Raw genomic sequence first — 137,366 nt, 5'->3', positions numbered from 1 at the left:
GTGGGAGGACGGTCCTCCTCTTACTTACACCTGCATTCAAAGTGTAGGATTTTGTGAATGAAAGAACGCTATTTTTACTTTTTCTTCCTAATTGTGCATACTAACGGGGCACAGTGATAATTTGAAGCATGTACACAATGTGTAGCGATCAGATCAGGGTCATCAGCAATTCCATCTCCTTTCCATTTTCTTGTGTTTGGATCCTTCCAACTCCTCTCTTTTAACTCTATGTAAAGTATGCAAGTTGCTGTGAACTGTAATTGGAATTGGGATATTAGTGATGGTCCCATGGCTTTTCCACATCCTGTCTCTGATTATTCTTCCTGGCTAATGTATGGGTGGGCCAGGCACAGAGGGCTCCCCTGATTTGGAACTCAGTGGGGATACACTCATTCTCATGGGAAAGACCTCCCTGGTGCAGGGGCCAGGCAGGGGCCCAGGGGTCCAATTCAACCACAAGCAAGAGGCTTAGTCATGTGTGCTGGGTGCAGACCAGTGGTCCACCTGAGGTCACGGGGAGTGAGGTGCATCTGGCCTGTGAGGTCTTGACCCTCCGGCCAGAGGGGCCCTGACCTGCAGAGAATGATCACAGAGAGTTGTACTTGCCAAACTGTATAGCTCACACGGGGCTGTTCACCACGGAGCATCTGCCTGGGCAGCGCAGCAGGGAAGAGCCAGCCCTGGAAGAGCTGGGCAGGGTGGGGCCTGGCACAGGCCCGCTGCAGAGAGGGCACGTGGAGTCAGGCAGGCAGGACTGTGTCAGCTGACCGTGGCTGCATGGCTAGGTGCCATGCAGTTTGCATTCAACACATCAGGAAGTAGAAAATCAAGAGTCAGGTCAAAGTGGACATGCAGAAAGGGGCAGGATAAAGTGACTTAAACAAAAGTCAGACTCTTTTCATCTTTTTTTTCTTTTTTAGAGAGAATTTTTTAATATTTATTTTTTAGTTTTCGGCAGACACAACATCTTTGTTTGTGTGTGGTGCTGAGGATCGAACCCGGGCCGCACGCATGCCAGGCGAGCGTGCTACTGGTTGAGCCACATCCCCAGCCCCTCTTTTCACCCTTTTAAGGAATATAGGCATGTACAACTTGAATTAAGATGGTGGCTTTACTTCCTTTCACAGAAGAGTCCTTCCAGGAGTAAAACTTGTCCTCTCTTTAAATGAGGTTTACTTACCCTTTGGAACACTTTTGTTAGGTGGCTGTCCTGACCCTGCCTGTCCCAGATCCCACAGGGCCTCTGTGTGGCACCCTAAGAGTCTGCCACCATGAATCCCTTACTCCTCATATTCTAGTCAGGAAACTTTGTGTACAAACACATATGTGTGTACGTGTGCACTTCCAAAACACATCTGTGCTTACACAGTGTTAGCCCCAGAGTTTCAGAGAGGGTCAGCGAGGTGGCCAGCAGCAGGAAGCTCTGCAGCCCAGGCGTGGCCTGCTGGGTCTCCAGAGCCCCTGCACCACCTTCTGCCACACCAGGGGCCGTTTGTCTCAGGTCCAGGTTCTTGTTTGCCTTCCACAGCTGTCTGAGCCAGTAAAAGAAATGTATTAGTTTGTTTTTCTGACTTCTCTCTTCTCTAGAATCTTGCTTCTGTACTTGTCAGGATGAAGAAGTCATGCTGGCCATTCTCTCACAGACGTGTGTGTGTGTGTGTGTGTTTGGGGGCGTGGGTAGGAAGGAAGGTGTAATCTGAGATAGAAAACCAATTATTCTTCCTTTTTCATTTTGTATGTTCCCCTGCCTGACCATTCACTGAGATGTCCTAAAAGAGACATTTATTGGCACAAAGCTAGAAGGCCCTTCCCTTGTTGGGTGTCCTTCTCCCCTGTGCCTGGGAGTGCCTGTGGAGGTGAGACTCTGGGTCAGCACAGAAGTCTAGAAGAGGGGAGATGATCAAGGGCCAAGAAGCTGGTCAGGGAAGGTGGGAGAGAAGACAGGTGGAGCCTGCAGGGTAGGTGGGGGCTGGGAAGCAGCATACAGTGGGGGTTCCAGGCAGGGGAGGCCCCAGGCAGAGCAGAAGGCTCTTGGTGTGAGGAGCTGCTGGAGAGGAAGTGGGTGGATGCCGGTGGAGATAATGAAGGCAGGTCCCCTCAAGGTCCTGAGCCCTGAAACCCTGCTTCCCTCCAGCTGTGTAACGGCCAGGGGGAGCTGAGGAGGACTTGGCCACCACAGCTGAGGTTCTGGACCTTATTCTATGGAAGCCAGTGAGTTTGGGGTGGGAAGAGGAGAGTTCTGTACGTGATTAGCTCTTGTGGAGGCTTTTAAAAAATGTTTTGCACTCTACCACTGAGCCGAATCCCCAGCTTGTTTTATTTTTTGAGACAGGGTCTTACTTACCAAATTGCCAAGTTTAGCCTTGAATGTGGGATCCTCCTGCCTCAGCCTCCCGAGTCACTAGGATTGCAGGTGTGTGCTGCGGAGCCCAGCATATGGAGTCTACTCTTTAGCATGCGTATAATGTTTAATTCAACTCTGAAAAATCAGATAGGAGCAGAGGTCCCCTGAAAATGATGCGATTAAGAAAGCTTACCCACATAACCCAGGACTCGGGGTTCAACAGCTCTGTGTAGCAGTCAGACAAGCTAAGCGAAAGGCCAAGTTTATAGACCAAGCAAATATAGATGAAGGAAAATGATCTCAGAGTCCTGAGTTTGTATCTTGCATTGTATTTGCTTTTAGCATTTCTTCTTCTTTATGTTTCGTTCATGTTGTGATCACAAATGTTTCCTGAGTATCCCAGAAGCTGGTAGTCAGTGGTTCAGGCCCTGAGGACTGGAATTCGGAGAGAAAAACTGGCTGTTTCCAGTCCTGGTGGGGAAGATCGATCATTAAGCAATAAAGAAAAGAACAGGTGCTTCTAAGAGGAAGTATGGGAGGCCAGGGGAGGGCAGGCAGCAACAGGCTGTTTAATGCACCGTGCAGCTGTCTACAGTGATACTAACTCATCCGTTGGTACTGTCATCCCTCCTTCACCAAAACAGGGAGGCACAGAGGGGTTCAGCAAGAAGCCCAAGATCACACAGCTTGTAAGTGCCGAGCCGGGAATCAACCCTGGCATGCCAGTGTTCTGAAGCACCATGCTCTGCTCTGCTGTCCCTCCTTCTTCCCTGAGAAAGCAACATTCTGGCTGGGACCTGAAAACTGAAGAGCAGACAGCAGGAACAGGGAGGAGATGAGAGCTGGGGGAAGAGGCCCCTGTGTGGTTCATCTGAAGATGACACGGAGTTAAACCTAAATATTCAGCCACAGAAAAGTGTGGCTGAAAGTGACTATTCTGAGCCCCTCCTGCTAAGAACAGCCCTGCTTACTTTCTTGGAGGCGAGGTCTGGGGGAGGCTGCCCACTGGCCATTTCCCCTGGGCAACACAGACCTTGCTGCCAGGGATCTGAGGTTTCTGAGGGCCCGTGGCAACGACTGCCTGGGAAAGTCCACAGGCGTCCAGGGCGCTTCAGCCTTGGCTGACCCTCATCCCCCCTTGGCCTTGTTTCCCAAATGGACCCAACATCAATCAAGGACAAGAACCTAAACTAGGACCCAGCAAACAGCTGGCAAACTATTTTTAAAATCCAATTTAAAGTTGTCTATGTGTAAGCCCCAGCAGGTTTCTCTGGGGTTCTGTCTTTCAAATGGGAAAAAAAAAAATTTAAGTCAAATAAGGTAATGTCTATTTTGATTCCCCTCAGCAGAGTGCAGGGCCCTGCAGCTGTGGTGAGCACTAATCCACTTAAGCACAAGCGAGTCAGAGCCTGGGAGTCAGGGCGACTCCAGAACCCGGGGGAAAGGTCAAGTCTGCTGATATTTATCACGTTAACATGGTTAGCGTCTGGCTCTGTCCAGCATAGGAGAAGGAATCAGAGGCCCGAGTTAGTTACCAGTGGGGCATCTGGGATCTATGCATGCGTCATTCAGCTCCTAAGACCTCGAATTCCCTGCAGCCCTTTCCAAAAAAACAAAACTAAATAAAATTAGAGGACTCGGAAGAAACAAGAGGGATGGGGTTCAGGGCAGAGGAGACCAGTGAGGGCGCGGGGAGGGCTGGTGGGGGCCAGGCCCAGCTCTCCAGGCCTGCTGCTCGGCCACGGCCTCCCCTTGTGATTCTGCAGTTGCCTGGCTTTGGCCTCCGGCGCCAGTGAGAGAGAGATAAAGCCTCCTGTTCTGGGGCCAGCAGCACCACAGACCCCATAAGAACCGCAGTTTTGCTTCTCCTAACAAACACCCTTTCCGTACCCAGCAACCCTGAGGCCTAAAGTTATAAATTGAACAGACACGTCTGGAGAAAGATTTCTGGTGTTATCCACAGGGCACCCTGCAAATGTCGTGCTTGTGCCTCACATGGTTTGTCTAAAGTAAACAAAAACAAAATCAAGCTTGAGGCTAGTCCAAAAGGACCCCTGGCTACTTGGTAGGGCAGACTGCCCCCAGCCCAGCCCACTGTCCTCACACTGTCCCTGCCAGTCATGCTCCAACCAGGCTCAGACTGGAGGATGTAGATACAGGGGCTGGGCTGGGCCAGTGTCCGCGGGCATCCTGAGGTATACGGAGAGGGTCCTAGAGGGGAGCTTCTGACAAGGACTCTCTGACCTTTCGCTGGGATGGCATGGGACCCGAGGAGGCGCTGCAGGAGGCTACCTCTGGAAAGGAGGCAGGAGCTGGGTCTGGGAGGGGACCTGTCTGCAGCCATACATGAGACAGGGCAAAATAGCCTGCCAGAAGGACGCGGAGTTGGGCGTGGCCATAAAGGTAGGCAAGACGGAGATGAGAGTGGATGAGAGGAGGGAAGGGAGCATGTGGCATCTAGGACACACAGGAATCAGAGCCACGGAGAAGGAGGTAGAAGCTTAGGGGTGTAGGGGTGTCAGCCCTCAGGGGAGGTGGATCTGTCCCATTGGCTGGGGGGCTCTTTCAGGAGCAGAAACAAAATCCATGAGAGGGACCTTGCTGGGCAGATGTGGACAGGGCAGCCGGGTTGCGAGGGCTGGCTGACGTCAGCAGCAGTAATGACTCTGTGCCCCCAGGCCCTCCTGGCTTCTTCTGGTCACTCTCAGCTTCCGGTCACTTCCCCAGCTCAACCCTGAGGGTTAGGCTGTCCCTGGCATCCTGCCTGGAGCAGCCTCTTAGCTCACAATCTCCTTAGGCTGAGCTCCCTTGACCACCTTCACTGGTGCTGCATCTTGCAAGGCCACCTAATACACGTCAGACCCCGTCTCTGTCCTCCACCCAGGATCCAGTGATCAGCTGTGCATAGGGCTTCCTTGGCCCCTCCCTTCAAAACTGAGCTTGTGGTTTTCTGCCACCCTCTTCCAGTGGTTGACCTGTCCTCCCTTCTGAGCCCTTCCTTGGCAGAACCCACCACCCAGGTGCCCACTAATGTGGCTTTACAAGGCTGTCCAGGTCATGACAACTGACTCTCCCTGATGCCAGGGCCCCTTCTCCCCCTCCTTTCTCTCTCCACAAGCCTTGTCTACTTGTAAAGCTTTCTGTATTTTAATGTAGTCTCACATTCATCCCGAATAAACATTTCAACGGCAGAAAAGTGTCACAGTGAGAACATCACCTTCTCCCTGCCCCAGAACCACTCTGCAAAAGTCACAGCCCCTGGTTTTGTGGCCCTCCTGGGAAAAGTCTGTGTCTACTGTTTCAATCTAACACAAATGGGGCTGGGAGCAGTGCCGGTCTTTTCTCAAAGCAGCACAGTTCTATCCAGTCTGTGAGCCTGACCTTGCCCCCCAGGTCCAGGTCCGCTGGCTGAGGGAGCTGCCCCGAGCTCCAGCACTTTCTGTTCCTTGTTGTAACAATGTTGCAGGGGACAGCCTTGCACATGATTCGGGGCCTATTTTATCTGTATCTCCCTGGGGCAGATCCCAGTGCAGAAGTGATGAGTCAAGAGTACAAATATTCAAATGTTGACAGTCGTTGCCGATTGCCCTCTGAAAAAGAGAAACTGTTTACACTCCGGGCAACAATGACCAGGAGCATCGGATTTCTGTTTCATCCTGCAAACATGGATGTTACCAAACTTTTGTTTGTCTTCCAATCTGACACAAAATGGAACCTCCTTTGGCCTGGCCCTCTTTGGACCTGGTGCTGGGACTGCATATTCTTCCTCCAGTGGCTGCACTTATTCTTGCTAACTCTTTCGATCTCTGCCTGCATGGCATGGTGGTTGCCGGCCAAGTCTGGGCATGTAGGCCATTTCCCAGGCTCCCAGGGAGTTAAGAGTTTCACCTTTCTTTACCCAAGTTTGGAGACTCAGCTATCAAAGAGGATTGAAGAGTCCCAGAAAGCCCCAGGAAGGGGCTATAGTGGCATGCTTCTGTCCACTGGTATCTGGCCACTTGCTGGTTGCTCTTTAGTATCAAGATGGGGCAGCCACCACCTTCCTCCTGCCATTCTGTGATGACATCAGGAACAGGTGGCCAGGGACCCGGCCAGACCCTTGGCCACTCAACTCCAACCCAGAAGCTCTGGCCCAGGACGGCTGCTTCAACCTGACTAGCTGGGATGCTCTTCCAGAAAGAATTCCAAACCAAAGAGGACTGTGGCCTCCAAGGACTCACTCACAGAGTGCTGGGCTAGAGGGACTGGCCAACCCTCTGTACTGACCACTGTGGGTGCTCTGTGGTCATGATTACAGAGACTGTGTGAAGACACAGAAAATGCCAACGATGAGATGGTCTAAGTTTGGCTGGGACAGGCTCACCTAGCATGCACGAGGCCTGGGTCTGATTTCCCTGCACCATCACCACCAACAACAAAGAGTTGCAACCACTATATGACTTACATTCACATACTCATGTGTGTAGATGACAGGTGTGCACCACTACACCCAGCTTCCAAACTTGAAACAGGATTTTTATTGAGATAGAGTCCACAGGCTTTTGTGGTGCTCAGAACTGCATAACCAGCAGCACTAACTTCACAACATTTCATTACCCCTCGAAGAAGCCTCGTACCATTAGCAGCTACTCTCCACTCCCTACTCCCTATCCCCAGCTCCACTCTTCTAACTTCCGTCTGCATGAATTTGCGTCCCCGGCACATCTCACACAGGAAGCTCTGTTCAGCATATGGTCTCCTGTCACCTGAAGTAATGTTTATCCCTATGTGTGCATGTATCAGTACATCATTTCCTTTTTTTTTTTTAAGAGAGAGAGAGAGAATTTTTTCAATATTTATTTTTTAGTTTTCGGCGAACACAACATCTTTGTAAGTGGTGCTGAGGATTGAACCCGGGCCGCACGCATGCCAGGCGAGCATGCTACAGTTTGAGCCACATCCGCAGCCCTACATCATTCCCTTTTTATGGCCAAATAATGTTCCATCGTAGAGATGGATTATCACATTTTGTTTATACATACATCAGTTCATAGACATCCATTGTTCCCACCTCTAACTACTGTGTAAAGCTTGGTATGAACATTTGTGCACAGAAGTTTCTGTAGACACGTTGTACCTCTCCCAGGTGCAGGAGTGGAATTGTTGTGGGAAACAGACCCGTCCAGCAGCAGCAAGCAGCACTCAGGAGAACTCCCAACTTTATTTTACACTAGTGGGCCAAGAGGAAAACAAAAACTCCCGATTCTGAGCCGTGATCTATAGTTTCTCACAACATTTATAGGTTATTTGACGTCATTTTAGACCAATCCTATCCTTGGGGTTTTTTCCTCTTTTTAAAAAAATTCCTGGGTCTGAGGATGTAGCTCAGTTGATAGAGTGCTTGCCTTGCACGCACAAAGCCCTGGGTTCAGTCCCCAGCACCACAAAAAAACAACAAAATCCTAATCTAGCCAGGGGTGGTAGTGCACGCCAGTAATCCCAGCAGCTTGGAGCCTGAGGCAGGAGGATCGTGAGTTCAAAGCCAGCCTCAGCAACAGTGAGGCCCTAAGCAACCCAGGGAGACCCTGTCTCTAAATAAAATACAAAACAGGGCTGGGGTGTGGCTCAGTGGTCAAGTGCCCCTGAGTTCAATCCCCTAAACCACCACCATCCCCCAAAAAATTCCTGAGTGGCCGAGGCCTGTTTGGGTTTCTAACATGAAGTACCCTCACAGAAACAGACAGGAAATGGCTTTTTCTTACAGGCCTCTGTCTCATTTAAGAGGGACTGGCCAGACTAGGGCAGTTATTTACAATCCAAAAAGTAGGGACTCCTGGTTAATTAGGCTTCCTGGAGAAAGGCTGAGAGAGGGGGGCAGAACTGACCCCTCCCCAGGCCTTCGTTTCTTACCATAATGTTTTGTAATTTCATTTCACAACCAGGTCTGGTTTTGCCACCACAGAATTGCTGGCCCATGGAACAACTCTGCCTAACTGAGAAGCTCCCAAACTCTGCACATTTCCACTTCCCCAGCAGAGTGCGGACGCTCAGATTTCTCCACATCCTCTTCAATGCGGGTTATGGTCCATCCTGTGGGTTATGGTCCATCTTTTTTATTTTACCCATCTTCATGGGTGTGAGGTGGTATCTCACTGTGGTTTTGATTTGCATTTCCCCAGTAACCAATAATGTTGAGCATCTTTGAGTACTTACAGGACATTTGTCTGTCTTCTTTATAGACATGTCAGTTCAAATCCTTAGCTCACTGTTTAACTGGGTTATTTGTCTTTTAATTGTTGAATTGTGAGAGTTCTTTATATATTCTGGACATTAGATCCTTGTCTGACATAGGATTTGTATATTTTCTATGAGTCTGTGGATTGTCTTTTTACTTAGTTGTTGGTATCCTTTAGTGAGAGACACCTAATTTTTCTGGGTTTTTTTAATATGTGCTTTTCTATTTTTTAATTATTTTTTTAATATTTATTTTTTAGTTGTACACAATACCTTTATTTTGTTTATTTTTATTGGTGCTGAGGATCGAACTCAGGGCCTCGTGCATGCCAGGCTAGTGCTCTACCGCTGAGCCACAACCCCAGCCCCTCTGTTTTTTTACATGTGCTTTTGGTGTTATATCTAAGAAATTAATGGCTACTCCAAAATCGTTAACATTTTCTGCTATTTTCTTCTAGGACTTGTACAGTTTTAGTTTTTAGACCTGAATCTTCATTCATTTTGAGTTGATTTTTCTTTCATGTTGGTGACAGAGCCCAGAACCTTGCATGTGGTACGCATGCCCTCTACCACAGAGCTATGCGCCCCCACTCTTGAGCTGATCTTTACATATGGTGTGAGGCAGGTCGAAACCCCTCTGTCACACTACAGTCCAGTTGTCCAGCACCACTTTGGGGGCCAGGTACCAGGAATTAAACCCAGGGGTCCTCAATCACGGAGCCACATCCCCAGCCATTTTTGTTTTATTTGGAGAAAGGGTCTCTCTAGGTTGCTTAGGGCCTCGCTAAGTTGCTGAGGCTGGCTTTGAACTCACAATCCTCACAATACTCATATCCTCCTGCCTCAGCCTCCTGAGCTGCTGAAATTATAGGTGTATACCACCTGGCCCAGAACTATATTTTTTTGGGGGGGTAACAGGGATTGAACTCAGGGGCACTCGACCACTGAGCCACATCCCCAGCCCTGTTTGTATTTTATTTAGAGACAGAGTCACACTGAGTTACTTAGCACCTCGCCATTGCTGAGGCTGGCTTTAAACTCACAATATTCCTGCCTCAGCCTCCTGAGCTGCTGCGATTACAGGTATGCACCACTATACCTGGCTTCCAAAAATAATTTTTAAAAATCATGTTACCTGGGCTTGGGCTGGGGCTCAGCAGTAGAGCATTCACTTAACATGTGTGAGGCCTTGGGTTCGATCCTCAGCACCACATAAAATATATAAAATAAAGGTATTTTGTCCAACTACAACTAGAAATGAATATTGGGAAAAAAATCATGTTACCACCACATTTTGAGTAGATATCTAAAAATTTTCTTTTCTTTTGTGTGCGTGTGTGTGTGTGTGTGTGTGTGTGAGAGAGAGAGAGAGAGAGAGAGAGAGAGAGAGAGAGATATGCTGGGGATTGAACCCAGATACTTGTGAAGTTTTTCATTTTATTTTTATTTATTTATTTATTTTAGAGAGAGAATTTTTTATTTTATTTTTTTTCCTTTCTTGTTTTATTACTTACAAAGCAAATAGATGTCCAGGCAGCAAAGAATGAGGTTTTTGGTTGTGTACTTACTGAGAGAAGATTATATAGTTGATGAAGTGTTTGTGGAGCTATAATAGTCTCCCATTTTTACCCCGTATACAGATTGCAGAATCACATCGGTTACACATCCATTGATTTACATATTGCCATACTAGTGTCTGTTGTATTCTGCTGCCTTTCCTATCCTCTACTATCCCCCCTCCCGCCCTCCCCTCCCCTCTTCTCTCTCTACCCCCTCTACTGTAATTCATTTCTCCCCCTTGTATTTTTTTCTCTTTCCCCTCACTTCCTCTTGTATGTAATTTTGTATACACCTGAGGGTCTCCTTCCATTTCCATGCAATTTCCCTTCTCTCTCCCTTTCCCTCCCACCTCTCATCCCTGTTTAATGTTAATCTTCTTCTCATGCTCTTCGTCCCTACTCTGTTCTTAGTTACTCTCCTTATATCAAAGAAGACATTTGGCATTTGTTTTTAAGGGATTGGCTAGCTTCACTTAGCATAATCTGCTCTAATGCCATCCATTTCCCTGCAAATTCTATGATTTTGTCATTTTTTAATGCAGAGTAATACTCCATTGTGTATAAATGCCACATTTTTTTTTTTATCCATTTGTCTATTGAAGGGCATCTAGGTTGGTTCCACAGTCTTGCTATTGTGAATTGTGCTGCTATGAACATCGATGTAGCAGTGTCCCTGTAGTATGCTCTTTTTAGGTCTTTAGGGAATAGACCGAGAAGGGGAATAGCTGGGTCAAATGGTGGTTCCATTCCCAGCTTTCCAAGAAATCTCCATACTGCTTTCCAAATTGGCCGCACCAATTTGCAGTCCCACCAGCAATGTACAAGTGTACCCTTTTCCCCACATCCTCGCCAGCACTTGTTGTTGTTTGACTTCCTAATGGCTGCCAATCTTACTGGAGTGAGATGGTATCTTAGGGTGGTTTTGATTTGCATTTCTCTGACTGCTAGAGATGGTGAGCATTTTTTCATGTACTTGTTGATTGATTGTATGTCCTCCTCTGAGAAATGTCTGTTCAGGTCCTTGGCCCATTTGTTGATTGGGTTATTTGTTATCTTATTGTCTAATTTTTTGAGTTCTTTGTATACTCTGGATATTAGGGCTCTGTCTGAAGTTTGAGGAGTAAAGATTTGTTCCCAGGATGTAGGCTTCCTATTTACCTCTCTTATTGTTTCTTTTGCTGAGAAAAAACTTTTTAGTTTTAAGTCCCATTTGTTGATTCTAGTTATTAACCCTTATTGAGGAATTTGGAGCCTGACCCCACAGTATGTAGATTGTAGCCAACTTTTTCTTCTATCAGACGCCATGTCTCTGATTTGATATCAAGCTCCTTGATCCATTTTGAGTTAACTTTTGTGCATGGCGAGAGAAAGGGATTCAGTTTCATTTTGTTGCATATGGATTTCCAGTTTTCCCAGCACCATTTGTTGAAGATGCTATCCTTCCTCCATTACATGCTTTTAGCCCCTTTATCAAATATAAGATAGTTGTAGTTTTGTGGATTGGTTTTTGTGTCCTCTATTCTGTACCATTGGTCCACCCGCCTGTTTTGGTACCAGCACCATGCTGTTTTTGTTACTATTGCTCTGTAGTATAGTTTGAAGTCTGGTATAGCTATACTGCCTGATTCACACTTCCTGCTTAGCCTTGTTTTTGCTATTCTGGGTCTTTTATTTTTTAATATTTATTTTTTTTTTTTAGTTTTTGGCAGACACAACATCTTTGTTTGTATGTGGTACTGAGGATCGAACCCGGGCCACACACATGCCAGGCGAGCGCGCTACCACTTGAGCCATATCCCCAGCCCAGTTTTTCATTTTAAGTGTAATTAAAGTAGTTTTAATTTTCAGCATATTATCAATACTGACATTTTAAATATTATAAACTATCACTTTTAATATAAATACCATAGAAATTTAATACTCACCAATTTTTTAGACTTTTAAAAAAAAATTTTGGTACTGGAGGGTGAACCCACGGACACTTTAACCACTAAGCCACATCACCTGCCCTTTTTATTTTTTGAGACAGGACCTCACTGATTTGCTGAGGCTGGCTTGGAACTTGCCATCCTCCTGTGTCAGCCTTCTGGGCTGCTGGAATTACAGGCATGCACTACTGCCCCTGGCATCACCAATTATTTTTAAAATTTCTTTGAGTTAAAGACCAACAAACAAAACTCACACAGCAGGCCATGCACGGTGGCACATGCCTATAATCCCAGCAGTTTGGGAGGCTGAGGCAGGAGGATCATGAGTTCAAAGTCAGCCTCAGCAAAACTGAGGTGTTAAGCAACTCTGAGAGACCCTGTCTCTAAATGAAATATAAAATAGGGCTGGGGATGTGATTCAGTGGTCGAGTGCTCCTGAGTTCAATCTCCTGTACTTAACAAACAAACAAACAAAAAAAAAACCTCACACAGCAATCCAGCCCCTGTAATTGTTTTTTAAGCCAGGGGTGGTAGCAGTGCCTGTAGTCCCAGCTTTGAAGGCTGAGGCAGGTGGATCGCACGAGCCCAAATATCCTGGCAGCCTGGGCAAGACAGCAAGACCACAAGAAAAATAAAAATAAATCATGTTTTCTTTATTGTTAAGTGGTCTGAGTAGTAAACAGAGGGCCAGGTAAGATTTTTGTTTGCTTTAAAAAAGTTCCAACTTCAGAAAATGTTATTCAAGAAAACAGCTTTTTAAGTGAGGGTGGAGGAGGAGGGAGGGGCAGGGTCATCACCTGACAATGTCAGCAGACCTCCACCTGCAAGCCCTCTCCGCTGACGTACTGTGGCCCACCTGTGCTCCAGAATCGGTAAGCGGGAGGCCAGAGATGGGCGATCCATAGGCCCTGCGTGGCCCTTGCCTGGGCAGCTCAACCTCACCAAGACACCTGTTGTCCTTGTCCAGTGTGTCCATGCCGTATACAATGCCCATCTGTTGGTCACTTAGCAGCAATGCAGCTATCTCCTTGAATAACATTTTCTGAAATTGGAACTACTGTACACTGTATACTGTATATTTTAAGATGAATTTTGGGGGATACTGGGGTGTGAACCCGGGGCCTTGTGCAGGATTGGTACATGCTATGCCGCCTAGCTAAGCCCTGGCCACTAAAGTCCACTTTTTTCTATGGTCTGGTTTGTTATACAAGTTTTCAAGGCCAAAGCCTGTTCAAGAGCCCAAGCTCCCTCTTCATAGAGAGGAGCTGGGCGACCTGGCAGACCAGCTGACAAGCTTGGCCTCCGCCCAGGGCAGCAGGCCAGGTAGAGTGACAGCAGAGTCCTCCCATCTCCTGCAGATTTACTATGGCCACAGCCCCGGCCTCACCAGAGAGAGGTGCACACCACCTTCCTTTCTGAGTACAGAGTCCTGCTTGCCCAGGGGTCCTAGGTGATGGCAGTTACGTCCTTGTCCTGAAGCAGAGCCTTGGTTTGAGGGATGATGTGTCAGAGGTCGTCAGGCACGGGCAGAAGAGCTGCCCTGACGGCCAGGGGCCATCTGCATCACTGCTGCCCCAGCTGAGGCCAAAGTTGCCCATCTCCAACTTATCTGGGTCATTCCAATCCCTGGTCCAGCGACATTAACAATCCTTTCCTGGTTAGAAGCTATTCGGGTCAAGATGCCATATATACTTTCCCAGGAATTGTAGATGTTTGTAGAATTTCTCCAGTAATTACAGTGCTGTCAGATTTCTGTGTAATTGGGACCATGACAGAGTACAGTGTAAAGGGGCCACTCACAGGAGCATACGATGCTTTTGCTGGTTCCGTTCAGAGCCAGTGACCTGCTTCTGATCATCTGCCAAATGTCTCCCACAGTCACCTGACAGCGGCGGCACTTCTACAGATCTGCTCCCAGTCAGCCAAGGACTGGGCATTATGTCACAGTGTCCAAGATCCCAGGAAAACCTTGCAGGTTACATTTCCAACATCTGCATCGATCCCTGGCTTCAGCCCTTTGCCATGGACATAATCAGCTTGGCGGCAGCTCCCACCACGAGTGCACTGAGGGTCTCCCTGAAGTGTGCCTTTTCAGTCTCTTTGGGGAGCTATCCAGAGTGGCCAGTGCAGAGGTCCTCAGAACCTGTGTTCTTCCAGCCGTGGGAGGCCATGACCTCTGCCGTCTGCATGAAGAGGTGCTCACTGGTGCGGGAATCAGGCTCCTCCTGGCAGTCAAGGTCACACAGGAAGTGCCCCCAGTGCAAGCAGCCCATGATAGGTGTCATCACCAGGCCCTGGCCCCAAGGACACCCAGAGAACAAAGAGCAAAGAGCAAGCTCAGGACCCAGCTGTATTTCTGTACTCCTTAGCTTCCCTGTCACTGTGACCAGGCAGCACCTAGAAAAGATTTTAATTTGCAAAAAGATTTGTTAGTGTTCAGAGTCATTCATTTTCTCAATACCTATGCCAGTGTTTCAGTGCATTCCTTCGTTCAGCATCCCAGAGTGGGATGCAGCAGGTAAGATGGCTTGGTTTCTTTAGCACATTAAAAGAAAGGGGAATTGGCCCATTCTCGGGCCAATCAGCCTTAGAAAATGGTTCATATGGAAGTTAGGAGTCTGAAATTGAATCACTTCAAATCATCCATGTTCACACGGACTTTGGAAATCTTGTGGCCCCAGGTGTACCCCAGTGTGCAAACTGGCAAGTCTGGACCCTTGTTCCCCCAGCAGTATGGATGTCCAGGGTGACTGGCATCAGCTGGGAGCTGGTCAGAGTGCAGACTCTTGCTGAGATGGGCTGTTCACGTGCATTAGAGCTTAAGAAGTTATTACTTCAGCAAAGGGTGAGAGCTCCAGTTGGGAGCCCAGAGGAGGTGCTGGCGCAGGAGCCTGTCCAGGTAGAGGGTCCTTCCACCACGCATTCTACGGGGCTGCCTTCCTTGGGAGGTGCCATGGTCCCCCAGGACTGCACATAAAGGATTGCTGCAGGCTAAATTTAGGGATAAGACTTGTACTCCGCTCCCAGCAGAGAGGGTCTCGGCTTCTGTGGTCACCAACCATGGCTGGCTGGCCCAAAGTCAGCATCCTCTGACTTATGCCTTTTCTGTCCTGGGTACAGCCCCATCCTCCCTCAGGGCGAACCTGGGCAAGATGAAAAATAGAGATTAGATAAAGGAATTCCTTACTGCTTCTGCCCCAACATCCTTGGTTACCAGGGCACAGAGCATGGTCATCCTGTGGCTGCTGGACGGAGGTGAGGACAGTTTACAGTGGAAGGATCCTGAGATCAAGTCAGATATCAGTTACAGGGAGGTTTGTCCAAATGCACTGATCCAAACGCAAGGGAAAAGAGTCAAGAGATGAGAAGTCAGGTCAGGGGGCCCAGGAGCACAGCAAGCAAAGCTGGGTATGGGAACAAAAGCAATAAATGGTCTTAGTCGGGCACAGCTGCAGCCAGACAGGGGAGCCGGAGCTGAGGTCAGGTCAAAAACCAAGTCCTCTCTCCAGAGGGGATAGGTGCTCTCCTGAAGGGTCCCCAGATGACACATTGATTGTTGGGATCAGAAGGCTGGAAGAGAAGCTGCAGGCTGGCTGGGAAGTGCACCACAGCAGAGGTGAGCCACCCCACCTGACACGGGACTCTGAACCAGCAGGAGAGCCATGCTCTTGGCAGCAGACAGGGTGCTGGACAGGCTGGGGCAGAAACGGTGCCAGAAAGTCCCTAAGCAGGGAGCAGCAGCCTTTGCCACAAGCAGACCTGGCTCCATCCAGAGGATGTCTCCCGTGGAGGCAAGGAGACTGGAATCCTGGGAGATTCCAGTTCCTGGGTATCCCAGGAATGGCACCCCTCTGAAAGGTGCCATCCGCATCATGCAGCTCCCCAGAGGCCACACTCTGGGGAGCACAGCATCTTGTTCCCTGGATTTCTTCTCCGTCCACCCCTCCCCACCTCCATGGCCGTGGCTTTTCCCAAACTCACTATGCAAATGAATTTTGAGGCTGAACATCTTTTCATGTTTATTGGTAATTTCCACTTTCATCATGGTAAACTATCTACTTGCAATCTTTCCACTAGTTTTCATTATATTTATTTATATTTTGGTACTGGGGATTGAACCCAGGGGCTCTTTACCATTGAGCTACATTCTTAGCTTCTTTACCTTTTGAGACAGGGTCTCACTAAGTTGCTGAGGCTGGCCTTGAACAGAAATCCTCCTGCCTCAGCCTCCTGAGTAGCTGGGATGACAGGCTGCGCAGCTGCACAGTTCTTCCTTTTTCACTAATTGGTATTAACCCTTTGTTTGTCTTATATGTTGAAAACGTTTTCCCAAGTTGTCGGTCTTTGGATTTTATTTATAAAGTGAGTTTTCATTTTTATGTTATTAAATCTTATCAGTCTTTTGTGGTTTCTATCTTACTTGCAAAAGTCTGCCAAGGTTATAAAAATATTCTTTTACCATTTTTCATACTTACAAAAATTTTAAAAAGCAATAACATCCAGCATTTGGTGAATTAGAAAATGATACTCTCGACTGAGAATGTGAGTTCTGACAGCCATCTGGAAAGTTCTCTGGCTACAATTACTAACAGGTAAGAATGTACATATCTGTGTCTCATCCACCCCATCTTGGAAATATTTATTTATTTAGTACTGGGGTTTGAACCCAGGGGCATGTAACCACTGAGCCACATCCCCAGCCTTTTTCTTTGTTTAACATATTTTATTTAGAGACAGGGTCTCACTGAGTTGCTTAGGGCCTTGCTAAGTTGCTGAGACTGGCTTTAAAATTGTGATCCTCCTGCCTCAGCCTCTGGAACTGCTGGGATTACAGGCATGCGCCACCAAGCTCAGCTACAGTTGAATATTTTACACACACACACAACATTGCTTCACAAAAGTACATGTGCAAAGATGGCAGGCAAGAAACAACGTGACCGTCAACCAACGAAGCAACAGTTAAACCCACTGATGGGCGTCCACTAAGCACACCTAACTGCTAATAAAAAGAGCACACAGGCACAACGAGGCCGATTGCCACAGAGCTGTAAACAGTTACAATGGCAAATTTTATGTTCTGTGTATTTTCCCACAATAAAAATAGAAGGAAAATGATTTAATATCCACAGTATCCCAGAGAGATGGTCATAAAAACTGTTAGGAGAAAACCCACATTTCTCTGAATTGTTTAGTGTGTGTAAAAAGGAAAAGGTGTGGGGGACGGACACCACTTCTCGCTGCCTTGGGCAGTGCTGCTTGGTGTCTGCACAAGGCCCTGGGCTTAGATCCAGGCTCCAGTCCCAGCTGCACCACGACTCCACAGTGACTTGGGTGGAGCGCATGGGGGTTCTCATCTAAGACAAAGAAGGAACTAGTGCTATGATGAGGGCACTAGACCTCACAACAGGGCCCCTCGCAAAGGCGCCACTGTGTCTCCACTGCCCCCCATGCACTTCTCCATCCTTCGCTTCTTGACTGAGATGCAAAAGGGTTTGATTGTGATGAGAGAAAAATCACAGAAATATAAATAAAATACAAACAGCCTAAAGATGAAGGCTGCATACAGTCCTTGCTTCTGATTCACTGGACTTGGCCTTCTCCTAAGGCCATCAGACACTCCAGACTTTGCCCCTAAAGCGCTGGCCGAACCTTGGAGACTTTTCTCCCTGCTCACCTTCACCTGGCAGCTGCTCTGAGACTCATAGCCCATCGCCTCCTTCTCCAGGTCTCCCACTGTGGCTATGCTCTCGGCTGTCTGCGGCACCATCTTCCTCTTCCTCTCTGGCCACACCAACAGCTTCTTGCCCTGCAAATACTCTGTCTTCCTGAACTCTCTCCTCGACAGGCAGACAGGTAAGACTGTCTGAGCCCTGAAAACCACTTTATGCAGGCCCAGCTCTGCACTCTCAGGGGAGACTGCTCCCTGAGTGTTCTCTGGGTTGAAAAGGCTGGAGCCCAAAGAAGACAGGGAATAGATTTCCCCATGTGCTTTACACCATCCCACATTCAACAAGTTCATTAATGCTCACTATGGAACCAACGAAGGACCTCTACCAGTCTGTTTGGCCTTCGGGGCAGTAACCTGTGAAGTCAGAACAGGTGGCCTGCACTTTCTCCAGAGGGCAGCTCTTAATACTGTTGATCACAGTGCCTTGCTAGAGACCAGCCGGCCTCCTCTCCTGGACCTCCCAGGTCACCAGGCCTCTTCCCTGCCCCACTTTCTTCTGCCATTTTTCTGCTTCCTTTCCTTTCTCTCTTTTCTTTTTTTTTTTTTTTTTTTTTTTTTTTTAGTTACAGGGGACTGAACCCAGGGGCACTCGACCACTGAGCCACATCCCAGTCCTATTTTGTATTTCATTTAGAGACAGGGTCTTACTGAGTTGCTTAGCACCTCGCCATTGCTGAGGTTGACTTTGAATTCATGATCTTCCTGCCCAGCCTCCAGAGTCACTGGGATTATTAGCGAGCCCCACCACGCCCAGCTGTATTACTTATTTTTATTTTTGTAGTTGTAGGTGGACAGAATGCCTTTATTTATTTTTATGTGGTGCTAAGGATGGAAAACAGTGCCTCACACATGCTAGGCAAGCGTTCTGCCACTGAGTTATAGGCCCAGCCCATGTCTCACTTTATTTTGATGGGAATCAATGAACTGTTGCTAACTAAAAGAAATTCAAAGTAACAACAGAAAGATAAACTTGAAGCAGCAGCCAAGCCACACTCAGGCCTTTAGAGTATGTAGGTTTTTTGTTTTTGTACTGAGGATTGAACTCAGGGGTGTTTAACCACTGAGTCACATCCCCAGCCCTTTTCAGTTTTTATTTTGAGACAGGTTTTCACTAAATTGCTCAGGACCTCACTAAGTTGCTGAGACAGGCCTTGAACTCATGATCCTCCTGCCTCAGCCTCCTGGGTTGCTGAGAGTACAGTTGTGAACCACCACACCCAGCTATGTAGGGATTTTAACCTTTGTCCTAAGAGCACTTGAAAGCCAGTGAAAAGTTATTCGCAGGAAGAGCTAATTTTTTACAGCATATATTTTAAAAATATCTATTATGGGCTAGACATTGTGCTAAAGAATGTACTTTTATCATTTCATTTAATCCTTTAAACAAGCCTATGATGACTATTATTGTCCCAATTTTACAGACAGGTCTGTATGAAGAGGGTCTTGGCAGAGGCCTAACTTCAGCTCCAGCTTGTAACTACCAATTACCCTTGCTAAGAGAAAGAAAAGTAGGTAAGCAAGTGGTGCAGCTGACTCTAATCTCCCTGGCAGGATCAGTCCAACAGTGAGGTTGGTAGCAAAGGGGTATCAGGAGCTAATGAGCTAATCATTGAATTTAATCCTTTTCTTCTTCCTCCCTATTAATAAAATAACCTTCTAATTACATTCTGGCTTCCCATATAGATTTTTCTGCAGGGAGATAATGCACTGACACTGACTAGTCTACACATGCACTTTATTGCTGTTGACAATGTTAATACTCATTGTTAATAAACTGGCTTTCTACTTTTTAAAAATGACATCGAAACAAAGAAATTATTAAGTAGTTTTATAGTTATTTTTCTATGAAGGGTTAGTTTGAAAAATAAAAACCAAGTAAAGGGGCTGGAATTGTGGGTCAGTGGTAGAGCACTTGTCTAGCATGTGCGAGGCCCTGGGTTGGATCCTCAGCACCACATAAAAATAAACAAAATAAAGGTATTGTGTCCAACTACAACTAAAAAGTAAATTAAAAAAAAGAAAAAGAAAAAGTAAAAATACCATGTCTCTTGTGACTTAATCTTTTCTGGCTGCCCGCTTTGACCCTGATGATCTTAAGTGTGGGGAGCGCCCTTTCTTCTTTGTAGAAGCCCCTAGCACAGCCCAGGGCCTCCTTTTTTTCTAACTCTCATTTCCCTCCGCTCCCCACTCTCCAGAATTTACCTACTTCTCTGGTAGCAGGAGCTGGAGCCTGTCAGGTTTGTTCAGATCATGGGGTGAAGTGCATCCTCCCATGATGGGAGCAAACTGTTCTGGACACCAGGGCCTGATGTCCTTGTCACTAGCGTGGGCCACTGTACCCTCTGCCCCTGCAGGGATGAGTGACCTTGCCTGGCCATGGCTCCGCGAGGTCCACAGGACCCTGAATGAGTGAGTCCCACTCCCCACGGCTCCTTGGGGTCACTTATACACCTGCCCCAGTGCCGCATGAGCAGCTCCGCCTACTTGTGGCTCCCTGGGTCACCCCAGCAGAAACGACCTACCCTGCCTGAGTTCCCCGGGGCCACAATGACCCCTGCCCAGGTTGAGTGACCCTGCCTGGCCATGACTCTACGGGGGCGACTCCTGCTCCTGCTGGCTCGGTCTGTTTTCTTTCTCCTTCCCTGTAATTCCGTTCATGGACAAGACCGGGACCAGCCAAGTGGGCACTGCAAAGCTAGAGCTTCGTGGAGCGGCCGAGCGCGGTCGCGGGCCTGGACGGCTTCTGGGAAAACTCAGGCCTGCGTTCCCAGCCGCTCCGAGCACGCGACCGAAGTGCCCAGCACGGTCCGCCATCCTCTCGCCCACCGGCGGCCGCCATCTTCCCCCAGGCCGTTAGCCACAGCCCTCGGGCCTCGGGCGGGCGCCCGGCTCGGTCCCGGCCGCTGGGGCGCGCGGCGCGGAGCCCCGCACTATCAACACAAAAGCCGCGCTTCCAGCCGCCGCCGCTGGGGGCGGTCGCGGACTCTGGCCTGCAACGGCCGGAAGGGCGGTGCCATGTCACGGCGCGGGGGACGGCCCCTGGAGCCCTGTCGCCGTTCGTCCCTCGTCGACAGGGAGCGAACGTCGAAGCAGTCCTCTCGCGTCTCTCTCCACCGGTCGTGACGGCCCCGGATTGCTGACGCCCGCCGGGGACCAACGCTCGCAGGATCCCCCCACCCCGCGATGGTTCTGTCCTGCGCGGCCGCACCTCCCCGCGCGCATGGGCGGGACCGGAGGCGGGGCCTGCGGGCTCCGCGCTATAAATATCGGACCGCGCTGCCCGCCGCCCTGCTCGCCCCGCCGCCGCTGACCGAGTGTTCTTCCTCGTCCGCGTGTTGCGCCTCCGCCGCCGGTCTGTCCGCTCCTCAGTTCCGCTCTTCTGCCGCCATCGCCGACATGAACGGTCAGCTCAACGGCTTCCACGAGGCATTCATCGAGGAGGGCACGTTCCTCTTCACCTCGGAGTCTGTGGGGGAAGGCCACCCAGGTGAGGCGGGGGCGCGCCCCTCCCCCACCCGGCCGCGCGCCCGGCCCGCGGAAGATTCCAGAAGGGGGGTGGCGGGCTCTGCGGGAGGGCGGCTCCGCGGGCCCGCGGCGGGAGCCCTCCGTAGGCGGCCCGCCCCGCGCGCCCCCGCGGCGGGAGCGCGCTCCGCATTGCAGCCCGGCGGCGGCACGTGGCGAAGCCGGCGCGGGCGCGCGGGCAGCGCTGCGGGGGCACCTCCGCCCGGCCGGCGCCCTCGCCGCTTCCAGGCTTTGTGTGTGGCCGCCATAGTGAGCCGGGCCCGCGTCTCAGGAGGGCATCGTGTCCGCGGGCTGGGCTGGGCGCGCCGCCCTTAAGCGCGACGCGCGAGGCCGCCTGGGCCTGGCCGGTGGCGCGTTTTTTCGGGCTGTCTGGAAAATTCGAGAGTGTTGGAGGTTACTCCCCCTTCCTAGAACGAGTGACGTAGGTGGGGGCCGAGGGACTGGCGCCGCCGAGCCTATTCCGGAGCCGCTCTGATGACACAGCCGGATGGCCGCCGGGTCACTCCTTTTGTTCGTGGCTGTTCCCTTTCATGGCTTAATTCTTTGAGTGTCTCTTGAGACCAGGAGCCTGCTGACACTGGCCAGATTGTCCTGCCACATCGTGTGCACGTGCTAGTGCGCAGCCACGAGTTCACCGGTGTGCGGTTGTGCTGCACCAATTAAAGGCCGTGGTGCCTGCGGCTTGTTCTCCCAGGGTCCCCGGGACCAGGGTCTGGCAGGTGACAGTGGAGATCGACGAGAACGTTGGAATGGTTAGGCTTGGAACGGTATTTCAGAACCTCTGACTTTTTAGAGGTGGCCCGGAAGTCCTTGGGAGGTGTCAAGTGCACACATCATAATGGGTGGATGTGTATTGGATATCTCGAGGGTTCTGCTGGCTGACTGAGTCAGTGAGCTTGTGCGACTATATTAAGACCGCGGTGTCAAGTTTTTAAGTAACACGGACTCTTGTGTCCAGCATTTATTATTCAGGCAGACTGCTTCTGGTAAAGCAGTGCTTTACAAAAAGCAGCAGTTATAATCATACTTAATGCACTGAATGATTCACTTCAAAGTTTTTGTTTCAAAATAAAAAAAGTAAAATCTCAGTGTTCCCCCCCCCTCCTAGCTGGGCACAGTGGTAAATGCATGCAGTCCCAGCGATCAGGAGGCCAAGGCAGCAGGAGGAGCACAAGATGCACAATTTAGGCCTTAGCAACCTTTTGAAACTCAGTCTCAAAATAAATGAAAATGGGGTGGGGCACAGCTGAGTGTAGATGTGGTAAAGCACCTCTTAAACCCCCCCTTCCTTTTTTTTCCCCCCAACAAAGTTTTTTTTTCCAGTTCATAGAGAAAGGGGCGTCCCATACTTCAATAGTAAAAGAAGTTGATTTTTTTCCCCCCCAGATAAGATTTGTGACCAAATCAGTGATGCTGTCCTTGATGCCCATCTTCAACAGGACCCTGATGCCAAAGTGGCTTGTGGTAGGTTCAGAACATGTGCTTGTTTATTGCCTGATTATAAAGGTAACATTGGGAGAACTAATTTATAAAATGTTTTTTCTGTGTGAATCTCTCCTTTATTAGAAACTGTTGCTAAAACTGGGATGATTCTTCTTGCTGGGGAAATTACATCAAGAGCTGCCATTGACTACCAGAAAGTGGTTCGGGAAGCCATTAAGCACATTGGATATGATGATTCTTCCAAAGGTGTGTGCTTTTTTTCTAAGCTTATGTTTAGATGTAATGGTTGAAACTGTCTTCTAGAAAGTTCCTAGTAATCCTTAACTCTGGTTATGTAGATATGCAGTATGACATTTTGGTATTATAGTCTCACCTTGCCATGGAGGACAATGTTCTAAGCCTAGCAGATGGCTGAAACTGACGAATATTTTTTCCCCATACTTGGCTACAGTTATGCCTAACATAATGAGGTACATTAGATTTGCAAAAATAAGATGGAAGTTAGTGTACAAGTTATAAATGTGATCTGACAAAATGTCTATTGTACCATAGATCTTAGCAATCCTGGCCATCTTTTCCCCTTCAGAACTTGCACCTGTTTGCTTTGATGCACACTATAGCTTTTCTTGGCATGTTCAAAATATTAGTATTATTCTTATGCTTTTGGGTTATTAAGTTTATTTGAACATAAAGCCACTGTTATGCCAAGACATTTCAATAGTTAAGTGATTTAGCCGGTGGGTAGCATGTATCTGGATGATGATTCATGTCCTGGGAAGGGAAGAGTTCATCACACTCTCAGGGCAATTTTTTTTCAGAAAATCACAAATTTCTGGTATTTTCCATTTACAATTTTAAGGTAACAAAGTGTGAGGGGAACGTGAAATCATGGCTAAGGAGTTACTACTATATCTGATTTCTTCAGCAGTAGCAGTATTTAGAATTCCAAGTAATTGTGAACAGAGCGGGTATTGTGGCCTTTTGTTTTTAAAAGATGTTTTTGTTTATAGGGTTTGACTATAAGACTTGTAATGTGCTGGTGGCCTTGGAACAACAGTCACCAGATATTGCTCAAGGTGTTCATCTTGACCGAAATGAGGAAGACATTGGTGCAGGAGACCAGGTATTGTGAAAGGCTATTTATGTCTCTTCTAACATTAAATTAAGCTTTAATGTTACATCACTGGCTCTTTTTTTCAGGGCTTGATGTTTGGTTATGCCACCGATGAAACTGAGGAGTGTATGCCTTTAACTATTGTCTTAGCACACAAGCTAAATGCCAAACTGGCTGAACTACGCCGCAACGGCACTTTGCCTTGGTTACGCCCAGATTCAAAAACTCAAGTAAGTGATCTTAAAGCTATACTGCCTGAAATTACTTTGTAGGAAAATCCATGAATTTGATGACTGCCAAGAATAACATATTTTTGCTCATTATAATTTTCTTTTTTTTGGTACTAGGGATTGAATTCAGGGGCACTCGGCCACTTCCCAGCCTTGTTTATATTTTATTTAGAGACAGGGTCTCACTGAGTTTTACTTAGTGCCTCACTATTGCTGAGGCTAGCTTTAAACTCAGTCCTTGGCCTCAGCCTCCCGAGCCACTGAGATTAGACATATACCACCATGCCCAGCACTGTATTGTAACTTGATAGAGAACCAAGTACAAAACTGGTGGAATTAAGTGTTCTGATAACCTGTGTTGACTTCAAGGTGACTGTGCAGTATATGCAAGATCGAGGTGCTGTGCTTCCCATCAGAGTCCACACAATCGTTATATCTGTTCAGCATGATGAAGAGGTTTGTCTTGATGAGATGAGGGATGCCCTGAAAGAGAAGGTCATCAAAGCTGTTGTACCTCCAAAATATCTTGATGAGGATACCATCTACCATCTGCAGCCAAGTGGCAGATTTGTTATTGGTGGGCCTCAGGTAATGTCAGTTCAGCATACTCTTACTATTTTGAGTCTTTGGTTACTTAACCAATCACCTCTTATAAGATTGTGGAATTTGCTTGTGAATCTTTAGTGGCATGGAATAGGCATTCTAATCTAGAACCACTTACTGGGAAGGATTAGGCATAAAGTGACTTAAATCCTATAATTTCAGGGTGATGCTGGTTTGACTGGCCGGAAAATAATTGTGGACACCTATGGCGGTTGGGGAGCTCATGGAGGAGGTGCCTTTTCAGGAAAGGATTATACTAAGGTGGACCGCTCAGCTGCTTATGCTGCCCGTTGGGTGGCAAAATCCCTTGTTAAAGGAGGTCTGTGCAGGAGGGTTCTTGTTCAGGTATATATTCTTTTTATGTAATTGGAGTGGTAAACAGCCACGTAAGCGGGAGGGATATAACAGTAATAAGTTTCTTGCCCATTTTATACCAATGTATACAAGTATGCATTTGAATTACTGACTGTTAACATTTGAATCCTTTTTAGGTCTCTTATGCTATTGGAGTTTCTCATCCATTGTCCATCTCCATTTTCCATTATGGTACCTCTCAGAAGACTGAGAGAGAGCTGTTAGAGATTGTGAAGAAGAACTTTGATCTTCGCCCTGGGGTCATTGTCAGGTAAAGATGGTAAAGCCTATTGCTAGTGAGAAGTAGAGGGTGTGGGTATGTGTGTGATGCATACTACTTAGATATGAGGAGGTAAAGGTAGACTCCTCAAATGGGGAAACATTTTAATTCCAGAACATGCTGATGTTTTAAAATTGCCTTCAGGGAGCGTTTAATTGAGAAATACAAGTCACAGTGCTCCGTGGCTTATATTAATCACCCTAGAAAGTCTTTCACATTTAATATTGGGCTTTGTGCTCATCATACCTAAGGGTGTTTAAGAAATTAATACAGACAAGTGGGATGTTCAAGGTTCTACAAAGAAAAGAACCGTAGTGGGCAGTGAGACCTTGGTAAGTATGATCCTCAGATGAGCTTTTGACAATTGGAATTCCTCAGAATAATGACAAGTTTTCATATTTGTTGAGCCAGGGCCGGAAAAACAAGAACTGTAGTTACTAATAAGGACTGTACAAGGACTTTGGACACCAGGGAAGTAACAAACACTTTTGCCACAAACTTTTTTCCTAGCATACCCCAGAGAACTGAACTCATTTGCCAGAGCTCTTGAAAATGAGTCTTGCTGATTGTTTTGCTTTATTTTAATCCAATGCTACATATTAAGTTATGGACTTGTATATTCCAGGGATCTGGATCTGAAGAAGCCAATTTATCAGAGGACTGCAGCCTATGGCCACTTTGGTAGGGACAGCTTCCCATGGGAAGTGCCCAAAAAGCTTAAATACTGAAAGTGTTAGCCTTTTTTCCCCAGACTTGTTGGCGTAGGCTACAGAGAAGCCTTCAAGCTCTGAGGGAAAGGGCCCTTCTTCCTAAATTTTCTTGTCCTCTTTCAGCTCATCAGTTGCAGTCACTCTCTAGTCAATGACATGAATTTTAGCTTTTGTGGGGGACTGTAAGTTGGGCTTGCTATTCTGTCCCTAGAAGTTTTGTTCACCATTATAATGAATTTAGTGAGCATAGGTGATCCATGTAACTGCCTAGAAACAACACTTGTAGTGAATAATGCTTTGGAACTGAACCTTTGTGCCCTATCACCCAACCCTCCAAAGTCCTAAACACATTGACTTTCCTACCAAATGCTGAAAATATCCTTGTAATGTGCACGTAAAAGTACTTGTAGTTCCACTATAGCCTGTCTGGCAATGCCACAGCTCTCAGCATGAATTTGTAATGTCTTGAGCTCTATTATGAATGTGAAGCCTTCCCTTATCCTCCCTGTAACTTGATCCATTTCTAATTATGTAGTTCTTTGTCAGGGAGTGTTCCCTACCCAATCTATCTTGCATGTAACGCAAGTTCCAGTCGGAGCTCCAGCCTGACATAAAAAATCAAAAAGGCAGTTACCATTAAACCATCTCCCTGGTGCTTATGCTCTTAATTGCCACCTCTTTAATAGCACCAAATCAAAATTTCTCCACCTTCAGCTGTCTTTTGGAGGACGTACGTAATAAGGTTTTCATTTATTAAACCAATCCTATGCATGGTTTCAGCACTAGCCAAACCTCACCAACTCCTAGTCTAGAAAAACAGGCACTTGGCACCCTTGTGATGTCATACAGAGAAGTCACAGGGCAGTACCTGAGGGTCTGTAGGTTGCACACTTTGGTACCAGATAACTTTTTTTTTTCTTTATAAGAAAGATGAGTACTCCACACTGCACAATAATTCCTCCCAGGGTTTTAACTTTGTTTTATTTTCAAAACCAGGTCCAATGAGCTTTCTGAACAGCTGGTGTAGCTACAGAGAAACCAGCTTCCTTCAGAGAGCAGTGCTTTTGGCGGGGAGGAGGAAATCCCTTCATACTTGAACATTTTCTAATTGCTTATTTATTGTATTCTGAGGTATGGCGTAAGTACAGAGAAGCCATCACCTCAGATGGCAGCTTTTTAAAGATTTTTTTTTCCTCAACACCATGATTCCTTTAACAACATGTTTCCAGCATTCCCAGGTAGGCCAAGGTGTCCTACAGAAAAACCTTGGGTTAGACCTACAGGGGGTCTGGCTGGTGTTAAGCGAAGGGAGGGCAGAGCTGGTGCGGCTGACCGTGGAGAGAGCGGACTTGGCTGGCGTGGTACAGAGAAGCCAGCTTGTTTACATGCTACTCCATGACTGCTTGCCCGAAGCAGAAAGTGCCTTCCAGGGTCTATTTTTGGAGGTTTATTACGTATGTCTGGTTCTCAATTCCAACAGTTTAATGAAGATCTAAATAAAATGCTAGGTTCTACCCTGTGTTACTGTTCTTTAATTAAGTGCTGTGACTACAAATAACCAGAAAATTGTATACATACGTCTTGGGACCCCCTGGGAATCAACAGGTCTAGACTACCATCTGGTTTGTCCACTATTGCCATCTAGACTGAAATATGTCCTTGATACAGCAGCCACCCACTGTCATTTTTTTCCCCTCTCCCCATATTGGTGATGAATCCTACTTTGCAATAGGCTTTCCAAAACCTAAAGTTGAGAACAAAAATCCAAATGCTGGGATCAGAAGAAGGATCAATCTAAAGCTGATTGACTGAAAGGCCAATTCTCAGAACAACTAGACCTCATCATTCTTGGGACATGGATAATTCTACTGAACACTTTACACCATTCTTGGTGGGGGAAATAGGTCAGGGACATGGTGGTATACTGGCATGAAGGCAGCATCCTTACCCATGTAGATACTTTTATTATAAGTCTTCCAAAACATAAGGAAGATAGCTGAACTTTCTAAGGTTAAGGTATAAAGAATTAGAAACGAGTTATCAAGTCAAACACCCCCACCCAACCCCTCCAACTCTTAAAAAAAAACCGTAAGTAAGACCATCAAGTGTTTAAATAGCTTGTACGTTGTTTTCTGCCTATCCTATGGGTCCAACCCGCACAATAAAATGTCTCCTGGTCTCAATTGAATTCCAGTGGAAAAAACTGATGGGACTTGATCTTAAAAAACAGGCACATGCAATCCCAGCCATGCAGGAGAATCTCAACTTCCGCCCAGGAGGCTGACCTCCTGGGCGACCTGTAAAAAGGTATGGCTTGCCTAATTAGCTAAGCTCCAAGTGTGATTCCTGATACTTGGGTGTTTGGGGGGGAAGGGGGACAGTAACTTCGCTAGCTAATGGAAACCATTGTCTAGGCAACTTGAAAAAAGACCAGAATAAGGTAAAACCACTTTGTACATTAACATTGCAGGCTTACTCGCAATGAATCTGGAACTACCAATCTACCCCTTATTTTTTGGATGTCTCAGGCAAACTTCACAGTTTGTATGGGGATAAGGGATACTACAGATTATAAATATAACAAAGGTACGTGTGTAACAGCACTTAGGAACATTAACCATTACAGGGTTTTTTGGGGGGTAGGGGGCAGATACTGGGGATTGATCACTGAGCCACATCCCTGGATTTATTTAGAGACCTAAACTCAGGTCTACTGAGTTTAGAGTCTCCTTTGCTGAGGCTGGTTTTGAATTACAAGATCCTCCTCCCAGCTTCCTGAGGCACTGGATTACAGGTGTATATACCAGCATACCCAGCTGAGCTGGTCAGTTTTAACTCTTCCCCCTTTATTCTCAAAGGACATTTGACAACCTCCTCATGGCTCCTCAATCTTGGATTGAAATACCTTTATTAATTCCAAGCTGTAGGTCTGAATTAAAAAGAATTCTAGAGGGAAATAGTGTAAAACAAATCTAAAAATGTTCTCAAACATCCATTGCATAGATGCTGTGTCTGTGACTGGCTGCTCCCATATCTGCATCAAACATCCGGGTGCCCTCAGAACTCTGAGTGCATAGGATCAGGATTTGTCTCAGGAGGATTGGAATTTGAAGACTCCCTGTTTGAAGGACTTGATTCACCATCTGTTTCAAAAGGGCGCCAGTTTGCATAAGTCACCTCTTGGGCCAGCTGCTCCAGGGGAGGGCGGCCTAATAGCAGATTTCTAAGTGAAATTCGAGTCATCAAGAAGCTGAAAAACAGGAGAAAAGCCAACCAGTCCAAACTTCTGTTCAACATATAAGTTCCAGCCAAAGCCCTTAGGGAACACCTAGCCCCTCTCCCCCAGCTATCTGAGAAACTCTCTGCAGTGACCCTTTATGTCCCAGTTCTTATATAGCCTGGCAGATACCAGGATAAGGGCATTGGCCATCAGACACAGGCTACTCTGTCTTTCAGGAGTCTAGTGTTACCCTCATGAAAGAGAAGTCACCAAGCTTGCAACCGTAGGTAGAACTCACCTGCGACGAAAGATGTACAGTTTTCGCAGCAAGAAGCGAAAGAGTCGCTCGTGGAAAGGGGTATTTCGCCGGCGCTGGATCTCCTGGAGCCTTTGCTGGCGTCTAAGAAAGGTCTGAACCAGAGGTGTTGGCTCAGGGCCCCCTTTCACTTCCCCTTCCAAAAGAGGCTGCAGCTCTGGAGGTAGAGGTCCCGTTTCTGCCCAGAAGACAACAAAAGAGGAATCACTGAGATGGATCCTGTCCCCGAGAACTCTTAACCACAGAGAGGTTTTTTTTTTGGTACTGGGAATTGAACTCAACCATTGAGCCACATCCCCATCCTATTTTGTATTTTATTTAGAGATGGGGTTTCACTGAGTTGCTTAGCACCTCGCTTTTGCTGAGGCTGGTTTTGAACTTGAGATCCTCCTGCCTTATCTTCCCCAGCCACTGGGATTACAGGCATGTGCCACTGTGCCCAGCCCAAGTTCATTCTTTAATGGCTACATCCTTACTCATGACCTTGATTTCTTGAAACCCGGGGGTCATATCCACCTAACCCTTCATACACTCACCACTTCCATTTTCCACCTTTTCCTTTAATTCTTGTAGATAAGCCAGGTCTTGCTCCAGTGCAAGCTCTGTAGTGTTGACATAAATGTACATGTAGCAGGAAGGGTCAGGTGATGTCGTGTGCACCTTATGGTACTCGCCAGCAGGCAGCTGAGGAGGAGAAAAAACCCGGCTTAGCCAGCCTGGTACACTGTCCACTGTCTCCTCATTCTTTTGGAGTCTAAAGTAACTGACCTCTGGGATCCTGGAGGAGGCTACTCAGAGCCAGAGACTGCGCCCATGTGCACTCTGCCACTCTTTACGCCCCAGGGGAACCCCCTACTGAATTCCTGCAGCACCACTGCTGTGAAGCGTTTTCTGGTCTAATAAACCCTATTCGCCTAAACTGTCTGCCACTGTTAATCCCAGCAAAATACCTGCATTTTTTCTCCCTCCCGAAGAGTCTGGTTCTTCTCTTCTGCCACCAACTCCACAGTCACCTCCCCCTGCAGCAGCTGGATGCTAGTGTTGCCCAGGTCTTCACTCACAAAATTCTCCAGATGTAACCCTGCCAAGGAAACACCCCACAGTAGAATGAACTCACTCCCTGCCAGAGCAGAGGTGCAGTTCATCCCCACGGAGGGCCTTCCCACTGACAGAGGACCAGGGAAGGTAGCAAGGCCTCCCCCGACAGGCTCCTTACCAGGGAAGTCTGCAATGAAGACCACCTCTGTGTGGTTGTCCAGGCTGCTCTTGATTTCCTGCAGCTTGGTTCTCCAGGGAGATAGGTCCATCAACAATGGCTGCACCCAAGGTGTGCGCTGGAAGGGGGACCAGTCGGCCTGCACGATGTCCACACGAGGATCAAAAAGCCTTAGGAAAGAAAGAGCTTGTTCCAAGGAGGCCATGACTGCCCACCCACTGCCACTTCTACTTCTGTTCCTTTCATCACTCCCAGGGAGAGGGGACAGGGTTTCCAGATAGAAGAAACAGCTGATGTCAGCATGCTATTGCCAGCCCAGGGCAGAGGGAAGAGTCTGCAGCACTGGAAGGCGGGGCTGGGGCTACCTGTGGAAAAGGCACTGTAAGGGACCAGCAGCTCACTCCTCTCCAGGACGATGGCGCCCCCTGCTGGAAGCCACCACCAATGCCCACAACCAGACTGACCAGGATGTGCATATGGCAAGACAAGGCCACCGTTCACCTCACTTCAAAGAGCTGTGTGCAATTTCCCCTTTCCTGCTCCCCTTGCCCACCTCTGCTGGAAGCGGTCATTGATGGAGACCCATATATCAAAGTAGATCTGGGGCTCAGTGACATTGTACTTGGGAAGCAGGCGGCTCAGGCAAGTGGCATACTGTTTCAGCATATCTGCGTGATCCTTCCATCGCCGGCTCTGTGTGAATACCTGACCCAAACCCCACATTAGTCCCACCTCACATCTTCAGCCTCCCGACAGGCATGCACTGCCCACGGCATGAAGAGACCCAGCCTGCTGCCCCTTTCTGCCAGAAAAAGGTCAGCACTCGCCTCTGGGGATGAACTTTTCATTGCTGGGCTAATGGTACTTACCTTGCCTAAATCTAGTCGCAGTATAAAGAAGTGGCTGGCATTCTACCTCTACCCATCTAAGAAAAGGTTAAATCTGACTCCTGAGAAAGAGCAGAGACCCAAATTTGTTTTACTTTTTGATGTGTGTAGAACCAAACCAGGCCCCCAAGATCAAGAGGACTCTGAAGAACAGACTGTCATTAGTATCAGTGCCTCACCCCAGGGTTGAGGTAGCCCAGCTCTCCAGTAAGGCCATCACGGTAGGTGATCTTCACATGCTGGTGGGAGCGGGAGTGCACCATCATGTCCCAGGAGTAGCCATACAGCCCATTTGTCCAGTTGTTATAGCCCTAGGAAGGCAGGGCCAGGAGGGGTGGGGGTCGGGTCAGATCAACTTGTCTCATGCCAGTTCCTTCCTCTATTGAGAGAGGCCCACAAAACCAGTTCATTCTTTCCCACTTTATGATTTATGTCACCTCTGCCAGTTTCCAAGCCCAGCCCCTGCTACATGCATACTGCATCACTAACCTGGGTGAGGAAATGGGAATAGGGCAGAAAGAGCTGCTCCAGGAGGTAGAGCAGAGTGAAGGCAGCTCCCAGCTGGTGGCGCAGCCCTGGCTTCTGGGCTCCTTTGGCTCGGCTCCTCTTAGAGATGCAGGAAGCACTGGGCTGAGGGGCTGCCTTGAGAGGCAGTAGCTCCTGGAGCCTTTTGGGGCAGTGGGAAATCAGCTTCCGAGGCCACTCAGGGGAGCAGAAGAGAGGACTGGTAGCCAGCATGACATAAGGGAACATACCTAGAAAAGCAGGGAAAAAGGATGCAGGATTGGCCTGAACCAAACCCCTCCCTCAGGAAGCCTGTCCCAGATGCTCTACTTAAATCAAGCATTAAGCAGAACACCTGCCTAGCTTGTACAGGCCCTGAGTTAGACTCCTGCACCACACCCCCCATGCATGCACACACACAAAAAAAAAGGAAAAGAGAGTTCTCAGCTACAGGATACTGGATGCTTACTCTTCCCAGAGACTCCTTACACAGCACACTGAGCCCAAAGCCCCAATGCTCATCCCATCCACTCCCCAATTCACAGTAACTGCACTGGGCACTGGGCATCCCAAAGGACGCCTCTTCTTAGTTTCTCCCTACAGCCTCTGGCTCCTGTTCATCCAAGATACAGATACTGACCAATGCTGAAGAGCTGGGAATTCATGCAGTGGAAGTAGGACACAAAGAAGAGGCCAATGGATCTTGAGGCATCAAAGAAGAGCAGGAAACCAGCAGAGAGGTCCAGCATCAGCCCACACCAGTGCACCACCAGGAGGCTGGTCAGCTCTTCAGACAACACCAATCTGCAGGCAGGCACAGGGATCCGCGTCACAGAATACTTACACACGAGATGCCTCACGGGCCTGTCCTTGCTGACACACACTCACTGGTGAGGCAGACCACCGAAGGGCCCGAGCCACCCCCAGATGCTACAGCAGAGTTCTCCAACTCCTTCACAGGTTCGGGTGTTCCATTTTTTTCAGCATACGCTATGTAAAAGGGCAGATTTCCTAGCACAAGACAGGCCTGAGAAATGTGTACTGTGGGGACAGGAGGTTCCTCGTGGATGTCATGAATGAAAAAAACTTCAGGAAGCGGAAGAGGGAAAAATAAAGTAAAACGAGAAGAGGGGAGAGGAGAGAAATCAGAGGCGAACCTGTTTGGGACAGTTGGTAATAATGGTTTGCTTGGAGCAGGAGCAGTGGCTGTCCATCTTGGTGAGAAATGGGGCAAAGGTGGGCATACTGCACCTGGTTCTAGCCCTTTCCTGTCTATTTCTTTTCCCTTCTTGCCCACCTGTAGCACAAGTCTCCCAGGAGCAGCTGGGCCTTAATCTTTTAATACAATTTACTCTTCTCTGTCAAGTAGGGAGATGAGTGGACAAAGGAAGTCAAGAGAGGTGAACTTGGGCACAGTGGGAACAGCACCCATTACTGCAGACCACAGGAGCCGAGTGCCTGCTCTGCTCCAGGCTCCAGCAAGGCCTCTACTCTGCCTGCCACTCACTTGAAGGGACTGAAGAGCCAGTGCCGAGACAGGTGCTCCATGGAGTATCCTTCCACCCAGTCTGCATCCAGTTTCTTCACACCAGCAATGAAGTACACAATGAAGATCTGCATACACAACATGCAACACTCAAAACAAAAAAGAACCTTGGTTTTCAGGGTTTTTTGCAGTGCTGGTGATTAAACCCAGGGCCTTGCACATGCTAGGCAAGTCCTCCACCACTGAGCTACGCTGCCAGGCCTAAGAATGTTGGTGACTATTTAGTCATGAATAAAGTAAGGCCTGTACTCCCAAGTATCTGGGAGGTTGAGGCAGGAAGATTCCAAGTTACAGCTGGCCTAGGCAACTTAGCAAGACCATCTCAAAATACAATTAAAAAGGACTGGGGGTGTAACTTGGAGGTGGAGCACCCCTAGGTTCAATCCCCAGCACCAACAGAAATAAGTTCTGATCTTAGTCCAGGAGGCAAGGTAGAGCAGATCCACTCCTCCACTGTAGACATTCACTCACCCAACAAGCAGCAGACCCCGAGGGAGAGGACAAGACCCATCCTCTCAAGAGGGCTCCTCAGCCCACACAAACAATACTCTTCCCTGGACAGGGTGAGAGAACTCCCAGAGTAAGGACTGGAGAAAATGGAAAGCCAGCCTGGCTTCCCACAAAGGGAAAGAGTCAACCCAGGAAGGCAGAGTATACACAAGCTGGCATGGGAAGGCAGGCTGCCCACAGTGGCTATCAGGAACATCTGTCCTGAAGTCCTGTACCTGGCCACGCAGCACTGTATAGTTCCAAAGGGGCACGTGGGCATTCCTCTTACGGGCATTCAGAAGGCCGTCCACAGACCTGTACCAAGGAGTCGACATGAGGGAGGCCTCCTGGTCCAGCCCTGTCTCTCCCTCTCCTTTCCATGCTGACAAACCCATCTACCGCAGGAATACCTCCATGGCCTCCCTGGTTCTCTGGGCTATTCTTGAGACCCTTTAGAAATGTATGAGACAATTTTGAATTTTTGTTTTTTTGCAGTGCTGGAGGTTGATCCCAGAGCCTCACACATGCTAGGCAAGCACTGTACCACTGAGCAACATCTCCAGCCTATTGTAACAGGTTTCTTTTAAGTCATAAAAGAAGTATTACTATAGCCAGCAATGCACACCTGTACTCCTAACAACACAGGAGGCTGGGGCAGGAGGACTGCAAGTTCTAGGCCAGCCTGGGCAACTTAGCAAGATCCAGTCTAGGATGTAGCACACTGGTAGAGCACTTGCTTAGCACATGAGATCTTGGTTCAGTCCTCAGTATTGCTAAACAAAAAAAGAAATATTACTATAGATTTTTTATTTATAATAAAGGTACATCCCAGTAAACTTACCATAACTTGAAAATATTATTAAGTTGAAAATGGATTTATACACACACAACTTACTGAACGGTCTAGAATAGCCTAGCCTGCCATAAATGTGCTCCAAACAGTTCCATTAGCAAACAGGCAAAATCATCTAGCCCAAAGCATACTTCATAATCAAGTATTTTATCTCATGTCATGTAGTTCATTAATAGTGTACCAAAAGTGAAAAACAGGGCCGGGGACGAAGCTCTGTGGTACGGAACTTGCTCAGCGTGCATGAGGCCCTGTGTTCCAGCCCCAGTATGGAGAAAAAAAAAAAGTGAAAACCAGAATGGCTTTATGGGGATGCTTTTGTACTGCCACAAAGTAAAATACAGATACATAAAACAATAAAAAGTTTATTGCTTACTACTAGCTCATAACTGAGTCTGTACTAATGGATCAAATTGGGGAAAAAGGCTAGGCTAGAAAATGACTGAAAAGGGAAGAATCTGAGGAGTGTTTGAAAAGTTAATGAGGAAAAATTTTAAATGTGCTTGCCATGCAGAAATCCCTCAATAAATGATAGCAATTTTTTCAAAATGTATAAAAGTCATAAAAATGGCATTTCTCAGGGATATTCTGCCAAAACTGTGTCTTCATTCTCTGTGATCAGAGATAGACATTCTGAATGAGTTTAAAGTTTTACAAAAGGATCCTGGAGACGCAGCTCAGTGGTAGATCAAGTGCTTAGCATGTACAAGACCCCGGGTTCAATCCCAGGACTGGAAAAAGTTTTTTTTACAAAAGAAGAATTTGCATATGTCCATCAATGGATGTAACTTCATGGCTGTTCATAAGTTCAGTGTTTGCAATTTTGTTCATATACCCATCTTACTGACATTTCACGTTTGCTTTTCACTTAGCAAAGGGAAGACTCTGTAAGTTCACCCTGCCACCCTGACTCCAAATCCTTTCCCCCACCTCCCCAAGAGATGGTCACCTAAGCCAGAGATGGGAAGGGCTACTTCCTCCCAGGACAGCAGCCCTAGTGGACCCTCTCCTCCTGACATGATCTCCGCCTCACAGCAACGTCTATTTTTGGTTCTAACTCTCCCCTCTGGGCTCACACAGAGAAAGTCTGCTCTCTGTTTCACATGAGCACCCTTGAAGTATCTGAAAACAGCTAGGTCTGGTTTTGGTCTTCTCTTCTAAGAGGGTTACAGGAAGTAGAAAGGTCAAGGCACCTGGGGAGATATGGAAAAAGTGGGGATGGGATGGTGGCATTTGACCTTTTGTCAACCCCAATGCCCCAAATGGCTGGCCATTGCCCCTCCCAAATTCACTCCAAAGTGTAACCTTGCAACCATGCTTTGCAAAACATGGTTAAAAAATATGCCTGTTGGGGGAATTTCTAGGACTTTGATGAGTCCTCATCTCTGTTAAGCATCCTGATCCACTGACCCTGCCCCTATATTCCCAACTCATACCAGTAGTGGTGAGCATCCATGAACGTCAGCTGGAAGGCCACCAAACCATACAGGTAAGAATGGTTGTTCCACGACGTCTTGTCCAAGAGAAACACATACCAGTATGGCAGCAAGAACAGCATACAACTCAGCCGGTAGCACAGCCCGAGCATCATGCCCAGCGCCCCTGGGATGCACAGGGAGCAGAGGTAAGGCCCCAGGGTCACCACAGGCCCAGCCATGACTGGGATTAAACAAAGTCATCATACATCTTGTGATCAGGCAAAACTAAATGAAAATTACACACTATTTCAATATTTTGAAAAGAGAAGGTATGGGTTCACAGCTGAGATGATCTACAGATGTGCAGCATGAAAACTAATCATGCAGAAGTGAAACAGGCACCCAAGACTTAGACATTCACCAGTATGCTCCTTATTCTGTGTTTCTGGCAGGTCAGTCAATACTCCCATCTCTCCCAAGTTCCCCTCACCCAGAAACATGATGGTGTAGACAAGATACATCCAGTCAAGTGGCAGTGGGCGCAAGGTATCCAGCAAGGGGAAGCGGCAAACGTCGAGTCCATCCAGGTATTTGCGATCCAGTGAGCTGAGCCCCCGCTCCTGGGGAATGTCCAGCACCATCAAGAATGCTGTAGAGGCAGCAGGAGAGGGGACTGTGAAGCTTCAGCTAGGGTAGCAGTGGAATACAGGAGGACAGCTAAGTGTACCCAGCCCCAGGGCCAGCTTCTTCTTACCTTGGTTCTACCATTCACTCAACAACGATCACTGAGCCCTGTCTGTGTTGGGTGACATGCCAGCTGTGTGACCTCAGACAGCCCCGCAGCTCAGAAAGTCAATGCCCCATTTGTGAAAGAGGGCTCATAATACTTCATAGTGTTAGAGATGATTGAATGAGAGAAATGTACAGAATGCTATCAAAACCGATAGGTTCCGACAGTTATAAGGATCTATCCTACAGAGCTACAGAAAGTGCTCTGGGGGTCCTTTGCTGGGGTACTTAGCAAACAAACAGGTAAACAGAAAAGACTGATCAGATTAGGAAGCCACTGGATTAAGGCAGAGTTTCTAACCCATAAGGCCAGTCCTATTTTGGTCTGGGTATCTGCTGGGATGGCTGCCCTGTGCATTACAGAATATCCAGGAGCAGCCCTGGTGCCTGCAGAGATACATGCTACCTATTGCTCTGGCTCCAGGTTGTGACACATCTCAGACATTGCCAAGTCTTCCTGAGGAGCAAAACTTTCCCCATTGAAAACTACCGGACTTGGGAACCTTGGCACCTGTGTAGCCTATTCCAAGGACATGTGCTGTCACTCATTCCAAGTCCTGGGTCAGACAAAATGTTCGTTTCTTATTGTCACTCTTGCTTTCTGTTACTCTAAAGTTAGTTTTTGGGCAACTTAATGCCACAAACAAAATGGGTCCCTGCTCCTCTGCCTCTATTTCATCTAGCCGCATATGAAAGCTCCTCTGGCCACCAATCCTACCTAGAGGGGGCAAAGTCAGCCAGGTTCGACCCTAACTTCACGGAGACCTCCCACTCGCCATCGTCCTCAGCTCTCGGAAAGCGAGCTAGGTGTGCGAGTAACCCAGGGAGGCAGCGCTGTCCTTCCCGCTACGCACCCGCAGCGTGGCCTCACCAAAGAGAACCCGGAAGACCGCCAGGCTGGCCGGATCCGTCGGTCGATTGAGTAGGGTCACCAGCCTCTGCCAGCTGGACAGGTCCGTCCACTCGAAGCCCAGGAGCGCCGCCATGCGGCCGGCCTGCGCGGGCGCCGCGGCCTGCGGGGGACGTTCCTTCTGCACTTGGTCTGCAGCCGTGAGCGCAAGAGTGAGCGAGGGCGCCGGCCTCTCCCCGCCGCCCCGGGCCAGCCCCCGGCTCCCGCGGGCCCTCCCGCCCTTCCCGCACGGGGGACCCCGAGCCTACCCGGGCCGGCCGGCGCCCGCGCGGACCGGGCGCGCACTGCCATGACCAGCCCGCCTGGAGCCGTCTGACACGTCGGCACCGCGCGGCGGCCGGAAAGCGTCGCGCTGTCGTGAGGGGTCCGCGCCGGCGCTGCCGGGCGGCCGTTCCTTTGGGCGGGCTTGGGGGCGGGGAGAGGGCCCGGCTGGCGTGGGGGCGGGGCCAAGGGGGTTCGGGGGGCGTGGGTGGGGCCAAGGCGTCCGGAGGCCCCGCCCGCTCCCGGGGCCCTTCCCACCGGCCGGCGGCCCCAGCCTCTGCGGACTGCTGCGCGGCTCAGCGCTCGGGGTGAGGGGCGGCGGCGCAAAGGGCGGCGACCCTAACCGCTGACCCCGGCCCGAGGGCGGGACGGCGGGCGCTGCGGGCCTGAGCGCTGCGGCCCCGGGCGAGGCGGGCTGCCCGCCTCGGGCTACCGCGGCCCCTTTGCACCGTCAGAAGTCGCGGCCCCAGAGGCTGTTGACCTGATGGTGCGCAGCGATACTGCGGGCTGGAATTTCGTCTGTCCAGTTGCCAGGTGCTGGGACAGGGAGTGCTCCGCCAATGAGCTACCCACACCCCTGGGCGTTTTTAAATAGAGAACTTTGTTAAAGGAGTGATTTTTTTTTTTTTTTGAGATTTTTTTACTTATAGGTGAACACAATATCTTTATTTTATTTTTATTTGGTGCTGAGGATGGAACCCAGTGCCTCACGCATACTAGGCGAGCGCTGTACCCCCAACCCCTAAACGAGTGATTTTCAAAACATCAATTTATTAAAATACAATGAGATTATTAAGGGTTTACGCAAATTTTCTTGAAAAATAAGTATATCTTCCATAAAAATTTAGATTACTTTCGTTTTGCATTCGGATCTCTTTAATGTTTGGTTTCTTTGAAGACAAACTACATTCTCGTATCTGCTGCATTTTATCTCTTGAGAAATAACTGAAGATTATGAAGGAAACCTGGCCTTGCCGGCATTTAATTGAAAAGGGAAGATCATTTTAATAGCCTTTTAAAGTAATTGTGAATATTCTTTGATATCGCACCTAAATGTACAAGCACCATTTTTTTGTTTGTTTGTTTGTTTGAGTGCTGGGAATGACACCCAGCCTCCTGCATGCCAGGCAAGGCATCTACACAGACCTATATCACAGCCCCTTGGGTTTTGTTTTGGGTTTTGTCCTGATGCTGCGGATGAGCTCAGGGCTTCAGCATGCTAAGCCTGAGCCTTACCATAGAACTCCAGCTGCAATCCACAGATGGTAATCTTTTAAAGATCACTTGGAATGTGGAATCTGAAGCCATGTGTATAAACTTTAGGCTCCATTATATTAACATCTTTGGATGGACATTTTACTCACATGTGATATTTGTAACAGCATATGTATTGTCATTTGCAAAACATTGATTCACTGGATTATACAAATTGTCCAAATGTTGACACATTTGGTTGATACCAAAATTAATATGAGCAGCCAGTTGTGATGGCTCATGCTTGTAATCCCAGTTTACTCTGGAGGCTGACCAGGAGGGATCACAAGTTTGAGGCCAGCTTCAGCAACATAAGAGTCTGTCACAAAATTAAAAAAAAAAAAAAAAAAAAGGCAGGAGAGGCAAGGCTCAGAGCTGCTTCAGCTGCTTCGCTAGCTTGCTCAATTGCCTGGGTTCCTCCCCAGTACTGCAAAAAAGAAATAAAGAAAAAGCAGTAGCAGTGGGAACACAATGACTATCACTGCTGCTACCAGTCTTCATTCCTTCCAAATTACCCACCATTACCCACTGTTACTTTTGCATCAGTACAAATGTCAATTTAATTAAAAAGGCAAATATGTCAGTATTATAGTGGCTTTGTCTTTGGAGATCACAGGGGTCCTGAGCCACACTAAGCACCATTGACCACTGTCTTAAAAAATGGCAGGGGTAGACATAAAAGTAGGAGTTGCTAGGGCCAGATGTGTTTGGCAGCTGGAATCCTGCTGTTGATAGAGCCTACTACCAGTTCATCATGACAGGCAAGGCAGATCAAGTCACTTCAGAAACTATACACCTTAGGAAAATGGTCGCTCACAAGCGCCTTAGCAGGTGCGCAGTCTCCCTGCCATCTCCAACTTCATACAGTTGGCCTTGGGCATGCTGTCCCAGGTACTTGGGAGGCTGAGGTGGGAAGATGGCTGCAGCCAGCCTGGGCAACAGAGCAAGACTCTGTCTCAGAGAAGTAGAGTCAGCCTTAAGGCTGACTCTCTCTCTCTCTTTCTTGACAGTGCTGGGGATTGCACCCAGAACCTTGCATAAGTCAGGCAAGTGCTCTACCACTGAGATCACTGAGCTACATCTCTAACTCCTCTTTGTTTCTTTTCTTTCTTTCTTTTTTTGGACCAGGATTGAACCTAAGGGACCTTAACCACTGAGCAACTCCCCAGCCCTTTTTTATGTTGTATTTAGAGTCCAGCTCTCAATGGTTGCTTAGGGCCTCAATAAATTGCTGAGGCTGACCTTGAACTCATGATTCTCCTGCCTCAGCTTTCCAAGCCTCTGGGATTACAGGTGTGTGCCACTGCACCCAGCCTCTTTTTCTTTTATTTTGATTTATTCATTCATTTATTTATTTGGTACTGGGGATTTAATCCAGGGGTACTTTACCACTGATCCATACCCCCAAACCCTCTTTATTTTGAGACAGGATCTTGCTGAATTACCCAGGACCTCACTAAATTGCTGAGGTTAGCTTTGAATTTGTGATCCTTCCACCTCAGCCTCCTGAGTATCTGGGATTACAGGCATGCAGCAACATGCCCAGCCGTTCTTTTATTTTGAGATAGGATCTCCCTTAATTGCCCAGGCTTGCCTTGAACTTGAGATCCTCCTTCCTCAGCCTCCCCAGTAGCTAGGATTATACTGAGGCCATGGGTTCCACCACCAGCATCACAAAAAAATTCCATTAAGTTTAGTGCTTTGATCTGTTATGTGCTAAGGACTGGACAAGTTACACAGGGCGAAAAATGACTAAGTTGTGGCTTCTATCCTTAAACTAGGAGTTTAAGGGGAAAGGAACAGGACAATGATAAGAAAATATAGAGAGGCCAGTGACTAGCTGAGTAGTTGGATCCTGGACAAGTGTGCGATCCAACACCGAACAAGGTGCTACAGAAACAGTTGGTGCTAACTGAGTGTAGGAAGTCATAGATACTAAGTGAGGTGAGGGCAGCACGGAGGAAGGAAGGAATGAGGACTGGAGAAATCAGGAACGCTTGTTCTGAAGTAGCAGTGCTGGCACTGGCTTTGAAGGTAGGTAAAATTTTGAGAGGGAAGTCAAGTCCTTCATAGTCCTGGATGAACTAAGCGCTGTGGGTACAAGAAGTACAAGGCTGTTCAGCCCCTCTCCCCTCATGTGCACTCTTTACTTAGGGGGTGCCTGGACTCCTGCTCATCCCCCAGATCCACTGTACAAAGCCTTGTTGCATTAGTGTTCATTTATCCATCAAGTGATCCCAAGTTAGGAAAGAAATTTCTTGGTGATTTTTCTAATAAAAATTATCCATCTGCAACAATTTTTTTCTCTGTGGCAAATACTTGCATCAGTATACAAACCGTTGAGTAAGTTGTCAACCATGTGTACGGCTTATGTCATGGGCCACAAGGTGAGGGCACAGCCCCTGCCTGCTGTGAGGGGAAGCCCTTAAGGCTGACTGTACTTCTCTGAGACAGAGTCTTGCTCTGTTGCCCAGGCTGGCTGCAGCCATCTTCCCACCTCAGCCTCCCAAATAGCTGGGACAGCATGCCCAAGGCCGACTGTATGAAGTGGGAGATGGCAGGGAGACTGCGCACCTGCTAAGGCTGAACCACAGAATGAATGTCCCAGTAGACTTGGATAACACCTCAGGGGTACACTGCCAACCTGGGCCACAGGGAAGAAGACTGGGGTGGATGCCAAAAGTCACACACCCCAAAATTTGGGTCATTGCCTTTTCAGGCTATAATATTCCCTCCCATTTCTCATTCCATTTTCTCTGTTAGCCTCCTTTTTCATTTGTAAAGTACTTCAGCAGAAGTATGGATTATGTAGTGTACTCATCTACGTGACTTTTTTTTTTTCCCCCTTTCCGTTTTTGAAGTTCTGGAGATGGAACCCAGGGCCTTTGAAAGTTGTTTTCTTTTTTGGTACTGGGGATTGAGCCCAGGGGCACTTAAGCTCTGAGCCACATCCCCAGCCCTTCTTATAGTTTGTTTTGAGACAGGGCCTCACTGGGTTGCTGAGACTTTGAATTTACAGTCCTGCCTCGGGCTCCTGAGTCCCTGGGATCACAGATATGGCCACCATTCCTGGCAGGAATGACTTTTTTTTTTTTTTTTTTTAAACATCTTTATTTTATTTTTATGTGGTGCTGAGGATCGAACCCAGCACCCCCACGCATGCCAGGCAAGCTCACTACCACTTGAGCCACATCCCCCGCTCCAGGAATGACTCTTAAGACATCTTTCATTCTCATTCCTGTTTGCATACCAGGAAAGAGAAGCTCCCAGTGGGAAGTGGAGTGCCCAGGAGGACACAGCAGCCTAGATCCAAAGGTACTTCGCTTTCTGGCCACCAAGGCATTGCCTCTGTGGCCACAACAGACCACCTAGCATTTTTTCCTTACAAAGCAGATGAAACCATTCTTTCTGGAGTAGAGCTCTCCTAGCCTCTAAGGGAGTCCATGGGCCATTTCTGGTCGTCACAGAGGCTGGCTCAGTGCCTCATTGAATGTCACCTTAGGGGTCATATCAAGGCGGCCTCCTGATAAGGCTTAGCTCTGTAGTGTCTGCACAGGTGAGAGCAGACCTGCAAGGTCCTATTCTGTGAAGACAATAGGCTGCAGGCCCAATTGGGGCACTCTGGACAGTTCCTGCTGCAGGTGGATGGGTCCAGGACAAGGGTCAGCTCCCTCAAGGACATCCTGTCTGTCCGAGGCTGGCTATGGCGCCAATGCTCTGGGGACTCCTTGGCTCTTGATTTGGACTCCCACCCTAGAGGCTCTTCCTCCATTTCTTTCTGTTCCCCTCATCCACGCTTTTCTGGTCCTTAATTTCTTGGCACCTTTCATGTCCCCAGCCTGCCATCTTACACTCAGCAGTTGGAATTGTTTCTTGTTTTTCTTTTTGTATGCTGGGGGTTGACCTCGGGCATGCTAGCCACACAGTCTGTCACTGTGGCCCTAGCCCCTTGGAACTCTGTGTATGGGGGTGGGGGCAGATACTGAGGATGATCCCAGGAGTGCTGTGCCTCCGAGTTACATCCCCAACCTTTTCTCTCTTTTTAATATTTATTTTTTAGATGTAGATGGACACAACACAATGCCTTTATTTTTATGTGGTGCTGAGGATGGGACCCAGGTCCGCCAGTGCTAGGCGAGCGCTCTATCGCTGAGCCACAATCTCAGCCCCTCCCAACCTTTTCTATTCTGTTTTTAGATAGGGTCTTGCTAAGTTACCCAGGCTGGCCTCAAACTGGTAATCCTCCTGCTTCATCCTCCCAAGTCTGGAATTATGGAATTCTTAATAGTAACCACAATAGCCAAAATCTACTATACTGCTTTTTTTTTTTTTTTTTAAGCATCAGGCCCAGATGATGAGGTATCTGAGGCTTAAAGTTATTATACAAGTTTGTCTATGGCCAAGTAAATACTAATCATAGATCATCATGTCCAATAGAAATATGATTAGAACCACAATATAATATATAACTTTAAATATTTTATTAGAGAACATAGCTTGCCTAGTATTTGAGAGACCCTGGGTTCAATCCCTATCCAGTATGGTAAAAATAAATAAATAAAAAATAAATTTTTTGCCGAGTGCAGTGGCACATGCCTATAATCCCAGCAGTTTGGGAGCCTGAGACAGGAAGATCAAGAGTTTAAAACCAGCCTCAGCAAAAGCAAGGTGAAGCAACTCAGTGAGATCCTGTCTCTAAATAAAAATACAAAATGGGGCTGGGGATATGGCTCAGTGGTCAAGTGCTCCTGGGTTCAATATCCAGTAGTAAAAAATAAATGAATAAACTAAGAATAAACAAGTAATTTTTTTTACTATTCATGTAATTTAAACATTTCTACAAGCCAAATTAAAAAGTAAAAGCTGGGCTCAGGGGTGCACTCTTATAATCCCAATGACTGAGGAGGCTAAGGCAGGAAGATTGCAGGTTCTAGGCCAACCTAGGCAATTGAGCAAGACCCTGTCTCAAAATAAAATTAACAAAGGGGCTGGAAGTATAGCTCAGAGTTAGAGCACCCCTGGATTCAGTGCCCAGTACCAAAGAAAAGAAACAAGTGAAATTTATTTTATTATCTTTTTTTTAATTCATTATATCCAAAACATTTCAGTAGGCCAATCAGTATATAAATTATTGAGGTTTACATTCTTTTTTTTTTTTTTTCATACTAAGCCTTTGAAATCCAGTGCATATTTTACACTTACAATACACCTCAATTTAGACTGGCCACATTGCAGATGTTCAACAGCCACATGTGATTGGTGGCTACTGCTGTATTGGACAGCAGCAGTGTGGAGATTAAGGATTCTAACCAGGGCTGGGGATGTGGCTCAAGTGGTAGCGCGCTTGCCTGGCATGCGTACAACCCGAGTTCGATCCTCAGCACCACATACAAAGATGTTGTGTCCGCCGAAAACTAAAAAATATATATTAAAAAAATTCTGTCTTAAAAAAAAAAAAAAAGGATTCTAACCATCTCCACCTGGCCATGCTGCAGGCTTCCTAAGGATAATGAAGTAGGCAGCCACAATCTCTGCGGAAGTAGGATGACCTGGCCACCAAAGTTCATGTCTGGACAATCCAGTAGCCTTATAATTCAATGGGGACTACATTATAAACTTGAACTTATTGATTGATTGATTGATTGGTATCAGGTATTAAACTCAGTGGCACTCAACCACTGAGCCACATCCCCAGCCCTATTTTGTATTTTATTTAGAGTCGGGTCTCACTGAGTTACTTGAGTGCCTTGCCATTGCTGAGGCTGGCTTTGAACTCTCAATCCTCCTGTCTCAGCCTTCTGAGCCGCTAGGATTATAGACTTGGCCACCGCGCCCAGACTGTAAATTTGAATTTATTAAAGTGTCTCATGTTAGATGTACAGCTCAGTGGTAGAGTGTGTGCTTAGTAGGCACCAGGCCACTTTAATCCCAGTGCCAAAAAACTATTCTTGATGTTTAAGTGGGTTAGAAGGCATCTGGATGACATGGCTTCTCCTTTGGCAGGGTCAGTCAGTTGTCATTTTGGTGGACATACTTGTAGTATAAAATGACTCTTTCAGGCCCTGGGTGGTGGCGCATGTCCATAATCCCAGCAACCCTGGGGGGATAAGACAGGAGGATTGCAAGTTCCAAGCCAAGCCAGGCAACTTAGTCAAACCTTGTCTCCGAATAAAAAATAAAAAGGACTCAGTGGTAAAGCACATCTACGATTAATCTCCACTACCATGAAAATAGATAGATAGATAGGGCGAGGATGTTGCTCAATGAGGATGTAGCTAAATGGGTTGTTATGGGTTCAACCTTCAATTCTGCAAATAAAAACAAAAACCCTCTCTCCCCATGAGCACTTGAGTCTTGGCACTTGATGGGAAAATCAACCTGTAGAATGTTCCCTGCCCCACCCAGTACTGGGACTGTTTTGCCACTTGAGATACATTCCCGTTCTTTATTCATTGTGAGACAGAGTCTCACTAAATTTCTAAGGTTGGACTCCAACTTGCTATCCTCCTGCCTCAGCCTCCTGAGTAGCTGAGATTACATAGTACGATCTTATTTAGAAGTGAAATTCCCTATTGTAATCTTATTCCTGTTTGTTTGTTTGTTTATTTATTGTGCTGGGGATTGAACCCAGGGCCTTGTGCATGTGAGGCAAGCACTCTACCAACTAAGCTATATCCCCAGCCCCTTGTTCTTGTTTATTTTTAAATTTTCTTTGGTTTCACTTGAAAGGGAAGGTGATGCTCAGTTTTAAATGTTAAAAGTGTACAAGTTGCTCTGTTACAGTTAAAACTGAGCGGGCAGTGGTTGGGTATATAGTTCATTCATGAGGACCTGGGTTCAATCATTAATACCTCAAAATAAATGTACACAAAGGAAAAAAAATGTCTTGAGATGGGTCCAAAACTTATAAAGGCCTTTAAAAAAAAAAAAAAGTATTTGTTGGAGAAGCTGACATCCCCTCTCAGAACTGGAATTTCTTTTGGGAAGGACAAGAATGTTGGTTCCCTCCTATGTGGCCCTGTTCTTGTTCTTCTGTTTTGATAAACACCATCCAGGAAAAGTGGATTTTCTCTGGCCCAGAGCCAGGTCGGTGGAAAATTCCTTTGCCCTGGGCCCCCTCTGTGGTCCACAGGGCAGTCATCTGACCACTGCCTGGAGGTCAGTGACCCTGCAGGGCAATGCACCCGGCAAGGCAGGCGAGGGGTGACAAGCCCCCATTTCCTGAGCGTCTCCTCCTTTCTCCCGCCGCGGTGCTAGGCACCCCCACATGCCTCTTTCTGCTCCTGCCACCACTGTTTGAGCTCAGCCTCGGCACCTGCAAAGGTCGAGGTGGCCGTGCTCTGTCGCACAGCTAGTCGCCCCGGCTTGCTGGCCTCAGAGCCCGAATTGACAATCCAAAGAAGTGTGGGGATTTTAGGGCTTTCGGTCCAGGGAACCAGGAACAGGGTCGTCCAGCAAGAAAGCTTCACATCTCCATTCTCTTTCCAGCTGACCCCAGGGTGCTCACGCGGATCCGGGTGTCCAGCGCTGGCATTAGTATCCCCGACGCCAAGGGAGACGTGGACCTGGGAGGGCGGCCAGACCCTTCCTTTCTCCCGCGGGAGTCGGAAGACCCCGGGCTCCGGGGAGCCTGGGCTCTGAAGGAGCCACGGCCGCCGCCTACCTGGGGACCTGCCTAGGTGTGGCCTCGCCGGGATGCGGAGGGCGGGGGCGGGCGGGCTGCAGCAGCAGGAAGTGAGCGACGGCCGCGGGCAGCAGGAAGCCGACGGGCGAGTTCTGCTGCCGACAGACGCGGCCGCCCAGACATGGTGAGCGGGCTGGGGGCCGGGCCCGGCCGGGGCGCGGGCCCGGGGCTGGCAGGGGCGCGAAGGGCGAGCTGGTGGCAGCCAGGGGCTGGGCTCGCGCCGCCCAGGGCCTCCCGGCGTTGACAGCTTGGCCGCCAATGCCCTGCGTCGCCTGGGCGGGGGCTCCTGTTGCTCGGCTGACCTCGGCTGGACCCGAGCAGGGCTCGGTGGGGGTGGGGGTCGGAATTCCTTGGAGTCCGCCAGCGCCCTCCCCCCTCCCGCTCCAGCTGGGCCTGGCCGGTGTTGTGACACCAGGCAGCCAGCTCCTCTGCCACTCCGGCTCAGATTCCAGGGCAGGCGGGGGTAGTTTCTCCCTTTGGCCTTTCACCGTGACCCTGTGCAGACGCCCAGTGGATTCGTCTGTCCCCTGAATCGAAGGATCAGCCCCTTCTCTGTGAACAGGAGGACAGCCAAGCGTCAGGTCAAGAACCAGTTGGTTCTCCTGATAATCTGGCCCAACCCTCACCCTGGCATGTTTCTGGAGGCCCACGGGAAGGACCATCAAGGGGAAAGCCTAATACTGTTTCTCCTCCTTGTTCAAAACCCTGATCTGAGGCCTCAGCACAAGCAGGCCTGCACCAGGGAGGCCCGCGCCCCACTTCCCCAGTGCCCCGTGACAGGCACTGTTTTCCTTAGTATCTGCATGAGCAGAAGGCGCATGTACAGCCTCCCTAGTGGTGGGGACGCTGAAGTGTGGGCAACTGCAGCGGCAGCCCCTGATGGGGCCTTGCTGGGTCTCAGCCATGGAGCTAGGCTCCCTGCCTGGAGGTCCAGGAGCAGAACAGCTCACCCACTGCTGCCTGGATAGGGAGAAGGGCTGGACCAGGGAGGGCTCCTACGCCAGAGCCCACTCTTCTAGTGAGAACCTGTGGAATCGAGGAAAGGGGTGGCTCTGGGAACTGGAAAGTGGCATTTGGCTGTGCACTGGAGAGTGACACTGTACACCAGCTCTGGGGCCCCAGAGTCCTCACCAAGCACCCGGGAAAGAGTCAGTGGCCCTGAAACTGAAAAAGAAGGTTGGTCCTCTCTGTCTAGCTTCAGCTCACTTTCTGGGGCTTAAAAATGCACTTGTGTTTGATGACGCAAGTGATACATGAAAACATTTTCTCTGTGGACATCTCAAGCATTGCAAAAAACTGGAATCCACCCTGCGCTGTACCTCCTTGGCCGCTTGGATCCTCCTCCTCTGGCCTCACTAACCCCTATGTTGCCCTCTAGGAGGAGGCCGGCGGAGGCAGGGGACATGACCAGGTACGGAACCTGCAGAGTGAGGTGGAGGGAGTCAAGAATATCATGACCCAGAATGTGGAGCGGATCCTGGCCCGTGGGGAAAACCTGGACCATCTCCGCAACAAGACCGAGGATCTGGAAGCCACCGTGAGACGGGGAGCCTGCTGGGGAGGGAGGTTCTAGACTGTTCTGGGAATTGACATGAGTCCCCAATTCTGGTTCAGCACCACTCCAGATTGGTTTGGAGTCCAGGAAATGGTCCAGTAACTGGGCTTGGGGAGGAGACATTTTTTGCCACAGCTCAGTCTTTCCTCTGAAACCGATTCTCCCTTTGATGCTTGCCTTTGAGTCATTTTGGCCTGGAAAAAGTATCAGCTTTGGGAAAATCCTCTGGCCTTTGACCTTCCCAGGGGTTATTAGGTGGGGGTGAAAAACCTCCTAGAGTCTTGCTGAGTCAGCCTTAAAGAGAATCTGGAAAGAGCAGTGAAACCCTTTGAAACCAGGACCCTTTGTCTGCAAAGGCTGGAATACCTCCACTCATCTTGTTAGGCCTTTCCTTCCTTTCCAGCTAGGGACCCAGGCCAATGGCTTAGGGAGAAAGTCACTTCCAAGTTCAGATGAGGCTGCAGCCTCAGGCCCCATGTCTCCCAGAGAGACTGGCTCTGGCTTTTCAGTCTTGTGTGTGGGATGCTTATCACTCCTTTGTCTCTGGAGTGCCCCTCTGCAGCCTCATCTAGATACAAGTGTGCAGGTGCAGCTGGGGGAAGAGGAGCGCCCCCTACTTCCAACCCCCTGTACTGCTCTGGTCCTCCCTCCAGCTTCCACAGCTCCCAGGGGACAAGGAGTCCTGGAGCCAGGGGATGTACTCACCTGGAACCTGCAACCCTCAGCCCCAAGGTCTGGCTTCCCAGAGACAGACTGCTGCTAGGATCACATCAAGAGCAGGGGGTGGGTGGGTGCTGGGGATGTGGCTCAAGTGGTAGCGCGCTTGCCTGGCATGCGTGCTGCCTGGGTTCAATCCTCAGCACCACATACAAAAACAAAGATGTTGTGTCCGCCAAGAACTAAAAAATAAATATTAAAATTCTCTCTCTCTTTAAAAGAAAAAAAAAGACCCCTTTAAAAATTAAAAAAAAAAAAAAAGAGCAGGGGGACTCCTAGTCCCTGACACATTGAGATGGAGGGTCCCTGGAGCCCAGGAACCTCAGTTTGAGCCTGGCTGTGACCCTGCTATCAGTGCATCTGTGAAGGTGGGAGGGGAGGGCAACTTCTGCTTCACAGCTGGTTGCCTCGGCTTATGCCCAGTGGGCAGGCCCCAGGCCCCTCACCTGGCCTTGTCCCTGACAGTCAGAGCACTTCAAGACCACATCGCAGAAGGTGGCACGCAAGTTCTGGTGGAAGAATGTGAAGATGATCGTGCTCATCTGCGTGGTCGTGTTCATCTTCATTCTCCTCATCGTGCTCTTCAGCACAGGTGCCATCCCCACCTAGGCTGCCCTGCCCCGCTCCTCCAAGGAATGCTACCCGGTGAGGCCCTTGCCACACCCCAGGAGCAACTTGATGCCCAGAAGGCGAGAGCTGGACTGGTCCCTAGAGCTGCTTGGGAAGACCCAGAGGACCCTGTGTGTGGCTGGGAAACTGTTGGTGGCTGGTGGGCAATAAAGACCTTTCAGTGTCCCTGTGTGTGAAGTGTCCTCCCTCCGCAGTTAGCCCTGGGCCTTGCATTCCTTCCTCCTGGCCAAGGCTCTGCTGTCCAGGCCCAAGCTGCTGGAGGGGTGGAAAGCGTGTTTGCAGAAGGAAGGGGGGGTCCCTGTCTTTTTTTGTTTTATTTATAGTTCTGGGGACTGGACTCAGGGCCTCCGTGTGCTAGGCAGGCACTTTACCACGGAGTGACACCCTCAGTCCTTTATATTTTTTATTTTGAGACAGGGTCTTTCTAGGTTGCCCAGGCTGGCCTCACCCTTGCATTCCTCCTGAGTCGCCGGGATACAGGCATGGCCACCACATCAACTTTCTTCATTCCACCCTGTTCTATATTGTCACAGTTCTCAAGAACAAGAATTTTCTTGAGAATCTTGACATAAGGAAAATTCAAACCCTTCACAATATCTTAGAGTGACGTGCGCGACTCAGTGTCCCCCTTGGGTCCTGTCATGTCCCTTCGTTCCTCTCCTTGGAAGCACTGGCTGAGTCGTGAAGTGCTCCTGAGCAATGTTAGGCCTGGTGGAGGGCCTCCTGGCTCTGCTGCCATTGCTATCTATCTCCCTTCTATGGCCCTGTTGTAATCCAGAGCCAAAAGTTGAAGGAATTAGCCTGTTTTCATTTTCTGGAAGTTGAGCATTCTGTTTGTCTTTTGTCTGTCCCTTCCCTGAGGTTGAGCAGGCCCTGGGTCTTGGCTGTTCTGGGCACAGTCAGGATCACAGGACAGGCCTGTGGCCCTCCTTTCCCTGCGTGCACAATGAGCTTTTTCTGTCTTCTGATCTTCCGTCTCCCCACCAGGTCCCACTGTCCCTGGGGCTCTGTCCGGTACCCAGTTGCCTGGTGGGTGGTAGGGTTCCTGTCCTGTTTCCTCCATAGCCTTCACAGCACTGGAAGCAGCTTGTTAGGAAGAGTGGGGAAGGGGTCGGATTGAGAGGATTGGGACTGATTGGAAGTCATATTCTGGAACATTCTCTGAACTCTGGGAAGGCAGGCTTTCGGAGACTGCAGTCCTTACTCTCCTCAGTGCACTCCTGGATGCACCATCTAAGCTTGGGACGCAGGCCCTGCACAGTGAAGTGCAGATCTGTGCTCGCTGAGGCTCGGAGTGGGGATGTTGGGACTGGCCAGTTATGAGTCAGTTACTTACCAAGCTGGCAAAGCCCCTCCTGTCCTGTGGGGATGTCTCCAGGGCCCAGCAAGGAATGGATAGGGGCAGGCACATATGTGTGATGAGTGAGTGAATGACACCTCCCTGTTAAACCCATGAACCCACTTCCTATGCCTCCTGGGAGGGCCATGGTGCTACTATGACCACTGTGCCACTTCCTATAGTGGGCTTCTGAGGGGTGGCCAGCATGCAGATTCACCTAGCGCAGGCTGACTAGAGATAACCTAATCCACCAGGAATAGCTTTACCACCAGGAATAGTCCAATCTACCAGAGACACAGCCCCACTCACCAGGCACAGCCCACCCATCTAGTATTGCCCCACCCACCATGTATACCCACCAGGAATAGTCCCACCCACCAGGTATAGCCCATTCACCAGGAATAACCCTTCCACCAGGTATACCTCCATCCACCAGGCATAGCCCACCCACCTAGTATAGCCCCACCCACCAGGTATACCTCCATCCGACAGCCATAACCCATTCACTAGACATAGCCCATCCACCAAGCATAGCCCTTCCACCAGGCATAGCCCACCCACCAGGTATACCTCTGTCCACCGGGCATAGCCCACCTACCAAGTATACCTCCGTCCACCAGGCATAGCCCCACCCACCCGGCATACCTCCACCTACCAGGTATACCTCCACCCACCGGGCATAGCCCACCCACTGGGCATAGCCCCACACAGCAGGCCCACCCCTATCCACCAAACTAGCTCCCTCCGCCAAGCACAGACCCGTCCATCAGGTGGCATCCATATTCCGGCGCCGGCAGCCCGGCAGGAGGCGCCCCGCGGACCTTTGGTTGTCGCCTGCCGCTTTCGATTCTACCAGGTCTGGGTCGCGCCTCTCGGAAGGTCCAGCGCCGGCCCCGCCCTCGGCTTCCTCCGGGGCAGCGGGCGCGGAGCAGCGCGGCGATGGTGAGGGTCCAGGCGGGCCGGGCGGGCCAGAGTCCCGGGCGGGGGCGGGGGCGGGGGCGGCGGGACGGTGCCCTGGGCTGCGCTGCCCATCTGCCTGGGCGGTGCGGGCGGACCGGGTGACCCGGGCTGGGATCCCGGCGGCTCGACCCGGAGAGTCACTTAACCTCGGAACCTCCTTTTCCGCACTGTGAAGTGGGGTCGGCAATACCCGCCTTATTGCGACCTTTGGCTGTTAAAGGCTGTCCCCTGGTCGACCGGGAGCTGGGAGCCACCGCGGGTGGAAGGTGGTGGCACTCCAGCCCGATGGCACTCCAGCCATCCCGGAGAGGAGCCAGGCCTGGCCCGGGGGGTGGGAACCTGAGAGGCCGAGGTGATAGAGGCTGTTCCAGCCCCTTGGCTAGTGCTGGAGGACTCATCCCTTGGGAGAGAGAAGAGAACTTGTTTACTGTAGAAGTTCCACCAACGTTATCGGGTGGCCCAGGCCTGACTCCTCCTAGCCTCCATTCAGTGACATCCCTGAGTTGTCACCCCACTCCTGCTGCAGACTCTGGGCTGTCCTCACTTGCTTCTCCAAGGCAAGGGTGTCAGGGAGGGCAGGTCCCAGGCTCCCACCTCCCCTGGGGCTCCTGGGAAGATGGAGTCTTGGGAAGCTGGCAGAGGTGTGATGGAGGTGGCCCGGGCAGGGTCAGGATGCTAGATGGCTTAGTCTCCAGGGACCTGGAGGCAGGAAGGGGAAGTGGGGCAGGAAGGTTAGACTGAGCTCTGGGGCCACCAGGAAACTGGTGCTCTAAGCCCCGGGACAGAGCCAGAGCCCATTCCTAAGCACGCAGGGCAAGAGAGCAGGCAGGGCCAGAGGAAGCTTCTGGATGCCCTTAGCCTTGGGGAAGAAGGCAGGGCCAGGGCAACTTTCTGGGGGCACTGGGGGACCTCGGGACTCTCCCAGGTCCCTCTGTGTCAGAGGTGTCAGAGCTGGGGCAGGCTTACTCTCCTCCACCAGCCACCTCCAGCCCCATTCTTCTTCCACTCTTGCCCTCTCTGCCCCTAGCTCTTCCCCTTCTTCTTTCCATCCCTTTCCCTGGCCTTTCCTCCTTTCCCTTTTCTGCTCCTCTTTTCCGTGCCTCATTCTATCAACACAGAATTTTTCAGGCAGTTCCTCTGTGCCAGATGTGGTGACAGTAAAGGGATTAAAGCAGGAACAAAGCCAAGATGGGAAAGGTGGGAGCTGAAAAGCGATTGCCTGCAGCCAGTCACCTTGGACAGGCCCCAGAGCATCTGGGTGCCGAGCCACAGTCCCCTCAGAGACACACAGATTGGGCTGGCTGGGCCAGGTAGGCCCTGGATCTCCTTCACCTGATCAGGTGTAGCAGGGGTTATGCATGTGATCCCCGAGGTGGGGGTGTGCTCAGTGGTGGAACCCTTGCCTATCAGGGTGAGGTTCTGGGGCTATGCGCACACACATACACACACCCCTGGGTCCCAGTTGGTTCAACTCCCAGACTTTCTACCCACTGGCTCTGTGACCTTCCACAGGTGATTTAACACCTTTGGCCAAAGTCCTCATAAAACTGGGATAGTAAAACTGCATTCAGTGGGTTGTTGTGAAGATGGAATGAAATAGAGTGAGTGAGCAGTTGGCAGCCTGGTGCCTAGGTCAGGGCACATGTCCTCTGAAAGGCAGCCACGTTCCTGCTCAAGACTCAAGGGCCCATGACACCGGAGGTGATAGCTAGATGCTAGTTCTCATGAAAAATTCCCTATTTAGGTTAGGAACAACCAGGCATGGTGATACACTCCTGTAATCCCAGTGGGTCAAGAGGCTGAGGGAGGAGAGTCGAAAGTTAGTTCAAGCTCAGCCTGGGCAACCCACAGAGATCCTGTCTTTAAGTATTAATTAATAGGACTGGCACATGCCTGTAATCTCAGTAACTTGGGAGGCCAAATCAGGAGGATTGCAAGTTTGAGGCTAGCCTAAACAATTTAGCCAGATACTGTCTCAAAAATTAAAAATATAAAGGGCTGAGGAGTAAGTTCAGTGGTAGAGAACTCGTGTAGCATGTGTAAAGCCCTGGGTTCAAACGCTAGCACTGTGAAAAGAAAGAAAGGGAGAGTGGGAAGAAGGAAAGAGAAAGAAGGAAGGAGTATCCAACAGAGAAGAGTTTCATTGCTTGTGCATTTTGTGAAAACTGAGAGGATTTAATTGATTGACTTGATTGGTACCAGGGACTGAACCCAGGGATGCTTAATCACTTAGCCACATCCCCATCCCTTTTACAAAAAAATTATAGTTGTAGATGGACAACAGACTTTATTTTGTTTATTTATTTGTTTTATGTGGTGCTAAGGCTCTCTGCCATTGAAGTATAGCCCCAGCCACTGCCACCAGCCCCTTTATATATTTTACTTTGAGGCAGGGTCTTGCTAAGTTTTTTAGGGCCTCACTAAATTGCTAAGGCTGGTTTTGAACTCATGATCCTCCTGGCTCAGCCTCCTGAGCTGCTGGGATTACAGGTGTGTGCCACCATGTCCAGCAAGAGGTTTTATTATTTATTTATTTATTGTTTTGGTAATGGGAGTTGAACCCAGGAACACTTTTTATTTTTATTTACATATTTTTACATACATGTATTTAAATTCCTTTTTTTAAATTTTTTATTTTGAGAAGGGTCTCCCTAAATTGCCCAGGCTGGCCTCCAACTTGCAATTCTCTTGCTTCAGCCTCCAAAGTCCCTGGGATTTCAGACATGCACCACCACAAGTGCAGTGCAGTTCTTAAGATCTGACTGCTAGACAACATGTGAAGGAAAGCTAGGGAAATTGGGGATACATTAATTTTAATGATAGTCATTTATTGAGCATTTGGTATGTGTCAGGCATTGTGCTAAGCTTTTTGTTTAGAATATATCACACAATCTTCAACTAATATTGTGAGGTAGGTATTGTTATTACCACCACTTTATAGATGAGGAAGCAGAGGATCAGCAAGGTCATATCCTCCGTTTTTGGTCACTGGTCTGGTGAGTGGCAGAGGCAGGATTTGAACAGGATATAGCAAAGACCCTGCTCTTTGTGACTGAGCTCAGCGCTGAGCCAGGGAAATCACAAGACAGAACTTGTACCCGCCCATCCCCAGCAGATGGGAACAGGACTTCTTGGATACTCAACAAGATATAGGAGACAAGAGAGTTGGAGAGGGAGGTTGGTTGATTTGTCTCTCTGTGTTCCCCAACCTGATCCCAAGCTCTGGCCTCCAGCCTCAGCCTCCCCAGCAGCGGGGTTCACAGGTGCATGCCCCTGCACCTGGCAATAGACCCAGTTTTTGCTTTTAGTTTTGCAGTGCTGGGGTCCAGCTCAGGGCCTGGGTGCTGGGCAAGTAATAGACTCCCCTAACCCAGCAGGGAGGTTTGGGGGAGCTGCATTTTCAGAGGAGAAACCAAGGATGGGGCCTGGAAACGCCTGAAAGGGGATTTGAAGGTGGGGAATGTAGCTTGGGGGTAGAGCACTTGCCTAGCAATGTGTGGTCTTGGGTTCTGTCCCCAGTGTGGAGGTGGGGTTGAGTGACAGACAGGAACATCTGTCAAGAACATTTCCTGCGTAACTGCCACCCTGCCTGGCAACAACTGCTACCCCGCCCCCTGGCTCCAAACCCCATGTCCTGCAGGCCCCTGGCAGGTTTCAGAAGTGCCTCTCCAAACTGCCCTTCCTCTCTGCGCTCCTGCCCCTCCTCACCCCAGCCTGGCAGGCCTCTCCTCACACTCTGCTGATTGCCCCTGTACCCTGCTGGCCGACCTCTCTGACCTCTCTGCCCAACTTCCCTCACTTTGATCTGTGGCTGTGGAGTCAGAGGGCTTCCTACCCTCCAGCAGCTCCCCTCTCTGACACTCGCTTTCTCCAGCCCACTCGGCCCCTCTATCCTGCTCTGGTTCTTCACTGTCTGGGTGGTGTCCCTGCAAAAACAGGCTCAGTCCATTCAGAAAACAAGTGTCACGTGCTGTGTCTGCCCTTTGCCAGGCACTGGGTTGAGTCACAAGTGAGGCAGGGCAGCCTGGACCCTGCCCTCCGGGTCCTCTCCTCCAACATTCCCTAGTGCTTTCTCTCTCACATGCCAACAGAGACTGTGCACCTGGTGTCCTTTTACCCAGGGCTGAGCAGGACCAAGGAGTGCTGAGCCCTGAGTCTCTGTTTTCTCTCAGGATAGATAGAGCATGTCTTTCAGGAAGGGGCCTCTCTGGGCTCGGAGAGGGAGACTGCTGCTGACTGCATCTGGGGGCACAGCCAGCTCTTAGGAGAACTGACCTGGTGTCACCCTGTACTGGAGCAGGATAGCCACAGCTGTAGAGTTCATCACACAAAAGATAACACCCAGCATCTTCCTGTCCCTAGCCATGTTTCTCATTTTTGAATCTTTGTCCATTCCCGAGCATTTGCCTTGGACTTCAGGATTGTGGAATAAGACTGCCTGGGAAGATGTGGCAATAGAGGGGAGGGGGACTTGGGAGAGGACACAAGCAAGCAGCCACTTACTCCCCCTGTTTCCTCAGCCTGTGAGTGCACCCCACCGCCTGTGGTTGCCAGACCCTTCTAAGGAAGCAGGTTGTTTGTCTAGTTCCTGGGTAAATATTTGACCTGTTTGGGTTTCAGATGCTTGTCTCTTGAAACTCCCGAAACTCCCACTGGGCTTTATAAGCGCACCAGGAGAACATCTCTGACCATCAGAGTTGTTTTTGGATAGGCTGTAAAGAACTGGCCAGCTCACCAGACCTGCAAGGGTCAGCTCTGTGCTTGTGGTGCAGAAGGAGGGCATGTCCCTGCTGTCTCCCTGGGAGCCTGTGGTCCCACTGGGGAGCTTCAGGGGTCCTGAAGGAAGAGGGGGAGGAAGTCCCCTGGGACCACCAAATCCTTTCCAATGCCAGAGTGCCTGCTGAGGGCAATGACCACAGAGCAGGCAGGAATGGGAGCTTGGTGACATTCTGAGGAGGAGACAGAAGAGAGACAGGGTTGTGGGGATGAGGGTTAGGAGGGGAGGGAGCTGAACCATCCCTGGACCTGCTCCTGGGCCTGCAGCTGATGGGGGATGGGGGTGGGGGTAGAGGGGTGGAGGCTTCCTGTCCTGGTCCTTAGTCATGTGTGTCCAGCGCCCAGCTGGCTCAGAACCTGCACTTCCCTTCCCAGTCCTACAGAGTAGGCTGGGTTGGTTCAGGTGAGAGCTGCTGCCCGGGCTGGGAAATTCAGGGGTTGGTCTCACCTCTGTGCTGACTGAAAGGCTGGAGGTCAGAGGCTGAGGTTCCCCAGCAGGACGGGGACTGATGTGGGCACTGACGAGATGGGGGATGGGCAGGAAGCAGAACAGGCCTGACCAGCCAGAGGCCCAAGGAGGGGACCTGGGAGTCACTCTGGGAAAGCTTAGGCAGACACTGTGACATGAGCTGGTCCAGAACCATTTTTCTAGCCCTGTGGAGTGGCTCTCCTCCCTGTCTGGCTTGCCACCAAGTCACTTGTTTCTTTGGGGCCACCTTAGCCTGAGTTCAGTGGGAAGCCATAGGAGGATGTGCACTGGGTAGATGCCACCTGAAGGTCTGGGGTCCTGGGAAGCTCCCCACCTGGAGCAGCTCAGAGGAAGTGAGTCTCTGGAAGCCAGGCCTGATTTAGGCCTGGCCTTGATGGACCAGGGAGGAGCCCCACCCACCCGGAAGGTCATCCCTTCTCTGCCCACATCTTGCCTTACGTGAAGGATGCTGTTACACCTCCCATGGGGGAAGGAGGGTTCCATCTTAGGGCCAGATGGAGCCTCATACAGCCCTGACCTTGGGCTTGGTGCCCAGGCAGGGAACGAGTTGGAGCGATGCCAGAGGCAGGCGGACGAGGTGACGGAAATCATGCTCAACAACTTCGACAAGGTCCTGGAGCGTGACGGGAAGCTGGCAGAGCTGGAGCAGCGTTCAGACCAACTTCTGGACATGGTGTGAGGCCCGGGCAAGCACAGATGGGAGGGAGAGCCTCTCAGGCTGTTCTCAAGGCCTCCAGGCCCTTGGTGGAGGCCTCTGGGTCTCCTGAGGCACCCTAGCCTAGATGTGCAATGGGTAGGCCTCACACAGTAAGAAGGCCTGGGTCTGAAGGTCGGGGGCTGGCATTGCTAACCAGAGGTGAGCCGGGAGGGCTAATAGCCAAGGGCTACCTGGTGTCTGGGACCAGAAGCAGACCAGGAGAGTCCCAGGGCAGTGTGTGAGGAGGACCAGGGGACCAGGCTCTGCTGGGATGGATGGGAGGAGTTGACTCAGAGGCCCCATGGGAGCCACTAATTCCCACCTTGTGTCTGGGGTATCCACAGAGTTCAGCCTTCAGCAAGACAACCAAGACCCTCGCCCAGAAGAAGCGCTGGGAGAATATCCGCTGTAGGATCTACGTGGGGCTGGCGGTGGCAGGTGGCCTACTCATACTTTTGATTGTACTGCTGGCCATCTTTCTCCCGCAGAACAGTGGGGACAGCAGTGCCCCACAGGCCCAGGACACAGGCATTGCCTCAGGGCCTGGGGACTGACACAGCAGGCCTGGGGGAGAGGCTGAAGGGCTTCAGTGGTCAGCTCTGGTCTCCAGAGAACCCTGGTGTTTGTCCCTTTCTGAGCCACCCCAGTGACACCAAAGGGCAACCCTGAGAAGTGCACCACTGCACCTCCCATCTTGCCACAGACTGGTCCTCAGTGGCAGCTTGCCGCACCAGCAATACCAGGCCAGCCCCACTGGAGCTCAGTAAAAGCCACTGTCTGGCTAAAAGCTGGTGTGAGTGTGTGTGTGTTTCTGAAGCTCCTCTGCCACCACCCTGGGGCTGTTTAGCCTTCCACCCGAGGAGCTGCATCCCTCTTTTATCTTCCCTGCTTCTTCCTTGATCCAACCCTGCTCACCTTTCTGGAGTGAGAGTGCAAGGACACAGTGTAGTTGGGTGTCCTAGGCCAGGGCCTAACTCTGGGAATACAACGAACCAGCTCTGGCCACCTAACCCGGAAACCAAACAGAAACAGGACGGGGAACGGTGAAGAGCAGGAAAGGAACTGTAAGGGGACCCATGTCCTTAGCCCTGTCTTTGAGAGGACAACTGTGACTCTGAGGTTTTATCAAAAGGGGAATGAGAGCAAGGGTTTGGGGTCTGCAAAGCTGGAGGCTTTTCATAACTGCCAAAGCAGTGATCTCTTTCCTTTTTTGGCACGAGGAATTGAACCCAGAGGGGCTTAACCACTAACCCAGAGGGGCTTAACCACCAGCCTTTCTTAAAAAAATTTTGAGATGGTCTCACTAAGTTGCCTAGGGCATAATCAAGTTGCTGAGGCTGGCTTTGAACTTGTGATCCTCCTACCTCAGCCTCCTGAGCTGCTGGGATTACAGGTGTGTGCCACTATGCACAAGCCAAAGCAGGTGATTTTAATCAGGTGTGGTCTGTCCATCATTATCTCAGGATTGGTCAGGCAGGCCTTGTTGAGATAAGGAAGTACTGTTGCCTGTGGGTAGGGAAGTGAGGAGCTTGGATTCATCACAAGATGCTCATCAGATCACACTTTGTTCCTGGAATCGAAGGTGACATGGAGTAAAGGAGATGGATATAAAATGTAGGCAGAGATGCAGTCTTTAATCCTGCTTTTAGGAACCTTTGGACATTTGCAGTCTTTTTTTTATATATATATACATCTTTGTTTTATTTTTTTAATGTGGTGCTGAGGATTGAACCCAGTGCCTCACGCATGCCAGGTGAGCACACTACCACTTGAACCACATCCCCAGCCCCTGGACATTTGCAGTCTTAAGACTTAAGAGTCTTAAGTCCTTGTTATAACAACAGTCATCAAACCAGAACCTTGAGCCTGCTTTCCTGAACATCAAATCTATTACCTTTGACATCTTGGGAAACTCAGAGGGACTCTAGGTGGGAGGACAGTACTTCAGAGATGTTTTCATGAGGCCGTCACCTGCAGCAGTGGGGTCCCAGGAAGCTCCCCACCTGGGGCAGCTCAGAGGAAGCTGAGGTTCTGGAACCCAGGCCCAATGGACCAGGGAAGAGAAAAGAGTCAGATGGACATTTCCCCTCTTAATACTCCCCCCTCCCCAATTTCACTGCCTATGTTCCTTCTTAAGCTTTAACACCTGCAGGGAGGTGCCTGTGGTACTGCAGTGTAGGGTCACAAAGAAGTTCCTCCTGTAGGAAAGAATCCAGACATCTCAACATTCCAGAGACACATGTGGCCACAGGCATGAAAGAAGGAAAGCAGGTCCCACACACTGTGGAAGCAGGGCAGCCTCTTCATGGGATACTTAACTGCAGCTCAAACTCAAAAGTGAGTGGCAAGGCAATTAGAGGTAAAGTGTGTAAAATTAGCAGTTACTTGTTAGATAGAGGGCTACTGACAAAAGAAGAAAAAACTCAAGAGTTTTGTGACCTTTACTCACAGTGTGACATAGTGAAAGTACACTTTCACTGGACTTATCACCGTCTTCCTCTTCTGGGAAAGATGGAAGCACCATTTACAGACTGTGTCATTTTGAGTGAACCCTTTTTTGGCACTGGGGATTTGGTACCAACCGTGATTTACCACTGAGCTACAACCCCAGCCATTTTATTTTTTTTAGTTTGAGACAGGGTCTCGCTAGGTTTCTGAGGGACTCCCTAAATTGCTGAGGCCGGGCCAGTCACTTCTGATACTTGCGTTTTACGTAATTAAAAGGGCAGAAGAGAGGCTGAGGGAGTAGCTCAGGGGAAAGCACGCACTTAGAGGCCCTGAGTTTAATCCCCAGCAGCTAAAATCAATACTGCATGATTGTGTTTAGCTCCCAGGACTATTGCAAGGATCACTGATACTGTTTGTAAAACATCCATCAATGCAAATAATCCAGAGCAATGATTCTCAGCACTGCTTCGCCTTAGAATCACCTGCAGAACGGACACACGCCCCTCCGCAGACAGGCTAGTTTGAAATCTTCTCGATAAGAGCGCTACCTGCTCTTCTGGGGGGCGGGGGGAATGATATGCAGCCAGGGATGTAAACTAGTAACTTAGCTCAAGAAGCTGCGCAAGGGGCTAAGGTAAACAGCCCCGAGCAAAGGTGAGGCTGCCCGCGTTCATCGCCAAGCAAATATATCGGAAGCGCAGGAGCTCTTCCCCGCGCAGCGAGGAGGTGAAGATTCCAGCACCCGCATGTTGAGACGGCGAGGCCATGGGGCGGTGGAAGACCGCAACCGCCCTTTCGCCTCCACGACTGAGACCACACCAGAAATTCCCGGGAATTCCTTCCTCCTCCGATCACATTGGTCGCAGTCTTTGGTCACCTGACTCGTCCTACCAACCAGAGACGGCAGAATCAGTACTTCCGCTTTCTGTACGTTAACCAACCACTACGCCCGCCCTTCCAGTATCCTGATTGGCTGGCTCCTCCCAAGTCGCCAGTTTATTGGCCAGCGCCTCGGGGCCGCGATCCAGCGGGTCCGAGGGCTGGGTCAGACCGCAGCGGCCATGGCGTCCTATTTCGACGAGCATGACTGCGAGCCGTTGGACCGCGAGCAGGATGCCCGAACCAACATGCTGCTGGAGCTCGCAAGGTGGGCGCGGGCCGGCCGGGGCGGGGCCCGGGGGGCGGGGCGCCGAGGGGAAGCGGCCCAGCCCACCGCGGCTGCGGCCCAGGTGCTCTCGGAGGGCCGTGCATGGCCTAGGCTACTCCCCCGAAGTGCCGGGGTGGTCGGATCAGCTGCAAGCCAGTCCCACTGTGCTTTTTATCTAATAATGAGCGCCAACTGTGTACAGGGTAGCTGTTATTACTGCTAGTTGGGAATTGAATCCAGGGTCGCTCAACCACTAGCTACGCTCCTAGCCCGTTTTAGTTTTTATTTTGAGTCAAGGTCTTGCTAAGTTGCTTAGGACCTCACTAAGTTGCTGAAGCCGGCATTGAACTTACATCCTCCTACCTCAGCCTCTCTGGTCGCTGGGATTACAGGCGTGCAACACGGCACCTGGTCCTTTTTATTTTTAAAATTGTGTGTGTGTGTGTGTGTGTGTACACACATACATCACACACATTTTTTGGTACTGGGCACAGTTTTTTTGGATATAATTTTGGTAGTGGGGATAGATCCTGGGGTCTCAGGGGGATGCTGGAAAACACTCTACCACCCAGCTATACCCCGAGTCCCTCTCTCTTGATACAAGGTCTTGCTAAGTTGCTGAGGCTGGCCTTGAAAGTGTCATCCTCCTGAGTTTTGGGATTACAGGCTTGCTAGTGTCTGGGTACCAGGCTGGGCAGGGTATTTGTGTGTTTGTCCTCCGTTACTTTGGGGGCAAAGAGGAAGTGTGGCTTTTCTTGGTTCTGACCTTGCAGCCTCCTCCCAGGTCTCTCTTCAATAGGATGGATCTTGAAGACTTGGGACTGGTCGTAGACTGGGATCACCACCTGCCTCCACCAGCTGCCAAGGCTGCGGTGGAGAGCCTCCCCAGGACAGTCATCAGTGGCTCTCAGGCTGGTGAGGACATCACATCCTTTTGCTGTCCGGGCAGGTCTGCAGACTGTGGTCTGGCCCTTCAGTGTTCCAGACCCCCACTGGGGCAAGCCTGCCCTTCGGGAGTGGGAGCTGGGTGGGGGAGCCTGCAGCTGCTCTCCTGATCAGCACTCCCTCCTCAAGAGCTCAAGTGCCCCGTGTGTCTTTTGGAATTTGAGGAGCAGGAGACTGTCATTGAGATGCCTTGCCATCACCTCTTCCATTCCAATTGCATTCTGCCCTGGCTGAGCAAGGTACTGCTTCCTTCCTTCCTATCATCAGTTCTTAGGGTTTTTTCTGGGTTGGGGAGCTGGGGAGGGTGATTAGCTTGTGATTGAGACCAGACTTGGGCTGAAACATAACCTACTTTTCCCAGACAAATTCCTGCCCCCTGTGCCGCCACGAGCTGCCCACTGATGATGATACATACGAGGAGCATAGACGAGATAAGGTAGGAGCTGGTGAGGGCTATTGTGGGTCCTTGGCCTGGCCCCGCTGTGCTCATTCTCCTCCTCAGCAGGCTGGACTAGGCCTTTAGATTCCCTGGCTTTGGCCACCTTTCCAGTGATCACTAAAGGAGCAGAAATCTCAAGAGTGCAGAAGCTAGGGGCCCAACACGAGATCCAGCCCTGTGGTTGCTGCCCATCCCTCCCCATGGGTCTTCAGGCTGGCCCTGCCTGTGTTCCCTCTGTCTTCCAGGCTCGAAAGCAGCAGCAGCAGCACCGCCTGGAGAACCTCCATGGGGCCATGTACACGTGAGGCAGCTGGGCTGAGTGCCCACCCTCCACAGCGTCTCCCTCCACACCTGAACCCTCATTAAACGTGTCTTTGCCCACCTGCGACTGCATTGTTCACAGGCTGGGGCAGGGGCTGGCGTCCTCTACCAGGTCCCTGCTGCTCTTGGGTGAGGTGGTGCTGAACAGCAGAAGGTGCCAGGCTGCATGTCCCTCCTCAGCGGCCTGTCTGGACTCAGGGTGGTGGAGCTCAGGTAAAGAGCCTGCCACCAGGCAGCCAAGGTTTGGCCTGTACGGGTGGTTGGAAGGCACACTCTGCCAGGGCCTGTACCCCGCAGCTATTTAAAGCTGATAAACTAACCTGCACTTCCCTCCCCCCACTGCAATTTCTAGTTAACCTTGGAACCTTCAGTTAACCTTGGAATCCTAGAGTGTTCTTTAGCACCAGAGAGAAAATTGCTTTTAACATTTTAAAAGTTGCTCTGTATCCTTCCCTCCCCATATCCCCCTACCTTAGAATCAAAGTTCAAACCAGACTGAGTGGGGGAAGGAAGTGAGGCTGTCAGGCCAGGTCAGGACTTTAGACAGTTTAGAGGCCCAGGAAGGGTTTCAAGCTCTGGTGGGTCTTTGGATAGTGTCTGGCATCCTTGGTTCCTGACAGCCCTGCTCTTAAAGAGCTGTGTATATTCTGGGCTCTCTCTAGGGGCAGGGGTTAGGGAAAGCCATCCTGATTACGCTCTCCCTTATTCCAGAAGAGACTACAACATGCAAATTAGAGTTCTTTTAATAGATATAAAAAAGTACTAAAATACCCATGTGGTTCTGCTGTGTTATTTGCCCTAAAGGAAGTGAGGGGCAGAGTGAAGATCCAGTGCAGCTCAGGGGCCCAGGGTGGGCCTTCCTGTAGGCTAAGGCGTGCTCTTCCCATCCCTAGACTCGTCCTCCCTGCTGTCCCCAGCCCCCAATTCCTGCAGCAGGAAGCCCCAGTGGTCTGGCTGTGGCACTGGGAGAAGGCACCTGAGGGCTGGCTGGAGGGGAGGACTTGCTGAGCACAAAGCAGCTCTGTGGCACACGTATGGCCACTTCTCCCAGGCGAGGACGCCCAGATCCCAACAGAATACTTTCTAAAAATGGTTTTTGGTACAAAGTAAATGCAAAGAAGATGAGGGGTGCTGCAGAGCTGGCCAGCCGCCCTCCAGGCCTCAGATCATGGCGATGCTCTCAGGGGCACAGTTGAGGTGTGTGGAGGTGCTGCTGCTGCCCGAGGACTTGCAGGCCCGGCCAGGGACAGGCTGCAGAGCGGCCACCAGAGTGTCTGAGGACACTGCCCCAAACTCATAGCTGAAGGTGCCATAGAAAATGAGGATATCGATGACGAACACCCACTCACACAGGGCTGCCCCGTGCTGTAACTGGGAGCTCTCGTGGACAAAGAAGACGCCACCTGGAACACCGCTAAGGAAGGGCTCAGGAGGCTGTGCGGGGACCTGGCAGCACCCCTTCTGCAGTCCCACACATTGATCAGGCTTGGACAAGGGTCAGGCCTCCCCATGGACAGTGTGGACTGGAATCTACTAAGCCCACCCCATCTAGGAGGAGAAAGGAACTAGTGGGTGAGTTCCTGGCCACATCATCTTAGAAGGATACTGAGGACCAGGGTGACGAAGGCGATGGCAGCCAGCACACTGCGCAGGTAGGCCACCACCAGGTCCAGGGGGGTGGTGGCTCCATGGTAGGACAGGGCACAGTGCAGGCAGACAAAGAGCAGTCCTGCAGGGAAGGCCACACCAGCTCCCACGTAGTGCAGAGGCTTGGCATGGTCCACCTGACAAGGCAGAGGCCCATTGTAAGGTCCCCCCACATCCACAGACCTGGCGCCTGAGCCCAGGAGTGCTCTACCAGGGAGCCATATCCCCAGCCCTTATTTTTTGAGATGGGATCTTGCTAAGTTGCTGAGGCTGGCCTCAAACTTGAAATCTTCTTGCCTCCGCCTCCCAAGCTGCTGAGATTACAAGTATGTCCTAACGTGCAGGTCCTCCTGTCCCTCCCAGCCCCTCTCCTCCACCTCCACCTTGAGGTGGCGCCCCTGCAGGTAGTCAGGCCCTACTAGGGGAAGTCCATAGGGTGTTGGGGGGCACCTGAAAGTTGCCAACCACGACGAGGCCCGCGGCGTTGGTGCAGCCTGTGATGAGTGCTGTGGTGTTAACCCAAGAGTGCCGGCTCTGCTCCAGGAGCTGCCCATACCGCAGGAGGCAGATGAGGGCCACTGGGGGAGGAGACACTGCTGGGGCCAGCCTGGCACTTCCCGCCAGTCCTGCCCCTTCCAAGGCCCTTCTGAGGGCCCAAAGGGGACAGACAAGGCTGGGACTGGCAAGTAGCTGGGGTGGCAGTGTGGGAGCTGGCCTTTGGTCCTCAAGGAACAGGAGAGCTGCTGCCCCTCTGGTCTCCCCTTGGAGGATGGCCGAGGAGCAAGGGCTTCTGGGCCTTCCTGAAGAATGTAGGGGCAGACTGGACTGGTGAGGTGGGGCTGAGGTACCACTCACCCATGAAAGCTCCCACGTTCCCAATGAGGCTGAAGAGGCAGCTCTCCGGGGGGTAGGTGCCGCATTTGCTGTGGAGGGAAGGATGGCATGAGGCAGCAGCACTGGTCAGCCCCTCTGTCCCCCGCTTCCTTGGTCTGCCTGCTCCTTAGTGGGCAAAGCACTGAGTGACGAGGAGGGCTGGTGAGCCCCATAAACACTGGCCCCAGACTGAGTCCCCAGCAGATCCCTGTGTGGAGCGATTAAGGGGTTCCCTGGGGTACCCTGGAGTGCTGGCGAGCTGAGTCCCTGCTAAGGCCTCTGGCTGGGCAACCAAGGATGTCGGCTTAAATCCAGCTGCCTACTTACTATTTCTGACCTGCCCAATAACTCTGAGCCTCAGTTTCCTCACCTACAACAGAAAACAGCAGCCTCCCTGCTGGGAGAATTAAGGGGCATCACACACAACACCCTCAGCAGAGCCAGCTCCTAGCAATCAAATGGTATTAAGTAGCTCTTAGTATGATGATTATTCCTGTGACCCAGGGACAGGCCTTGGTTTAAGGGCTTTCTGGAAGTCTGGGAGGACTTTGTCTCCCTGACTTACCTGATGAGGGGGACATCGTCCAAAGTACAGCAGGTCTTGGGGCCCCCTTGCTCAGCAGGGTCAGGAGAGCAGGACTCGTTGTACGACCTGGCAGGCAGGACACTGAGTAGACTGGGGGAGGGGGTGCCCTAGGACCCACGCTCCCAGACCTCCCCAGCAAGGAACCAGAGCCTGCTCCCCAGAGCCTGCCTGAAGCAGAAGCCAGAGGGGTGAAGGGATGGTGGAAGGTGGGCAGACGGGCAGGAAGCCGTGCCTGGGACCAACGTCAGAGAGCGAGGCCCAGGGCCTGCGCCCAGCTGTGCAGCAGAGGGCCCAGGAGGGGACAGATGAAGGGAGCTCTAGAGCGAGCTGCCTGCTGAGCGCTGCATACCAGTTCTCCACGGGACACACGTGGCGGTTCATCACGGCCATGGCATACCTGTGGGAGGAGAACCGTCACCTTGCGGACAGTCCCTCCTGGCCCAGCCACCCCCTGCCTCTCCATCTTGACTGCTGGCCCCATCCAGGCTGTCGGCCTTGCTGGGGACTTGGGCCGGGATCGCCGCTGGGCTGAGGCTGGGCTGAGCGTTGACTACACCAGAGCTGCGGCAGGGCCCCAGCTGGAAACCCTCTGAAAACTGCCCTGGCTACAGCCTGTCAGTCGGTTCTTGGGCTGCCTGGCAGTGGTGCCAGCTTGTCCAAGGGGCTGTGTGCCCAGGCACCAGGCCAGGCTTTGGAGGCAGCCAGAGTGACCCTGGGCACCACCCTGGAGCCTACTACAGGACAAGGGACATTGTGTGTGTCATCAAGCATCAGGTCGCTGTCCCCCGCCCCCCAGCCCCTCTTACTTACACAGTCCATATGCCAGTGATGGAGAACGCTGACAGGCTGACAGGAAGGAGGATCCAGGCGGTCATGAGGGAGGGGAGCCAGGGTGGTGGAGGTGAGGGGCGGACAGGAGGCAGGTGGGGAAGAGGGGGCGGGCCACAACCATCAGCTGCCCCTGCCTGGTGGGGAGAGAGATCGAAGTCCAGGGTCCCCTGCCAAAGCGGGGGAGGGGAGGCGGTCCACACCTCGCCCCGGCCCGGTGGGCGTGCAAACTTTGGGCTGCACCCACGCCTCAACCTGCAGCTCTCGGTACCCGCAGGGCCCCGGCGTGCCGCGCGACTCTGCGGGCAGCGGCTTCGGCAAGGGACCCCTCCCTCGCCCGAGGGCCGCGGGGCGCCCAGGGCGCGCAGGGAGAGTGCGGGGGCGCCGGGAAGGGGTTACGCACCGCGCGAGCGCCGGCCGCCGCGCCCCGCTCGGCCCTCGTGGCGCGGTCCTGGGCTGCGGCCCCCGGAGCAGCTCCGCGCGTTTAAAGGGCCGGCGGCCCCGCCCCACCGCCCCTCCGCGCCGCGCCGCCCGCCGGGACCTGCAGTCCGCGCCGCCGGGACTACAACTCCCGAGCCGCTGCGCGCCGCCGAGGCGCGTCCGCACCGGCCGCCGACCCTGCCGACCCTGCGCGGCTTTCCTCACGCGCCCTCTTCGCACGTACGAGAACACCGAAAGCCGGCCAGAGGTCGCTGCGTCCAGGCGCTCCCCGACTGGTCAGCACCTGGGGGTGTGCGCTCTGAGCGATCCACCAGGTGCAGGGTGGTAGGGGTTCTGGTGGTCAGGTGTGGGAGGCAGGAGAGGAGGGCGAGCCCCAGGCCCCGGGAAGAGGAGGCAGGGTTGTGCGGGCTAAGCTATCCACTAGCGTCACCGTAACGTAGGGGCCAAGGACATTCTTTTCATGACTGAAGAGGCAGGAATGCTTGCTTTCACATACCGCAAGTGTGCCTGGGTCTGCCTGAAGGCAGCCCGGCCTGCGATGGCACTGCTGGGCGGCCATGGAGTCAGGTCACTAGCCGGTCCAACAGGGACGGCCAGCGCTCGGGGGCAAGAGGCGGCCACATAGGTGAGGCAAAGGTTATGTGCACAAACAGGGCCCCGGAATGCAAGGAAACAGCAGAAGAAACTGCAATGGCGAAGAGAAACCTTTTTGGACCCCACTGGGGGTAGAAATGGAACCTACACTCAAAGAAGGTGGACATGGGGAGTCCTTTTCCGGCTCACATCAGGAGTAGGAGTCAAAGCAGGGTCAAGAAATAAGGCTGTAGCCGGGCATGGTGGCGTAAGCCTGAAACCCCAGCGCTAGGGAGGCTAAGGCAGGAGGATGGCAAGTTCAAAGCCAGCCTCAGCAATTTAGTGAGGCCCTAAGCAACTTAGTGAAATCCTGTATCAAAATAAAATACAAAAGGGGGTGTGGCTCAGTGGTTAAGTGCCCCAGGGTTCAATCCCTGGTATTAAAAAAAAAAAAAAAAGTATGGTTATAATGCAAAATAAAAACTAGTGTGGCTGTGGCAGATGTAGCGGTGCCTGGCCTGTGACCCTCCTGACTCTGGAGGCTGAAGCCAGCTTGGCCAACTTAGGAGACTCTGTTTCAAAAAACAAAAACAACTCAAAAACCTGGCTGAACTAGGGGACATAAAATCAGACTACCTTTGGCTGGTCCCAAGGTCAAAGGGGTGCCTGTTTGTCTTTATTTATTTAGCAGCACTGGGGATTATAGCCAGTCCTTCATTTTTTGAGACAGGGTCTCACTAAGCTGCCTGGGCTGGCCTTGAACTTGTGATCCTCCTGCTTCAGCCTCCCAGGTTGCTGGGTTACAGGTGTGGCCACCATCCCTGCCAAGCTCTGTGGTTTTCAACACTTACTGTGCTCCTGTTGAGCTGGGTCTGCACAACTGTCCAATCACCAGGCTGAGAGGACTCCTCAGATTCAACTGGCTGTTCTAATGACGTGGGGTATAAGGCATTAGCATTCTAGAGCTGTGACACTGGAGGCACTTTTAGACTTAATATGACAACCCCAATGCTCCTAAACTAGAATAAGTCCAAGCTAGAGTTCCCTACTACAAAGGGTCTCCTTCTGAGTACCTGGTGGGGCAAATCCGATGTTTCCAAAACTCTCTTCCACTGCTAATGCTGAGTAGGCCCAGCTGTTGTGCTCTTAAAACAGGCAAAACAAGAGGAGATGCTAGAGTGACTTCAGGGCAGGAACTAATCTCCTCTGCCCACATACACAAATGATTTCACAACTCTTGACAAAACAGTGCTGTAAACATAGTTTATTGGTTTAACAAAATACTGCTTTTGAAAAGTGTCTCCCATCTGGGACTTTCAAATAGTCTGTACACTGTTTTATTTACCCACAACAGCAGACACACTGGGAGCCAGAAAACACAACCAAGGCCTTTTCACACCTGGCACCTCAAAGCAGCCAGTGCAACCTGCCGGGCGGAGGAGCCCTTCACTCAGCAGGTCCTCACTTCTACCTCACTCCAACTCCTGGGGAAACTTGGGGTGGGTGCCTATGGCTTCTTGGTCATGTGATTCCTTGAGGACAGGACATGAATTTGGAGGAGTTAAAGTATGTCAAATACTTGTCAGCATCCCATGGTGATTTTCCCAAAGGCTGAGACAACAGGGGACTCCATTCTCATTCCTCATTTGATAAGCAAAGGCCTCATTTAAATTGTGAACTATCAGGGAACCCAGCACCCTGAGTTCATGGATCTTGCCAAATTCACAGCAGGTTGGGCACTCACCACCCAAGGGCTTCCTCCTATCCTGTGGACTCATGTCCGATTGGCAGTCTCCTGGCCAGAGAGGCTCTTCCTGTGAGTGTAAGCCTACTGGCTGGTGGGGCTTGGGGTTCCCACCTCACACAGCTTTCCTTTCCTTTCCCTGCGCTGCACTCCAAGGCCTCCTGCTTGCCAGTGGGCTGCAACTCAGGCTTCACAGCTCACTGAAACACAGTTCCAAGACCTTGCATGACGGCTACCTCCTCTTGGTAATCACCCTTTATGGCCCAGGAAAAAAAGCTTTAAAATTCGGGCTTAACCTCAGTTAAGAACAGAGGGAGGAACACTCCATACCCAATGGACATGCCTATCAGACTTTTCTTTAAGACAGCTGAGAACATATCTACTCAAGTGAGTGTTGCTTCACTCAGGCTAAGATTGCTGCCTCAGCACTGACCGGCAGAGGGCACTCCTCTTGTGGACATCTCTAGAACCTGTGAGAAATGCTGTGGACATGCTCCTCCAGGCAAAGCAGTTCCTGAAACAGGTGCAAGCTGTCTGGAGGCAGGTTTAAATAAGGTGGATAGCACCATCCTGGCCCCAGATGGACGGTGGTGGTGAGCAGTGGGGCTGAGCTCTGGGGCAGACAGCAGTATCTGCTCCAGCAGGGCAGCTCTGAAGGACCACCTCTCACTGAAGTACAGGCCTCAGTGCTTTATTTAGTCACTGCAAAAGTCATACATGTATTAGAATGCTGTCATGGGTAGAAAATATATGTCCTTGATAAACAAAAGTTCCTAAAGAAAAAAGGGGTAAAAGTAAGGACTTTCTATCCTCCTCTGCCTTAAGGGGCCTTTGTGAGACCCACATGACAAACACATAAAGGGACCCAACAGGCAATCACTAAACACTGCCTTCTTTTACCTCTTCCCCCTTCAAGAGACAGGAATGGTGCCGTGCCCCCAACTCCTTTTGGAGCCTTCTTTCTCTATGTTCTATCATAAAACCAGGAAACAGGCAATCAAGCTGCGAGAAGACAGATACTGCCTCCCTCCCAGGGAGGCAGACTTCCAGTGAGAGCCCATGTTTCAAGTCACACATCACTTGGAGAGTTGAAAGACTAAAAAGACTGGTCCTTTCCCTGCAGGAAGAAGTGGGTAGAGTCTGGAAGGGCCCCCTTGGCCCAGGTGCTGGATGGTGGCTGACATTCTAGGTCCAAAGGCACTTTATAGCTAGATGCATAAGTAGAGGTCAGAGACTTTCTCCTCTAAAAGCAGAACTGAGCCTGGGACTAAGGTTTAAGGCACTTGACCTTGGGCTAGCAATGTAGGTCTGGAGCACAGGCCCCTCTAACTTACCACGGTACTCACTTCCCAGTGTTTCTCTGACACTGCAAGTTGTGGCTCGTAGTGTTTAATGTTGTAATAGTGCAGTTGAAGTAGCTGCCTTGCCCCATTCTCCAGGAGTCAGTTTTCAAGGGTGCAGGACACAAACCAACAGTGCCCTTAGGTGTTCTTTAAGAGATGGAATAGTCAGACAGATCTTGAGATCCTGTTTGTATACAGAAACCCCTGGGGATGGGTATTTTGGTTTCAGGGACTCAGTGCTCACAGGCTCACTTATAGTCCACATTTGGAGTCACTGATGTTAGTTTGATTTGCTGGGAAACCGAGGTGCTTTGGAGCTTCAGTGCACAGGATGTCTTGTAGACTTTAGACCTTAGCCTCCCCACCTCCCAAAGTGGTGCTGGGGACTGAACCCAGAGCGGGGTGCATGCTAGGCAGGTACTCTACCACTGAGCTGCACCCTCAGTCCTCGTGTCTAACCCTGTGTTAGAATGGAGCTCAGTAGCAGTGTGCTTGCCTAGCATGCAAGAGGCCCTGGGTTTGATTCCTGGGACCATTCCAAAAAATAAAATTCTCTACATACAGCATATTGGCAGAAGGCTTTATAAACCCTGGCTCTCCCTAAGGTCTCTGCTACCAGAGCATAAAGTTCTCTAATCAAAATTCTCAAAAAATTTCAAGATAATAGGCCAGCCAAATGGGCCAACATACTATTACTGGGTCTCTACAAGACTCTTAGTTGTATATTTTTTGGAGGTAGGAAAGGAAAACACGTGGGGCAGACAAGGGGCTAATTTTACTTTTTCTACTATGGGCTTTCTTCAGGACTTTTTTTTTTTTTTTCCTGGCTATTGGGGCTCTAAACTTATGCTGATTTCCACTTTGCACATACATTCAAAACTGTTCTGGACTTTAATACCTTGTTTTGACAATTCCCCTTTAGTCTGAACAGAGAAGAGTCTATTCACAACTGGGGATGGGATCAAAAGCTGGAATTGCTTAACTCTAACTAAAGCAGGATTCACTGAGATTCCCCAGATTTAACAACAGCATCTTTTTCCTAGGTGGCCTATCTAAACAGCGCAAAGCAGTGGAGCATCGGAAGAAGTCATGCAAGGGGAAGAGAACAAGCTTCCAAGCAGGCCTCTCCCATCTTACTGGTGCCAGAAATATTTGGAGAACTTGTTAGAAAGGTAGATGCCCAGAACTCCCCACCAGCAAAAGCCTTAGTTGTGGAGATGCATAGTCATGTCAAGAGATGGGGTGAAAGGAACTGATGGGTTCTACCTGAGGCAAAAAGAACAAAACTTAAGTCGGGGGGGGGGGTCTAGGAAACTATAGTGGAAGCAGAAACATGAAAGAAAACGATAAAGTAACAAACACGGCTCATGGCGTGAGTGGTCAGGCATATGACCTCAGTAAGAGCAGCGTATTGGCAAAAGGCTTTATAAACCCTGGCTCTCCCTAAGTTCTTAGCTTCAAGAGCACCAGATTCTCTAATCAAAATTTTCAAAAAATTCCAAGAAAATAGGCCAGCCAAATGGGTCAACATACAAGAAAGAATTGCTGCAAGGGAGGTGGGCTAGGTGTAACCTGCAACACCCCTGTGGAGGCAGCAGCTTATAAGGGTCTCAAGATCAGACAGACAAGTCCTAGCACCGCAATGTAGGGTGGGCTCCCTAGTCAGAATTCATCCAAGTGCAGGATTCTGGCCTGGAGAGAATGCCTTCCACCTGGTCAGTGTCGGCTCTGGCGTTTGGCAATCTCCTCCTGGATACGCAACTTGAGGGCCTCTCGCATGGGCAGATCCAGAGGTGTGTGTGCTGACACTTCCTCACTCACCCTTCCTGGGTCATCGTCCTACGTGGAGGAAGAGTCAGGAAGCTCAGGGCCTCGTCTCTTGCAGAAAGGCAACCTTCCCTGTCCCCAGACAACACTCTCACAGAACTCCATTTGGCTCAAGGCTTCTTGTCAGTACCTGTCATTTCTCAGGTGTCCCCTGCTATAGTGATTCTCAATTGGGGGTCACAATGATGATTCTCCCACTGAGAATCACCGAGACAGAACTGAGATGTGCTCTTGAGCATCGCCTGGCAGTTCTGTGCTCTCACGTGGGGCAATCTTCACACTGGCCCTGAGGCAAACAGTGGCGCTGGGTCTGGAAGTGATTTCTACCACAGCCCAGGACCTTCAGGTGGCAGCTGTTTCCATGAGGCGTACCTGATACACGATAACTGATGTGACCTCTCCATTGTCCGACTCGTATTCTAAGCAGAAGAGCTGATGGCCAGAAGGCTCCAGCTCGGAGCCACCACTACTGCTGCTTTCACCGGACTCCTCACAGTCTGGGTTGCCTGGGTGGGTAGAACCATCTGTAGGGATGAACCAGAATGAGAGGGAAGAAAGGATGCTGCTGAAGGGCCTGCCCACAGAGATGATGCAGGAGAACACAGGGAAGAGAGCCCTGCTCTTCTGAGGACCCCTGTGCTCCTGTGTGCTGTGCTTCCAGCCAGGAGGTTTCTTACCCTTGGTATCCCTGCTCTGGGCTGGCTTGATCTTTTTACAAGGTAGATGCACAGTGCACATTTGTCCAGCAATAGGATTGGGAGGGAGTGGAAGAGTGGATAGAGCTCTGCCTGGGTTCAAGTCCAGGCTTTGCTGTTTAAGAGCTCTGAGGTCTTGGGCAAGTTACTCTACTTGTCTACGCCTGTTGCCAACCAACAATAAGGAAACCTGAACAGTTCTAATTCGCATTCAACGAACGGATCTACACATGACCTAAAAGCATTTTAAACAACACTTAAGAAGCTCAGTGCCACAGGTCAATTACGTGACCTGCACGTCACAAGGAAGCTGGGCAAAGAGCCATTTCTCTGGACTCCTCCGTAATTATGTCCTGGTTACTTATATTTGTGCCAGGCGTCTCTGCCGGGCAGCAGTGACAATCGCACACGACTCGGAGGGACGAGCGGTTGGCAGCCTCCTCGCAGGCTCACAGGCCCCTCCGACCGCCGAGGCTGCAGCCGGGCCGCGGGCCGAGGTTCTCTGGGAGGCTGTGCGGCGGGCGGCTCGGGCCTCGGCTCACCTCGGCGCCGCGGCAGGTACACCTGCAGGTCGGGCTTGCGCGGCCGCGTGGGCGCGGGCGTGTGCCGCCTCCTCGCCTTCTCCTTGGCCTGCTTCACCTTCTTGTCGTAGTCGTCCCTGCGGGGAGCCGGGCGGGAGTCAGGGCCGGCGGGCCGGGTCGGGCCGGGTCAGGGGTGGCGGTGGGGCGGGGCGGTACCGAGCGATCTGGTTCCGTCGTATGTGGTGCACGAAGCCGTGGCTCATGTCCAGCCGCCCGCCGGGCCGGCAGCAGAGCCCCGGCCCGGGGCCCGGCGCCGCCTCCATCTGGATCGCGCGGTGCAGAGCCACTGCCGGCCGCCAACTGCCCCGCGGCGCCCCCGGCGAACGGTCCAGCCGCGGCCCAGATCCTCGCCAGGCCCGACTTCCGGCCCAGGCCCGACTTCCGGCTCGAGGCTCGACTTCCGGCCCTGGGCTAGCCGCGCAGCTCGGAGCGAGCGTCGGGTTTGCTGCGGAGGCGGCCTCGCTGGGCCCCCGCGGCTGCCGAGGGGCAATTTTCCTTGGGACGCGGTTAGCAGGAAGCGAGGGTGTCGGCCCACGGCTGACCACAGGGAAGCCCAGGGAACAAAAGGACCGAGGCGGTGTGGGTCGGTGACAGCGCGCTTGCCTGGCACGGGCCAAGCCCCGAGTTAAGTCCTAGTGCAGAAAAAAAGGGAAAATTCGGAAAAATGCAACCCACGTGGGAGCACCCCACGTGTCACTCTTCCTGTCGCACAATCTGTGACGTTCCTTCACCAGCTTGGAGTCCTGGGAGGACGCCCTAACCCCGCTGTGCACTGGAGTCACCCAGAACAGAGTGCCTGCTTCAGGCCGCGAGGCAGCACTGGGCTCGCGCAGACTTTCGGGCCTGCAGCCTGCACGGCTCACCGGCCTCTCGCGTCAGGCTCTCACTTCAAAGGTCAAAATCAGGAATTCATGTTAGGACAGGAACAAACCGTGGCCCATCTCCGCGATGGAAGCTACTGCCCAAGCAAAGAATCGAGCAGTCTCTACCCCTGCACGACACGGCCAGAGCCCGGATCCCGGAACACCGGTGCCGGGCGAAAGAGCCTAGCTAGAGAACGAGCGTGGGGCCTGGGCATTGCGCTCCAGGGAGCACGGCCACTCTAGGGGACAGCAGGTCAGCAGGCCGCTTGGCCTCCCTGGCGTACAAGGACAGTTTCCCTCTTTTCCCTGCGGGGATGGCTTTGCAGGTGCAACCATATGTCAGAATTTAGCAAACTGCATACGTTAGACATACAGCATCTTTCCTGTCAACGCACCGCAGTGGACCAGTTCAGACAGGCAGGCGGAACTGCCTGCGCCCAGCGTTGTAAGACCCGCCCAGCGTGTGTGCGACTCCCAGCCTCGCAAACCCCCCACACCCATAAAGACGGGCAAAGGAGCTCGAGACAGCCGTGGGGTTTCCAGTGGTTGCATGATGAACACTCCTGGCAGGGCGTTTGCAATTTCATGATACCAAGAACCCTCTAAATGAGGAATTGTGCAGCCAGGTTCCCGCACGGAGGGGTTAAGGTGGCATGCATATAGCTCCCTTTTCCTGTGAAGGTCTTGTTACAAGGTAGATGCACAGCACACATTTGTCCAGCAATAAGATTGGAAGGAAGTGGAAGAGTGGACAGAGCTCTGCCTGGGTTCAAATCCAGGCTTTGCTGTTTAAGAGCTCATCACCCTCCAAGGCGAGGAGGTTGCGCGAGACAACCTCCGATGGCGGTTTTGAGGTATAAAGTGTCTTGAAATCTGGGTTCCAAGTACAACTGCCACTACCCAGAAAACGCGGTACCGATAAAACGTCCCTGTCTCTTAAGCAAGGAGAGCCAACAGGTCCTGAGGCAGGGGGTCAGGCATCTCGGCGCGCCGCACTTCCGGCGCTTCCTGCCGCGTGAATTGTCTCCGCCGGCGACTCGTAGAGCGCGTCGAGCTCGGCCGCCCCGAAGCTCCTGATTGGCCCCGTGCCGCGCGCTCGGCGTCCAGCGCCTGCGCGGGTTGCTGGGCTGGCGGTGGCGATGTCCAGCCGGTCTAAGCGGGAGTCGCGGGGCTCGGCCCGCGGGAAGCGCGAGTCCGAGGCGCGGAGCAGCTCGGGTCGCTCAAAACGGGAGCGCGAGCGGGAGCCTGAGGCGGCCGGCTCCCGGAGCAGCCCGGTGCGCGTCAAGCGCGAGGTCGAGCCGGCGAGCGCGCGCGAGGTCCCGGCGCCCACCGTCCCGGCGCCGCGGGTGAAGCGGGAGCGTGAGGCCGACGAGGACTCGGAGCCCGAGCGGGAGGTGCGAGGTGCGCGGGGCCGGGCGGGCGGGCGCCACCCGGGCGGTCTGGGGTTTCCCTGCGGCCCCGCCACTGCTCTGCCGGGGTCGGGCCAGGCCCTGCGGCGGCCAAGACCGCGCTGGTCCAGCGGCCGCCCCTTAGTAAATGCCCAGGGCTTCCGCAGCCACCGTACCCTTCATAGGGCTCTGCGGTGCCTACTGCGGGCGGACGGGTCGGCGCGCGCCTGAGACTGGCTGTGTCCCGCCGGCCAGGTGGACGGCCTGGGAGACTGTTCTCCGTCGGGCCCTGAGGTTCTGCCCATGTGGGCCACAGGCTGGCGGCCTTGGCTCCGGGTTTAGCGTGTGGGTGCAGTGAACAGCAAGGGGAGACCGGCTCCAACCAGCTCTAGAAGGTGCGAGTTCTGTAGGCTCTGGGCTCTTTGGTCAGGCACTACACCTATGCAGTTTCTCTTACTGGGGCTTTGTGGGAGTGACTCTAGCACGGACACCCGTGCTATATTCTGGCCACTGCTGTTGCTTGTTAAACAGTCTTTTGTTTTGGACCCAATGCCGAATGTGGTCCTTCAGTATCCTTGAAAACTGGTAGGCTAAATTGTTAAAGGTTAAATCTGTGACATGGATCCAGACAAGTGGCACATTTAGGATATCCATACACACTCCTCTTTAAACTGTAGTTGTGCATTGCATTGGCCTTATCTTAGCACTTGAGATATAGTTCACGAGATCTTCCATGTCTCATTGAATTTCTTTATGTAATGTATAAGTGAATCTTGTTGGTTAAATACATAGCAAGAACATCCTTCCAGCTTCTGGCTTGTTCCCCTAGTGGACTTTTAAAAAAGATGATTTGCCATATAAGAAATTAGGAGTTCATCTGGATTAGATTTTCCATTTCTTTGTTTCTTAGCACTGGTAGTTGATTCTGAATATAGGGTTGTCATTTTAAAAATCTGCAATGATTTTCCTTTTAGCAAAGAATGGTCGCGTGGATTCTGAGGATCGGAGGAGCCGCCACTGCCCATATCTGGATACTATTAACAGGTCAGTAGGATAGAGAAGCTGAGGATGGCTTAAGTGTGTGGGGGGTCTACATGGAAAATTCTTTGGATTATACATCAAACAACACTTTACTCCTTTAAAAGCTTTCTGCCAAGAAAATTGTGTTTCTTGCAATATTTGCTAATGTCATTTTTGGGGGGCGTCTACTGGAGAATGAACCTGGGCATTCTACCACTGAGCTACATCCTTAATCCTTTTTATTTATTTACTTAGTTTGAAACAGGGTCTTGCTGAGACACTGTGGGGTTCAGTAAGTTGCTGATGCTGACCTTGAACTTAACATTCCTAATGCCTGAGCCTTCCAAGTTGCTGGGATTACAAGTGTGAGCCATTATACCCTATTTAATCTTTGTTCTTCAAATATAAAGTGGCAGAAATCATTTTGTTTTTTTAAAAGGTGGGCATATACATAAAGAGCTTTTAGCTTATTCTTAATTTGTTTTTTTGAAATAAGAGGACACATATTGTACTTAAAATAGCAATAATAAATATTTATTGAGCATTCTTTGTATATCAGGTATTATTCTCGATGCTAAGGATTCAACAGACTTAATAGTAGCAGACTTAATAGTAGTAAAGTATTTACTACTAGGCATGGTGGCGTACACCTGAAGTCCCATCTATTTGGAAGGCTGAGGCAGAGGATGGCAAGTTTGAGATCAGCCTGGGCAACAGATCCTGTCTCAAAACTGAAAAGGGTTGAGGGTGTTGTTCAGTGGTAGAGTGCCCCTGGGTTCAACCCCCAGTACCCCCCCCCCCCGCCACACACACACACACACACACACACACAATTGTCAGTAGTTACAGCTGCACTGTACAGGATCATTTATAATTCACTAGAGAAATCCCTATGTCACTTGTGGGTTTGGTGGAGGTAGAGTTTTTTTTTGTTACTTTCTGTCCAGTATTCACATGCTATTACTTGACACTTGAATACATAATATAGTTGTAGGTATTCTCCTAAAATCTTTCAAGTTTCCCCCTTATTTTTATGGAGAAAAAGAATTTTTTCTCAGGCTGGGGTTGTGGCTTAGAGGTAGAGCGCTCGCCTGGCATGTGCGAGGCCCTGGGTTTGATCCTCAGCACCGCATACAAATAAGTAAGTAAAATAAAGTTATTGTGTCCAACTAAAACTAAACAATAAATAGTTAAAAAAAAAAAAGAATTTTTTTCTCTTATAAAATGGTGTATTCAGTCTGTTTATGTCCTCTCATCTCCCAGAATGCTGTGGGGACCCTACTATAGTCCTATATCTACCTTTCCCTTCAGAGAAGGTCATGATAATGAAGGGTTCTTAACTGGCTACAAATATAATCATCCCTTGGTACATGGAGGACCAGTACTAAGAACCCCCATGGATACCAAAATCTGTGGATAATCAAGTCCCTTAAATAAAATGAATTGCCATGGTATTTGCATGTGATCTATGCTCATCCTCCTGCACACTTTAAATTATCCTAGGTCACTAATTAATGCTGATATAAGTACTGTATAAATAGGTACCATACTGTATTGGTTATGAAATAATGACGGGAAAAATGTCTGTACTTGTTTATTACAGATATAGTTTTTGTTTTTTTCCAAATACTTTTGATGTGTTTGGTTGAACCCACCAGTGTAGAACCCATGGATAAGTGCACACTACTTCTATTAAGGAAAAGGGTCATGGGCATTATGTGTCAGGTGCAGACACCTCCACACTGCCTTGGGCATGGTAGCTGGAAATGGAGAAGGATTAATGCGCTCCACAATTTACACCTGATTCTAAACCATTCTCTGCAGGGTACTATGGGACACGTGGAATCTGGGGCTCTGTTTGGGTCCCTCTTAGACTTGAAGCCAACACAGCTGTTTGGGGTCCTCCCAGACACTGACCTATTGATTATGTGGTCTTTTTTTGTGTGTTGTTTTGATTCTTTTAGGAGTGTGTTGGACTTTGACTTTGAGAAACTGTGCTCTATCTCCCTTTCACATATCAATGCATATGCCTGTCTGGTGTGTGGCAAGTACTTTCAAGGTGAGTGAATATTTTCAGAGCTATCTGCAGGTTTTCTTTTATTTATTTATTTTTTTTAAGAAAGCAGTTTGTTCTTGAGAGTCATGTCTTGTAATCCCTCTTTGTTCCAGGGACATTGGAATACTCTTAGAAAACCAATAAAAAGGTCTGTGGTCAGAAATTGAATACATCTGAGAGGGATAGATGACTAGTTCTGTAAAAGACAAAGACTTTTGGATTTCTGACTTTAATGTTTTCTGTACTTATATCTTTCCTTTTTTTTTTTTTTTTGGTACCAGGGATTGAACTCAGGGATACTCGACCACTGAGCACATCCCCAGCTCTGTTTTATTTAGAGTCAGGGGCTCACTGAGTTGCCTAGCACTCTTCTGTTGCTGAGGCTGGCTTTGAACTCAAAATCATTCTGTCTCAGCCTCCTGAGCTGCTGAGATTAGTGGCGTGAGCCACCGTGCCGTCTACTTATGTCTTTCTTGTGTGTGTGTGTGTGTGTTGGTGGGGGGGGTCCTGGGAATAGAACCCAGGGCCTTACACATGCTGGTAGATAAGTGCTCTCCTACTGAGCCATACCCCCAGCACTACTTTTGTTTTAAGTACTTTCTTATTCTGTTTTCTTTCTAAAAATTTATTTCACCTCATTCAGACTAAGCAAATACTGTGCACAAAGTATGGCAGATGTTTCTAACAAGGTATAAACTTCATTCTTTGCTCTTATAAGGAGCTTATGAGAAGTCTGGTTTTGGCAACAATTGGTGAATCCTATAAGACCAAAAAGATTCCTGCTAGACTGTGTGTCAGTGAATAAAAATAGGGGCAGTAGGAGCTGAAAAATGCAGAGGTCAGTGCTGCCTGGGGGTGTATGTTGACTTCATGAAGGAAGTGAAGTAGAACTTGAGCTGGCAGGACATGCAGGTTTTTTTTTTTTTTTTCCTTTTGGTACCAGGGATTGAACTCAGGGGCACTCAACCTCTGAGCCACATCCCCAGCCCTATTTGTGTTTTATTTAGAGACAGGGTCTCACTGAGTTGCTGAGAGCCTCGCCATTGCTGAGGCTGGCTTTGAACTCACGATCCTCCTATCTCAGCCTCCCCAGCTGCTGGGATTATAGGTATACGTCCAGCTGACATGCAGGTTTTGAACGGAGCAGGGGAGACAGATCCTAGACAGCAGTGGCTGCCTGAGTGAAGTGCACAGGAACGGGACAGTCTGAATATGAACAGTTGGAGGTTAAGGACTGGGTGATGGGGCTATCACAGGGCATGTGTATTTACCTACATAATGTCAGATATCATCATAGATAGTCCTAGTTTCTGATACTTAGAAATCTAGCTCTTGTATGCATGTATATATATTTTGTATTGAAATCAGTTTCCATAACCTCTTTCTTTATGCCATCCAGCGAGTGAAGTAAGTAACATGCTGTTGTTTTTTGCTAATCTTTGTGATGAGAGAGGCTCATGTGGAGATTCGTTTATGGATGGTGTAATACTTTGTGCTGCTTTTAACATGTTCCAATACAAAATAAGGGAAGGAGGAGCAGATCTTGTCTGTGTCTTCCTTGGGCCTGCCCCTCTTATAGTCTCTTGTCCTTCCCTATAGGCCGAGGTTTGAAGTCTCATGCCTACATCCACAGCGTCCAGTTTAGCCACCATGTCTTCCTCAACCTCCACACCCTCAAGTTTTACTGCCTTCCAGACAACTATGAGATCATCGACTCCTCCCTGGAGGATATCACGGTGTGTGTCTGTGTCCAGGGAGGCTGGCTTGGGGCAGTTTTGTATATGTGTGGTTCTAGGAGTTCACATATGCTAAGCAAGTGTTCTACCATTGAACTGCATCCCCAGCCCGTTTTCAAATTTTGAGACATAGTGTTACTAAATGGCTGGGGCTGACCTTGAACTTGGCGTTCCTCCTGCGTCAAGTCTTCTGAGTTACTGGGATTACAGTCTGTTCAATTATACCCAGTTGAGGCAGATTCTTCTGTGAGCCAACTCAGGGTTCCTTGACAACTACCTCACCTGTAATCAGGGAGAATCTGGATAGATGGAGAAACTGGGATAAATTTGAGGTTTCAAAGGGAGTTCACGATGACCTCCATCCAGTCTGTAACTTTGGGAGTATTCTGCTCCCACCGTCCACTCCCAGGGAGTCCTAGAGTCCCCAGTCCTGCCCAAGGGGAGGAGGTGCTGCACTCCTAAGCTAGGCACACATGCCATACTGGGTAGGGCTCAGGCTCCTGCTCTCTCTAGAGATCGAGTGTCCTACAGTGTGACAGCCATTTATCTTGGAGATGGTCAGACATGAGGTTGAACAGAGATGTGGGATTTATTGATTTGGGATACGGAGAACCCTTTGTTGACCAGCAGTGTGGAGAGGAGCTGTGCTGAATTACTTCGTCTTCATCCTTGTTGCTTGTGGGTCTTTTTGGGTGTGTGGGAGGTGCTCATGACCAAAGCATTTTTGGTTTTTGGTAGAAATTACTGTTCTGGATATATCTTCTGAACTCTGTTTATATCTCAAAAACAATGTAGGATTTTCTTTTTCTTCACAGTATGTGTTGAAGCCCACTTTTACAAAGCAGCAAATTGCAAACTTGGACAAGCAAGCCAAATTGTCCCGGGCGTATGATGGTACCACTTATCTGCCGGGTATCGTGGGACTGAATAACATAAAGGCCAACGACTATGCCAATGCCGTCCTTCAGGTAGGATCCAGATAGGAAGGCCGAGGGGAGAGGGTGACAGAAGCAGTATCGAGTCTGCCAAGACATTGCTGCGTTCTTGCTGAGTGTGGTCAAAGGGCCCAGATGTTGGGTTTGGCTAGGAGCTTCCCTTGAGTATTTGTTCTACAGTAAGCCAAATTTTCCTGTTTCTGCTCATGGGGCTGCTGCCAGATGCTTAGGCATTTTCCAGCTTTTTCATGGCCTCTGGAGTTGCTGAGGAAGGAGGGATAGAATCCATGTTGCCAGGAAATACCAAATAAGAATTTTTCTTTCCCCAGTGCTGAGTATCGAATCCAGGGAAACTCTATCACTGAAATATATCCGCAGCCCTTTTTATTTTTTATTTTGAGACAAGGTCTCACTAAGTTGCTTGGGCTGGGCTTGAACTTGTGGTTCTCCTGCCAGCAACTGCTGGTATTATAGGTGTGGCCTCTGCATCAGGCACATTTCTTTTTTTATGGTGTAGGTGTTCATTGTGTGGGCTGTTGTCTTATTCCCCCCCTAATTTTTTTTTATTTACACAAGTTATATATGTTTATCATAGAAAAATTAGTAAGCAGAATCTCACTTCACCAAGAAAAAATTGATTTAAAAAATTATAGACATAAACAGGATTATTGAAGGGAAGGTATATGAATTATAAAGTAAAAGCCTTATTCCTTTCTCTCCTTAGTATTCTGTCCTGGAGTACTTAATAGTATATAGTTCTAGAATTGTTGTGACTAAGGAGGCTGAGGTGGAGGGTCACAAATTTGAGGCTAGCCTTAGCAACTTAAGGGGACCTTTAGCAACTTAGACTCTGCCTCAAAATAAAAAGGACTGGAGATGTAATTCAGTGGTAAAGTACTCATGGGTTCAATTCCCAGTCCCCAAAACAAACATGACTGGGGTTGTGGCTCAGTGGTAGAGCACTTACCTGGCACATGTGAGGTACTGGGTTTACTTCTCAGAACCACATAAAAAAATAAAGCTATTATGTCCATCTACAACTAAAAAATATGCATCATTACTACTTGGCTATGTCTCTTAGCAAGAAACAAAGAAATAGAACTTTTTCTAAATGTGTATAGCATAATACTCTGTCATATGGTAACATGATTATTTTGCCGTAAAATCTGACGTAGTTCACATTGTCTCTTGTGACCAGTGTGCAGTCTCTTTTTTTAGTTGTAGATGGACACAATATCTTTATTTATTTATTTTTGCGGTGCTGAGGGTCGAACCCCCTACCTCACATGTGCTAGGCAAGCGTCTACTGCTGAGCTACAACCCAGCCCTGCAGTACCTTCTGACGTGTTATTTTACACACACACATTCCCCCTCCTGGTTTGTTTGTTTTTTGGCGGTGGGGGTGGGGGGTGAGTGCTGAGGAATTGAACCCAGGGCCTTGCTGCCCCTAGTCTTTTTACTTTTTGTGATACTTACGTTTTATTATATTTATTTTCTGTAATTTAAAATGCACATAACTGGGGCTGGGGATGTGGCTCAAGCGGTAGTGCGCTCGCCTGGCATGTGTGCAGCTTGGGTTCGATCCTCAGCACCACATGCAAACAAAGATGTTGTGTCCGCCGATAACTAAATAACTAAATAAATAAATAAATAAATATTTTTAAAAAATGTACACAACTGTTTATGAAGCAACATAATATGTACATGTCTCTCTTCTTTTTAGTGGTTCAACTCAGGGCCTCTTGTTTGCTAGACAGGGGCTGCACTGCTGACCTACATCCCTGGCCCCTAGGCAGCATCCTTAATGATTACATGCTATTCTTTTTTATTGAGTTGGAATTGATTCACCCATTCTTATACTAGTGTGCATAGGATCTAGATTCCAGATATAAGTGTTTTGAACAATCTCTAAACCCACCAGCAACCCCAAAGAGCCTTCTTTCATCTTGTGTTGTCATTGTTAGCATTGAGAAAATTTTTTCTATGTTATAGGTATCTTTATTTTTTATATATATATATAAATATATATGTATGTATATAAAAATATTTTTTTTTTAGTTGTAGATGGACATAGTACCTTTTATTTGTTTATTTTTATGTGGTGCCAGGGATTGACCCAGTGCCTCATGCATGCTAGGCAACTGCTCTACCACTGAGCCAGTCCTAGGTATCTTTATTTTTAACTTAGGTGTTTTGGATCACTTCCAACCTTAATTATTTGTGTGTATGTGTATAATTTATTTATTTAAATGAATGGGTCGTAAGTACTCTTTTCCCTATTGTTTCGGCTTATTGAGCTTTATGAAATATATAAGAAAACCATCATTTGGTTTTATTGTACAGGTTGCTATATTGCAAGTATTTTCTTGCAGTTTTTAACTTGGCCTTTAATTTTTTTTTTTTTTTTTTTTTTTTTTGTCTTTATAAAAGATTACTAATTCGGGGCTGGTGCTGTGGCTCAGTGGCAGAGCACTCGCCTAACACGTGTGGGGATCTAGGTTTGATCCTCAACACTACATAAAAATAAATAAATAAATAAATAAAGGTATTGTGTCCAACTATAACTAAAACAATATTTTTTTAAAAAGATTAGTTTTTACATAAATTAAGTACCTAATTTTACATAAAAAAACAGACAACTTGGGGGAAAAATCGAGTGTGAGGTTTTCAATTAGAAAAGCCTGAATTTTTGAGGACAAATTGTGTAACGCAACGAAGGTTGTGAGAGAGGGAGATGGATTCCTGCTGTGGGTGCAGCAGGAAGAGGCTGAGCAGCCACTTCCAAGCCAGGGGCAGAAGGGACTCCTTCCTCCCCAGGTGTGTGGACTGCCAGTGCCTGACAAAGCTTGCGCTCTGACCAGTCCGTGCCCTACATCCTGGGGCTGCTTGTATGGGAACAGGAGGAGACCTAGGAAGGGTTTTATATTTGGTTCTTTTCAGTTATTCATGACGTGGAGTGTATTCTTACCCATCACACGTACATGGAGTGTAACTTCTCATTCTGGTGATTGTACATGATGTGGAGTTTCATTGGTTGTGTATTCATGTGTGAACATAGGAAAGTGATATCTGAAAAATTCTACTGTCTCTCCTATTAGGTTTCCCACCCTTCCTTTCATTCCCCTTTGTCTAATCCATTGAATTTCTGTTCCCCACCCCGCTAGTATGTGTTAGTATCCACATATCAGAGAGAACATTCAGCCATTGGTTTTGGGGGATTGGATTCTTTTACTTAGTATGGTAGTCTCCAGTTCCATTCATTTACTAGCTAATGCCATAACTTCATTCTTCTTTATGACTGAGTGATATTCCATTGTGTATATATGCCACAATTTGTTTATTCATTCATCTGTTACAGGGCATCTATGTTGGTTCCATAGTTCAGCTTTTGTGAATTGAGCTGCTATAAATATGGATATGACACATTACATTACTGTATGCTGATTTAAGTCCTTTGGGTATATGTTGAGGAGTGGAATAACTAGGTCAAATACCATTCCAGGTATTCTGAGAAATCTCCATATTGCTTTCCAGAGTGATTGCACTGGTTTGCAGTCCCACCAGCAATGTGTGAGTGTACTTTTCCCCCACATCCTGGCCAACATTTATTGTTACTTGAATTCTTGATAACTGCCATTCTGACTGGAGTGAGATGAAATCTCAGTGTAATTTTGATTTTTGCAATTCTCTAATTGCTAGAGATGTTGAGCATTTTTTATATATTTACATACTCACACACACACACACACATATACCACACATATTTTTTTAAATTTGTTGAGAGATCATATTTCTTCTGTGAAGTGCCTGTTCAATTCCTTGCTCATTTTTTTTTTTAATTGTATTATTTTATTTTTTAGTTATTGGTGGACACAACATCTTTGTTTGTATGTGGTGCTGAGGATCGAACCCGGGCCACACGCATGCCAGGCGAGCACGCTACTGCTTGAGCCACATCCCCAGCCCCCCTTGCTCATTTATTGATTGGATTATTATTTGTTTTTTTGGTGTTAAGTTTTTTGAGTTCTTTATATATCCTGTGGAATAATGCTCTGAGGTGCAGACGGCTGTGATTTTCTCCCATTCTCTAGGCTCTCTTTCACGTTGTTTGCTGTGAAGAAGCTTTTTAGTTTCATGCCATTCCATTCTTTTTTTGGGGGGGGTGGCAGGGGGCGGTAATTTGGGATTGAACTCAGGGACACTCAACCACTGAGCCACATCCCCAGCCCTATTTTGTATTTTATTTAGAGACAGGGTCTCACTGAGTTGCTTAGTACCTCACTTTTGCTGAGGCTGGCTTTGAACTCATGATCGTCCTGCCTCAGCCTCCTGAGCTGCTGGGATTAAAGGCATGCATCATCATGCCTGGCCCATTTATTCTTGATTTTACTTCATGTGCGTAAGGAGTCTTGTTGAGGAATTCAGTTCCTGAACCAACATGATGGAGAGTTGGGCCTACATTTTCTTCTGTTAGGCACAGGATCTCTAGTCTAACGCCTAGGTCCTTAATCCACTTGAGTTGAGTTTTGTGCATGGTGAGAGATAGGGGTTTAATTTCATTTCTACATATGGATTTCCAGTTTTCCCAGCACCCATTTGTTGAAGAGGCTATCTTTTCTCTAATGTATGTTTAGGGCGCCTTTGTCTAGTATGAGATAGCTGTATTTATCTGGGTTTGTCTCTGGTCCTGTATTCTGTACCATTGGTCTACGTGCCTGTTTTAGACCTAGTACAGTTTAAAATCCAAAACATTTTCATAAAAGGTTGGTGATAAGCATAAATTTAAATAATTGGTGCAATATTTAAAAATATTGGAAAATCATGGCTGTTTAAATTCTTTACAGGAAGTGTTATCTTGGTAAAAGAAAGGGATGGAGTTCTTATCTCAGAGGGAACAGATACACTTAGCTCAGAGTACTACAATTCATTGCCAGGTGACTGTCCCTTAGAAAGCCAAGGGCCCAGAAAAGAGGGGACAGGTATTCATTCTTTGTTTAGCACTCTGATAAATAGTGTTTCAGGAAGTCTTTCTCAAATATCATTCAGAACTGTGAGTTAGATCCCAATTGCGGCTGTCTGTTCCCCTTGCCAGCCTCCCCTCCCCATATGGTTCTCCTCTCAGAAGTAAAATTAGGACAGGACTGCGTTCTGACAAGAAAGGTGGAGACCAGTCCCAGGCATTCCAGTGTGGGTCCTGTTGCCAGGTCGGCTGGAGACCTGTACTCAGCTAGAGGAGATGTGATCTGCACGATTGTTCTTGGGAAAATCTGGAGTTCAAGAACCTTATGGGGCCATCTTGAGATCAGATAAGCTCAACATCCAAAAGTATCCCTGGATTTGTTCTTTCTTCTGATATCTTGTGTCCTTGGGATCAGGGCCTCTTTTGCTGGCATCTAATAATTCACAGTGAAGAGTTTGATCATATAATCCTTTGCACTGAAGGGTGGCTTTTTTTTATTTTTTGGTAAAACACTTAAATTTTTTTTTTTTTTTTAATTTTTGATTGAATCCTGGGGCACTTAACCACTGAGCAACATCCCTAGCTCTTTTTAAAATTTCATTTAGAGACAGGGCCTTGCTAAGTGGCTTAGGGCCTTGCTAAGTTGCTGAGGCTGCCCTTGAACTTGAAATACTCTTGTCTTAGCCTCCTGAGCAGCTGGGATTACAGGCGTATGCCACCACTTCCAGCACTGAAGGGATTTGATCTGCCACTGTCTTCGTATGAGATCCTGGAAGCAGTTATAATTGATCAACACCCACCATTCTTGAAAGCTTTCAGATAACTCGTTCTGTCAACCAGCTCCATGGCAGAACATCATAGTAGAAGGTGCCAGCTCACAGCAGCTGGGGAGCAGTGCGCTAAACTTTTTAAATGTATTTTTACCATAAAGAATTATGTAGCTGGGCGCAGTGACCCACGCCTGTCATCCCAGTGGCTGAGGAGGCTGAGGCAGGAGGATCAAGTTCAAAGCCAGCCTCAGCAAAAGCGAGGCACTAGGCAACTCATTAAGACCTTGTCTCTAAATAAAATACAAAATAGGGCTGAGGATGTGGCTCAGTAGTTGAGTGCCCCTGAATTTAATCCCTGGTCCCCACCACCTCCACAAAAAAATAATTGTGTAAAAGCTAAGTGGGGGGAAGGAAGGAGGGATGAAAATGCGAAAGACAGTAGAAACTCCACGTCATGTACAACTACAAGAATGGCAAGTTATGCTCCATGTGTGTATGATAGGTCAAAATACAGTCTACTGTCATGGATAACTAAAAAGAACAAATTTTTAAAAATGGAAGAAACAAAGAATTGTGTAAAAGAATGTAAAGGCCTGTTTATTCTATTTGGTGATGATTCCTGGTGTGGTAACTAGTTCCTGGAAAGGTCATTTTCTTAGGTGGAGAGAGATGTTTCAGACTCCTCCTCCTATAAACTCTCATGACTTTGAAAACTATCATAGGTAGGATGGTTAGTCCTGGCTTTCTGAGTCTTAATTCTCATGGATGAGTCTCTTTATTTATTAAAATATTAGGTGAGCAAACCCTCTTTTGGTGATGTCCCCACTGAAGTAGAGTTGAGGGGACCTGACTCTAGTCTCTCTCTGAGGCTGCCTGTCACTAGATGTATTGAGCCCTGAGAGCACCTCTCTCTATAAGGTGGATAACTGAGAATTAGGGTTAACTTTATCTATACTTCCCTCTTTTTGAGAGTAGTTCTCCTTTTTAATAATTACTGCCTGAGCATCAAGCCCGTGTTCCTTTAGCTGAGCTTGTGCTATATGTAGCTGGGCACAGTGACCTATGCCTGTTATCCCAGCGTCTGAGGAGGCCTGATCCCCTTAAGGTTATGGTGATCTCCAGGTCCCAAGACCTCCCTGCCTGGACCTATCGTAGTTAGCAGAAAACCTCTGTCCTCTTTCCTAAGTGGGTTGGCAAGGGAAAAAGTACTGGAACTCATGAACCCATTGGGAATGATCCAGGGTATACTCTGCTTGTATTCAAGGTCTGTTCTGTGGTCTCCCTCCCAGTTCAGAGCTGAGATCAGCAACCATGCCTTTCTTCCTAAAGCTTGCATGACTAGTTTTTCTCTTTTTGCCTGATGAAGTCAGATTTGTTTTTTTGAGTGTGTGTTTTTTTAAATTTTTTTTATTTCAATTCATCGTACACAAACGAAATGCAACATTTCAATTCTCTGCTTGTACATAGTATAGAAATGTACTGTTGGGGCTGGGGATGTGGCTCAAGCGGTAGCGCGCTCGCCTGGCATGCGTGCGGCCCGGGTTCGATCCTCAGCACCACATACAAAACAAAGATGTTGTGTCCGCCAATAACTAACAAATAAATATTAAAGTTCTCTCTCTCTTTCTCTCTCTCTCTCTCTCTCTCTCTCTCTCTCTCCCCCTCTCTCCCTCCCTCTCTCCCTCCCCCCCACTCTCTCTCTAAAAAAAAAAAAGAAACGTACCGTTCATGCAATCATACATAATAATGATGTCCATCTCATTCCACCATCTTTCCTACCCCTGTCAGATTTGTTTTTGTTCTAAATGACCATTTTTCACCATAACAAGTACATTCAGTTTTATGTGCAATTGCATGGTTTTATTAGAGAAACATCAAATTTTGTGATTTTAATATTTTTTCCTTCAGGTTTTTTGTTTGTTTGTTTGTTAGAGCTTTATAGTTAAACATTGTAGTTAGTTCATTCTGCCAAACTCATACATGCATGGTCACATTATTTTAGTATGGTGTCGAGAAGTGGGGGCTAGTGTTCCCCAGATAGTTGTCTCTACTCCAGTCAAAGGAGGTGATGAAAGAGTACATGATTTTTGGCCTTTAGTACCTCGTGAATTTCAGTATTGACACAGGTCTTCTTAGAGTAAGAAAGGGAAGTATTGAGTGGCAGTAGATAGCGATTTGAATACCTTTTTATTAACTCCTCTGTGATGTCCATATCTACCAAGTGTCTGCAGAACTGTATTCTGGAACCTAGTGTGAAGGATATTTCTGTAATATCATGTCTAGATAGGATTCTCAAAGGGTCTATTTCCTTTGGACTCTTCAGGCTGACCCAGGCCCCTTGCAGGGCTCTACCAGAAAAATGTTGGCTGGAAGGGCTGGGCCCAGCGACCCTGCAGAGGGGCTTTGGATTAAGTACAGTGTTTGATTTCCAGGCTCTGTCTAACGTTCCTCCTCTCCGGAACTACTTCCTAGAAGAAGACAATTACAAGAACATCAAGCGTCCTCCAGGGGACATCATGTTCTTGTTGGTCCAGCGTTTTGGAGAGCTGATGAGAAAGCTCTGGAACCCTCGAAATTTCAAGGCTCATGTCTCTCCCCACGAGATGCTCCAGGCTGTGGTCCTCTGCAGCAGGAAGACCTTTCAGATCACCAAACAAGGTAAGGAGCAAGGGCTGGAGGGAGGCTCTGTGGCAGAGCATTTGCCCAGCACCACAGGCAGAAACACGGGTCAGAAAGAGGTCATCTGTGTTTCTCTGACTTGAGGACAACAAAGCTAGTTTGAGGAAGAAAATGTACTTCTGCTTTGCAGTGAATCTTGATGATAGTCGTGAGTGAGTGAGTAGCTTGGATGGGTTCCTTACTCCTCTCTTCTCAGAGTCCCAGAAGCTGAACAGAAGGCCTGTCTTGTTTGGTGAGGTGGACTGTCTGGTGTAGGGAATGCCGAGAGGCTAGGCAAGGCAGCAGCCCATGCTGAGTCCCTGCTACCTGTGATTCTCACCTTGTCAGGGCTCCACATGGGTCCTCTGATGAACCTCAGGTTGCTGTCATCTCTTTGGGCCCAGGTTGTCATTGCCTTGTGAATAAAATAACTCTTAGTACCTGGATCTTGGGTGCTGTCTGCTAGTGTGTACATCAGTTTGCTCAGCATACATTTGTGGGGCTAGACTTTGGAGCCACAGGGAGCTAAAGGCTAAAGGCAAGGTAGTTGCAGAGAAAGGTAATCGCAGGGTGTTAGGCGCTGCGGTAAGAAAGGGCAGAGTGTGCTCTGGAGGGAACACAGACAAGGACCCCAGCTGAACAGGGGGAGGCGGGTTGTGGGCAGGCGTTCTGGGTAGAAGCATAGAGGTACGGGATCCAGGCTGACTGCCTGCACTTAGCTGGACCTTGGATTCTGGGGTCAGTGGAGAGCTGAGGTGGAGGCAGGGAAGGAAGGACCAAATTCCTGGTTTATGTGCCACTGTGGGAGTTGTGATTCTCTTCTGTCAAAGGTGGGGGCCAGTGAAGACTTCTATGTGAACATATGACAGCAGACTAGGGAACAACTTAGTGGCTTTTAAGAGTCTCGGGCACTTAGAAAAGGAGAAGTAAGACATGATTGGTGAGTAGGTAAGGGGACTTGGGGTGATAGGAAGTGACACCCACACTGGGGTGGTAATGTTGGCTCATTCCCAAGGGCAGAGGTCATAGTCTCTGAGCACGTGGTGGTAGTCTGTGGCCTGGCCAGGAGCATCTTGGTCTGAGGGCCTCTTCTGGGAGTGGGTAGCAGGACTGCAGTGTGGCCGGCTGTGGGCTTCCCCTCCTGCCTCCAGTTCCCTCATGTTCCATGCCTCCTTTTCCCCAGGAGACGGAGTCGACTTTCTGTCCTGGTTTCTGAATGCTCTGCACTCGGCCCTGGGGGGCACAAAGAAGAAAAAGAAGAGTAAGTCTTGTTGCTTATAAAACAGCTGTTTTTCTTTGCTGGTCCATCTTTGAAAAACTACAACTTCATGTCCTCTTGTTCTTAACTGTTTCTCTCTTTTGTGGGGAGAGGGTTGGGATTTATTTTATACACCAAATTTTATTCTTGAATAGCTCCTGTCCATAATTTTTTAATGTTAGAATATGATAATTATGTCCAGTGGTATTTTTCTTTTTTTTTTTACTTTTTGTGGTCCTGGGGGTTGAACCCAGGTTTCAGGTGTGCTTAGCAGGTGCTCTGCCACTGAGCTACAGCCCCAGCTGTTCCTGTGGCAGAAGTGCCTGGAAGACAAGTCAAGTGAAATGCAAATCCTGAACATTCTCACTCGTGGGAGCTGAGAGAGTCTGGTAGCAGAGAGTAAAGAGTGGTCGCCGGAGGCTGGGGCAGGGTGGAGGGTGCAGCTGGACAGGAGGAGAGCGTCTGATGCTCTTTGTGTAGCATGGTAGGGTAACTGGGCAACAGCACTTCACTGTGGGTTTTGAAGTAGGCAGTGGAGAGAATTTGGAACGTTCTTACACAAAGAAATGGTATGTTTGAAGTAATAGTTATACCAGCTGTCCTGATTTAATCATTACATACTGTATACATGTTCTAAATTGTTATACTGTACAATTATTACGTGTCAATTAAAATTTCTTTTAATGATGCAGGTGCACCACAAAAATAAAAATAACTTTTTAGGTCAACTTGTCTGTTTCACTTCCTCACATGCTAATCTGATTTATTCCTGTTTATAATAAGATTTTTTATCAGGAATGGATACAACAGTGCCCCAGAAATCCTGACCCAGTTTCAACACGCAGGATAGCATGTTATGGACCCCCAGGCTCTTGCCATTGCAAGCAATAATGTGGGTGGTGGCCTGGCCTTTGAGTTGAAGGTTAGAGCTGATTCGCTGCCAGTTCTTCACGTTTGCTGGACCTGTACTTGGAGGCAGGAGGCTGGCCTGCTGGGGTCCCTGCTAGGGTCCGAGACCTACAGTCCCTGTGCCACTCATTGTCTTCACTGGCTTGGGGGTACCTGCACATCTATCAGCTCAAAGGCTGCAGAGCTGGGCCAGCCATTGTAGAGACCTAGGTAGACTTCTTGACTTTGGAGTTGAGGGCTCTGGAGGTGTCCTGCGGGCCTTGTACTCTCTTACTTGAGGCCTGCCCCACCTGGTGTCTTCATCTTGTGCATGTCTTCTGCATCCTCGCCTTATGTCCTGGGAAGATTCTAGGACCCAGTGTGCTTGATCTCTCTTTGCTTTGCTTCTACTCTTTTTAAAATATTTTTTTGATGTTAATGAACCTTTATTTTATTCATTTATTTGTATGTGGTGCTGAGAATTGAACCCTGTGCCACACACATGCTAGGCAAGTGCTCTACCACTGAGCCCCAGCCCTAGGCCTTTGCTTTTGCTCTTGCCCATATCTTAGTCTGTAGTTTTGCTTTTGTGTCCAGTGTAGACTGGACTTTATCTCCCTTGTGGGCAGCATATAGTTAGGGCAGTTCCTTGGTTGGGCCCTGTTTGCTTGTGAAAATACACACACACACACACACACACACACACACACACACACACACACATTCAGTACTGGGAATTGAACCTAAGGGTACACACACACAAATTCAGTACTGGGAATTGAACCTAAGGGTACTCAACTACTGTGCTACATCCCCAACCCTTTCTTTATTTTTTGAGACAGGGTCTCACTAAGTTGCTGAGGCTGGTCTCAAACCTGCAATCCTGCTGCCTCAGCCTCTCGGGTTGCCAGGATTGTATGGATGCACCACTGTGCCCAGTTGCTTATGAATTTTTTCTGAGTCATGCATCTTCAGGCTCTGTGAATCATTCATCATTTCATGCTTCTCTCATGGGCCAGGCCCTGACTTGGAGGGCCCACGTGCCTTGGGTAGGATACACATGTGATCACTTCCACAACAATTATGAAAGTACCGCATGGTGTCTATTTCCCAGGGAAGCTTCTGTTTAGGGAGGGCTTCTTTGGGTCTCATGCTGGAAGTTGCAGGTTTATTTCAGAAATTGCGATGTGTTTCTGACATGCTTCCCAGGCTCACAGTGTTTGTGCTTGCCTTTTGTTTGTGCAGCGATTGTGACGGATGTTTTCCAGGGGTCCATGCGGATCTTCACTAAGAAGCTTCCCCATCCTGATCTGGTGAGTGGGTGGAACCGGTTTAGGACTGATCTGTGTTGCCTGAGTGGACTTGGGAGAAGCAGAGAGACACTTGGAGGATAGAGGTGGCCAGAGCCTCTGCTCAGGTCCCTGTGGGGTGACTGTGGGCTCTGGAGGCAGGGGCTGGGGAAGCATGCTGGAGGGAGGGCCTGGCCCCAAGTGTGCTGGTGTTCTGAGAAGGCTCAGCCATGTCTCCCCTACTGTCACAGAGCCTTGGGATAGTCTGTCTATGAGCAACGTACCCAGAAGAGGCTGTTTTGTTTGTTTGATTGGTACTAGGGATAGAACCCAGGGTGTTCCACACTGAGCTGCACCCCAGCTGGTTTATCTTATTTTGAGACAGGGTCTTGCTAAGTCCAGGCTGGCCTCATTCTCCCAGGCAACTGGGGTTATAGGTGAACGCTATCACCCCTGGCGAGCTGTGGATTCTTGAATAGTCATGGACACTGCCCAGGCTCTGGCACCTGCTCTGTGTGCTCACATGCCTTCCCTCCTGTTTCTTCTTGCCTGTTTCTAGCCAGCAGAAGAGAAAGAGCAGCTGCTGCACAATGATGAGTACCAGGAGACGATGGTGGAGTCCACGTTCATGTACTTGACGCTGGACCTTCCTACTGCCCCGCTCTACAAGGACGAAAAGGAACAGCTCATTATCCCCCAGGTGCCGCTCTTCAACATCCTGGCCAAGTTCAATGGCATCACTGAGAAGGTAGCCACGTGTCCTCCTGTGCTGCCAGGCTTCCCTCGCCCTCTTGACTTCCTCATCTTCCCGCTCTCACTGCCTAAGGCGTGGGCCTGCGGGCAGTGCTCTTCCACTGGGCTGTACCCCTGCCCATCATTTTCTTTTTGTACTTGAGCGTTGCCACTTGTATGTGATGCATTTGTTATAAAGTGTGTCGTTTTGATTAGGCTCCTGGATTCCCTGGAGTCTCGGCTCTTAACTCACGTGCCCCCTTCTATGTCTCTTCTATCCCTCCGAGCTCCCGCCTCAGATGTGCTTCAGAAATTCAAAGGCAGGAAAACACGCCATCTCTCTCTCTCTTTTTTTTTTTTTTTTTTTGGTACTGGTATTGAACCCAGGGGCGCTCTATCACTGAGACACACCCCAGCCTTTTTTTTTTTTTTTTTAGTTTTTCTTTAAGCTTACATAATGTCAAGATTCCCATGAGACCTTAGTATTGATCTAAATTTATTCTTTTTTTTATATTTATTTTTTAGTTATAAGTGGACACAATATCTTTATTTTATATTTATATGGTGCTGAGGATCGAACTCAGTGCCTCAAGCATTCTAGGCGAGCGCTCTACTTCTGAGCCACGACTCCAGCCCCTCATTCTTGTTTTAATAATACTAGCGTGGACTAGTACAGACAGTTTCTTCTGGCTTTAGCTTTTAAGCAGATACAGAACTATAATATGTTTACAGATGACGTACAGAACTTTTAACTAATTGATTAATAGTGGTGATGTAATATTATTATTTTTTTTCTTTCCTGGTACTGGAGATTGATTGAACCCAGGGTGCTCTTACTATTGAGCTGTATCCCCAGCCTTTTGTATTTTCATTTTTCTTTTTTTGTGGTGCTGGGTATTGAACCCAGGGCCATAAGCATGCTAGGCAAGTGTGCTATTGCTGAGCCATGTCCCAGCCCTGCCCTTTGTATTTTTTATTTTCAGACAGGTCTACTAAGTTGCTGAGACTGGTCTTGCCCTCACCATTCTCCTGCCTCAGCCTCCTGAGTCATTGGGGTGATAGACACGTGCACTGCATCTGTCACGAAGCTGTTTCTTAGTGTTCTAAACCTTCATCTGGATGATGGCTGCATGCATGTCGCAGAACGGCATGGGTTAGGACCTCATTCCTTTTTGAGGCCCAGTTACATTCCATTGAGTGAACATGCTGTATTTTGTGTATTCATCAGCTGGTGGGCTTTAGGCTGGTTTTCACCTCTCAACTGTTAGTGCTGATGTCAACACTGGTCTGCAAGTTTCTATGTGGGCGTGTTTTCCCTTCACCAGGGCACATGTTAAGAAGGGGTGCTGCTAGGTCATGTAGCAACTCTGCATTCAGATGTTCGAGGAGCTGCAGACTGTGTCCCAAGAGCCTGCACCACTTTCTTTACACTCCTACCCGTAACTTATGAGGGCTCTGTTCTTCATGTCTGCACCAACACCTGTCACTTACTGTCATTGATTACAGCCAGTTTTTCAACAGACAAAGGATCTGAAAGAACACTTCACAAAGATGATATACAAATGGACAACAAATATATGAAAAGATGTTCAACAGTAATCAGGGAAATACAAGATCATGTGTCATTTTAACGCTGAATAATATTACATTGTGTATATATACCACAGTTTCTTTATCCATTCATCTACTGAAGGGCATCTAGGTTGGCTCCACAATTTAGCTATTGTGAATTGAGCTGCTATAATCATTGATGTGGCTGTGTCCCTATAATATGATGATTTTAAGTCCTTTGGGTATAGAGCAAGGAGTGGGATAGCTGGGTCAATGGTGGTTTCATTCCAAGTTTTCTAAGGAATCTCCATACTGCTTTCCATAGTAGTTGTACCAGTTTGCAGTCCCATTACAATGTGTGAGTGACTGTACCTTTTCCTCCATATTTTCTCCAACACTTACTATTGCTCGTATTCTTGATAATTGCCGTTCTAACCAGAGTGAGATGAAATCTTAGAGTAGTTTTGATTTTCATTTCTCTAATTGCTAGAGAAGTTGAACAGTTTTTCATATATTTGTTAATCGATTGCATATCTTCTTCTGAGAAGTGTCTGCCACATGTAATTATTTATGTGTGGTTTAGGTCTTCCATTTCTCTGTTGATCATCTGCCTGGTTTTTCTATTATTGAAAGTGGGGTATTGACATTTCCAACTTTTTTTGGTGGGATGGGTACTGGGGATTGAAGCCAGGGGCACTTAACCACTGAGTCACATCCCTAGCCCTTTTTATTTTTTTATGTTGAGACTGGGTCTCACTGAGTTGCTTAGGGTTTTGCTAAGTTACTGAGGCTGCCCTCAAACTTGTGATTTTCCTGCCTCTGCCTCCTGATTTGCTGGGATTACAGGTGTGTGCCACCACGTCCAGCTTATCTAATTTTAAATGATACAGTGGGGTTGTCCTTGAAGGGGTCTGCTGTTCCTTCTTGACCTTGCTCCGAAGGAGGAGGCTGTCACTGGTGCTTTCTTTTTGATTATTATTAGAATTTTACTAACTTAAGCATTAATTTGATAATTTTATTTTCTCTTTATTAAGGATAAGAATTTATTAAAAACAGATTCATGTCCACCATGTTTTTGGTACAGGGATTGAACCCAGGGGAACTTAACCACTGAGCTTCATCCCCAGCCCTTATTTGTATTTTATTTATATACAGGGTCTCTCAACTGAGTTGCTTAGGGCCTTACTGTGTTGCTGAGGCGAGATTCAAACTCATGCCACCATGCCTGGCTCATGTTCTCCAGCTTAAAAGCCCCTTGGGCTGGGCAGATACCCCGTTCCTTTCCTCAGTAAGATCTTAGGAAATATGGCCTGGCAGATGCTTTGACCCATAATTCAGGAACTTTTTTGTTTGTTTGTTTTTTTGGTGCTGGAAATGAAATCTGGGCCTCATGCTTGCCAAATACACACTCTCACTGAGCCACACCCAGCCCAAGTTTTGGGATCTTTGAAGAGGGAGAAGTGTGGGAAGATGGTAACCACCTCTACTAGACATGTGTGGTGAGGGCTCCTCACTGTGGGAAGGCCAGGAGGTCCTGCCTTGCTTGGTGGTCACCAGCTTCAGCAGGGCCTCTTTCCTCTGGCTGCTTGGCTTCCTAGATAGCTGGTGCCACGGCATTGTGGTCGTAGTTGACAGAGTGATCATACACTAACTGAAGCAACCCATTGTCAAGGTCTTTTTAATACCACTCAGCTGAATTACTGGCCTCAGCCAAGTATCTTCAGAAGTCTAGGTATGAGGCAGAATTATATTTAAAAAAAAAACAACAACACATCCAGCAGCTTGGGAGGCTGAGGCAGGAGGATTGTGAGTTCAAAGCCAGCCTCAGCAACGTATTGAGGCCCTAAGCAACTCAGTGAGACCCTGTCTCTAAAATACAAAAAAGGGCTGGGGATGTGGCTCAGTGGTTAAGCACCCCTGCGTTCAATCCCTGGTACAAAAAAAAAAAAACAGAAACAAACAAACGAGCTCATGACCCTGCACCAGCACCTGTGGAACTCTGGCACTAATGCAGTAATTCCATTCTCAGGAATATAAGACTTACAAGGAGAACTTCCTGAAGCGCTTCCAGCTCACCAAGCTGCCTCCCTACCTGATCTTCTGTATCAAGAGGTTCACTAAGAACAACTTCTTTGTGGAGAAGAACCCCACCATTGTCAACTTCCCTATCACGTGAGTGCCTTCCTGCCTGGCTCCCTCTGAGGGGCGGGGCTCCTTCCCCATCCTTCTATTGTTACCTGGGGACTGCCTGTGTTGGGGTTGCCAGGAGTAGAGCCTGACCACTCTGCCTGCCTTGGGTCTCACTGGGGGGGTGCTGATCTTGAGGGACCGTGAGAGGATGTCTGCCTGCAGGCAGCCTGCTCTTGCCTCTGGATGCTGCGACTCGTCCTGCAGCATAGGGAAGAGTGACTGGGGCTGCCTGGGCTCCGTCTGCTGCTCGCCTGGCAGACTCTGGCACCGGGAAGCTTTAGGCTCCAGATGGCCTGCCCTCATGGAGTCTGCCCCTTCTCTTTTCTTCCCAGACATCGACATCTAGACTGCCCAGTTTCTTCCTGTGGATGTGAAGTTGTGACGTTCAGTTTGTCATTGCAGTGTGTTTTTATGAAGCATTGCACTTGAATGGGAAATTGGGAGGAGTTATACCCAAAGCTTCTAGTTTGCTGCCTTCTAACTTGGAAAGAGCTTGGGAGGTACCTTGGGGGTCTTGAGTACACAAGAAATAGGGTTCTTCTCACTGCAGAGAAGTCTCTGAGAAGGGGAGGAGACTGCCCGGGATCGGACCAGGCCAGGCGAGCAGGTGCAGAGAGTGCTGGGCAGAGGGTCAGGGAGACAGTTGCGTGGGCATATGATGTCCAGCTGGGTGGTCATTTCTCAGGTGTTCATTTCTCAGTCTTTATTTTTCTAAACTTTCACAAAGGAGTTTGGAAGCTGTTAGTGGACAAAGGCTTATCTCCTTGTTTCTTTCTCCCTCTGCCTTCTTCCATTTCCTAGTCCCCCTGTTAACACAGGACTGCCAGTTTTTTCCTTTGAAGATAGTTCTAGTTGTTAGCTCTGTGTAGTTTTTAAGAGAATGATGTCTAAAATTCAGAGGCCTGAGTTCTGGGCTGCCCTAGTGGTGACCACAGAGAGGTCATCTGCCTGTTTTCTGCATGTATTCTCTCAGCAACTCGGTGAGGTCCTTAGCAATCTTGTGAGACCCTGTCTCAAAATAAAATAAAAAGGGATGGGGTTGCAGCTCATTGGTAGAGTACACCTGGGTTCAATCCCTAGTACCACCAGCACCACCACCCCCCAAAAAAGAAAATTACTGTGAGACAGGATTTTGCTAAGTTGCTAGGTTGAACTTGAACTTGCTATCCTCTTGCCTTAGTCTCCTGAGTTTTGGGGATTGTAAGTGTGCACCACCACACCCTGCTGGGATAACTTCTTAACGATAATTCCAAGGGAATCTTTTTTTCTTTTCCACTCTTTGTCTTCCTGTTCTTCACTCATATCTTGTTTGTGTGACAAGTAGAATCAGTGGGGGACATGAAACAGATTTCTGCTATCTCGAATGGAACCACAGAGACACTTTCTTTGAAATTCTGTGGATCAGGTTTTGCTTTTTTTTTTTTTTTTGTAATACTTAGTTGTATTACAGAATGCATTTCAATTCATCATACACAAATGGAGCGCAACATTTCAATTTTCTGGTTGTACACAGTGTAGAGACGCATCATTCGTGCAAGCATACAGGTACCCAGGATAATGATGTCCATCTCATTCCATCATCTTTCCTACACCCCCAACCCTTCCCCACCCTCCCCTTTGCCCAATCCAAAGTTCCTCCATTTTTCCCATGGCCCCCCACCATCAGCATCCACTAATCAGGGAAAAAATTGGGCATTTAGTTTTTTGGGATTGGCTTACTTCACTTAGCATAGTATTTTCTAACCCCATCCATTTACCTGAAAATGCCATAATTTTATTCTCTCTCAATGCTGTAGTAGTATTCCATTGTGTATATATACCACAGTTTCTTTATTCATTCATCTATTGAAGGGCTTCTAGATTGGTTCCACAGTTTAGCTGTTGTGAATTCAGCTACTGTAAACATTGATGTGGCTGTGTCACTATAGTATGCTAATTTTAAGTCCTTTGGGTATAGACTAAGGAGTGGGATAACTGAGTCAAATGGTGGTTCTATTCCAAGTTTTCTAAGGAATCTCTATACTGTTTTCCAAGGTGGTTGCACCAATAGGCAGTCCCATTAGCAATGTATGAATGAGCCTTTTTCCCCACATCCTCACCAACGCTTATTGTTGCTTGTATTCTTGATAGCTGCCATTCTAACTGGAGAGAGATGAAATCTTAGAGTAGTTCTGATTTACATTTCTCTAATTACTAACATTGTTGAATACTTTTTCATGTATTTGTTGATGGCATGTATTTCTTCTGAGAAGTGTCTGTTCAGTTCCTTGGCCCATTTACTGATTGGATTGTTTGGAGGTTTTTTGGTGTTAAGTCATTTTGAGTCCTTTATATATCCTGGAGATTAGTGCTTTGTCTGAGGTGCGTATGGTAAAAATTTGCTCCCATTCTGAAGGCTCTCTCTTCACCTCACTGATTGTTTCTTTTGTTGAGAAGAAGCTTTTTTTAGTTTGAATCCATCCCACTTATTGATTTTTTAATTTTATTTCTTGTGCTTTAGAAATCTTGTTAAGGAAGTGGGTGTCTAATCTGACATGATGGAGATTGGGGCTTAATTTCTCTTCTATTAGGCACAGGGTCTCTGGTCTTATTCCTAGGTCCTTGATCCACTTGTTGAATTTTGTGCATGGTGAGAGATACAGGTTTAATTTCATTTTGCTGCATATGGATTTCCAGTTTTCCCAGCACCATTTGTTAAAGATGTACATTTTTGGTGCCTTTGTCTAGGATGAGATAACTGTAATTTTGTGGGTTAGTCTCAGTGTCCTCTATTCTGTAATATCACTGTATGTGTCTATTTTGGTGGCATCCCATGCTATTCTTGTTACTATTGCTCTGTAGTATAGTTTAAGGGCTGGTATGGTGATGCCTCCTGCTTCACTCTTCTTGCTAAGGGTTGCTTTGGATATTCTGAGTCTCTTATTTTTCCAGATGAATTTCATGATTGCTTTTTCTGTTTTATGGGGAATGTCATGAGGATTTTGATTGGAATTGCATTAGATCTGTATAGTGCTTTTGGTAGTATAGTCATTTTTACAATATTAATTCTGCCTGTCCAAGAACAAGGGAGATCTTTCCATCTTCTAAGGTCTTCTTTAATTTCTTTCTTTAGTGTTCTGTAGTTTTCATTGTAGAGGTCTTTCACCTCTTTTGTTGAGTTGATTCTCAAGTATTTTATTTTTCTTGAGGCTATTGTAAATGGAGTAGTTGTCCTAGTTTCTTTTTCAAAGATTTGTCACTGATGTACAGAAATGCCTTTGATTTGTGGGTGTTGAATTTTATATCTTGCTACTTTGCTGAATTCATTTATTAATTTTAGAAGTTTTCTGGTGGAATTTTTTTGATCCTCTAGGTATAGTATTGTGTCATTGGCAAATAGTGATAGTTTGAGTTCTTCCTTTCCTCTCTGTATCCCTTTAATTTTTTTGATCTAATTGCTCTGGCTAAAGTTTCAAGGACTATGTTGAATAGAAGTGGTGAAAGAGGGCATCCCTGTCTTGTTCCAGTTTTTAGAGGAAATACTTTTAATTTTTCTCCATTTAGAATGATGTTGGCCTAGGGCTTAGCATAGATAGCTTTTATGATGTTGAGATATGTTCCTGTTATCCCTAGTTTTTCTAGTGTTTTGAACATGAAGGGGTGCTGTATTTTGTTTAATGCTTTTTCTGCATCTTTTGAGATGGTCATATGATTCTTATCTTTAAGTCTATTGATGTGATAAATTACATTTATTGATTTCCATATGTTGAACCAACCTTGCATCCTGGGATGAACCTCACTTGATCGTGGTGCACTATCTTTTTAATATGTTTTGTATGTGATTGGCCAGTATTCTATTGAGATATTTTGTGTCTTTGTTTGTTAGGGATATTGGTCTGAAGTTTTCTTTCCTTGATATATCTTTGTTTTTGGAATCCGGGTGATATTAGCCTCATAGAATTAAGTTTGGAAGGGTTCCCTCCTTTTCTATTTCATGGAATAATTTGATGAGTATTGGTATTAATTCTTTTTTGTAGGTCTTATAGAACTCAGCTGAGAATCCATTTGATCCTTGGCTTTTCTTGGTTTGTAGGCTTTTGATGGAGTCTTTTATTTCCTTGCTTAAAATTGATCTGCTTAAATTGTGTACGTCCTCCTGATTCAGTTTGGGTAGATTATATGTTTCTACAAAGTTGGTGCCATTGAAATTTTCTGTTTTATTTGAATATAAATTTTCAAGATAATTTCTAATTATCTCCTGTATTTCAATAGTGTCTGTTATAATGTTTCCTTTTTCATCATGAATTTTAGTAATTTTTTTCTCTCCTTCTCTTTATTGGCATGGCTAAGGGTTTATCAATTTTACTTATTTTTTCAAAGAACCAACTTTTCGTTTTGTCAATTTTTGAATTGTTTCTTTTGTTTCAGTTTCATTGATTTCAGCTCTGATTTTAATTGTTTCCTGTCTTCTGCTTTTGGTGTTGATTTGGTCTTCTTTTTCTAGGGCTTTGAGATATGTTAGGTCATTTATTGACTTTTTATCCTTTTAATGAATGAACTGCATGGAATGAACTTTCCTCTTATTCCTGCCTTCATGATGTCCCAGAGATTTTGATATGTTGTATCAGTGTTCTCATTCACTTCTAAGAATTTTTGTTATCTCCTCCCTGATGTCTTCTGCTATCCATTGCTCATTCAATATCATGTTATTTAGTCTCCAAGTGTTGCAGTAGCTTCTATTTTTTTTTTATCATAGATTTCTAGTTTCATTCCATTATGATCTGATAGAATACAAGGTAGTACCTCTCTCTCTTTTTTTTTAATTTGCTGAGTTGCTTTGTGGCATAATATATGGTCTGTTTCAGAGAAAGATCCATGTGCTGCTGAGAAGGAGGTTTATTAACTCATTTTGGATGAAATATTCTATATATGTCTGTCAAGTCTAAATCATTGATTGTATTATTCAGCTCTATAGTTTGTTTAGCTTTTTGTTTGGAAGATCTATCCAGTGGTGAGAGAAGTGTATTAAAGTCACCTAATATTATCGTATTGTGGTCTGTTTGACTCTTGAACTTGAGAAGAGTTTGTTTGATGAACATAGATGCTCCATAGTTTGGGGCCTAGATATTTATGATTGTTATGTCTTGTTGATGTATGATTCCCTTAAGCAGTATGAAATGTCCTTCTTTATCTCTTCTGACTAACTTTGGCTTGAAGTCCACTTTATCTGATATTTGGGTGGAAACCCCTGCTTGTTTCCAAAGACCATGTGAGTGGTATGATTTTTTTCCATATTTTTTTCAGTATGTAGATGTCTTTTCCTATGAGATGAGTTTCTTGAAAGTAGCATATTGTTGATTTTTTTAATCCAGTCTGCCAGTCTGAGTCTTTTAATTGATGAGTTTAGGTCATTAACATTCAGAGTTATTATTGAGATATGGTTTGTATTCCAGGTCATTTTTGTTTATTTTTGGCTTTTAATTTGAGTTTGTTTCTTTGATTGGATTTTCCTTTAGTGTACTTCCTTCCTCGTTTTTCATTTTCTCCTCATGGAATATTTTGCTGGGAATATTCTGTAGTGTAGGCTTTCTCATTGTAAATTCTTTTTTCTATCATGGAAAGTTTTTATTTCATCATCATATCTGAAGCTTATTTTGTTGGATATAAGACTCTTGGTTGGCATCCATTTTCTTTCAGAAATGGTATATGTTGTTCCAGGATCTCCTGGCTTTGATGATCTGGTTTGAGAAATCTGTTGAGATCTGAACTGGTTCCCCCTACACGTAATCTGAAACTTTTCTCTTGCAACTTTTAAAATTCTATCCTTATTCTGTATGCTAGGCATTTTCATTATAATGTGCCTTGGTGAGGATCAGTTGTGATCTTATTTATTTATTTATCTATTTATTGTGGTGCTGGGGATTGAACCCAGGGCCTCGTGCATTTGAGGCAAGCACTCCACCAACTGGCTGTATCCCCTGCCCATCTGTTGTGATTTTGTACATTTGATGTCCTGTAAGCCTCTTGTACTTGATTTTCCAATTCATTCTTCAAGTGGGAAATTTTCTGATATTATTTAATTGAAGAGACTGTACAGCCCTTTGGTTTGATTCTCTCTGCCTTCCCCTATCCCAATAAATCTTAGATTTGCCGGTCTTTTCATGTTGTCCAATAATTCTTGGAGATTCTGTTCATGGTTTCTCACCACCTAAGCTGTGTGGTCACCTTTATTTTCAAGTTATATATTTTGTCTTCTTTACCTGAGGTTCTATCTTCCAAGTGATTTTAGTCTGTTGTTGATGCTTTCTATTGAATTTTTTATTTGGTTTATTGGTTCCTTCATTTCAAGGATTTCTGTTTTGTTTTGGTTTTTTTTTTAAGAGTCTCTGTCTCTCTCTCTCTCTCTCTTTTGTCTTGTGGTGCTGGGATTGAACCCAGGACCTTGTGCATGTGAGGCAAGCACTGTACCATCTGAGCTATGTCCCCAGCCCCTCTTTTTTTTTTTTTTTTCTTTTTTTAATATCTATTTTTTAGTTATAGGTGGACACAATATCTTTATTTTACATTTACGTGGTGCTGAGGATGGAACCCGGTGCCTCACGCACACTAGGCGAGCACTCTACCATGAGCCCCAGCCCCAGCCCCGCCCCTCTCTTGACGGGATCTTTTACTCCTCTCCTGTCTCTGTGTTGGGGTGGCCAACTGCTGCCTGTATTTGCTCTCTTGATTCATTCTTTCCTTGGCAGACGATCTTATTTATTTATTTATTTATTTATTTATTTTTTAAAGAGAGAGAGAGAATTTTATTATTTATTTTTCAGTTTTCTGCGGACACAGCATCTTTGTTTGTATGTGGTGCTGAGGATCGAACCCGGGTCGCACACATGCCAGGCGAGCGCGCTACCGTATGAGCCACATCCCCAGCCCCTGGCAGATGATTTTAATTATCTACATTCTGAACTCCTCTGACATTTCGTCTGCTGTGCGGTCAATGGAATCTGTTAGTGCATTAGCTGGTGTGTTTCCGGCACTTTCTTCCCTTGTTTCTTCATACTGTCTGGGTGTCTTCCTCTCCAGCAATGTGGATTTGAGGTATTACTGTTCCTACCTTGTAATCTTGTAGTGTCCCTGCAGGTCACCCACACCTTGCCTGCAGGGACCTGGGCAATGGCATTGTAGGTCCTGGCTCTTGTCGGGGAAGGTCATCCCACATTGACTGGTAGATGGGGTAGAGCGCCCGTGGTGCGTGCACAGTCGCTTTGCTCCTACCTCGCGGCGGTCTCTGCTCCTCCTTGGATGAGATGTTATTTCAGAACTAGCCTTCTGTGAGTGGCCACAGTCACCAGCCTGTTCCTGGTAGCGGTGTGGTGTTGGCTGCAGGGCAGCCCCCAGGGAGGACTGTGGACAGCCGCCTGCTCAGTTGCACAGAAGCTCCCTACCCATTTTCTTCCATGAGGGCCGGAGCATGTTTGTTTCCCCACCAGTTGCATTTGGTACTTTGGGATTGACTTCAGCAGTTTACCCTTCAGAAAGTTATCTGGAGCAGTGAAGGAATGGATGGCTTCCTAACTTGGCAGCCTTTAGGGGCATCGCTATGTGTGACAAGTTCTGGAAACCCATTCTTTAATTACTTCACACATTGGAATTACTTTGAGAATAATTCTGTGTGGTGATCCAGACATCCCTCCTTCTCAGAAGGACCCGTTTCTTGCATCAGTCTTCTGTGTTCTATTCGTGACACATTCTCTGTTGGAGAATCATCCGTCTTCCAGTGGTGGGTGTGGTGCCCTCTGGTCACTGGAGATGGAGTTTTCTGTGTGCAGGTTTCAAGTTTCACGTTCAGCTATCTAGTCCACAGGAGACTGTTGTCCAGCTGGATCTGTTGTTATGGTGGGAGATGTACTTTGCTCCTTTGCCCGCTTTCTGAGCAGTTCTGGTCCAGCCTGAAATGTGAGAGTAAACACTGCTGGGTCACCCAGCTCTAGATGGCAGTTCAGACTGAACAGGAACACCTGGGAGTCCGCTCTTGGCAGCCTGCAGGCAGATGCTGTCTAGCTCACGGACTCTCTTAGGATGCGTGTTAAAGTCAGGTTTCACAGTGTGTACTTCTGTTGGCTGTCTGTGTAGTCTACAAGATGCCGTCTACCATTAGAAACAGCTCCCTGCATAGAGAAAGGTCCAGAACAAAGCCACACGCTTGTTTATTACCATATGGTTCATTTTTAAAATCCCTTTGTGTTATTGAACTGTGGACACCCAGGCGTAGACTAAATTCAGAGGAAGAAATGTAACTGGATGTGACAGGCTAGGGATGCAGAGCTCTTAATGAGTGTGGGGGAGGCCTTGGGTCAGGCACTGGACATGCCACCATTCGTGGTTTCTTGTGAGTCCCCCTCGAGATGGCACTGCTGTGTTTCATGTTATGAATGGTAGCATCAGGACGATTTTTCAGAGATTAGAAATGTGATGTCATCTTATTTGTGCCTTGTATTTTATGAATATTTTGCAGGTTCCAAAATGATCTATTTTCCCTAAAATTACATAGCATGTTGGTGTTCTCTCTCTCTCTCTCTCTCTCTCTCTCTCTCTCTCTCTCTCTCTCTCTCTCTTGTGTGTGTGGTGCTAGGGATTGAACCCAGGGCCTTGTGCATGCAAGGCAAGCACTCTATCAATTGAGCTGTATCCCCAGCCCAAGCATGTTCTCTTAATATTCATCTTAACTGCTGGGCACAGGTGGTGCACGCCTGTAATCTAGCACGTGGGAGGCTGAGGCAGAAGTATCATAGGTTGGAGACCGGCCTTAGCAATTTAGCAAGGCCCTAGGCAACTTAGTGAGATCCTATCTCAAAATAAAAAATAAAAAGGACTGTGATATAGCTCAGTGATAACATGCCCTGGGTTCAGTTGCCAATACCGCCCCCCACACCCACACACACAAGAAATATTCCTGTTAACCGTTCTGTTAAACTGTTTGAAAGTTCTTAATAGTTGACAATAAGCATTTTGGGTGGGGCACTAAGGACTTTAACACTGACCTACATCCGCAGTCCTTTTTAAAATTTTTTTGAGAAAGGGTCTCACTGAGTTGCTGAAGGTCTCGCTAAGTCGAGAGACTGGCTTTGAACTGGAAATCTCCTGCCTCAGCCTTGCGCATTGCTGGACTCCAGATGTATGCCACTGTGCCTGGTGATAGTAGGTGTTCATTATAGCACTTAATTTGCAATAAAAAAAACTGATAGAATTCAACACAAAGTCCAGGATAAAGTTTTATTCTAGGTATCAGAGTTTTATTCTTGATATCAAGAATGCTGTCCACATTTGAATGTGAAGTTTCAGATATTAAAAACAAATCTAATGTCTCTGAGTCCCAACGGGAGGAACCTAGTCAGTTTCTTTTGGCAATTGGAATGGAGAAACTTGGAACCTATGGGTGGTCAGGGTGTGGGTCAGGTAGAGGAGAGAAAGCCAGGTGCAAATGAGAGAGAAAGTGCTAATGGCAGGAGGAAGCAGAGCAGGGCATCGGCTCCTTGGACCCTGCTCCTTCCTCAGTGCCTGGCTTCAGGTGCCATTCCTGTCTGAAACCTGAACACGTTCCCTTTTGTGCCGAAGCTACCTTAGTGGGTAGTTACTTGTAACCACTTGGCAACTTACTTGATTGAAAGAAAAACAAGAAAGTGAGGTCTTGAAAGTAACTAGAAAGTCTGACATTCTGCCTGGGTGTCATACTGAGACTGGGTGACAGGTGGCAATGTCCATCCCATGTGTGGTGCTGCTGTAGTCCTGCGGCTGCATGCCAGGTGGGTGGCTCACACCTGCCGTCTCACTGCTCCTTGCGCTCCTGGAGGGGACAGTGATCCTAGCCCTGGTGATGAAGATATTCACGGTGTGGCCCTGAGGCTCGTGGTTCTCGAGGATGTCGGTCGAGTCAGGCCTGTACCTAGAAGATGCTTTTCCTTCACAGTCTGTCCTTGTTGGCAAGTTTTATGATGCCAGCTGACCTAAGCGTCCAGGGCTCTGGGAGCCTGCCCACAGCTGGGGTCCCAAAATGGTCAGCAGCTTTGTGGCCCCTATGTGGACAGTCCCCCTGACTGCAGCTTGCTGTGTTGTTCTGCTTTGTCTTCCCACCACAGGAACGTGGATCTGAGAGAATATTTGTCTGAAGAGGTCCAGGCAGTGCACAAGAACACCACCTACGACCTCATCGCCAACATTGTGCACGATGGCAAGCCCTCTGAGGGCTCCTACCGCATCCATGTGCTGCACCATGTGAGTGGCCAGCACCTCCTGCAGGAATGGCGTGCCCCTTAGGCACGGCCTGCCCTTGGGGGACGGCATTGAGCATCAGTCGGTGGTTTAGGGTGGTGGGCAGGCTGGGGAGCTTTTTAGAACCCTGAAGCCTGGGCTCACCCAGGTCCACCAGGTGGGGGCCAGTGGTGCTGCTGGAGGTCCCACAGTGCACTGGATGCCCTGCCACAGAGACTGTGGTCCAGAACGTCCTGCCAAGGTTCAGAGACTCTGGCTCCTGGAGGTGGAGAGAGGCATGGTGCTGTAGGTCCCTGGAGGTTCTGGTGAGCAGCCAGGGTTGAGACCCTGTCTCCACCAGAGCCCCAACTGGCAGAGCGGGTTCTCAGCCCAGGCGTTAGCATCCCTGAGTGCAGTGGGACTGTAGAGGCTCAGCCTCCTCAGCCCACGGAGCTAGAACTTGCACTTAACAGATCTGATCTTTAGGAATTCAGACTTCAAGAAGCACTGGGTTAGAGACTTTTTTTTAGCTCACGAGTTTGTGAATTCGTCTCAAACTGAAAACAGAAAACATGAACTGAGATATATTTGGTATCAGATTTTTAGCATAAATTGTTCTAATCCGATTAGCCTCTTGGAATGTGGGTTTAATAATCACTATGTGTGTTTATCAGTGCTATTCTGAGTGCTAGGACGCATACCCAGTGCTTCCTGTATGTCTCATTTCTGTCCTTACACACAAACCCAAGGCAGATGTAGTCTCTTCTCTACAGATAAATCGAGGCTCAGCATTGAGTAATTGTCTGAAGTCAGCAGAGCTGGGATTTGGTCTTTGGTCTCAGAGCACAGGCCATGGCCAGGGGCCCGAGGCTGGCTGGCTTGCTGTCCTCTGTCTGCACTCTTGGAGTATCCAGGAGGTCTGCCATGTCTGTTCTGTCGTGCTGCTCTCAGACAGTGTGAAGGTGCGGCAGGAGGGCTGCTGCAGGAGCTGCCTGGCTCTGGAGCACAGGGAAGCCTGTAGTGAGGTAGTCTCACTGGTATTGCTGGAGCTGCAGGCCAGCGTGGCAAACAGTGACCCCCAGAAACACTTCCCTTGACCTTCTTTGCTGCTCTTCTTGGGGGAGGTTCTCCTCCTAGCCAACTCTGGCCCCTCCTGCCTGAGTGTGTCTGCTTTGTCCTCCGCACAGGAGGAGATAGTGAGGGTGAGCATGAGAGGCAGCCTCTTCCTGCTCTTGGCATCTGTCCAGTTTCTTCTTAGGAGGTGGGCAGGGGTATGTGAGCCTCTGCTGCAGGAGTCGAGGTGGCTGAGTCCTGCCCTCCTCCCTTTGCCTCTGTGGCAGGGTCTCATGGCTCTGGGGTATGGTCCCTTCCTTCTGCACTGACACAAACTTTCTGCTGTCTGCAGGGCACTGGCAAGTGGTACGAACTGCAGGACCTGCAGGTGACGGACATCCTGCCCCAGATGATCACACTGTCAGAGGCCTACATTCAGGTGGGTGTGGGCAGAGTGGAAGTGTACTGAGAAGGAGCCCCAGGAGGTTCTGAGAGAGGCTTAGCTGATTACCTGGTCCAGAAGGTCAGTCAGGTTTTCAGAAGATAAGAGTAGGGGAGTGTGAGAATCTGTGAGTGAGCAAACCGGGTTGCGTTTGTGGCCAGGTTCCTGAGCTCTGCCCAGGGCCCCGACACAGTCAGTCAGCACTGTGCTTTGTCCATCTCTGTTTTGGAGTGCTGACCATGTTATTTTATTTATTTATTTATTTTTAGAATGAATTTTTTAATATTTATTTTTTAGTTTTTTTCGGCAGGCACAACATCTTTGTTTGTATGTGGTACTGAGGATCAAACCCGGGCCGCACGCATGCATGCCAGGCGAGCGCGCTACCGCTTGAGCCACATCCCCAGCCACTGACCATGTTATTTTGACTGCTCCAGTGGAGTGAGTGCCTTCGGGGCAGGGTCTTCCTTTGTAACTACTCTAGTTAGAAGATAACAGAGGGAAGACTGAGATGTGAAAAGCCGTGCCTTTGTAGAAGAGAAGGAGTGAGTGTCCGTGAGGTGACTGTCTCCTCTGTGGCTTCCTCCTGGGTTGAGACTTGGCCACGCCTCTTTTGGGCTGTGGGGTCTTTTGGGGCCTGGGACGCTCCTAGGGCCTTGGCATTTGAGTTTTGCTCTACAACTGAGCTGCACTCCCAGCCCCTGTGGGTCCTTTTTTAGAAAGGAGCTTTGAATGGAAGGTAAGAAGAGGAGAGGCTGGGTGGGGTGGGGGAATAGGGACTGAAGGAATGTCCTGGCCTATTGGTGGCCGACGCGTGGTTGGGTGCCAATTGCCCGCTGCGGATGGAGAAACGTCCTCTTTCCTGACAGATATGGAAGAGGCGGGATGCTGGGGAGACCAACCAACAGGGGGCGTGAGGCGGGCCAGCTTCCCCCTGAGGACAGCCCAGTGAACAGGACCGAAGTGGAGCCAAGCAGAGGCAGGCTGCAGGTGCCGTGGGTCCTGGCTACACCACGCATTGAGGGGCCCTCCACCAGTCCTGTAGAAAGCACTTCTCCCTCCTTCCTGCCGTCCTCTCAGCTGCAGCTGGCTGAGTGCTTTGCAGGTGGCTGTCCTTTCTCTTTAGCAGCTGTGCACTGAAGGGTGGATGATTCCTTGTAGACGTCGTCGAGCCTCAGGATTGTGGGAGTCATATCATGAAGCCAGTCACGCCTTCTCCTCCAGGGAGGTGGTTCTCTGTGTTCCCTTAGGTCCTATGGGTTTTTGGATGGATTAAATTCTCTGTTTTTAAGCCAGCCTTCTGTCCTATGTGCGTCACCCGCTGCTGGAGGATGGAGGCTGACTTGCCTCCTTTCCCGTCTTCACTAACTGCCTGTGCTGCGGCCTGTCATCTGGCTCCTGTCTCCTCCTGCCCACTCGAAGGTGGTGTCACCTGGGATGCGTTTTTCTCTAAGTCTGGAAGTGATAAGTTGTTACTGTGCTGGACTTGGGTGGGAGGTCCAGACTGCAGCTCAGCCCTCCTAGGGAGTTCTCAGAAAGCCTCGGCCAGGCCAGCGCAGCGCCCAGAGCAGGACTGCCAGTCGGGAACTCAGGCAGACATGGCCTTGCAGGTGGGCCTGGCGGCTGGACCTGGGTGCTGCTGCAGGTCCACGGGAGCAGGGAGCCTTGCACACAGCGGTGGGCAGCCAGCCACTCCCATGGAGCCACAAGCACGCTTGCTGTGCCCGGCACTGTCCTCCTTCCCCTACCTCGCTGGCAGCCTTGGGAATCCTGTTGAGGCTCATATCTTCCACTGTTAGAAGTGGGGATCCCTTAGGACCCCCCCAGGCCTTCTCATCGTTTACTTTCTGGGCCATTTCAACTCTGCCTGTGGCCTCGCTTGTCACGTTAAAAGCATGATTCATAAACAAACCTTACCCAGAACTTCTCTAAGGTTTGTTATGTTTTGTTTTAGGGAAAACGTTGCCAGACTGGTCTCAGACTCAATCCTCCTGCCTCAGCCTTCCTAGTGGCTGGGATTACAAGAGGGCACCACCACACCTGGCTAAATTCTCATCTTTAGAGCCAGCTGCCTACTTGATACAGTTTTGGGTGTGTTAAAGTCAACTCACACTGAACATTTTCAAAACTGAACTTGTGTGGTTTTCTCTCAAACAGCCCCTTTCCAGTGTGTCCTGGGTGAAAGATCCCACCACTCCTCGTTACGTCAGCTGGAAATGGCCCAGGAGTCACCCTGGACAGCCCTCCAGCCCCTCATCTGCTGTTGCCGTGTCCTGGCAGTTTCACCTGTCATCTTCTGCCACCCTGTGGGTAGCAGGGGCTTTGTGTAGGTCCAGCTGGGCTGGGCCCAGTCAGGCCAGTGGAGCCACAGCACAGTCTGGTCAAGGAGGGTTTCATTCCAATGATTCATAATGGTAGCAGGTGGGAGTGACCAGGGTTCACCTAGTTGGAAGACTGGCAGACATGGGAGGAGCCGCTGTCTCTAGTTTGAGAGCGCCCTTGGCCTTGCTGAGAATTGGGGCCAAGTGTGGTTCCAAACATGTGTAGAACATGTGCACCTCAGAATACTAAAATTCTGCTTTGTAGCACTTGGGGAAAGCCATTCGCAGTGGTGTCCCTCCAAGGCACCCTAACAGGACTGTCCCGGGAGGGGAGGGTCAGGTGGGGCCACTATGCCCCGCAGCAGCTGCGGAGGGAGAATCTACTAGCACCACCGGAGTCTGCCCTTCCCGTGGGTCTGCAAAGCCCTCTTCTGACGAATCCTGTATGTCAGCTCTCCAAGGAAAACCTAAAGGGCTCTTTTCACAGCAGAGGCCCAGAGAGCCATTTGGAAGTGAGGGGTGGTGAGTTGCTGACTGGCAGGTCTCCGCTGGACAGCTCAGCTTCCATATGCCTTGTATCTGAGTTCTCACACAACAAAGGTGGAGGTTCTGCATTTCTGCATTACACATCTGCCCTTCTCGTGAGCAAACGATCTTTACCTGTACCCAAAATGAGACGAAGTCCTTCGGGGGGGGGGGGGTGTCACTGTCGTTACTCCCACATCCAGTCACCGTCATACTGTATCCTGTTATCTGAAGATGAGGTTATAAAGTTAACTTCCAACAACTTGTAGCTACATAAAGATGGGAAAACGGTCACAAACGGTCAAGTGGATTATCGTGTGTGTATAACATGCAAGTGGACAGTAAACACAAAGCCAGGCACAGTGGCACACACCTGTTATCCCAGACTCTGCAACTTGTAAAAGCCTGTGTCAAAAGAAGGGCAGGGGATGCAGCTCAGTGAGAGAGCACCCTTGTTCAGTCCTCAGTCTCGGGGAAGCCATTTTCTGTGTTCTCTCCTGCTGGCCACTCCACCTGTCTCTTGTCTCAGCTGGAGTTAGCCTCGGCTTCTCGCCAGACCCGAGCTCTCCCTCTTGTTTTGGGAAACACTTAACACTCTGTCCTTCAGCAGCTGCTGCTGCTTACTCCAGCACCGCCCTCCCAGGAGGCCCAGGATTGTGATGAGTTTACCAAAGGCTGCCTCCACTCAGATGCAGAGGCCTGTGTCTCATGCCTGGCCCCAGAGCAGGATGCTCAGAGCCTGTCCTGGTGCCTGAACAGTGGGGTGGAGGAGGCCCAGGACAGACTCAGAAAGCCCCAAGCCAGAGGCAGAATGTGCATCCTGCTGTGGGGTCCCTCAGCTCCTGCAGTGCCTGCCCTCCTTGGGGAGGGGAGGGCACAGGTGGAGGCCAGGCAGGAGGCTGCTGGAAAGGCAGGAGATGGAGATGGGGTGCCTACTCGCCCATGGGGGGAGAGGGAGGTCCTGGCAGCCCCCTGCGGGGGGCTGCAGCCCCAGAGCATCTCCAGGACAGTGCCCGGATCATGCCAGTGCATAGAGCTTTATTGGCAGTGTTAGGGTATGGCCACGCAGGATCTGAGCCTGTCTGCCAGCTGAGCTTTGAGCAGAATAGTCACAGCAGAAGGGCTGGGGCTGGGGCTGGGGCTGGGGCTGGGGCTGGGGCTGGGGCTCAGTGGTGGAGCGCATTCCTAGCATGTGTGAGGCACAGGGTTACATCCCTAGCACCAGGTGAAAATAAATAAAGGCACTGTGTTCATCTGCAACTAAAAGTATTATTATTTTTTTTAAGTCATAGCAAAAATAGAATCACCCTTGGAACTTTGAACAAAAGTTGGGAAGTTCCTACAAAAAGATGAAAACCCTCTCTCTCGTTTTGCTCTGGGGGGTTGAACCCAGGATGCGTTCCAGGCTAGCTCCAGCCATACCCAGCCCAGAAATCCCTGTCCTAACAAAGCAGAGCGTCTCCGACACGGAATTTTCCCCAGTCACCTCCCGTCACCCAGGGCATAAAGTATCCACCTTGCACAAGCCAAGTGTTTCCTGATTTATTTTTAAAAAGCCTAATGTAAGGATTTTGTGTGTTTATCAGAGTACATTATGATCCCATTTTATTTTGAATTTTGAACTTCTTGGAAGTGTTGGCAAACAAGAAGCTGGTCTCGAGCACGTGGGGGTCATTGTGGACTGGCCCAGTTGCTCAGCTGTCCTGGAGCTGCGATGTTCCCCCTCAGCCACCCTGAGCAGTGGGAGCTGGCTTGGCTCTGGTGCTATGAAGATCAGAAGCAGCCTCTGCAGACCTTGTCCAGAGGACATTGTTCTTGCTGGCCTTACTGAGCACAGAGTAGCTGTGGTGTCAGGCTGGGGCCAGGGCTGGACCACTCTGGCTGGTGGTCCACCAGTGTCACTTAGCAGGGGAAGGCGAGTGGGGTGAAGCTCCTTCCAGCCAGGGCAGCTGGAAGGGCAGGGCCACAAGGAGCCTTGCCACAGTGGCTAGAGACCCTCACCCACTTCCTCCTTTGCCCTAAGGAGGGGGACATCTAGGGGGGACCTGTATCTTGCTGGGGCTGCAGCCAGGCCTCTTTCTGTTTCAGTGGCAGCTCTGGGAACTGGGGAATGCTCTGTCCCTCTCTTTGGTGGCCCCTCACTCCAAGGTTCCTGGCCATCACTGGTGGGGAGGGATTTATTAAGCTGACCCCTGTGAGGTAGGTCTGGTCCAGGCACGTGCCCCAAGTGCACGTGACACCAGTGCTCCAGGGTAGGCTGGGCTTCTTCCTCTCCTAGAGGAGGGCGGGCCTCACCGCAGGACCTCAGCTGCAGCCCTCGCCAGCCACAGGCCCTCCCTGCCTTCTTGCAGAGCGAGTGGTGAAATGCATGAGGACCCTCCTGCTCTCAAGTCATTGGGGCCACCCTCCATCCCATGCACTACCTTTGACTTGGGAAAGGATAGTGAGGGGGAGAGAAGGGACTTCAAACCCGTGGACTCAGATGGCTGTAGTGTTCCTGGCTCTGAGGGGCCGCAGCCTCTGGAGGCAAAGCTGATTCCCCTGAAGTTGGGACACCTGTCTTGGCCTGAGTACATCGGGTCCCAAAGGCAGCTGGTCTGAAGGCCCAGGCAGAGCGGAGGAGGGCTGCTTAGGGCAGGGGGCAAGGGCTCTGAAGGGAGGGGTGGCCTCCCCCTGAGAAGGGCCTCTACCTGGTGGGGCCTGGTGCTGTGCCCAGAGCTATGCCCAGAGGTGGCTGGAACCACCTGCAGGAGTGGCCACCTCTCACTGCCCTGTGACAGCCCCTGCCCTTCCCTCCCCCACGTAGGTCAAGACTCACCTGGAGGCTGGGTCCTCAGAAGAGGGGGCTCTGGAGACACTGGAGGGGGCTGAACGTGGTGGCACATACCCCCAAGGCCTGCCACAGGGACAGAATTGGGACTTCAGTGCCTCACTCCTGGCTCCGGGACATAGGGGCAGTGCTGTACCTGCCTTCTCATGCCACCCTCGTGTGACTTAGTAGACCCAGGCCATTCCCCAAGCCACTGCCTGCAGGCCTAGAGCTAAGGAGGAGGCTGCTGGCCCAGGACACCCACCGGGGCCCTCTCCAAGCACACTGGCCAGCGGCTGCAGGCCAGCAGCTATAGCCCAGTCAAGGAGGGCCGCAGCCGAGCCTGACACAGCCCCCATCTCCGGTGACACTTTCTCGGCTTCTTCTAGGCCAAGGCCTGTTCTGCATGAGAACATAGGCGCCTCATCTTGGCCCATGTCACTCCTGATCCAGGAGAGTGGGGGCTCTGGGGGCTTTGAGAAGTCCTGGCCAGCTACAAGGGCAGGTACCTGGCAGGTGGTGTGGGCATCCCAGCCCCGAGGCGCCAGGGCCAGCAGCTGGGGCATGTGCTGCTCCACAAATTGCTCACACTGAGGAAAGACAGAGGCAGGGGGTGACCCAGGCCTGAGGCAGCCACACTTTCCATGTGCAGGTGACTAGTCTCAGCTAAACTGCCTGAGAGATGGGTGGGCAGGGCCAGGGTCTCTCAGGGTCCTCTCCCAGCTACAGCTTTGGCCTTGGTCACTTGGAATCTATCAGGCCCTGGCAGATGCTGCCCAGCACTAGGAGTATCCTGGGTACCACATGCCACACCTGGGCCTCCCCTACAGCCAGCACTCCTGGGCAGGGCTGAGAGCTGCGTGGGCTTCCCTGGGCAAGGCCTTCCTGGGCTGGCAGGACTCGCCTGGCACTTGACCCAGGCAGGGACTCCTGGTCCTGGGAGTTGTGGCCTTTTGTCCAGAGAAGACACCTGACCCTCAGCAGCTCTGGCCTATGAAGCCATCACAGACCACTGTTTCCAACCACGTCCTGGATGCCCGGCTGGGCTCCAGCCCCACCCATCCTGTATCTCTGGCACAAAGGCTTTCTGGGCTCGGCTGCCCATGGCGGACAGAACCTGGGCCCCGTGTCCCTGGAAGCCAGCCTGGCTGCGCTGCTCTGGCTGGCTCCTCCTACCTTCTCCCTGTCCAGCCAGGAGCGGAGGCAGGCCTGGCGCATGGCCTGTGGCATGGCCTGCTCGCTGCTGTTCCAGGCCCGGGTGGTCATGGACACACAGAGCTGGCACTGGGAGGCTGGCGGTAGCCATTCGTCGGGCAGGGAGCCCACAGCAGGGAGGGCTGCAGAGGAAGCAGTCAGGTCTGTTCTGCAGAATGTCTGGTCCTGTCCTTGGACCAGAGAGGGAGGGAGCCGCCTGGGCTGCAGAGCCTGAGAGGGCAGGGTGGGCGGCGACTCACCTGGGCCAGCTCCATCTTCACTGGAGCACCGGAGGACCAGGCCGCAGACCAGCTGGGGCAGCATGCGTCCCAGCAGTGCGTCCAGCAGGAGAATGGTGTACTGCTTGGCTAGGCACTGGCAGATGCCGCCCACCACCAGGGGTACCACGTGGCACACCTGGGCCACAGCCACGGCCAGCACTCCCTGGGGCGGGCCGAGAGAGGGCGATGTGGGCCTCCCTGTCCCAGCGTGGCCTTCCTGCACATGCCCTCCCTCTAGGAGGGCATGTGACTACAGGTGAGGACGCAAGAGGCAGCTCATGAGGTGCACATGGGGGCACTGGTCAGAGTGCTCTGTGGTCAGAGCAGCAGTCGTGATGGACCCGGGTCTGGCTCAGACTCACTGGAAGAGGCATGGCTTGCCAGAGAGGAGGGCATCGCCAGGGTTGCAGACCGGCCAGCTGGGAGCCACGCCTCCTCCCTCCTGACCAGCGCTCACTACCCTTCCCCATAGGAGCCCCTCAACAGCAGATGGCTCTACCTCTGGCTAACAGGCCCCTGTTTGGGGAGCCCCTGGGAAAGTTAGCTGCTTTCCTCCTCACCCCGACTCCACACAAGCTGGGGCAAGCTGGGCCCTGGCAGTTCCCCAAGGTCACATGTCACCCGCTTGCTCCTAACCACAAGGTAGGTGAGCCAGCATTCTTGTCATCAGGGTCCCACTGGCACTGTCCCTGGCCGGGCCTCCTTCCCTCCTAATGGGTGAACGTCCTTGCTGCTTGCCCACAGCAGGAGGGAGGGCTCTGTCCTGCTCCAAGTGCTGCCCAAGCAGCGGGTGCGCTCAGAACAAGGCCAGCCCTTTCCTCCTCGTGGTGCTGGGGTCAGACCCAGGCCTTGCACGCCAGGCTCCTCCTGAGCCCCAAACTTTTCTCTTGACTTGGCTTAATGGTGTCTCAATGGGCCATGCCAATTCTGTTCTCCAACCCCTCAGCCAAGCTTGGGACAGCAGGAAGCTTGTCCACTGCTGTAGTCCCTCAGTGACAAATGGCCTGCAGGACCCCATTTGTGAATGACTGGTGAGGCCAGAGGGCAAAGGCCACTGCTGATGTGAAAGATTTCAGGCTGGACATGGCAGGATGGGCACCTATCTGTGGAGACTCTCCTACTGAGAGACTGCAGTGTCTTCCACAGACAGCCGGAACCCGCCACAGTCAGTGACCTGCAGGAGTGCCAGGGCACAGTGGGACCTGAGCCTGGGCTCCTGGGTGGGCAGAGCATAGGTGGCCCTGCTTAACCTGGCGGCCGTGAGATGGAGCTCCTGCGTGAGGCCCTGGCGCCTCACCTTGGGGATCATGGTCTGCACCCGCTTCATCAGAGTCCTGCAGAGCCAGCAGAAGGGCAGGGGGATGGGGAACTGCTGCTGGGAGAGCTCCTGGGGAGAGAGCCAGGGAGGTGGCTGCAGCTGGGCAAGGCCACCATCCTCTAGGTCTCGCCTCCCCCACCCCCGGCTCAGGCCCTGCCTGGAGCTCCTCATCTGTCCCTGGCTCTGCCCCTCCAGGCCCAAGTGCCTTGGGTCTTAGCTGCCCCTCTGGCCCTCTGCACCCCAGCTAACTGGCCATGGCTGGCCTCCCTCACCTGTGTATGAGGCCCAAGCCTGTCCAGGAGGGCCCCTGGCAGCACGGGGAGGGCCAGCTTATCTGGCAGAGCGTCCAGCACAGGGTCAGGTGGAGTATCTGGCATCCTAGGCTCCTGCTCAGGCTGCCTGTGCGGGCACAGGCTCAGGTGCTGGCAGATGACCTTTGGGGTCTAGGGCACAGTGCAGGTGAGGGGCTGGTGGCCTGGAGGGAACCCCCTCCCACTCAGGCTGGCCCCAGGGCTCAGGTCCGAGAGCCACTCTTTGGGCTTGGAATGGTGGGGAGCAGGCTGAGTGCGGGCGAAAAAGGGCAGAGGTGGGGTGTGTGAGGATGGGGGTGTCTGGGATCCTGTGTGAGTGAGCATGAGCTCACATGCAAGGACAATGTGCGTGCACACGGGGTGAGGGCAGGCCTAGTGTGTGCGCACACATGGGTGAGGGCAGGCAGGCCTAGTGTGTGTGGGTCTGAGCAGGTGGGTGCCCTCCACCTGCCTGACTGAGGATGCTTCGTCTCCTGGTTGGGGGTGAGTGTGTGTGGTCTGAGGTTCTGTGTGTGTGTGTGTGTGTTTGCCTGTCTATCTGGGGTGCCACGGTGCTGTTGGAGTCGCCTGGGGTGCTCTGGGTTGGGTGATTGGTTGTGGTGGCCCCAGGGACCATGTTGGCAGAGCAGGTAGGTGGGAGGTCTGGGCGCTCACGATCTGGCTCTGGAAGTAGTCAATGACCAGGGGGAAGTAGTTATCCAGCACTTGGCGACACTGGGGCACAAGCAGCTTCAAGGGGAGGACATCACACTCACGCTCTAGGAATTTCCGAATGGTTTTCTGGGAGGAGGGAATGGAAGGTCAGCTGGCCTCTTTGAGGCCTGTACCTGCTCCAATCCCACATGGCCACCACCAGGGCAGACTGATTCCACTTCTCCCAGGGCCTTGGGACTAAAACTGCCAAGGAGTAAGCGGTTGGGCACATGGAGGGCTTCTCCCTGCCCAGGAACGACCATTTCTGGCTTTGGCCAAGCTCCATGCTATGGCTTGGGCCTGGCCAGGAGGAGCTTGGTGCCCCAGGCCTCACCCTCAGCCTGGAAATGCCCTGAGCTGCCCCTCTGTCCACATTCCTCCAGGATCTGGGCCTCATCACCTGGAAAATGGTCTCCTTGGTCATCTTTGTGAGGATGTTGATGATGTCCTCACACTCTTGGCACAGGTCATCCTGGGGAGGAGTCCCAAGGTGGGCCTATGAGTGGGGAAGTGCTCCCAGCTCCACGGAATGAGGCACTCTCAGACTCAGGCTGAGGGGGCCTTTTAAGGCGCAAGCAGCTTCCCACTTCACCCTGCCCAGTCCCGCTCATTGAGCCCATTGTCCATCTGTCTCTCTGTCCATTCATCTCTCCATCCATCCACCCATCCATCCCATCTGTCCATCCCACTTATCCATCCACCCATCCATCCATTCACTCATCCACCCATCCATCCTATCTATCCACCCATCCATCCCATCTATCCACCCATCCATCCCATCTATCCACCCATCTACCCATCCATCCTATCTATCCATCCCACTTATCCATCCATCCATCCTATCTATCCACCAATCCATCCATTCCATCAGTCCATCTATCCACCCATCCACTCATCCACCCATCCATTCTATCTATCCACCCATTCATTCATCCATCCCATCTATCCATCCCATCTATCTATCCATCTAGCCATCCATCCTATCTATCCATCCCATCCATCCCATCCCATCCATCCATCCCAGCCGTCCTTCTTTGCCCCATTCTATGCCATCCTCCCCAGTTCCATCTCATCCCACCCATCAATCCCATCACCTATCAGGGCTCCAATCCCGTTAAGCCCATCCAGCACCTTCTTCCCAGACCTCCAGGACATTGTGGGTGGTACTCACGGCTCCCGCATGTCCCCAGACTTCCTGAAGGCAGTGTCCCAGGGCCTTGCACTGCAGTGCTTGCTCCAGGCTTTGACACCAGAACTCGGGGCCCTGGGCACAGGCCAGGGATGAGGTGGTCCCCACAGCTGCAGTGGAGGCCAGAGCAATCTTGGTCAGGACCCAGGATACACTGGTGCCTGGACTTCACCCAACTTTTCTCATGCTCAATTTTTCTGGGAATTCATGGCCAACAGACATGTGGGACAACTCTGGTTCCCTACTGCAGAACCACCAGCTCTGTGACCTTGGCCAAGCCTAGGGGCCTCTCTGGATCTCAGCTGACTTGTCCTTAAGTGAAGATTATGGATGGACTTGGGTTACCTGGGCTCAGAGCCAGTCTCAGTGAGTGGCAGGGGGCTCCGAGAGGAGGGCAGGGGACTCACCAGTGCTGGGGCCACAGAGGGTGGGCAGCAGCAGCCACAGAAGCAGGCGTGACATGGCCATGGCCCCTGCAGCGGGGCGTCCTGCTCAGGAGGGCTCTTATAGCTGGGGAGCGGGCTGGGGATGGGCGTGGGAGCATAGGGAGCAGTGTTTGCCTCCCCTGGAGAGCCCTCCACACCTGGTCAGCCTCTTCCCAGCAGGATACGCCCAGGACCTCCACCCACCTAGGCCTCCTCAGGGCCAGCTGATCCTCCCTTTGCCCCTGGTCCAGACACAGCTCCCTCCAGACGGGGGGGCTTTGAGGCTCCCCCCGTCCTGCCTCTCTGGGCTGTGGCGGGAAGCCAAGCAGGCCCCTGTCCCCCTCCCACCCGGCCTCCTCTGCTCTTGAGCAATGTTCTCAAGAACTTCCTGCCTGGCTCTTGATCCAGGTAAGTGCCGGAAAGGCACATCCTGGACCACCTCCCTCTCTGCCCTCCTTACCCCTCCCTAGAACCCTCTGTGCACAGATGGCTGTTGTGGGGCAGAAGAGTTCACACCAGGAGTCTGAGGTGGGCGTGGGGCTGAGGCACTGGCTCCCAGAGGTTCTCCACGCCGTCATAACACCCCCTCAAGGTGGGGGGCTGGGCACGGTTGGTGGCTCAGGGGACAGTCCTCTGTGGCTGCAGATCTCTCCAGCTGGGTTTCACTGGGCAGGGACACTGGAGAGAAGGCCCAGAGCCTGAAGTGGGCAGGGGCTGCTGCAGGGAGGGAGGGAGCATCTCGATGGCCCTGCCACCACGGCCCTCTCCCCTAGTCCTGCCGGGGCCATCTCCCTACCAGAGGATGCCTGGCACCTCGAGTGCTCACGGTGGCAGGGCAGGGTGGGAGCCAACCGTGATGAGAGCTGGGCCCAAGATGGTACCATGACACTTGAGGTCACTTGAGCACCCTGTAGTTTCTGTTGGTCCTGAGCCCTTGTCACACGACAGACACAATTGCCACCACGGAAGCTAACCCAGTATGTGGGAGTTCCTGACCCAAGGCTGGGAACCCGAGGCCTGCAGAAACCCCAGGGCCGTGGACCTGCACCATGCTTACCTGGGTGTGGGATCCAAGGGCCGAGTACAGAGCATCCTTAGGGGATACCCTGGCTCCAGCCCCTCACCCAGAGCAAAACCAAACAGAATCCAACAACACACCAAATAAGCAGAGCTGCTTGAGTCTGGGTACCCTTGGGACAGGTGGTGGCCCGTGGCTTCCACCCGATCCTCCAAGGGGGATCTCTGAACTCACGGCTGCCTTCCAGGAGCGCAGCCAAGGAAGCGCACCAAGCTAGCTGTGGACGGCTGCCCGCCTGCTGGCCGTGCCAGGCTGTGGTGCCTGGTGCCTGGTGCTCCCTCAGGGCACAATCGCTACAGGGCTGGGCTGAGGGGCCTGGGCAGGGATCTGCTTCCCAGATGGCTGCCAGCCTGGCCTCTCTACTCCTCACTACAAATAAGAAGAGAGCCGTGGTAAAGGAAGAAAGGCGTCGAGGCCCCTGTGTGATAGCAGGTCCTTTGTGTGTGCTGGGCCGCCCTTCCCTGAGGACCTGGGCCTCTGCCCTCCCTCGGCACACTCCTGCCCTCAAGTTTATGTGAGTGTGGTCTCCAGAGCAGCCTTTGGAAGTCCAAAGTGAATGCCAACCTGGGGCCACAGGAGAGCCCTCCTAAGCACAGCCCCATCCTCCCGTTTAGTCTTGTTTCAAAAGGGACTTCTCTAGAGGATGGGAAGGGAGGCCTGGCAGGATGCTCAGTTTATGAAGAACTCCTGCTCCTTCAGGAATTGACTGAGAAATGAGCGGGGAGGTGGAAGGACATGGTCAGTGCCCTGGGGACTCTGATCTATGGGGATCCGGGAGCAGTAGCCACAGCAGGATTCCCAGCCATTCTGGAGGCTGAGACAGGAGGTTTGCAAATTCAAGGCCAACCTTTGCAACTTAAGTGAGGTCCTGTCTCAAAATAAGAAATAAGAAGGGCTGAGGTTCAAATCCCAGTCCCAAAAAGTTCAGAGCCCTGGGTTCATCCCCCAGCACCACAACACCAAAAACCAAACAGGAACCTACAGGGTGGGAGTAGGTGGGGCTCAGAACAAAGGGGATTGGGCTCCACCCAGGCCTGGAGACTCAAGGTGTAGGGTTGGCCTGGTGGGACCAGAAGGAGGTGCTCCATACTGAGGGGTCCTATCCAGCGAAGGCCTGCTGGAGAGCACTTGGAGCTGGCCAGGTTGAGTGGTCCTCACTGGCTGGGGAGGCAACTGGAGCCCACTCCACACAGCAGGTCCGGATGGCAGGCAGCTGGTGGACCGACAGCCAGCCCCACTCTCCAGCTCCTGACTACTTCTGAGCAGCCCACAGGCCCCAGACCCTGCCCTGCCTGCCTCCTCACGCCCAGCTGAGTCTCCCAAGGGAGGAGTTGGTGGTGTCGCTGACCCTCCTCGCATCCCCAACTCTCTGCGTTCACCTGTGGGCTGAGCTGCGTCCCCCAGGAGGAGTGAGGATGGGACCTTGTTTGGAAATGAGTGTTTGCAGATGTAACCAGGTCATGATATGGCTGTGGGGCCTTGATTCAATGCCTGGGGCCCATAAGAAGGAAATGTGGACACAGAGTAGCAGGTGACAGTGGCAGGGAGACTGGGGGACAGGGCTGCAGCTGGGGAACGCAAGGATGGGCATCTAGCAGGGCTGGGCCAGGCAGGAAGAGCTGCCCAGAGCTGCCCGCCTGCTTCAGACCCGTGGACTCCGTGAAGAAGATTCTCCTGTGGCCTGCAGCCACCCAGGGCGCTTCACAACCGTGCCCTCAGGCCAGCCTCCCTCTGATCCTCCACCCAGATGGACCCCAGGGGATGACCTGGGGCCAGGACAGATCTGGCGCTGACCGTCAGTGTCACTGCTGTGTCTCAGGGGCACAGCTAAGAGGCCTGATGGAGCTGGCTGGTGTCAGGTGCACAGGATTGGGGTGACCAAAGGAAGCTGCTCCATGGCCTCCTCTTAGCTGAGAACCACAGCCTCCCTTTCATAAAGAAGTAGAAATATCATTGTTGGGTGCTGGGGTGGAACAAGGGCTCAGCCTGCACCTGCCACTGAGCTTCATCCCAGCCCCAAACACTATGGCCTCTATGAAACTCTGCCTCGTGGACAGGTGCCCAGTTCTTGGTCGCCACGGAGCAGGAGGCAGGCGGAGAGTGCTCGCTGCATGGAGCAGTCCCCGGTTCTCCCAGGAAAAGCCCCAGGAGGCAGTCACAGGCTGAACCACCTCTGTTTTCAGAGAACACTATTATTATTATTCTTTTTTATTATTGTGGTAAAAACACAAAACAGGGGCTGGGGCATAGCTCAGGGGTACAGCACTTAGTGGGTACATTCGAGGCTCTTGACTCTACCCCCAGCACCCCAAGGCAAAACAAAAGCAGAAGCAAAGCAAAACCCCACACAACGTAAAATCTATTGCCCTAACCATTTTTGTGCGTGTGGTTCTGCAGAGTTGAGTGCGTTCACACCCTGTGAGCTAGGTCTCCAGAACTCTCTCATCTTGCAAAGCAGACTGCCCCCCCAACCTCCAGCTCTCCGTGGCTCTCTTTGTGTCTGAGTTTAAGTTTGTTTGGTCTTGTTTTCTGGAGTGCCGGATGGAACCTGGGGTCTCACGCACACCAGGCACGTGCTTAACTGCTGATCCACACCTCAGTGCAAGGCTGTGTCCTTCTGATTGTCTTATTTTGGAATTCTGTTAACTGGGTTTGGATATGAGCTTCCTCGCACCCTGGATGAGTCCTACTGGTCATGGTGCACGGCTCTTTCTACCACTGCCCTGTTCATTGTGCCGCGATCTCTGCTTCCATGCTCCTCGCGCAACTTTCTCCTGAGGTCATCTTCCGTCTTCGGCACCAGGGCAACCATCTGATTTACAAGAGCTTGTGAAACCTTGGTGTTAGTTCTTCTGGTCCAATAGAGCCAGGTGCCATGAGCCATCCCTGGGTGGTGTGTGAGCTATGCGCATTGGAGCGATACGAGGGGACAGGCCTGGCGTTGCACGCTGACTGGGCTGTGCCTCATAATGGCGCCTCTTCTGTGGTTCTGCCTGTGTCCCACACAGCACCTGAGATGGATGTGACTTGCTGAGATGTCAATTAATCTGCTGACAACAAGACATCACAAAGCAAGACTCCATCTTTCAAAACCTGATGATCCCCTGCAGACGGAGTGGGTGTGAGGAAGGTGGGTGCCAGGAGGGTGGCAAGGAGTAGGGTGAGCTAGAGGGAGGCATGTTGTTATGAGGGTTTCTCAGGCTGAGGAAGGTCCTCCTCAGAAAGGGGGAAGGAACCCTCAGGCATGAGATGTGGAGCTTTAGAGGATGCTCAGGGGCGGTGGAGCAGATGTATCTGTGGGAGGAGGATGGTGGATGGTCGGGCTGGGCTCCCTTGGTTGGAGGCCGGGCTGGTTTTCAGCCTGGAAGTGTGAATCCTTGAAGTCAGTTTGCCTGGGGATCCTGTAGTCAGGCAGTGGTGGGAGTGCACAAGATGACCCTTGGGGGCCCTTCCAGTTAGGTGTCAGGGTGGGCATGTCACCAGAAGGAGGAAAGAAATATACCCAGCCGCCTGGGGTTAAGAGGAAGGAGACATGTTACCTGGAGGTATCAGGTATTAGAGTTTCCTGGTGATTCCAAATCTATGTTCAGATGAAACTAAGAAGGGGATGACTGAGATGTTCTGGAAGAATACAGGGTGAAGGGGTCACCCCAGGGGGTAAGGGTGGGCGTCCATATATCACCTCAAAAGGGGATGTTTGAGTTGGCTTTTGGGGGAGTGCCCTAAGGCAAAACAGGGCGACTGGGAGAAGTTTGACCCAGTTGAGATGTGGTGAGGGAGAGCTTGGAGAGGGTCTCCTTTAGGGTGGGATACCGCATTCTACCTGCCTGAAGAGGTGAGGTGAAAGGGAATGTGTATATTCCAGGGAATGTGGAGAGCCCCAGCAATGCGTTGTGTGAATTGTGAGGTAAACTCGGGGCCATTGTCTGATGGCAAGGAGATAGGGACCCCGAATCTCGGGATGATATCTGAGAGCAAAACGGAGGCGACCGTGCATGCCCTTTTGTTGTTGGTAGGAAAAGCTTCCCCCCATCCCGAGAAGATGTCTACAAGGATGAGGACATAGAAATATCTCTAGACCCTGGGCATGCGTGTAAAATCCAATTGCCAGATGGCTGCTGGGAATTGTCCTCCAGCCTGGTGGGCGGGAAAGGAGCCTGGCTTGAGAGGGATGTTTGGATTGGTTCTTTACGGTCAAATTAGGGTGCTGTAAGGGGAATGGGTGGGTCTTATTAAGCCCTTGTGCCATAAGTCCTTAATAATGGGCTTTAGCCCCTGAAGACTGCTAGTTGGAAGTTGAGGTTGACAGGGGAAATGCTGAGGGTCCTTAAGATGAATTCTGACAGGGACACAGTGAGCCAGAGAGGGGGTGAAAGTTCCCAAACTTGAGGGTTTACCTCTGGAGGAAGAAAAGGAGGGGAGCCTGTGGACATGTGGGCTGCTTCTGCAAGGGTGAGGGTAAAGAAGGGCTGGGGTGGAGTGTGATGGAGGCTTGGAATTTGGCTGAGATGTCCCTTCCCAATAAGGGAATGGGGCATTGGGGCATTACCAGAAACTGGCAGGAGAAAAGATGGTGGTAAAACCTACAAGAGAGTGTGGGGGTTTTAAGGGAAAGGATTGTTTGTCTCCCTACCCTGACATGGGGGAACAGGATGCCTGAATAAGTGGCCCCTGTGTCTAAAAGGAAGTTAATCAGGCGTCCACCCACCATAATAATGACTCTGGTGAAAGGTGATGGTGGTCATTGGGGAGGGAGGCCCAAGGTCCCTTCAGTCATCCGTTGCCAGTCCCAAAAGATCCAGGTCTGGGCTTGGGGCAGATCCAGCTCCCTTCAGGGACTGGGGCAGTCCACAGCCCAGTGACCCCTTAACTGGCATTTAGGGCAAGGATGCATAGGCAGCTGGGATTTGGGCACTCTTGTGCCCAGTGTCCCTCTGTCCTACACTTTAAATAGGGCCCAGGAGCCATCTTTAGTGGTGGGAGTTTGGCCAGAAATGAAGGGGCCCGTGGAGTGGATCCCCGTAGAGCTTGTGCCAGCATCTGGGTTTTTGCTTTCTGGCTGTCTCATCCCAGTTGTGGTATACCTTAAAGGCTGTGGCTAGGACTTCAGTCGGGGCCAAGGGTCTCGTTCCAGTTTTCTAAGTTTTTCCCGAATGCTGGGGTAGTTCTGGGAGAAGTAGGTCATTAGGAGTTGTCTGCCATCGGGGGTCTCAGGGTCTAAATTAGTGTATTGCTGGAGGCCTTAGTCAGTCTATCTAGGGGGTGGAAGGGTTCTCGTTTTTGTCCTGAATGTTTCTTGGAGTTTTTCAAAATTTACCGCCTTCTGAGCTGCCAGACTCAATCTGGCAATTAGGCAGGTGGAAAATTGGTCCCTCAGGGCTAATCCTGCTGTGGTACTGTAGTCCCAATTAGGGTCATGGTCAGGAACTGCCTGGGCACCTAGTGGGTGGGCCGGGTTGGTTTGATGGACCTCATCAGCATAATTATGGGCTTGTTCCCAGACTGCCTGCCTTCCTCTGGGAGAAGGGTTCTGGCCAGGACCACGTATATGTCATGAAAAGTGAGACTCTAGGCTTGGAGCTCAAGTACTGAAACGCCTTTATGTACGAGGCAGAGTTGGTGGTGTAGGAACCCAAGCGTTTTTTGATTCCGCTATGGAGAAGGGCACGTGGACCCTAACGATCCCTTCCTCCCCAGCAACCTCTCTCAAAGGAGCCATAATTGAAGCAGGGTGTGGCTGGACAGACTGTGCGTGGGAACGGGGTGACAGTAGGACTGAAGAGGAAGTGGGGGCAGAGGCTGAAGAAGAAGGAGCCGAAGGGGCAGGGTCAGCTGGATCAAAATCCGTGAATGAGGAGGTAGAAAGAGAGGAGGGTTTAGAGGCCAAGAGGACATGCTTTGGGTTGCAGGAGGTACAGTGAGGCGGAGGAAGAAAGCCTGAATATATAAAATCTCTGCCCATTTTTTCGATCGCTCACAATGGTTTTAGAGATCCCACAAAATGGCAGGGTCTAAGGACCCATAAGGGGCCAATGGTTTTGGTTATCTAAGGGATAATTGGGCCAATCCTGAGTAGAGAATTTTATCAATTTTTGGGGATTGATCTCCGGGATTAGGTTGAGAGTGTCCAAGTTGTTGAGGGGGCATTTGAGAGGAGAGTCAGCCGGCAGGGAGGAGGAGCCCCCCCCCCCCCCCCCGCAAGGGGCTATGAGGAAGGGCATGATATGTTGACTGGAGAGGCATCCAACTCAAGCCAAATATCAAAATGAGACCTCAGGCCAAGGAATTGGTCGTCGCCGATATCCGCCGGTGAGGGACCCTGGAGGGCTGTGGGAGCTATGGGTCACCTGGCACCAGGCTTTTCGAAACAAGAGTGGGGAGGAAGAGACCCAAGCTTGAGGAGGGGAGGGGGCTTGCCAGTTCTCAAGCTGGCCGAGGCATGTTGGAAGTGGTCCAAGAGGACCACTGGGGCCGTGAAGGTCTGGGTGGGGTGCATTCCTCCCCACGAGACACCACAGGGGCTTCTGGACGGTCAACGGCCAGTTCCCTGTTACTGTGCCTCTGCGGGTTTAGGAGTCCGGAGAGGGGGACTCAACAATTAATAGGCCGATGGTGGATGCAAAGGAGGCGGTCAAGAAGATGGGCGCAGGTTGGTCTCCGCTCAGGTGTGATCTCTGGCAGGATGGGGTCCTGCTTAAAGGCAGGGGTGTCCCATCCGAGTCACGGCACCAATGAGAGGTGAGTGACTCACCCAAGACGGAAATTCAACTAAGAGATTTTATGGGGGTGCTGGCTGAAGGGGAAGAAAGGAGAGGAAGAGAGCAGAGAGCGTGAGCTTGCAAGCTTCAGTTTAAGAAGGGCTGTTTGGCAACTTGGCGGGTACTGATTGGCAGGTTGACTCAGGAACAGGAGTAGGGATTAGTTGAGAAAACTTTTGACTTTGGCGCCCTTTGGAGAGGAGGGGGAGGGGTAAAGGATTTTATGATGTTCTGCTCGAGAGATGGAGACTTAACTTCAATGGGGAGAAAACGGCTGGGGGAAATAAAACCAAAGGCAAGGTTCCCACCCACCCAACAATTGTAACCCTGATAATAGTCAGAAGTGTGATATCAGGGCAGAAATCAGCAAAGCACATGTCCTGACTCTAGGAGTGAAAAATGTCACTAAGAAACCTGGTAACAGCTGATAGGGACCCAAAGGGTGGGCAGAAGCTCCCAAAATTTGATATAAATATTAGCGCAAATGACCATTCAGCCAGCCGATACCGAGGCACACACACCTGAGAGCCTGATGAGGACTTGGACTGGCATCCCAGCTCTTCTCATCCTGATCCTTTGCAGTGTCCTCATGGCTCTCCGATTCTACAGCAGCCTCTTGGCTCTCTCCTCAGCCAGCTGTCAGCTCCATCCCAGGGGAAGCCTCTATTGGTTCCTGACCTGGTCACTTCGGTCTGAGTGAGTGGGCATCTGCTGGACTTGAGACCTAAGACTTAAGATGTAGATCTAGCCCAGACCAGCAGCCGGAGCCTGCAACCTCTCCCACCTGCCCACCCTCTGCCTACCCATCCTCCACCTGCCCACCCTCCACCACCCTCCACCGGCTCTGCCCCGGGGTCTCTTTCCCCCTTCCTTCTCCTGCGCACCCCCTTGCCTTCCTGCCCGCCCCTATTGTTCCGCCCCCAGCTTCCCGCCCTTCTCCTTCCTGCCCGCTCCCCTTTTCCCCTCAGTCGTCTTGCTCCTTCAGGTTTTGGCTTTCACCCCCACCAGAGACCAAAGACTTGACCAAAGTCCAGCCCCCCATAACACTGCTCGACATGGACACCAGTGTGATTGAAGGTGAATTAAATGTCACGCTCACTATTCGACTACTTATGCATGGAAAGGAAGTTGGCAGTATTATCAGAAAGAAAGGAGAATTGGTTAAGAAGATGCGCGAGGAGAGTGGTACATGTATCAATATCTCAGAAGGGAATTGTCCTGAGAGAATTATCACTTTGGCTGGACCCACTAATGCCATCTTCAAAGCCTTTGCTGTGATCATTGACAAACTGGAAGAGGACATCAGCAACTCTATGACCAATAGCACAGTTGCCAGTAGACCCCCGGTCACTCTGAGACTGGTGGTCCCTGCTAGTCAGTGTGGCTCTCTTATTGGAAAAGGTGGTTGCAAGATTAAAGAAATACGAGAGAGTACAGGGGCTCAAGTCTAGGTGGCAGGGAATATGCTTCCCAATTCAACTAAGCGGGCCATCACTATTGCTGGCATTCCGCAATCCATCATTGAGTGTGTCAAACAGATCTGCGTGGTCATGTTGGAGACTCTCTCCCAGTCCCACGCCCCCCCCCCCCCCCCAAGAGCGTAACCATCCCGTACTGGCCCAAGCCACCAAGTTCTCCAGTCTTCTTTGCAGGTGGTCAGGACAGGTACAGCACAGGCAGCTGACAGTGCGAGCTTTCCCCACACCACCCTATCCATGTGCCTCAACCCTGACCTGGAAGGACCACCTCTAGAGGCCTATACCATTCAAGGAGAGTATGTCATTCCACTGCCAGATTTGATCAAGCTGCACCAGTTGTCAATGCAACAGTTTCATTTTCCTATGACGCATGGCAACACCGGATTCAGCGCAGGTTTGGATGCATCTGCTTAGACTACTTCTCATGAACTCACCATTCCAATCGATTTGATTGGCTTCATAATCCGGCATCAAGACGCCAGAATCAATAAGATCTGTCAGATGTCTGGGGCGCAGATCAAAATTGCGAACCCAGTGAAAGGATCTACTGATAGGCAGGTTACCATCACTGGATCTGCTGCTAGCATTAGCCTGGCTCAGTATCTAATCAACATCAGGCTTTCCTCCAAGACGGGTGGCATGGGGAGCAGCTAGAACAATACAGATTCATCCATTATCCCTTTCTGCTGTTTACCACCACCCATGATCCATCTGTGTAGTTTCTGAACAGTCAGCGACTCCAGGTTTTAAATAGTTTGTAAATTTTCAGTTTCTACACACTTTATCATCCACTCTGATTTTTTAAATTAAAGCGTTTTAATTCCTTTCTCTGTTCAGCTGTTAATGCTGAAATCCATATTTAGTTTTATAAGCTTCTCCTTTTTTTTTTTTGCTGATGAATTTTTCTGTTTGTCATGGAAATGTAAGAGCAGACTATTAATACATTTTAGTTCTGTAATGTCAGGAATTTTTCAAAAAAGTAAAAGATAGACTGGAGCTTTTTCTTTGTGAATAGAAAAAAGAAAAGATGTAGATGTAGCGCTTAAGCTCAGCATGCAGAGGGAATGTATGCAGTAGGTCTGTCACGATGAAGTGTTTGCAGCGCTGAGTTAACTTGGAATTGTTTGCTCCGAGTGGATGATGTCTACTGCAGTGCCCAGCATTACGACTGTCATTCCTTGACTAAGAATCTGTAGTGTGAGTTGTATTAAGGATTTGAGTGAATAAAACATTAAAAAGGGCAGAAGCGCGTGGACCGATGGCGGACTTCACACTTGTGCCCATGGCAACACAGGCAGGAAGCGGCTGGAGGGACAGGCAAAGCGAGGTGGCCGGGCCTTTGATGAGCACAGGGTGGGCCCTGCTCCTACAGGGCAACCAGGACAGCTCATGGGGAGCCACGAGCAGGCACAGCCATGGCGCGGCGGAGAGGCCTGTGGGTTGGGCCAGCACTGCTGACAGCGGACAGGCGGCTCAGGACCAGGGAGGCGCGGGGCGAAACTCCCAGGACCTCAGGCAGAACTTGAGGTCATAAAATACTTAAGTCTCCTTAGCCACGCAGCGGAACAACGTGGTGGGTAAGTCCCGCCTCCGCGCCTTCCGGCTTCTGTGTAGTGCTTACAGCTGCCACTCAGGCGGGGCTTCCTGCCCCGCCTCCCGGCTACTCACCTGCACTTCTTTCCTCTAACTACGTCACGTGATGTCACATACATAGAAAAAAAAATGCCCATCGAATGTTGAAAATAATATAGAAATGCATCCAAACACTTTTTAAGAACCGTGTGGTTTAATAAGGTTTATTTTAAATTGGGTAATTATATAATAATAAGCTGTACCTTTCTTTTTTTTTTTTTTTTTTTTTTTTTTTTAGTTTTAGGAGAACGCAATATCTTTAATTTGTTTCAATGTGGTGCTGAGAATTGTGGTGCATGCTAGGCGAGTGTGCGCTTGAACCACATCCTCAGCCCCTGTACCTTTATTCTTGATACATATTTTCCTAGTTGCTTAAGTAATCTATAATCTTTAATTCATAGGATAATTAACATATATGTCTATTTACTTCTAATCATTTTCCCTCAACAGGAAACACATAATTTATGTTTTCATACATGCATTTATCTGATGCTGTGCTTGTACTGGTTAGAGATATTCAAGATAAATGTACTTTACTATAAAATACTTATTTCAAGAGATACTTTTAACTGAAGGTTAAGATACAACCATCAAGTAATCTTTAATTGCTAATCATTGTCCAGGTTCTATAAAATGACGAACAATATAATCTTATATACAGGGTATCCAAAGGCTTTGGGCACATTTTCATTGAGATATCTCTTCTTTTCAAGGTATAATAATTTGCTTATATTCTAAGATTTACAGGAATTGCTCCAAAGTATAACCAAAAAGAATACTAGGAGACAAAGAAATGCTTCTACAGAGAGGGAACAAAAATTGGAGAGTCTTAAAAGGAAGAAAGAAATCATCTCTGGGTAAAAAAAAAAGGACTTTATGTATTCAAGACTTTAATGATGAAAAGATTTTCTTAAATAAAAAAATCTTTATATGATTATCTAGAAGTAATTGAGAAAAAGATTTATGCATAACTATATTGACTATAACTATATAAAATAATCTTTTAGGATGTTTCAGGTTTTTCCCTGATATTATTATGCTGATATGAACCAAGATTTTTGTCCATATTTTGAGGTGAAAAAAACTGGTTGGAACATTAGCTTATTCTTATTCCAATAAGGTCATTACATACCCCTAGTGACTCTTGCTGTTTAAATAAGGACTAATTTTTAATGAATTAAATTTCATACATCGTTGACTAGATAATGGATGTCTCCAAATACCACCTTAAGTTCCAGTTTTCAAGCTTCTCTTTGAGGACTAAATTTAATTGATTTTAAAAACATCAATAATTATGATAATTATTACTAATTCTCACATATTAATTCTATCGGTTTACTAAATATATGGGTCTTTGGGATATGGGATTTGAAAGAACATTTTATCAAAACTGGTGTTCTCCAAACTAAAGTTATATGTTAGTTATAAACTATAGAAATTACAAATTTTATTGGGAATTCATTTTTATCATATAGGGCTCTCTAACTGGACATATTATCAATAAGCTATATTGTAAGACTTATATGTTGCTTCCTACACTGGAAAGTAAGCTTGATCTACTTTTTAAAGACAATTGAGAGAAACTGACTTGTTTAATGTGTACTATTATGAGATACAGGGCTATTTGGAGACCTTCTCTCAGGAAGGGATTGAAGGTTCTCTTAATTTGTTCATTTTCCATATCCCATCAAATGGATCATTTGTGATGGGAAATTAGAAATGATCAGAAAAAGTGTCTCATTTTCATGTATTGTTAGGTCTAACCTCGATCACTGTCATGAGAGAAGGACTTAAAAATTACCTATTAAGGAAGAAAGATCAAAGGGACCTCTCCAACTTCATACAGACAAGAACAAATTCAGGGAGATTTCTGAGAGATCCAAATGTGTATATTGTAATGTTTCAGAACTTATGCCAGATGTCTGACCTCACCTAGAAAGATGTTATGCTACTACTTAGCTAAACTTTAAAAGGTGAAGCCACCCTAAAAACAATTTTAAAAGATCTATTTTAACCAGGTCCTAACAACACAGAATAGGGACAAGCCTGATTGTTTGCCTGGAGCACAGACAATTCCCCATAAGCAGATTAGGATCCAACAGGTAAACAGAATTCCTAGAAAATAATTTTAATAGGCCATCAGGAAAGTCCTACTATTTTCATGGAGAGACTCAAAGAGACAATGCACCACACCCTAAATCTATACAGGGTCATGCATTTTCAAAGGATGATTTTATCCAGCCATCCCTGAACATTCAAAAGAAATTACAGAGATTGACGTGGCCCTAATCAAATTTAGATGTTACCCTGCAGTTTAAATAGAGAGCAAATAAAAGAAAGAAAAAACACAGAGACACAAAAAGACTAAAATACTAGTCTTGTCCCTGAGAGGAATAAACTCTCTAAGTTATAAACAAGCATTGGAAGCCTCTAAAATGTTAAAATAGGTCCTTCCTTCGAAACCCTGTCATCAGTTTATCACTGAGAGAAATAACCCTAAAAATAGTCACCCCTAAAATATTAGACAGCCATAAACAAATCAACTCAACAGCCAATAGTTTATCTCAATAAAAAGCTTACACATGATAAGCCCATTTTCAACTTTAACTAAAAACAAGGTAATGCCCTATAACACACATTGATATTTTTAAAATTAGTAAAGTCATGACTTACACATAATTTTTAAAGCTAATCTTACTACATTAAGTAAAGTTATTAAAGATGTTCATGCAACTGTTTCTTTATATATTAAGATTATTTTGACATAAGTCACTTAACATATCATTGCTAAGTCAACACCATATAAAATTCTAAATTAGATCACTGTCCCAAACAATGCTATTTACTTATTTTTACCCATGGTATTTAAGGTACTGATTCCTCATACTTAAATTAACATTAGGTTTAGTAATGACAATAACAGTTTTTCATAAATGGTAAGTAAAGGGCTCTTCATCTTTCTATTGCATTTTTTTAATGGTGAGAAACAAAATATCTTTCCTATGCTTATTAAACATTTTCCTATTCTGGAAAAATTTCTGTGTATCTCTCGTGTGCCCCTGGTAAAGGACACTTATCTTAAATCAAAACTCTGTCTCTTGCCTCATTCCAAATTAAGATAATTATTTAGAGATAATTTCAAAATGCAAATTTTATATATAATTTATCACATTCTTCATTTTTGTAATTCTGTTAAAGTCAAAATCCAATCATACATTTGGTAAGAATTCAGTTTCTATTGACCATGGTCCCTTTCCAACTCAATAATATTGGCCTTAACCTAACTGATAAGTAACTGTTGTCAAGTTTCATGGCCAACTAAAGATAATGAATCTCTTCTTATTATTTAAATACTTGTACTATACTATTGTCTATAACTTAAAATTAATGACACTATGACTTATGCTAGCCTTTTATTCAGTTTTAATAAATAAGAAGGGGAAAACAGGAACCTACATGCATGCACTAAATCTTATGAAATATTTCAAAATTTTTTCTTAAACTGTTATACTAAAAGTCTTACTGTTGCTGAACACGGTTCAGTAAGTCAAATCAGATTTCAAAGGATGGAATCTAAACCTGTCATCTTGGAAACAGCTGAAAAACTTGACACAGGAAGGTGAATTAAACCACAGAGTTGACAGCCATGTGAGTTTCATGAGCTGCCAGGTCAGAAAGACCGATGAAGAGCTGTGGGCCCATTCCCCAGGTGTGCCTTGAATGTGCCTTGCAATGTGGACTGGAAAATCCACCCATGCGACTGGGTTTAATTATACTGGTTATCGTGGTCAGCTACCTGTGTGTTGGCCCCATGATAAGCTTGCTGGCTGTCTAAGGGTATCTTATGAGGAAAGAAACAGCATATGGGGAGCCTAGACCAGCCAATCAAGCTGGTCCTTAGAAATTACGATTATGTTTATATATCTGGACAGTTGTCAGAATAGAGAGATCATTGAAATAGAATTTTCCCATACAAGCCAGTTATTTACAAAGCATATCCACCAATATTTTATTGCTCTAATCATTCTACAATAGAATTTGGCAACTTTCCTAAATGTATGGATTGTACAAATGTCTTGTCAGTGCAATATAAATGTCTAGAAACAGTGGATGTATTTTAGACTGGTCTCCTAGAGTTGACAAAAGACAATTAGTCAAGGGTGCCACGACCCCTGGGGTTTTGTTGGTAATACCCCAACCTTCAGCGAGGGAGGTTTGGCACTTGGTTGCTGCCTCAGGTTTCCTGTGTTACTGACAGGCCTGTGCCTGACTTTGTAGGTAGGAATCCTCAGGAGGGCTCCTGCTATGGCCTGCAGGCCCGTGTTCATCTCCTTGTGCTCCAGTTATTGGAAATGTGAGAATTAGCAGAA

General features: G+C 49.3%; 9 protein-coding genes and 1 pseudogene across 18 annotated transcripts; 6 read left to right on the top strand and 4 right to left on the bottom strand.

The window, feature by feature from the left end:
- The first annotated feature begins 21,047 nt into the window (after positions 1-21,047).
- Positions 21,048-26,144, top strand: Mat2a (methionine adenosyltransferase 2A). Its single transcript, XM_076833615.2, has 9 exons — positions 21,048-21,259; positions 22,681-22,758; positions 22,861-22,983; positions 23,748-23,860; positions 23,938-24,081; positions 24,451-24,669; positions 24,847-25,029; positions 25,176-25,309; positions 25,944-26,144. The coding sequence occupies exons 1-9, from the start codon at positions 21,169-21,171 to the stop codon at positions 26,044-26,046; spliced, it is 1,188 nt and encodes a 395-aa protein (XP_076689730.1). The 5' UTR covers positions 21,048-21,168; the 3' UTR covers positions 26,047-26,144.
- Positions 26,145-28,919: 2,775 nt separating this feature from the next.
- Ggcx (gamma-glutamyl carboxylase) lies at positions 28,920-38,542 on the bottom strand. Of its 2 annotated transcripts, XM_076833613.2 has the most exons (15): positions 38,422-38,542; positions 38,135-38,305; positions 36,965-37,123; positions 36,493-36,658; positions 34,443-34,521; positions 33,679-33,785; positions 32,812-32,975; positions 32,157-32,422; positions 31,847-31,978; positions 31,334-31,485; positions 30,781-30,950; positions 30,515-30,645; positions 30,101-30,248; positions 29,547-29,742; positions 28,920-29,278 (listed from the first exon to the last, which is right to left on the bottom strand). In XM_076833613.2, exons 1-15 carry the CDS (start codon positions 38,462-38,464, stop codon positions 29,086-29,088), a joined length of 2,277 nt encoding a protein of 758 aa, XP_076689728.2. In that variant the 5' UTR covers positions 38,465-38,542; the 3' UTR covers positions 28,920-29,085. The 2 variants fall into 2 exon arrangements, with proteins under 2 accessions (XP_076689728.2, XP_076689729.2); XM_076833614.2 differs by lacking the exon at positions 38,422-38,542 and having other exon boundaries at positions 38,118-38,199.
- Positions 38,543-47,390: 8,848 nt separating this feature from the next.
- Vamp8 (vesicle associated membrane protein 8) lies at positions 47,391-50,439 on the top strand. The gene is made up of 3 exons (XM_076833463.1): positions 47,391-47,496; positions 48,751-48,909; positions 50,110-50,439. The coding sequence occupies exons 1-3, from the start codon at positions 47,494-47,496 to the stop codon at positions 50,251-50,253; spliced, it is 306 nt and encodes a 101-aa protein (XP_076689578.1). The 5' UTR covers positions 47,391-47,493; the 3' UTR covers positions 50,254-50,439.
- Positions 50,440-52,397: 1,958 nt separating this feature from the next.
- Positions 52,398-59,326, top strand: Vamp5 (vesicle associated membrane protein 5). The gene is made up of 3 exons (XM_076833428.2): positions 52,398-52,555; positions 58,375-58,512; positions 58,881-59,326. Exons 1-3 carry the CDS (start codon positions 52,553-52,555, stop codon positions 59,088-59,090), a joined length of 351 nt encoding a protein of 116 aa, XP_076689543.2. The 5' UTR covers positions 52,398-52,552; the 3' UTR covers positions 59,091-59,326.
- A 2,405-nt stretch (positions 59,327-61,731) lies between these two features.
- Positions 61,732-63,896, top strand: Rnf181 (ring finger protein 181). Of its 2 annotated transcripts, none has more exons than XM_076833584.1 (5): positions 61,732-62,131; positions 62,916-63,046; positions 63,206-63,315; positions 63,438-63,512; positions 63,761-63,896. In XM_076833584.1, the coding sequence occupies exons 1-5, from the start codon at positions 62,046-62,048 to the stop codon at positions 63,818-63,820; spliced, it is 462 nt and encodes a 153-aa protein (XP_076689699.1). In that variant the 5' UTR covers positions 61,732-62,045; the 3' UTR covers positions 63,821-63,896. The 2 variants fall into 2 exon arrangements, with proteins under 2 accessions (XP_076689699.1, XP_076689700.1); XM_076833585.2 differs by having other exon boundaries at positions 62,049-62,131; positions 62,905-63,046.
- A 665-nt stretch (positions 63,897-64,561) lies between these two features.
- On the bottom strand, positions 64,562-69,709 carry Tmem150a (transmembrane protein 150A). Of its 6 annotated transcripts, none has more exons than XM_076833580.2 (8): positions 69,636-69,709; positions 67,753-67,907; positions 67,292-67,339; positions 66,922-67,008; positions 66,339-66,406; positions 65,934-66,061; positions 65,443-65,620; positions 64,562-65,250 (listed from the first exon to the last, which is right to left on the bottom strand). In XM_076833580.2, the coding sequence occupies exons 2-8, from the start codon at positions 67,815-67,817 to the stop codon at positions 65,003-65,005; spliced, it is 822 nt and encodes a 273-aa protein (XP_076689695.1). In that variant the 5' UTR covers positions 67,818-67,907; positions 69,636-69,709; the 3' UTR covers positions 64,562-65,002. The 6 variants fall into 6 exon arrangements, with proteins under 6 accessions (XP_076689695.1, XP_076689691.1, XP_076689692.1 ...); XM_076833576.2 differs by lacking the exon at positions 69,636-69,709 and adding an exon at positions 68,708-68,772; XM_076833577.2 differs by lacking the exon at positions 69,636-69,709 and adding an exon at positions 68,708-68,772 and having other exon boundaries at positions 64,562-65,239.
- Positions 69,710-70,033: 324 nt separating this feature from the next.
- C14H2orf68 (chromosome 14 C2orf68 homolog) lies at positions 70,034-75,345 on the bottom strand. Its single transcript, XM_076833583.2, has 4 exons — positions 75,131-75,345; positions 74,936-75,051; positions 74,071-74,222; positions 70,034-73,710 (listed from the first exon to the last, which is right to left on the bottom strand). Exons 1-4 carry the CDS (start codon positions 75,235-75,237, stop codon positions 73,588-73,590), a joined length of 498 nt encoding a protein of 165 aa, XP_076689698.1. The 5' UTR covers positions 75,238-75,345; the 3' UTR covers positions 70,034-73,587.
- A 1,592-nt stretch (positions 75,346-76,937) lies between these two features.
- On the top strand, positions 76,938-112,275 carry Usp39 (ubiquitin specific peptidase 39). 3 transcript variants are annotated; one of them, XM_076833574.1, is made up of 13 exons: positions 76,938-77,238; positions 78,200-78,269; positions 80,210-80,304; positions 81,901-82,037; positions 82,853-83,005; positions 91,135-91,360; positions 92,544-92,621; positions 94,752-94,819; positions 95,355-95,495; positions 99,108-99,250; positions 109,378-109,513; positions 110,895-110,981; positions 111,854-112,275. In XM_076833574.1, the coding sequence occupies exons 1-13, from the start codon at positions 76,977-76,979 to the stop codon at positions 111,899-111,901; spliced, it is 1,644 nt and encodes a 547-aa protein (XP_076689689.1). In that variant the 5' UTR covers positions 76,938-76,976; the 3' UTR covers positions 111,902-112,275. The 3 variants fall into 3 exon arrangements, with proteins under 3 accessions (XP_076689689.1, XP_076689688.1, XP_076689690.1); XM_076833573.1 differs by having other exon boundaries at positions 76,939-77,238; positions 95,355-95,543; XM_076833575.1 differs by lacking the exons at positions 76,938-77,238; positions 78,200-78,269; positions 80,210-80,304; positions 81,901-82,037 and having other exon boundaries at positions 82,920-83,005; positions 91,175-91,360; positions 95,355-95,543.
- Positions 112,276-116,663: 4,388 nt separating this feature from the next.
- Sftpb (surfactant protein B) lies at positions 116,664-122,093 on the bottom strand. Its single transcript, XM_076833603.2, has 10 exons — positions 122,033-122,093; positions 121,608-121,735; positions 120,837-120,908; positions 120,398-120,523; positions 119,705-119,875; positions 119,412-119,501; positions 118,094-118,277; positions 117,816-117,976; positions 117,149-117,229; positions 116,664-116,726 (listed from the first exon to the last, which is right to left on the bottom strand). The coding sequence occupies exons 1-10, from the start codon at positions 122,091-122,093 to the stop codon at positions 116,664-116,666; spliced, it is 1,137 nt and encodes a 378-aa protein (XP_076689718.1).
- Positions 122,094-130,917: 8,824 nt separating this feature from the next.
- On the top strand, positions 130,918-132,177 carry LOC143380189 (poly(rC)-binding protein 2-like; annotated as a pseudogene).
- Positions 132,178-137,366: the final 5,189 nt, after the last annotated feature.

Source organism: Callospermophilus lateralis, chromosome 14, assembly GCF_048772815.1.
Source record: "Callospermophilus lateralis isolate mCalLat2 chromosome 14, mCalLat2.hap1, whole genome shotgun sequence".
Classification (NCBI taxonomy): Eukaryota; Metazoa; Chordata; class Mammalia; order Rodentia; family Sciuridae; genus Callospermophilus; species Callospermophilus lateralis.
This window is presented reverse-complemented; position numbering and strand designations above follow the sequence as displayed.

Excerpts from the sequence above, each read along its gene's own strand:
- Mat2a (XM_076833615.2), top strand. The coding sequence starts at position 21,169 with ATGAACGGTCAGCTCAACGGCTTCCACGAGGCATTCATCGAGGAGGGC. Across the intron at positions 22,984-23,747 it reads ATATGATGATTCTTCCAAAG|GGTTTGACTATAAGACTTGT; the intron begins GTGTGTGCTTTT and ends TTTTGTTTATAG. Across the intron at positions 25,310-25,943 it reads CGCCCTGGGGTCATTGTCAG|GGATCTGGATCTGAAGAAGC; the intron begins GTAAAGATGGTA and ends TGTATATTCCAG.
- Ggcx (XM_076833613.2), bottom strand. The coding sequence starts at position 38,464 with ATGGCAGTGCGCGCCCGGTCCGCGCGGGCGCCGGCCGGCCCGG. Across the intron at positions 37,124-38,134 it reads GGTCTTCCGGGTTCTCTTTG|CATTCTTGATGGTGCTGGAC; the intron begins GTGAGGCCACGC and ends CTGCCTCTACAG. Across the intron at positions 30,646-30,780 it reads CTTCATTGCAGACTTCCCTG|GGTTACATCTGGAGAATTTT; the intron begins GTAAGGAGCCTG and ends TTTCCTTGGCAG.
- Vamp8 (XM_076833463.1), top strand. Across the intron at positions 48,910-50,109 it reads CCGAGGATCTGGAAGCCACC|TCAGAGCACTTCAAGACCAC; the intron begins GTGAGACGGGGA and ends TGTCCCTGACAG.
- Vamp5 (XM_076833428.2), top strand. Across the intron at positions 58,513-58,880 it reads CAGACCAACTTCTGGACATG|AGTTCAGCCTTCAGCAAGAC; the intron begins GTGTGAGGCCCG and ends GGGTATCCACAG.
- Rnf181 (XM_076833584.1), top strand. The coding sequence starts at position 62,046 with ATGGCGTCCTATTTCGACGAGCATGACTGCGAGCCGTTGGACCGCGAG. Across the intron at positions 62,132-62,915 it reads ATGCTGCTGGAGCTCGCAAG|GTCTCTCTTCAATAGGATGG; the intron begins GTGGGCGCGGGC and ends GCCTCCTCCCAG. Across the intron at positions 63,316-63,437 it reads TTCTGCCCTGGCTGAGCAAG|ACAAATTCCTGCCCCCTGTG; the intron begins GTACTGCTTCCT and ends TACTTTTCCCAG.
- Tmem150a (XM_076833576.2), bottom strand. The coding sequence starts at position 68,770 with ATGGCCGCCCAGCAGTGCCATCGCAGGCCGGGCTGCCTTCAGGCAGAC. Across the intron at positions 65,621-65,933 it reads TCGTGGTTGGCAACTTTCAG|GTGGACCATGCCAAGCCTCT; the intron begins GTGCCCCCCAAC and ends CTGCCTTGTCAG. Across the intron at positions 65,251-65,442 it reads CTTCGTCACCCTGGTCCTCA|CGGTGTTCCAGGTGGCGTCT; the intron begins GTATCCTTCTAA and ends GCCCTTCCTTAG.
- C14H2orf68 (XM_076833583.2), bottom strand. The coding sequence starts at position 75,237 with ATGGAGGCGGCGCCGGGCCCCGGGCCGGGGCTCTGCTGCCGGCCCGGC. Across the intron at positions 75,052-75,130 it reads CGACGGAACCAGATCGCTCG|GGACGACTACGACAAGAAGG; the intron begins GTACCGCCCCGC and ends GGCTCCCCGCAG. Across the intron at positions 73,711-74,070 it reads CATCAGTTATCGTGTATCAG|GACGATGACCCAGGAAGGGT; the intron begins GTACGCCTCATG and ends TCCTCCACGTAG.
- Usp39 (XM_076833573.1), top strand. The coding sequence starts at position 76,977 with ATGTCCAGCCGGTCTAAGCGGGAGTCGCGGGGCTCGGCCCGCGGGAAG. Across the intron at positions 83,006-91,134 it reads ATGCCAATGCCGTCCTTCAG|GCTCTGTCTAACGTTCCTCC; the intron begins GTAGGATCCAGA and ends TTTGATTTCCAG. Across the intron at positions 91,361-92,543 it reads CTTTCAGATCACCAAACAAG|GAGACGGAGTCGACTTTCTG; the intron begins GTAAGGAGCAAG and ends CCTTTTCCCCAG.
- Sftpb (XM_076833603.2), bottom strand. The coding sequence starts at position 122,093 with ATGGCCATGTCACGCCTGCTTCTGTGGCTGCTGCTGCCCACCCTCTGT. Across the intron at positions 120,909-121,607 it reads TCTGGGGACATGCGGGAGCC|GATGACCTGTGCCAAGAGTG; the intron begins GTGAGTACCACC and ends ACTCCTCCCCAG. Across the intron at positions 118,278-119,411 it reads TGCAGACCATGATCCCCAAG|GGAGTGCTGGCCGTGGCTGT; the intron begins GTGAGGCGCCAG and ends GGCCCGCCCCAG.